A 109,659-nucleotide genomic window follows, 5' to 3' on the forward strand; every position below is an offset into this window, starting at 1 on the left:
TCTCCAATGAATCGCATTTTTGGAGGTCTAAAAATACACAAAATTCAGGAAAATTGGTATGGTCTCAAACTCCATATGCTACATGAGTTTCCAGGCCTGAAAACATCTACATGTCAATATTTAGTTATACGTATAGCGCCACCAACTGACAAAAGGAAACAGGCCTGGAATTATATAGTACCAGATTTAGTATGCGTACAGCCAAGAAGCATACTCTGATTGGGGGACAAACTTGTAATACAGTGTCCCGGTATCATTTTATTAATGTCAGCCACACAAATCTGATATATGATATGGGGGGAAGGAAAAGAGAACTTCGAACCTGCTCATTCGGAAGCTGCTGTGTGTCATCTTACTCAGCTCACAAGCAGCCCAGCCAGGATCACACAGGCTGGCTCCACCCTTTTTTGACTGCTGCAGCTCTGCTCTGGCTGCGCTACACGGAGGAAACACTAATTCACTGCTGCTCCCTTCCACAGAAAGACATGGCCGCATCAATTAGCGTACTGCCAGTAGCCCCGACATACACGGAGGTGCTTGGGCCCGTTCATCACTGCTCGCAGCTTTAATTTACAATAGAGAGTTGTAACATCACTGCTTTAATGTGTAATTGGTTGGTTTAACACCTGAATTTTCTGGATCCATTTACTGTTTACAAATGGGTTTTAAAACTCCCCCATAAAGCTTTCTATTCATTACTTCAGTAGTCAGACTTATGGCAATGTTTATATATGCTGATTCCTCATTTAACTCCCAACTGACTTGAATGTGATCTGCAAGTGCTGTTGGCGGGTTTGAATTTTACATAGGGTGTTTATGTGGTGTGTTTTTGCTCCGCAGCTCACATTCCCCAATTCGAAATCATTTCCCTCTAAGTGGTGGGCTTCCATGAGCAGCTGTAAACATGACAACTATCCTGCTGGTGTTGGTCAACACTGCAGCCAGTTCATCATTTGTCTCTGCCTTTGCACATTTTCTCTGCATCGCCACAACAGGCTGGATCAGCAGGATTCCAGCGTGTTACGCTGTAGCGTGGTTTGTGTTTTGGATAATGAAGCCTGGGCTTTTTTGTAAATGAGTCATAAAATGACAAATACAACCAATGCCACTGGCTTTCATCTGAACACATTTATCCACACCCACACATCTCTTTGGGTCTATAGTCTGTCAGGACTGATGGGCTGACTTGGTTTTCCCTCTTCAAGATACACACTTGTGATTTTTCATACTTGCAGTGATTCAAACTCCTCCATCGTTCTATTAGCTTCTTCCTTTGTTGTTCTTCCTGTCCCCTCTCAGGGCAACTGCTTCTCCAGCTGTTCATGCTCTGTAATTGTTCAGAGGACACCTGTGGCCCATGTCCACCTCATTACCTCTACTTCCTTTTGTTGACCGCCACATCCATATCTTTCTCACTCTATATTATCTGCCTATCGTTCTCTCTATATGATAGGCTAGTTAAATGGGAATCGTTGCATTCTCTGACTTAACAAAGACGTGATATCCGGCTTCATTCCCTATTGAATCTCACTGAATCTATCTTAAAAAATGCAGCATTATAGCATGTTTTACTGATAAATGGGTAATGGCTAATGCCTGCAAACTGATTCTTAGCAGATAAAGAAGAACTTCAAACCCTCTATAGCCTGTTTAAACCATTCCTGCTCATGATGAATGTTCAATAGACCTCAGTTTGGCAGAAACATTACAGGATACTAAACCATTTGCAATCATCATGGGTCACATCGTGAGCTCTGTTTATATACAAGTTATGCAGAGTGAGATGATGCAGAGTAATTTATTGCTATAGGATGTTTTTTGATATTCATCTAAGCATGAAAAGACATTTTGAATAATGTGAGAGAGATTAGTTTAGTGGAGAAAAACAGTGGTTTACTGTTCTGTTAAAATTAGCTCACAGCTACATTTGTGAGAGAAGACAAGGCTTTTAAAGAGTACAAGGCACCTTCAGCATGGACTCCTTTAACACTGTTGGACTCTCTATGGAGAGTATAAAAATGACAAAAAAACCCAGAGACATCATCGTATTTTAATTCCATGCATTCTTCTTTATTGTCAAAACTTGGTACCTACGTACGTATTTCGCAATGCAACTTGCTCGTCAACAGCTCAGCCCGAGATTCAGGTGTGGTATGCTAGCAGCTCATGTGGCCTCTAACCAATAGCCTCAAGCAGAGATAATTACTGGACTAAAAACAGACGTTTGGCCCTTTCATTCCTGAAAGTCCGAACTAAGGTTTGTGTTTTCGTTACATTTGCAATATTGCAACTATGCAAGTGCATTAAGAAACCCACATGACATACCCACGTCTCGTCATCATCATCTACATGACTTGGAATGAATTGGTTTTTAGACAGCTGTGTGACATGTGGCTTGGGGGGAGGTGTCATACCTGTTATTTGGATTTGAATCAGACTGATTAGTCTGAAACCTCGACCAGATGAGGTAGGTGTTTGCAGGCCTAGATGTTTTTTTATTTTCAGACTTGTAGTCTCCATCCCCAACCAATGTTGAGTTGTTTTTTGAACATATGTAGTCGTACTCCCCCTTGCAGTGTTTCAAACTGAAATACATTCTACATGTGGCGGTAACTGGCGGCATGTGTCCCTTCGTGATTATTATGTGTCCCCTCTCTCTTTTTGTGGGTCCCTGAACGCAGTGCGGGTGAAACTCTTCCTGAGTTTTGCTTTTCTCCTCTGCAGTTTGTTGAATTTTAATTCCAAGATCAAGGATCGAGGAACAAACTGTTTGATCATCACATTCAAGATTACCTTTTGATCAGTTTGAAGTTAGATAGAGCTGATTAGACCAGATCTATAGAGCAGAGAGTTGGTTTTTACAGCTTTTTTTGTCACATAGCTACTTACTGCTGGAAACAACACAAAGTTGTGTTATGCCCTCCCAAAGCAATAAGCTAAAATATGCTAGAACATTCTATGCAGCGGAGTCAAACTCCGTTTCATTCATTGTTATAAGAATATTGATTAGTGCAGCTTTATAAAGTTCAACTTTGTCTTGGGTCAATCCCAACATTAGTCTGCTGTTCAGTTGCCTGTTTCTTTAGCTGAAAAATAAAAATGTCAGCTGGTCATTAAAGATGACCAAGACCAAGAGGTGCCAATAACTTTTTCTTAGAGTTTATTCTGCCTCTTAAGGTGAAGGTGATAGTTCTGAGCACAGTTACTGTAAATTGGGGGTACTTTCTTATTCATTTATACACATAAAGCATCTCTTTGTGCTTTTAAGGTTAAGAGTATTTTCCCCGTGGACCGAACGCTACAAGTACAGAGAAAGAAATTTTAGTTCATAAGACCATGAACTCGTGAAGGATAGGAGACTAAACATAGAAATAACCCTGACACAATACATTTCTGACATAATGATGATCAAACATGTAAATATAAGATCCGTTTTAGAGATATTATCTAATTCAGGTGTCTCAGTCAAAATGAGAAACAGCTCGCATAAATGACATCAGATGAAGCCTGTATTAGTTTCTGCACTCTCCTGGAGGTGGTCTGTGTTTAGGGGGCTGTAATTCATAAAAATTGGCTTTCATCCAATCGGCATGCAGCGACCCCAGGTGCAGGACGGCCAGATGAAAAACACCGTAAAATCTCAGCTGTTGCTTTGGCTCTGGTCAACAGAAACTGGATGATGAACTGTTACAGAAATGATGCCAATTGCTGTGTAAGATTTAAATACATGATAAACAGTGATGGATTATACCTGCATTTTCTAAATGCCAACTCCCTGCAAAGATTAAATTAAGCCTTATCAGTGCATATTCAGATGATATATGATAGAATAGGAACTTTTTTATTTGTATTTGCTTGCCTTTTTATCAGTGGAAATTTAAGCTAAATAAGCCTAAATAATTAGATTTACTGAAAAGCCATCCAAATGTGAATTAACTGTAAACGAGCACAAACTAACAACCCCTTTTTTCCTCACACTTGAGAAAATGTAGTTTTTAAGATAAAGTATGGAAGGATTTAAGCACAATGCTGCAATAAACAAAATTGCATTACCTCAAAAGACATTTAGTTTGAAAAATGGTTGACATAATTATTCGGTTGGGAAGTTATTTACATATCAGTTTCGCTCCCTGCAAAGCATTTTAGTCCGTCCATTTTATTTTTTTCCACATGTATTCTTTTAAAATATCCTTTTTTTTTAAATATTTGAAAGCCTCCACTGTCACAATCTCATGCAAAGTACTATGAAAAATTGCACGTAAGTGTTCTTCTCTAAAGTTCAACTGCCACCCCAGAGGTTTGAGCGTGTCACAAAATGGAGCAAGAGTGGGAAAAATGATCCGCAGCGCAGGCAGGATTATATCGGCATTTGGCAGATTGAGGTGAAACATTATAAAAAAATCACAAAATAAAAGAGTGATTCTGCTGAAGACAAAAAGTGCAGTGTCAAAAATCCAAATGGTATCGTTTCATCTTACTTCTAGCTGTGTTCACTAATATATCTTTTAGACACGCTTATGCAGGAAGGCGCTGATGTAACTAAAGATATCGCTATTTGTGTCTTCAGATTTCTTCTTTAATGATATGGTGTCAGCAGGTCCATCGTGCATCCAGTGTATTCACTGCAAAAGAAGCCGTTACTCTACAGAGAAAATATAGGGGGAAAAAAAAGAGAGAAAAATATACCTCAAAAATATTTTCATTCTTAGACTCCACGCCGCTGAAAGACCATGGATGGAACAAAAGCAAGCCTCTTTGTGTGAGACTCCCTGCAACTTTAAGAAATGTTCAAAGACTCAATTCATGAATATTTTACACGATATGGCAGAACTTCATCTGAACATCTGAGTGTACTGGAGTCCATCAATAGCCTATCTGTCTTAACACCCAGGCCACACAGTCTCAGTCCCTCTCTCCCTTTCCTCGCCTCCGTCTCTCCTCCAATGGCCACACACAAGGCCACTCATTCAAAGACCCTCCTCATCCAGCCGCAGCGGTCCCCGAGGTGCCTATGTAGTATGTACACGCTGCCTGGGATTGAAGTGTGAGATAGGAGGGAGAGCTAGTGGGGTTCTTTGCGTCTTCCTCTCTGATGACGAGGCTCTATAGGGACTCCTTTGACACCCACTCTATGCTTCGCTTACAGTTTGATGATGAAGGCTTGTTTGAGAAAAATGATGGAGGATGGAGTTTTTTTTTACTACTGGTTTAATGCTAATGCTTCACTTTTTTTATAGGAGACTTTGGGGATATTTGTTAATACAAAAAGTTGTAAAAAAATATCTCATACTAATTGGAATATGGCAGTATTTCTCAAACTCTGTCAGTCATATGGTAATGAATTATTTTGTAAGAAAACAGATAAACTTAAATCCATTAGACATTTTAATGCATGGCTTACATAATAAGTCGTGTCATGCAGTTTTCAAAAACATAGCCAAGTATTTCTAATACTAAGTATTACTATTTAACCAAGGGTTGGAACCCCCCCCCCCCCAAAAAACCCAGACTTTCATGCAGGAATCCAGTGTTCGTTTCCCATCTGAATGTGATTTTTTTTTCTCTGCACTTTACCATGTGCCTCCTTTCATTTGCATTTGTTGACATTCTGGCCAGGGCTGCCATGTGCTTGTGTTGTCTAAACAAAATCACGTGTATATAGGTAGGTAGATAGTTATTTACACTACATTTGAACTGTTTATCAACATTATTATTGTAGAAATGAACTTTTTATGGAAATTGGCATTTAGCAATCAGTTTTTTCTTGTCTTGCAAAGTAAACAAAGTGCTATGTTTAAACTGCACACAAGAGGGTGCTATTATGTAATAACGAGGGGGAATTCCTGATTGAACTTTGGGCACCTGCTCAAAACAGATAACCTCAGTTACTGCTCTGGTCACTGTTTTTGCATTTTTTGAGTCTCTGTCACTCTTTGTGCTGTTTTTGAACACAGCTGGAAATGAAAGCTGCCTCAGCTGGGTGGTTGCAGATTTTGCTGGCATGTGTCTGTGTGCTTTGTATAGTGGGAGAGATGTATACATTTTGCTAATGTTACTTTCAATAGTTTAATAATTCAGTTTGATAGCCTATAAAAATGATACACACAAATAACAGTAAGTGTAAGTCTGTCACTTCATGATAAGGCTCTAAAAGCTCAAACCCGTGTTTATTAGCCTGCACACTACAATGGTGCACTAAAGTAGACTCAACACAATCTACAAAATCGCATCCTCATTAACGGAGATCTCCGCTCTGTATGTATGTATGGGGGCATGTAGTATGTTATTCATCACAGTCGCTAACCAACCTGTTGTTCTATGAATTCCTTAATCAAGTCGGCATATCTGTCTCCGAGATACTTTGGATGCTTTGATCTTTTAGACACAGGCTTTGTGATGTGCGTAAGATTACTCTGACTGACGGTGGTGTAAGAAAATAATACTATTTCGCTCTGTGTGTAATTTCCTCAAAGTTTGCGCAAACATCTGCTTTGAGTCAAGGATGAACTGATTAGAATTCGATGGTCAAATGTCATGGTCACTGTGACCTTGCAACTTTCCCACTATCTTGAACACAATATCTCGAAAATGCCTTGAGGGAATTTCCTCAGACTTGGTACAAACGTCTACTTGGACTCAAGGATGAACTGATAAGATTTTTGTGTCCTGTGACCGCACAAAATATGGTTTTGGCTATATATCCAGAATTCATATGCTGATCACGATAAAATTTCCCACAATTTACTAACAGCATAAAATAATGAAGTGATGACATTTTATATCCAAAAAGTCAACTTGACTGTGATATCATAATGTTGTGCAAAAACACCTTTCTGCCCATTATTCAAAGTCAGAACTCAGGAACAGAGGGGGGACATTTGGTCTGGTACTGAATTGGTGACACTAAACTTGGGTGTCCACCTTGAAACTGCCGATCGTATAGATCTTCTGTGCTGTCTGGTTTTAGATATGTGTGAAGCATCCATGTTTTCAAAATTTTAGCTTCTCTGCAGCAACATCCATATTTGAAGCATTTCCTACTCCCATGGCTATATTTGAGTCTGAACAGACATGAATGTAAACGGTAACTGCAAATTGACTGTTTGGCAAAGGCATACAACCACCAAGCTGTAATTCCAGTTTTGTGAATATTACATTTGAAAAAGTGAGGGTTATGTTAAACTCGAGGACAAGACATTTACATTTTCACAACAGTAAAAATTGTTTTTGAATGGCCTTCAAAATCATCAGCCTCCATACTCCTGACCTCTTAGACCTCAACAACAGAGACATTACAAACGCAAAGCACTCAATATACCAAGAGGCACTCATGTCCCACTCAATCTACCCTTCACATTATTCTGTCTGGCCTCAGATACAAGAGTTTAAAAATGGAGAAAGAACTATTTTGTTCCTTGTGACATATCAACCTCAAATGAGATACTTCACTGAATTCTAGATGTATATGTGAGCCCGTGTACTTGTATGAAGAGGCATGAATGAGTATGTACATATGACTGTATGTCTTTTTTTTTTTTTTTTTTTTTTTTTTTTACATTTTTTACATGACATGGTCATGTGCAAATTGTGAAAAACAACTCTGCTAAGAGAAAGAAAACTATCTATCTAGATGAAAAGCAGACATTGTCTTATAGTCAGCGTCCTCCTATATTCTAACCCAGTGGTTTTCAAACAGAGGTCCAGGATCCCCAGGGGTTCATGAGGGGGGTCCCCAGAATGATAGAGAGTGGATTATTTTTATTATTTCAGTAAACCCAATGTAAATTAGATTCATAAAAGTGGCTGTTTAGATTCTCCACGGTTACCTTACAGCCGGTAATGCTGCCCTGTTGGTGGAACACTTTGCTCTGAAAACATTGTGACCACCCTCCACTGTCCCCCTATGTAACCCCGGCGAGTAAGCAACTTCATTTTGAGCCTCAAAACCCTTTCAGTGCTATTTTTTTATGTTAGCATCACAAGCTATGGTGGTACCAGAGCTAACATTTAATAATACTAAAGGGGTTTTATGGCTCAAACTTGAGCTGCGATTTTGCTTATTCACAGGGGCGGACTGCGAGGCGACCAAACGGTGGAAAAAATGTTTCCACAGCAATGCTGCTGGGTTAGCATGGCCTTACTAGCACTAATTGCCAAATTAACAGCACCACTTGCTAGCTCCTACCAGACCAGGTTTCTGTACAGTGCAGTGAGCAGAAGAGAAGCCAATTTAACCAGTAAACAGCATATGGTACCATCCGAAAATATTCTAAGCGGTTAACTGCTAATCGGTAAACCACCAACAATATTTTTTTAACCGATTAACGATTAACCTAAAATCTTTTCAGATAGATGTCCCTGAAGTCTGACCAAATGTAAATCATGCAGCCCTACAGCTCATTTTTGCCCTGGGCCCTGCAAGAAGTTTGATCCAGTCATGTTAAAACCCTTCAGGAAAATGTAAATCATACTGTATAAGCAATTAAGAGTTAGTACTTTTTCTTCATGAAGTACTAGCTTACAAGTAAAGGCAGTATTTATGTACGTAACTCTCTGTAATAGGTGCAGTGTAGTGACTTTTTAAATCTCCTCCCATCAACATTGAAGTACCACTCTATTGCTTTAGTAAGCAATGCAGCGTCTGAATACTGAATGCAGCCAAAGTGACAGGGTGAGAGTGTCACATATGATGGTAAAGAGAGGCAGAGGGAAGGAGGGCTGATCACACAGAGCTGGCACAGTGAGAGAGACGCACATTGTACTTTGTGCCGGAGAAAAAGGGAAGCGCGCTGCTCCTCTCCATCACGTTTCACTTTCCAAATACTGACGGCCGAATCAAAGGGGTCAGGATGTAAATATCCGCTCGAGGACGGCCTCAAATCCCGCTACAGACCGTTTTTACTGAGTCTGGCGGTCTCACAGACTGAATCATTCTGCCCCCAAAGCCGCGTTTTGGCGCTCTGCTCGGTGCCGGAGTCTGCCGACCGACTGTCGAGGTGCTGCTCGCAGCTTCAGCCCGCTGGATGGATACTCTCACTTGTTAACTGAGGACCCGGTCTTTACAGAAACTCTGTATCTGTTTGGAAGAGTTGGGATTTTGTTCCCCCCTCCACTTTTATCGGTGAGAGTCTTTATTTATTTGATACATTTTCACCCAGTTTCTGTCTCAATATAAGCTGAGGCGCGTTTAGATTTTGCATATGGAGAAAAAATGCATGTCGTGTTTATGATAGCCACGCGCATGGAAAAAGTAGTACTTTTCTGTGCACCAAACGTTTGTTACACAATATATATGCATATATGTGTGTGTGTGTGTGTATATATATATATATATGTGTGTGTGTGTGTATAAGATTTGTTTAAAAAAAGTAATCTGCATATCTGATATGCAGATAACTCTTTTTTTTTTTTAGAGATTAACTGTTTTTTTTGTTGTTGTTTCCGCTGATATGCACTGGTTATTATGATATTATCCATCAGATTATTTCTGGAACGATTTCAGGCCATTGCTTTTTTAAATTTTGAATTAAACCACTAGTAATAATACTAATAATAATAACAATAGAGCCACATATATAGATTTGAAGCAGATGCCTCTTTATTCCGATGCAACAGGTTAGTTTTGTCCCTGACAGTCAGCGTCTCCCTGTCGGTCAGTCAGTGATGCTCAGGGCAGAGAATGTACATTTCAACTTGTGTCCATTCTCATCTTGCTGAGTTGTTAGTTTCACTGTTTAATCCACCGAATTCACCACACATCTAATTTCTTATCTTTTGTAAATGTGGGCTCAAATGTTGGTTCACAAATTTAACTAAACACATTGTTTATCAGTCACCCTGGAAACAAAGTGTGCAGGATTTAGGTATCAATACAAATTTCATAGAAACATTTTTTAGTGTTTGAAAACCTGAACAGAATTGAGCTGAGACTAGACCTCACCGTTACCTGTGTGCTACCTTATGTGTTAGTTGTTGCCACATTTCAGCCTATTTCTTGAATTTGGATGACATTTTGCGTGAATCTGGACTGAAAGCAGGGGGAGTGACTGGAAATTTAATAGAGAGGAAAACTCATTTGGAGCTCAAAATGTCACAAGCTCAATGCTGCTTCTGTCAGTGCAATGACACTCACTGTGTTTAAATCTAAATGCACAAAACAATTAGTTTTTGGTCATTATTCCAACAAAGACAATATTCCTACTAAGCTGTTTACATAGCTATTGAAAAAGAGTATCCCACTAATATTCCTGTTCACATGCAGCTGTGTATTAATGTGCCCTAACACGTCCTTTATCACATTAAAAAATAGAAAAGTAAAATGGCTTAAGTCATTTTTCATTTTACTAATTTGCAACAAAGTAGGAGTTCAAATTTCATACTAGTGGCCTTTGTTATTTCTTTAACCACCTTGTTAATAAAGACGGTGTTGGGATATTGTGCATATCCAAAAACCTGCTGATGTCTTTCATAATGATCAAAAGTAGGTGTGTTTCTTCATCTGACCAGAAATGTTGGCTTTTCTCTTGGACATAGATCTCTACATGAGCATTGGAAACTGTTGGCTAGTTGGCATGTTTACCGTGTTTCTGTGAAAACGCAGAGCTGTAAACAGACAAGATAGAGGTTGTGTGTGTGTCGCAAACTGCGATAAAAACCTCTGTTACCCTGCATATATGCACAAAGAATGGTTTTAAAACACAAATAATACCAGCGTATCCCACATCACAATCAGAAAATGTTAAATTAGGAAAAAGGCCTAATTCGGAATATTTAAACTGAATATTCTGTTTACACAACCCACATCAAATTCAGAGTGGTACCATTTTCAAAATAACAGTGGAATATTAGTGTGCATGTAAATGTAGCCTCTGATAATGTGGTTTAGCTAGTGTGCTGCTGTTTTCAGTTTTGTTTCTTTTCCTTTGTCCCTCAGATGTTAGTTGACTTTGAGGAGAGCCAACTCTGAAGGTGAGGAGGACTACTTTGAAGACTTCACGATGGCGACAGGAGTAGCTGCATGGCTGCCTTTTGCCAGGGCAGCAGCTATCGGCTGGATGCCTGTGGCCAACTGCCCTATGCCTGTTGCACCAAGGGACAACAGTAAGAGACAGGACGAACTCATCATCCTTAATGTCAGCGGCCGTCGCTTTCAGACCTGGAGAACCACTCTTGACCGCTACCCTGACACCCTGCTGGGCAGCTCTGAAAAAGACTTCTTTTACAATGAGGAGATCAAGGAGTACTTCTTTGACCGGGACCCTGATGCCTTCAGAAGCATTCTCAACTTCTACCGGACAGGGAAGCTCCACTATCCTCGCCACGAGTGCATCTCAGCCTACGATGAGGAGTTGACCTTCTTCGGCATCATCCCTGAGATCATCGGTGACTGTTGCTACGAAGAGTACAAGGACAGGAAGAGGGAGAATATAGAGCGTCTGCAGGATGATCAGGAAGAGAACAAGGACATGAAGCTGCCCAACATGAACTTCAGGGAGACCATGTGGCGGGCCTTTGAGAACCCCCACACCTCCACCATGGCCCTGGTCTTCTACTATGTCACTGGTTTCTTTATCGCTATCTCGGTCATCACTAATGTGGTGGAGACGGTGCCCTGTGGTTCCACCGCCAACCAGAAAGACATGCCATGTGGTGAACGCTACACGGTGGCGTTCTTCTGCATGGACACCGCCTGCGTTATGATATTCACAGTGGAGTACCTGTTGCGCCTGTTTGCTGCACCTAGCCGCTACCGTTTCATGCGCTCGGTGATGAGCATCATCGATGTGGTAGCCATCTTGCCGTACTACATCGGCTTGGTAATGACCAACAATGAGGACGTGAGCGGCGCCTTTGTGACATTGCGCGTCTTTCGAGTGTTCCGCATCTTCAAGTTCTCCCGTCACTCACAGGGCCTGCGGATCCTGGGTTATACACTCAAGAGTTGTGCTTCAGAGCTGGGCTTTCTCCTCTTCTCTCTCACCATGGCCATCATTATCTTCGCCACAGTCATGTTCTACGCAGAGAAAGGCTCCAGCTCCAGCAAGTTCACCAGCATCCCGGCTTCCTTCTGGTACACTATTGTCACCATGACAACGCTGGGGTGAGTAACAGACATATACACAAACACACTCACACAGGTAAATACACAAATACACACTGTAGCCATCTTTTATCTCATGTTCTGCTTTACTTTATTTGTATCTGTTACAGAATTTAATAATCGTTTCTGATGTTAATAGATGCACTAGGTGGATTAAAAAAAAAATTGAATAATTTATGAAAACAACTTTGAATTTCAAATGAGTGCTAAGACAGCCTGTCCCCATACTTCAGTATGCTACAGCTTATTTGAGGCTGCGAGTGTGAGTAATGGTGGGAAGTGTGGCATTTATCTACCAGTACAAACACTCATGGCATTTTGTTTGCTTCACTTAGAACTTGCCAAATAAGGCAACAGCAGTTGAATGCATACAATACATCTGAGTGTTGAAAAGATGCCCAGATACTACACAGCTTTTTGTGTGCACTAAGGACTCTATTGATCTATATTTAGTGTTTCTTTAGTGCACGGCTGCACCATTATGATTAAAATGATACTGAAGACTTATGGTTGGTCAGCACATTTAGAATTATCCAATAACCTTTCCACCTCTGCATATATATATATATATATATATATATATATATATATATATATATATATATATTTATATGTATATATATATTGCATATATTGCAATGTTATAGTGTCTTTTCTCTAAATTGAGACCACACCAAAAGCACAATATTTATAGTCGAGGCGTTCAGCTTGAAAATGGCTTGTGAGGAATTAATTTAACTGCATTATGAAGTCGGATATGTCTGCTAGGTGCCTGGAGGCAAAGTGTCCCATGAGATCTCCTCTGTCACCTTTATTATGATTCCCCTCTGCTCTTAATCTTTCACACGAGCTCGCTGAGATTCGGCGCCATGAATGGCGGGGTGAACTTGAAAGTGTTCCCGAAGTTTGGCTGAGTGAAGTATTATGAAGGCACAGTGGAAGAATAGTTATGAGTTCCTGAAAATCACTTTTTCTCTGTGGCTCTCTTTGCAGTTAATGCTCTATATGTAAATGTAAAACTTCCTTTTGGAGTGAAATGGCATGACACAAAAATGAATATGGTGGTTTAGTAATAGATATTAAGTGACTGATCAGACAGAAAGCATTCATATGATAGGTTCACTTTTTTCAAGTCTGAAAGGCTGAAAACTCACCTGAAGAATTAAAAGCATTATTAGTCAGAGTAATTCTTCCTGCCCGTTCTCAGTCCAAAGGTGCCCCTTTCATCAGTGGCCGCTGCCATCTGATTCTGACACACAAGGCACCATTTAGGGTGTGTGTTTGAGATGCACTGGGATTTTAACTAACTCTAATCTGAACTCATTTGCAGCAATGTTGCAGTATAAATATAGGATGATGCCTGATGAGGCATCCAGTATCAGCTTTTAAGTAAAGGTGTGAACTGTCCGATGTGCAACTGTCCATAATCAGTTTTTCACGGACACCCTGCAGCCACTCAGAGTCAGGTATTCACCCAGACCGCAGTATAAGACCATAATATATAGAGTGAAATCCAAGTAGAGTGGCAGGGAGTGAGAGGCAGTGGACGGGTCAAACGAAGACAGGATTTATACCCAGGAGACAGCTGTTCATGTCCTGTATTAAACTAACCGCTTACCTGTTTGCAGTGTTGTTTTGCAGTTTATGTCACAACATATGTGAGAATGTCGTTAAACATCATGGTCATCATTAAACATTGTTAACTTGTATAAGTAATGTTATAAACATACTGATTTTTAACCCAAACCATTTTTCTAAACCTCACCAAGTAGTTTTGTTGCCTAACCCAAAAGCAGTTTTGGCGATGAAACCTTTGATTTCAGTGAAAACGGAAGTTCATTAAAGACATGTTGCATGAAACAAAAGGAAATCGACAAGCCATCCCTGAGCATCCAAAACTGATGCGAGGGGGCTACCTAGAGCCTCATAGTTTAAAGCATACTGGCCACTCATCAAGCTGCTGTATTTGACAAATCAGGAGTGAGAACATGTTGCCATAACATGATTTCAAAATTTCAAATTACTGACAATATCCATTGTTCTTTTTATTATTTTATATGAAAATCCTTTATTATCAGGCTTCAGCAGTCTGACAAATTAAGTGAATTGTTTCCAAAGTTACAGTCTCCACCCATAACTAATAATTATTTACATCATGGAGGAATCTTTCTGAATTAATGATTTGTGTATAAAATTTTAGAGGAAAGTGAAAAATGCTCATTACCATTCCCCAGAGCTGAAATTAATGCTCTCATATTGCTTTTTTTGTTTGACCAAAAGTCCCAAACCAAACGATGTTCTGGTTATGATTCTTCAAAATAGAGAAAAGCAGAATTTTAAAGGCTGGAACCAGTTGATATAAGCTTTTTTTTATTTTATTTTTTTTATCCTTGATTAATGACTGAAAGATACAGTCAGTAATTCTAATCCAATGCAATTTTTATTAAATTCAGCAAATATTTCCTCATAGTCTGCTAGCTGTCCCTTCTGTTTTTATCTGAAAATGTCTGGTGTACATACACAGCCGTGGCTCCATAAATGGGAAACAAAGAAAGTGGCTTAGACCAGGCCACATGATACTGTATCAGCCAATCAGCAACTGGGAGAGTTTGTGTTTGCGCACAGGACAGGAGGAAAGGCCATGGATGTACAAAGAGAAGGTAGTGGGAACAATGGGAGGGGTGTATTTGTGTGGGTTTTTATTTCAAATATCAAGAATCTTTTCTGAGAATCATGGACTCTACTTTTGGATGACTATACAATTAATCATTACAATAACTGTCAATATATTTCTGTCATGCAGATAATCAGTTAATTAACCCATCATTTCAGCTTTACAGTCTTTTTAGTAGGAAACACAAAACAGAATTTTGCACCAAATAGTTTGTTACTTTGGAAGATATACATTTGATTCATCTAACTCTGTTACTTACACTGATACTTTGTTAGGAAGGAGTCTCTTCAAAGTCAGTACACTCAGTGGGAAGTAAAGAAAAAAAACCAAAAAAACAAACCTCAATACCTCATTTGATACCACGGCAAATAGAAAAGTCTCAGGCAGCATAATAGGATATAGATATATTTTTTCTTTTTTATGAATAACCTGTGCACAGGGCTGGTACAGAGGAAATCACTGAACCCACGCCTCCAGCTGGAGAGAGTTTCCAAAACTTACAGGCTGAGGACCAGTTAAATTTTATTCCTGTTGTTTCAACTGTGCAGCCATTGGGTTTTTGAGTTTTTATTTTATACCTTCAGCTCTTTCAATGCTCTCAAATGTTTAATTAACTGAGATTGTATTGTTTTTAACATGTGGTATTGAAAAAAGTATCAGTACGTTTTGACAGCCTTATGAAGAACAACTATGGCAACTAATAACTCCATGTATGTAAATCTCCATGTGGTACTTATCATTGTCAGTGGCAGAGTCTGCCATTTTGGCACTGGATTTAAATTGCAAACTGGGACTGAAAATTTAAGGATACAGTAGACCTGGAAACATGTGAGCCTATCCTTATTTAGGAGGATCTGTATTGCCAAAAAAATAACCTGTTAATATCATGTCAGAAGAACTCTGTTTTCTGCTGTGTTCATTATTGAGAGTTATCTGCTCAGAGACTATGAATACTGAAAAGGCGTATGTGTGGGCTGTCATGTTGCCCCTCATTTGACCCATAACAAGATACTCAGTCATGTGACCATGTGGCTTTTTTTGCTAAACAAAGTATATTTAGTTTCCCTGTAGAGCAGTGACTTGTGTGGCTGGCAGACCTGATGAAACATTCTGACCTTTTCAGGATAGCATCACAGGAGTTATTTCTGTCGTTTATTCTTCAGGTTATGAACAGTGTGTCAAAGTTTTGTCTTTTCACAAATGAAGAAATGGAGACCAATGAAAAGTCAAGCATGGATCTCTAGACCAGAATAGCTCTATTAGTCGCTCTGCAGCATAGGGGCTTAAAAGGCTGCCTGACCTTACCTGTGCAACAATATTTGTGTGTATGAGTTTGTGTGTTTCTATGTGTATGGTGTGTTATAAGAGGGTCTTTTGTATCACACATACAAAAGGATAGAAATGCCAAGGTGAAAGCATTATGTAAATTGTGATCCCTGAACAATGTGTTTGAGTGTGGAGCCATTATGTCCGACACACAATAGACAGCAGCACTGAGAGTCTATCTACAGCTGCGACAATAGCAATCCTCATAGCTAACCAAGGACAGTCATTAAAAATCAGGAAAACTCTCAATTGATGCATGTTCAAGCCTCATGCAATCATTTTCAGAGTGTTTAAATTCAACATATTCTCTTCATACAACCACACCGTTCTACCTTTATGGTAAAGCTAGCACATATGTTTTTGTGCTAGATCAAATATCTAAAATCCAAAATCAAATCTAAAAGAACAAATTATTTTATGCTTAGGCTTTCTTTGCTCTTCTGGGGGAATATATATATTCATTTTATGCTTTTCCAAACAATATGGGACCGCATTTTTGTTAGTCAAATGCTGCTAAACAAGGGAGGAAATCTTGATATTTTTTCTGCGAAATTTCAGCATGTGTAGGAATTTAAAAAAAAAACAAAAAAACTCTATAGCTTTATAGGGGTATTTTAAAAAGATACATCTGAATATTATCTACACAGTATCCAGCTGTCTGTGATTTGTAACCTCATTTGATCTAAACAACCAAATCACAGGCTTTTTTTCCCCCATGAACGTGGAATAAATATGTAAAAGAGAAAAACAAATGGGTACAGTACCGTCTTCATTATGTAGAACTCCAACCCACACATACTCAACAAAAGCAATACCTAAAAATAAAAAGTACTGAAATACTGGTGCTTAGTACAGTATGAGCACCCCGACCTCCTCCAGTGTCTTTAATGAGCAGTAAAAGAGACTAATCTGTGCATAATTACAACTGCAAGTGAACAGCCAGCAGCTTTTCATAATGCTCAGTGCTTCTTCCTGCCTGTCGCCTGTCGATCTGCTCACCTGCTGAAGGGACATATGCTCAGGTGATGAGGTCACCAATACCCATCTGTCAATGCACATAAACGCCACAGGGAAGAAATATCAAAACTGCAGTATGCAGAACAGAACATAAAACAAATCCCAATGTTCATTTCCAAATCAGTATTTACTTCCACATTACAAAAACGCTGCAAGCTTTCATCAGATGTCGATTTACACCAGATACTGGAATGTGTTTTTGGCTCGATATATGTTTTGATAATAATTTTAAGCAAATCCAAAGCATTTGGCAACAAACATACATGCATGTACACCAATTTACTGTAGTGCACTTTGCATTATCTATCCATCATTATAATCTCTCCCAGCTGATAGGTAACAAACCTTAAAGGTAAGCTTTGGTATTTTTCAACCTGGACCCTATTTTCTTATATTTTTGTGTCCAAGTGACTAATGCAACAGCAATTTTGGAAATTGGTCTATTATTGAGTGAGAGTATGTCAAAGTACGTCCACTAAAGGTGCTTGTTTTGGCCACTAACAGGCTCAGATTGTTCTTTTATGTTCTGCAGTGATCGTGCTCAATACTGGACTAATTTCTAAAATTGTATTTCCATTAGTCATTGAGACAAAAAAACATGACAAAATAGGATCCAGGTTGAAGGTTTTCCTTTAAAGGGCCTGACACACAAAACCGAACTCAAGGAACTAATGCAGACAAAAGCTGACTGCTGGTTGACCTCCCGTTGCCTGAGTTTTGGCCAAAAAGTTGCACTGAATGCACCATTAAGACTGCAGCCAATGGCCAGCCAGCATGTATATTTTGCACCTGCATAAGCGGAATTAACTCTCCAAACCAGCAAGAGTGTACCCCGAACAAGCATGAGTGAACAATAACACAAAAAAACTGCCCTTTAATTAGATCAGGTTTATGTTTATGAGCTCAAAAACACTACATCCTACACTCCCCATAATGCAATTCAAGATGGCAGAATAAAAAAAAACAGAATAGCTGAATTGTATTTAATGGCCAAATCGGATTCGACTTACATAAATTCTGAGCTGGCTGCAGTCCTGCATTTGAGCATGTCAGAGCTGTTTTTAAGTTAATTTTCTGGAGATTTTCATGAAATCAAGCCCTTATTTTAATTTCTTCTGGCAAAACATGTGGATGTTTTTATTGTAAAGCAGTCACAGGATTTGCGATGTATTTGACTCCACGGCTATTTATCAAAAGTTTTGAAAATAAAACATGTCATTGTAGGGCAATTTTTTAACAGTGGCTCAGGTATAAATATAGCAGAGAGTAATGAAACAAGAAGAAGCAGCAGTGAGCTGTTGGATGAAGAGTTACAGGCGACAGGCTGCTCACCTCCAACTCTTCAGCGAGGTAGTTAGAGAAACCGTCCCCACTGAACGGGCGTGTTGTCTATAATATGTGTCCAAATATGGCCTCTGGCAGATATACACAATTACAAACAAATAGACACCTTAATAACTCTGTGTAAACAAATCATAGGCCTAAAAATGAGAGTAGGACATAAAAAAAAACTAAACGCACTGCAACAATCTGAAAACTTCTGACAGTTGACAGTTAAGCCTTTAACGTGTTGATCAGATGAATATATATTCCAGAAGAGCACATACACACATTAAAATGCAGATTAATTCACACACATACACACAAATACACAGTTATTGCCTTTGATCTTGTCTCGCCTTTATGACCTGCCTCTCTGCGTCCTCCCTGTGTCTGCATAAGCCCAGACAGCGCAGCGCAGCAGTTCTGGATAATGTGCTGGAGCTGAGGGAGATGAGGGGGGAGAAAGGGACTGACTGGCTGTATAATCAGCCACTTTCACTGTCCAGGAACAGGGGTGTTAAATCAACCTCAGGTGGCTGATAAAAGGATCTCGATTGAATCTCAGCGAGGTGCGCTCCCTGCGGCTGCCTGCCGGTGCTCGCCGCTGTTGGAGCCGGCCGGATACGCGGTCATTGGCATCAGTGGGACAGGATCCAAAAGATTGATGAGGAAGGAGAAAGCCCTCTCTCTGTTTCTCTCTCTACCTTTCTTGCTCTCGCCCCGTCCTCTCCTCATCCCCCATGAGTCTCCCGGGGGAACAGCTATTTTGAGAACAGGCTCTGTGTGTGAAAGGGAGTTATCTGTTTTAACTCTAATCTGATACACGATACAGACACAATGGATGAGAGCGGCTTTTTTTTTTTTTTTTTTTTTTTACCTGCATGACAGGTGCACTGGAAGCGAAGGTTCGCTGGCACACCACCGGCTCTCCCAAGTCTCTCACGCCTCTAAAAACATTATTAACCCAATAATGAGAGAAATATTAATGAGGTGTGCATTGAAATCTGACTCTGGTGTTATAATTAGAGTGATTCTCCCAGTTGTAGAGTCCTGGTCCTGGACGGAGGCTTGTTCTGTAGCAGAAAGTGAGAGAAAATGTTGTTATGCATGTAGGTCATGTTCCCATCTCTGCCTTAATCAGTGGCTATATATAATCTGCTTCTTTCTTCAGAGAGACTTTTAGCTCGCTCCCCTCTGCGCTCTCTGCTCAACATCTCTATTAGACGATGTGGACTGGGCCTAGGGGCCGAAGGCAGGAAGAGGGAGGTCAGACGAGTCATGCCTCAGGTTCACAAGAACTCTGGCATGCAGGGTTGGACCAAACGAGAAGGAAGAGGCAGAGTGAAGTGAAAAAGGCCAAACAAAACTTTCTTTCTTTGACTGTTGCTTCAGTTTTGTTACAGTGTCCAAATTCAGGAATCATACCGTCATACATACTCATATTGCCACACAAGCTGCAAATAATGATTATTTTCATAATGAGTGTTTTTTTTCAGTGAATCCATTGAAATTAATATACATTCTGTGTATGTGCTGTCACGAGGTTCTGTGTGATGTAAAGTCTGTCATTTGCCCATGACTGCAAAGGTCATATAGTGTATGTGAGAAGAGAAAAACAACAGCATCCCAAAACCAACATGTCAAGAGACGAATGGCCATTGTAATTATGACTGTCTTCCATCAGGGATGAAACAGGAAGTAATGGGATAGAGCAATTTGTTTTGAGTTTTGAAACAGACTGACATATGATGCTGTCCTTCTGACAGAGGTGTCAATTCAGTCACTCCCGTGTGTCATTCTGTAGGACAAACACAAAGAAGACTCATTTGTTTGAAGCACCTGTTGAATAAAGCCCTGTCCAAGTTTATTTTAGAGTAATAACTGTTTAATCAATCTTCATCAATGGTTTTAAAAATGTTCAGAAATATTGGAGTAATGCCCATGACATGTTCCCGAGCTTAAGATGACTTCAGCAAATTGCTTGTTTTATTCAAAGTAGGGATGTCAGTTTTAGTTCATTTCGCTTTTGATAGCCCAGCACGCTTTTAAAAAAAACAAAGCAGACTGATGTGAAATAAAATAGGCCTTTCCTTTCAGTTTATTGCACCTCAGTCTCGGAGTTTCAGAGTGCACCGTGAGAAGTGGAATGGAGAGCATGTGAATGGAAAAACTGTGAGCAATTTATTGCTGAATTACAATGGAGATGAAGAATTTTTACAATAATCAGAGTATGCTAAACGCAGTTAATAAAAACAACTATATAAAGCAAGGACTTCAGGCCAAAGCAACAAACAAAACCCACCTATCTTTCATAGAGTGATGCAAAGCTTACAAACTAAAGAAGCAAACAAAAAGACAGCTTGACTCCCTAAATTAAATACAAAGAGAAAAAGATGCTCAAATAGGCACTTCACCTTACAGCTTAGTGAGTAGCTAATACAAAACTGTGATAACAAAGTTAACAAAGCTAAAACCTGTTTGTGGCTCAAAATTGAGCTCCTTACTCACTGAGGGAGCGTGAGGGGAGAACAGAGGGTAGGCACGTTTCCACAGCAACGCTGTGGCATCACCACAGGTCGGGCTGATGTTAACAGTTTTAATCGCAGAATGAGCAGTGCCGCTAGTTAGCTCCCACCAAATCCAGTTGGTGCACAGTGCAGTAAAGAGTAGCCAAATTAACCTTTCAGCTGACATGTTATCCAAAAAGGGAGAAAATGAAAAATAAGGACATTTAGTTTACAGCAATATGAAATAAAAAAGTAAAACTTTGCATTTCACATTTGACTTGAGTAATAGATCAGTCATCAAACTTTTATAGAAAATTTCATGGAACATCTTGTGGTTTCACTTTTTGTCATTTTACAAACCAATTTTGCATGTGCTGAAATGCATCACATAATCTTTATTGACATAGAGACAGTGAACACATACACACAGACGTTTCTCGTGCGTCAACATTTCTGTTGTTTGTTTTGACCGTTTGGAAAATTGGCATCTTTTAACAACAGAGAAGACGGGGTCTTTGTTTTGAGGAAGTTTGTGTTCCTCATTAATATTTTAGTAAACAAGGTTAATTGCCTAACTTGACCACTGATCTCCGTGGCACTCTGAAACTACACTAAAAGTCTGGAGCAGTGAGTTTGGTGACAACAAAGGAAGCAATAATCTCAGGCCTGGTTCTGATGAAAGGTATTCTTAACTGCGTTCTTAGCTCTGCACACAGCTCTGTGTAAAGGGATTAATTAACATGGGGTAGAACAAAGCATCCCATGTTGGGAGTTAATCAATAGTCTATGTGAGTATTTAGGTTTTCAAAGCATACATGTAAAATATAAAGTATGTTTTAAGTTTTGGGATTAAAAGGTGGTGTTGGTACAATATATCAATACAGTTTCTGGCTTTGTGTGTTTGTCTTTTGATTTGCATGATATGTAAATGATTCTAAGAGTGTTTGTGTGCTGGATGTGCTGTGTTTACAGTTAATAATAGATAATTGGTAACAGAAGTGAGGAGTTTTTTAATGGTCAGTTGATTCTGGAATGACATACATTGTTTTGTTAGTAATTCAGGATCTTCGTGCTGTGCTAGAACAGAACTGGGATGTCGAGCTGCATAGTTTTTAAGTGGGAATGTTCCTTCACACAAATCATCAGAAGTTGCATATTGTGGTGGTTTTCTATGGCAGCCTGTTTGCAGATAGGATTAATGGGCTATTTTGCTGCCTTGCTGAACCCCTGGGGTCAAAAGGAGTGCAGTTTGTAGGAAATTAGAAATATTCCTGCCTTTATCAGGCCACGATGCTCTTGGAGCCAATTTCCAAACACAAGGCTCTTTAATAGAAACCTTTCTAATGATAGATGTGGAATTTAATTTAGCTGCAACATGGGTTCATTTAACACCTAAACTCATTTAAAAAGAATTAAACTTGCGAAGGATAGTGGTGTCAGGGAAGCTTAATGACCTCTGGTCTTTCTTGCTATCCCTCTCTGTCTTTCTTACTGGTGTGATAAAATGACTACAGTTTTGTCCCAGTACATGTGCTCTCTGTCACACACTATGTGCTCCTTGTTACACACTACCCTAAACACAGAAATGCACACTTATTTCTAGTTTGAAGGTAGTAGATGAGAGAAACCAGTTGATAAGACTGCAGCGCTGTTACTTTACAGTAACCGGCATCAATACTGCAATCAGTTACAGTTTTTGGGTCAGTGGCAGCACAACGTGCAGAAAAATCCCCTGTCAAATCATCAGCTGCTTCTTCATGAACCATGATTTAAACACAAGAGCAGCAGTCACAGCGAAAGCTTCAGAATCAGCTCGGATAGCGACAAAAAAAGGTTTCTTGGAGAACCACATAAGTGGTCTCATAATCTTTTTCTATATATTTTTAGGTGTGTATCAAAGGTGTTGATTTATAGTGATCAGTTAGATACCGTTCACACGCATAAAATAAAATCAATACGACGAAGCATTCTAATCCCATTACATCCTTTTAAGTATTTTCTATATCCAGAGTTCAAATGTAGACATGTAATCAATTCCAGTCACAACTTGTCAGATGGTGAACCAGTCTGTGAAATTCCAAACTCCACACTTTCTTAACTTCAGATTAGGGGAGTTTGTGTCTGACCACATCTCTAACTTTCCGAAGCCGACAATCTGACATTTACACCCACTTCACTTAGTGACTGGCCAGCTGTGCAGTGGTAAATAAGGAGCCAGGATTTTAACCAAGTGGCAACCTCTGAGGCTGAAAAATGAAGCCAAAAACTTGAGGCTGGCTCCAGAAGCGAGTAAATCCTCATAGACCTCTATGTTAAAATGCCCAACTTTACAGCAGAATTGAACCTGTATACAGCTTGGTACAAAAAAATGGTTTTGGTCTAATTTTCCCATTCAAGACAACTGAATGGGGGAATTTTTTTTTTTTATTGACTCACCCATTTTTATTAAGGCTTAAACCAACATTTAGGGCAGGAACACTTTGAGTGTCTTTGAGTTGACGCTACAGTCTATAGGCGCTTTTATGAGATCATGCCATAGGGTCACAACGAAGTACCGTCTTTCTACCGCCCCTGCCTTTTTACACAGAACGCATCATTCTGCTCCAGTGTGTGATTATAGCCACACTGTAATGTAGCATCCCATTATAAGTGGCATGACGGGTATGACATGTAACACAACAGTGCTGGCCTCTAATGTGACATATAATATATGCGTCGGCAGCACTTTCTAAACAATAACAAAGGCATAATATGTCAATAACAATTATTTATCTTCTCTGATATATGACAGCTGATGTCGTCCTCAGTTCAGAGTGTAACAAGCTCCTGGATCTCATTGTTCTCACAGTTTGCGGACATTTATAGCAGCTGTTCTTCTTCTTTGTATTAGCCGCTGAGCTAATAGCTGTTTTTTAAATTTTCTGCGGAAGTTTGCACACATAAAAACATCATCAAAACATCACACCTGTGCCACCCATGGTCACGTCTTTAAGGCTTTGCGTTTTAAACAGAGGTCATTACGGCGCTGTTACTGCCTCCATTCCCAGCTCAGAGGTGAGAGCTCTCTGTCCCCTCTTGTACTGATCGCATATACAGAACGGCGAGGCAGCAAAACGCCATGATATTCCCGCCTTGAGCAGACAGTGCAAATTTGGCCTATTAGTCAGATCCATGCTTTGCTCCTTTTACAGCTTCAACCTCTCATAAAAATATGGTCAATTCTGGCTCCAAAAAAAAAAAAAAAAAAAAAAGACGCTAATAGCCAAAATTCCGGACTCGACAGTTAATTAATTGGGTGATGTCATGGTGGCTCTATTCCTTTTTTTTTTTTTTTTTTTTTTTAAAAAATGGTTTTAATTTCTCTCTTAAATTCACTTTCTCAACTTTCCACACTTTTTTGATCACTTTTTATTCGTTCATCTGAGAACAACACTATGAATCTTCCCAGAGGCTGTTAATTTGCAAATGTGAATCATCATTCCCATGTTTAATTTTTTTAAAAAATATCTCTTCCAGTTCTATGACAGTTGTCAACTTTGATTATCATAGTTCAGATCTGGTACAAAGACTTCTGCCTTTCAATGACACTGTAATGTACTGTAAGTCCAATATTCACTCTTCTTTGAGCTCTGTTATGTCTTTACCAAATCGTGAGGGAAATATGTGTCTCTTTAGCTGCTAAATGCTCCAATTTGTTTACAAACTAGTTGCTAACTTTATCTGTCTGATGTCTGATGCTCGGCAGGTTGTGCGCAATGAATTTATCACAGTCTTTTTTGCTGAAAAACGCTGCCCACTGAAACTGGAAACAAAGTTGCTGATGAATATGCAAGTCTGAACAAAAACAGTGAAGTTGTTGGCCGTAAAACCAAAATAATGAGCTGAAGACACTAAAAAAGTTTCAGTCATATAATTTGTTGTTGATATAAATATTAATCAGTGCACCTTTAAAACCACTGTGGTATTTATAGAAAATTAACTTTAGCACTAATTTATTTCCAGGTGGATCTTTCTGAAGGTTTTTCCTCGCCCTCTAAAACAGTTGATATTTCACACCATCAGCGTAATAACTTGTGAAGTTTTAATTCATTTAGTGAATTCTTTTATGCGCACATTCGTCTGAAAACAAGCAATTTCGGCACCGCTGAACAATCCTTTATCCATCTTCAGAGCTTCCAGCTTGAAAAGGCCGAACTGTTCACTCTTTTTCTCTGCTGTCACTGGACTCCAATTTTTTTTTCTTTCATCTCTTTTCTTTCATCTCTACTTCTCTTTCTAGCTCTAATTGTTTATGACTCTCCTTTTGCCAGTAAGGTATAATGATTGTTTTTCATACTTGACTTGAGATAACAAAACACTGAACACAGACTGGACAGTAAACACCGGCAGCTTTTACCAGTACATTGTGTGCAAATGTTTTCCTGACATAGATGGAACATGGCTGTGTTCAGACAGCAGGACATGTCCTTTGTTTTACAAAAAATGCTTTTTATAAACCTGATAAAGTATATTTTCTTTTTTTTACCCCAACAAATGACTTAGTGGTCCTTAAACTGTGATTCAGTCTTATAAACAAAGCTAATGGTGTGAAGACGAGCAGACTCCACATTTTTTGCAACTGGGTTGGAAATTGTTTCATGTCAGCTTACTTGCAGAAGTCTTTCTGCAGTAATCAAGGGCTGTTACCGACTTTGATCTTTCTTCTTGCTTTCCACATCAAACACAGCGACGGTGCTGCTGGTGTGCGTTTGGCGGGGGATGCCAACTTTTCTGTGACAAGAAACAGCAGGAAATTGTATTATAGGAAACCACAAATTAACATATTTAGCACCTTTTAAACATTCTGCTTTTTAAGTCGTCTTGTTTGGTGCCATAAAGGGAAAGCTGTTTGGTTTCTGCTTTGCAGATATCTGTAGTCGTCCATGACATTTTCCTTTAGTCTCATGTTTGATCTCACCCTTAGAGACAGTAGTAGCAGGCTGTTAGCAAAGTGGCCTTGGAGCAGAGGCACCGAGACTCAGACGGGTGTGTGTGGGTGCTTTTGAGTGATTGAATGAGGAGCACTGAGGTCGACGAAGTGAGAAGAGATGATGTGAAATGTAGGTTAAGGGAAAGTCAAGTAGAGCAAAAGCATAGAAGAAGAACATGATATATGATATACAAATATCTTTATGTGATAGTGGGAGGAAATGGTAAGAGAGGAGAATGAAGAAAAGATAGCGGGTAGTAGGTGGAAGGTGAACAGGAAGTGAGTGAATGTCAAATTAAAAAGAAAAGGAAGGAAGCCAGTGAGGAAGACAGAAGACGTGATGCTATCTTATACAGTTTCCAATATGGTATCTCGGTATGTTTGTATCGGGGCACAAAGGAGAACCTTGAATGACACGGCATGCTCTGTACCCTGAATGAGCAGTTTATTTTTAGATACATGGCCGTTATCTCACTACACAGCTGGAGAGGGTTTAGCTCAGAGAAAGGTAAAGAAACTGTACTAATAACCTTCAATGTGCTGTGAAGGAGGACACAGAAGAGTGGAGCCGTTACAGTTTCTGAGAGGACAGACAAGGTTAATTTGACCTTACAGTGAAAATGAAATTAAGTAAAATAATCAAAACAAACAAAGAATCTTTTGATATTAATATCAAGTTACATGTAAGGGCATGTTTCACTGCCTTTGTGCGTGAGTGTGTGTCTACACCCATCTACCCTGAAGGGTGCAAATGCCCACCTGACATTATAAATAATACCAGCATGTTTATGTTTTCCATTACGGACTCAAATGCCGCTCCAGGATATAGTCTCATGCCTCCCCTTTTCACCTTACCTTTAAATATCAATTTATATGCAGCCAGAGTTCCTCAGATGAAAAAAGTAAAGTGTAGGCTTTCTTACATTTATTTGAATCAAGTATTTTTTCCCTCCTTCCAATATCAGAACTGAAAGTGACAATGTGGCTGTGTTATATTGAAACATTCATGAAGCACAAGATGAGATCCATTAACCAAAACGAGCTTTCTGATTGGATGGAGAAAGCAATCAATATTTGTTTGTTGTAGTAAAGGCACATGGGGTGTGGGGACATGACATTTTTATTGTGTCATCATCAGGGGCTGGTAAAGGTTACTGTCTTTGTTTGACTGAGTTGAGCAGCAGTTTGTAGCAATAAGAGGGTTGAGGATCTCCTGGCGTTTGATGATACAATTTGATTGAGATGGCTACAATGCAATGAAGAATCTATTATAGGTGCATCTTGATGCAGCAAAGTTTTATATTTCCATACAAGATTTATTTTTTCTCACTCTGTAACTACTTGCTATTTTTAAAAACAAAGTGGCAGCCGTTACTTCTAAAAAATGAAGTAAACGTAGAAGTGCCAAAAACCGCAGTCCCTCATATGGCAGAAATAAACATGTTCACAACCTGTTTTGGAAAAAAAAAACTGACATCCATACAGGAGGTGAAACTTTATACAACTCATCCATTTACAATTAATTAAGATGCAGAGTTATGCATAATTAACTCTGGTTGTGAGTCAGAGCCACCCCTCAGTCCTCCACAGCTCGACCATCTGATCCAAATATGGTCACCTCTGGCTCCAAAAAGCCAAGATGGCGGCGGCGGAAATGCTGAACTTGAGTTTGAGAGTCCACAAACCAATGGGTGTTGTCACAGTAGCTATGTCCATGATTTTATACAGTCTTTGTTAAAAATATAGTGTATTTGTAATGATCCATGCATTGCATATTCATTTTATCTTACCTGCTTTCCTCAATGATTCCTTGACTCAGAGTCACAAGGAGTAAATGACATCTGTTTTTGTCTGCCCACATGGTAAGAACCTCTTACAGTAGCGTTATAATAACCTTACTTGGCTTATATGACTGTAACTAACTTTTTGCAGAAGTTGTATTGATTAATATTTTGGTGTAATGGCTAACCTGAGTACTAAAAAGTGACAGATCTCATCCATCAAAACCAGCATGTGACTGCACCTAAAAGGAGAAAGCATCATTGTACAAACTATGTAATAAGTCTAATTATTAAAATGACAAGTTGAACCATTTCACATAGTTTTATAAGCTGAACTGTCCGAGGCTCTGTGCTGATGTAACAATTAACATCATAAATAAGCTGTCTGACACACAAGCTGCACTCATTTACAGTTGCCATAAAAGGTATGTAAGATGACTGCCTGACCTGAATTTGATTTTTGATGCCTCCAGCTGTGCTTTTTATATAAAAAAAAATCCGTCTGTGAGCCAAATTGGAGTGAACAATGACTCTGCTTTTTCAACACGAAGAGCACTGAGAAGTGAGAAGGTAGTGAGGAATGAAACAGATGTGTCTCTTGATGTGTTGCTGTTAAATGTGATGATTGCTGAAACAATTGAATTACAGCTTCTTTAATGACAAATTCAAAGATAATGTTGGATTAGTGTAGCAGTTGCAGTTGCTGTGATCTTTGAGGTTCAGCAGCAGTATTTAAGTCATGGCCGTGGACTGACTAATATATGAGTAGCAGTAATGTAATCAGACAGGACTACATTACAGACAGAGTTTCAACAGTTATGTAGTTCCATTTGGCCTTCACTCTTATGAGAAGTGTGTGATTGCAGTTTTTTTTTTTTTTTTTTTTTAAATGTCGATTAAAAAAATAAAAAAAATGTTCCACTTCAGTTGCAGGTAACCTTCACTTCTTTGTACTACATTGCTTTCAGACATGTACCAAAAATGAATACAATGCACCCAGGTTTGAGGCACCCAAAACACAGGAAAAAAAAACATTTTCTAAGGTTTTCAGTTTTATTAATTTATAAATTTATTTTCTTTGCTTGATCGGCAACTCATTTGCGTTTTCTTTCCTTTTTTCTTTTTTCCTGAAAGTATCCTATCTTGTCTTTAATGGAGGATCTAATTTACTGTAAATGGCACTTAACAGTATCTTCTTACAGCGGAAAGCATTTTTTGGCAGCATGGGTTCATCATTTTTTATGTTTTTTCTTATAAACATCATAAATGTGGTTTCTAAAGCATGGTGCTGCATAGACCGAATCATTATGACGCCGCACGAACACTTCTGGGGAGGCAACTAGCTACTGATTATTTTAGTTGCAGAGATATGTGACAATGGCACATTTTTTTTATTTCTGTTGTAATTTTCAGTCATATCTGTAACATTTAAAGATACGTAGAGTAACATTGTTATCAGACATGTGACTTTTCTACTGCAGTTCTACTGTGTTGCTCTGCTGGCATCTTTGAAAACCAAATGTACCGGCATGTAAGCTGAGTAATGTACTTTTGTGGATGTGGGCTGCAGAAAAACGTATTTTAGCCACCTTAAAAAAATCAATAGCAATTAAAGTGTGTGCTTTAATGTAGAATATTTTACTGGAGGCTGCAGTAGAGCAGCAGCTCCTGTGTTCTGAGAGGTAAAATTACAGTTTTTGTCAGTGGTGCCTGGTGGCTTTGAGATAATGGCTTCAGTTCCCCATATCAAAGGATAGTCTGAAGGCAAGGTAAAGCGGCAGAGATATTCCAAATCTAGTTTGTACTTCAACTGTACTTCAGTCATCAAACAGTTCATTATTGTGGGATAATATGTGCGTATGTGCCGTGATTTTCTGACAAAGTGTTTTCATGCAGTGCATCCATAACAAAATGCGAAGCAAAATTACACAGCCACTAGAGTTTCACTGATGAACGTTCAAACAGACTCAATACCTTCATGAAAAGCTCCATTCAGAATAGTTATCCCCCATCAAACAGCCCTGCAGCCCCATTCTCGACCACGTCAACATGACACATCTCTCTTGAAATGAATCAACAGCTCTGAACTGCCAATTATGTTGACATCTCTGGGCTACGATGACCTCTCCGTGTATTCACAGAATAAGAATCCTCTCTGAAGCTTGTTATCCTCACATGAGCACCGTTACTTTCTTCACGATTTCTTTTGAGTTTTGAGTTCAGGTGCTGGTGAAGCACAGTTATTGTTACTGAACATAAAAGCAGTGATAGAAGCTGTCTCTCTAGATTAATGTTTCTGTTTAGCTACCATTAGACCAAGAGCTTTTATTCCTTTTTTCAGTTCATCATGAAGATGAAGACTTGCTAAGGATATAATGTGTCGAATTTCAATCAGACACAATATTAATGTATTTCTTTTATTCTTTATTTGAATAAAGGGCTGGAAACATTTAGTCATGTGGGTTAGGGTTCATATTTGGTTTAGAGATTAATATTAGAGTTTTTTAATATATTAGGTTTTTCATTCTGTGCCTAATTTTCATGATAAATATTCTTCAGAATTGAAATTATAAAATACGCTCAAACCTCCAAAGATTACATGAATCTCTGTGAATTTTTTAAATATCCCTTTGAAAAACTTTTACTTTTTTTGTTTTACTTTTTTTCTTTTGTTTCTTCATTTGAGTAATGTTCAGTCAGTGTTTCTGCACTCATAATATACTGTGCCATTGTAATGTTGAGTAGCTGCTATTTTCACAGAAAGTTTTTGGTATTAAATAAAGAAATAATGTCGTTAAGCTATTATTGTTCAATATTGCAGTATTTAAGCACCATGATGCTCAGCATCTGGAAGTCCTTTTATGAGTTTTATGTAAATTGTTCCTGTGCATCAATTTTTGCCATAATCTTTATGGAATTATGATGCTGTTGATGCACTTTTTTGAAGCCTATCTTTATATGTTTTCATTTTAGCCTGACAGTCTTGTCAAAAAACAGGTAATTTATAGACAAGCTGGAAAAGAGTAATCACGGCTCCTCTTGTGAGAGCTATTGATGAAACAACTTGGCACAGACACTCAATGCACCGTAATACACACAACCACATGTTTATTTAGAAGAAGAGGGCTCACACAATGTTATCTTAGAACTCAGAGATCCATAATATTCATTGCTTTTTCATTATCCTCTGCGCATACTGTGTGCATGTTGATTAGAACAGCCATTAATCTCTGTCAAGGATATTATCAACATTGATTACCAGCTGTGACAAAGTAGTGAGGGCTAGTATTGTTTGCACCAGGCAAAATGTGGTGCTGGAGACACCTTGTGTAGGGTGAACTACCAAAGAAGCCGTTTTGACGTATTTGCCAGGTGTTTATAGATCTGTGTGTCTCATTTTGTCATTGAGATAACATCACAACCATGCAACATGCAGTCACGAAACTTATCAGGTGTGTAGTTGAGATGAAGTTTGTTTTCACAGTTTGTACCATTATGGCTGTTCAAAGATGGATGTGGTCCAAATGAGGGTGCTAGAAGCAGAAAAGGGCCATTGGTCCTCCCACCTTACGCCACTGGCTCACAAAACTTTACAGATGTGTGGTTGCAATCACGATGAAGGCAGAGTTTGAAGTTGGGTATGGTAAGATGAGTTGAAGCAGTTTGAGTAAACTTTGTATAATCTGTTTAAACACCACCTTCCCCCATAGGCAAGCACAGTCTTATACAAGGTTTTTTATGGCCAGAAACTAGTTATAATCTGAAAGCTGGAAAACAGTGGTGCCCCCAAGGGGATGGCTCCCCCTTACAATGACTGGCCCCCCACCGGCACAAATGATTGCAAGCAGACATTATTGTCTTTAAGAGGCTGCACTCGTGTTTTGAGCTTGGTAGGGGTATCTCGTGAACCTAGACAGTCTAATGCATCCATTGATACCATTTCAACATAGCTTGTAAGAAAGGGAGTTAGGCTAGATTTTGTTGAGGGAACAAGTGGCATGGCTATTTTTGAAGTGGTTCCTTAAACTCTCACAGCAAGATATCTGAATGAAAATGGACTCTGTGGGTATCCATGTGGCTCTCATAAACTTGAGAAGGCTTTTTCTGTTTTGTTCCTCAACATGCTATGTAAAGCTGTTTATTTGTCTTTATAAAGAAAAGCACAACAAGCCTATTTGAATAACAATGAATCGCCTAACAGGTAAAGATCAGGGCTGCTCTCTGAAAGTTGGAAAATTTGAATCATCAGACGGAGACCCCTCAGTCGACTGCAGTACCTGTCGAGTAGGTTATTTTTCATTTTGTTGGTAGTCAGTGTACTTTGAAGTGTACTTCTTGGTGGCAATTGGCTTTTTTTGGCTGCAGAGTGAGGGCTCTTGACTTTTACAATACTCTTTGGCACAAACTGCAACGGATACACACAGCGGCATGGAGAAGGAAAAGCTCTGCACCGCAAGGCTCTGAGACAACATTATCTTCTCTCTTCTGCTTTTTTTTTTTTTAAACTTTTTATTTGTCTTTTTTCACAGAAGAAAACAACATAGGTAAGACACATACTTCCTCGATTTACAATGAAAATAAACAGCTTCAAATTACGGAGAGTGATAAGTGTAAAGTATGTAACGAGAAGGGAACATTAACACAGATTATAAACTAACAAATAAAGGGGGGGGGGCATGATGCCCTATACTTTACTCCATCATGATAGCTGAGGTTGTGAGTTTTCAATGAATCTGGTCCATTTTTCCCAGCGTTGATGCAGAGACCTTGCTTCCAGTCTTAAGTAGAAGGTCAGTTTTTCCATAAAGTATAGCTCCTTGACGATGTCCAGCCACTGCCCTGTGGTAGGCGGGTCAGCATTCAACCAGTTTCTTGTGATGGCCTTTTTACTGGCCAGTATTAGAATTTTAAAAAGATATGTGTCCTTGTTATGAATAATGTCCTCTGTCATCAGGCCCAGGTACAGGGTTCGAGGGTCTCTAGGCACCTTATACTTTAAAATCACTTCCAGGGTCAGTGTAACTCCGTCCCAAAATGGTTGCAGGTTTGAGCAGGACCAGAACACATGCGAGTGATTGGCACTCATCTGCCCACATTGTCTCCAGCATTGTTGTGGTAAACCCAGTTGCTTCTCTCTTCTGCTTAGGAGTGGTAAATTTGCAGCTCACAGTAACTTAATACAACACAGTCTTTGGCTTTGGTTTGATGTTTAGTGTTGGCAAAAAATGTTGTCTCACATTTCTGATTCATTGTTAGCATAGTTAGCTTGTGTACGTTTTTAAGTGAATGCCACTGTTATGCAGAACAGAGAAGCAGAGAATTACTGAATATTCATACTGAACAGGCAAATGTGATTTGATTGACATAATTCTGAGTTGGGTATAGCCCTAGTATAGATACGTACAAAAAAGGATTGTTGTGGAACTCAAAGTGTTAACTCTAATGGATTATATCGTTAGAGTTAACATTTAGGGCCCTATTCAGACGATCTATAGCGAATGGTCTGAAGCGCATGGTGCAAATGCGTTCAAATAGGGATAATCTGGGTGCCAGGTGCGGCGCACGGCACAGAGGGGTTGTATTTAGCCTGAATTAGTCATGGGTGTGTTTTAGGCGGGACATGAATTAACCAATCTGTGCATCAGCTCCCATTCTCTTTAAAAGCCAGGTGTGCCAGGAATTGGCAGATTACGATCTAAATGATGGAGTTAGCGAATTAAAGATGTGAGAAGTGTTCTGCTGAAGAAACCGTTCTGCTTGTGTGCGAGGTGAAGGCGCGCGAGCAGATAATTTGCAGAAGCAGAAGATATCCACTAAAAGCAGCAGAGGTAAAGCAGGCATGAGAGGACATGGAGGTGCAGGATCTGTGATTTTTTTAGAACTTCCAGAATGGCCTTACAATGCAGAAAAATGTTCAGTGATGTGAGGAGAAGCAAATTCCTGAAGTTCCTCATGGATTTGGGTTTTTGGTGTACCACTTATTTTCAGTGGTTCCAGTGGTTCAAAGGTGTGTGTGAGGAGGGAAACTCTAAAGCCGTACGACCATCTGACAAGCACTTCTGAGGAAGCATTCTGACGGCTGTAGAGCAAAGTCATGGTTGTCATTACTGTCATGGTATATGTAATTGTAGGTGTCTTTTACCTTTACTGCCTCTAATGTCAGTCAGTCTAATGTCATCAAATGATGACCTGAGTTTGCCCCTAATGATCTCTCAAAATAGTAGAAAACATTAATAGGCGTTCTCAGGAGATAATAGATAGCGGTGCCATATGCTTAAATTCCTCTGATGAACAAACTCTTGACAAGTATTGAATTGGATCTATTGAATTCAGCCCTGTAACTTTATTAAATCCATTCAGATAGTTTAAATGTCAAGCTGGAAAAAAAAGTAGCTAGAAGGATATTAAATCTCCCACAGGCAGTCAGAGTCCTGCCCCAGTGCGGACTGCAGATGAAACCAAATGGCACATCTTTACAGCAGGAAAATGTGTTTTATGCTGCACTGTGAGCCACCTTCATTCCTCATCTGAATTCCCACACTGGGTTGAATTTGGGTTTACTTGTGGAAATCTAAAAATACTGTCCCATGAGAACTGTTCATTTCTATGTTCTCCTAATGCGTTTTGTCTGTCTCTTCTGTTGCTTAAAGTTTTTTTGGGTTGTTTTTTTTTTTTCCCCCCACCAGTACCCAGCTTTTCAAACTTTATAGACTGCCCATCAAAGAAACATTTTTGTGTCTTTTTCAATAAGTCTGGCCTTATATTTTCTATCACTATAATTTTGCATGTGGAGGTAAATTGAGCAAAACAAGTCCATCCGCAGAAATTATGACAACCCTTTCAAAGCCATTAAAATATAATTGTGCAGTCGACAGGAGATAATGACGAAGCAACTGGAGGACTAAATTGACCAAGTGAGGAGCATATCAACTTTGGATTTAAAAGAGCTCCCTCCATTTCTGAGCCGTTGATAATAAATAGCAGCTTGGGCTGGCAGATTGGTTCTCCTGTGAGCAACAGAATATTCATTTGCCATGACTGTCCAGTGTATTAATTCACTGACACTGATGGACTTCTGTTTGGCTGCAGAGAGCTGGATCCTGATGGACATGCAACAGAATGTCTCAAACGATGCATAATAAATGATTACTTATTAAAAGCTATAACCTCTGATATATTTAGTTTTTATAATGACTTAAAAATCATCAATAGTTCTGTTTTTTGTTTTATTATTTTGGCTTAACTTTACTCAGCATTGGACAGATGCCATAACAATACTTTCATCTTATTTATAAAGAGAGACAGAATTCCATACTACAGCAATGAAAAAAAAATAGTCTCTTATTGATTTAACTCAGAGATATGACAGCCAATAGTTAATATTTAATTTAGTCAAGAGATGGAGAATTAAGGAACAAACTGTTCTATCATCACACTTCAGACTTCCTTTTGATAAATTTGTGGTCGGATTGATCAGAGCTCATCAGATCAGATCAGTGGATAAGAGGAGCAGCTGTTGAAGAGGCGAGTGAAAGCAAACTTTCATTTTCTGGGTAGACCCAACACTGGACCAGGAAGTGCATGGTTTCTATGGGAACGCAGCCTGTTTTATCTTAAGAAGTACAAAAAGTGATGGACTTTGGTGATATGACTTTTAGCAAGCAGGTGTCGCTTCGTCATGAGAGAGAGAGAGAGGGAGAGAAATACAGCTCCAAAACACAGCAACTCAAATAAATAAATTTATGGGAAACACTGGCATCCTGAGCAGAGAGGAGAGTCTCTCTACCTCTTTGTGTGTTTTAGTCCAAGCCTCTCTGTTCACTGTTGAGGTAGACAGTCTGGTCAAACGTGCATATTTGTGCATGTGAGTGTGTAACACTGTTAATTGCAATGCGATTGAGGTTCGTACATAGCATGTTATTTTCTTTTAATCACGTTAATCGCTGGCTTACATTCCTGTCTTTACGAGGCTGCACTGGGCTGAGCTGTAAAGCTAGAGTGATGATACTAGAATCATTTGAAACTAGAGGACCTAAAGAACCCAGTTGAACATGTCATGATAGCTTCTCAGGAAGTAATTAAGTTAGGCTAAATTTTGGCGATTGAAAAACAGCATGACCTCAAGATATCTCAATGAAAAGTGGTTCTGTAGGTACCACTTAATCTCCCCTTTACAGACATGCCCACTTTATGACAGTCCCATACAGTTTTTTGCTGTCATTTAATTCGCAATCAAGACAAGGTGATAAGATTTGCTTTACTTTGTTAATATGGACTTCAAAGCTGCTTAGAAAATGCAAAATAATTCAATTGAAAATGTGATTAACTATGGAAATTCTGAGATTAATCGTGGTTTAAAAAAATTATCCTTTGACAGCCCTAGTTTCCATAGATATGAAGCACAAATTTCAAACACATTTTCTAAAAAAGCAAGAAAAAGCAATTGCAAAATTATATGATTTTTCCATCCACTGGGCGAATATTAGGAGTTAGTTCATGGAGATAAGCAGCAGGTGGTGCTAATTCCCCAGTAAGGTGCCACTGCAGAAGAGGACATAGGGAGATGCTGGAATTTAAAAAAACAACAAAACAGTCAAACCTCAAGAGTGGAGAGCAAATAATGGAGAGTGCACCGGACAATAGAAATAGAATTTTTAACAGCTAATATTACAGTTTTGTGCTCTTTGAAGAGTTCAAAAGCATAGTGGCCTATGCAATGACCGGGCCATGACTTTTTCCATCATCACACAAACTTTTCCACTTCCCCGTAGTGTTGAAACTTTTATTAATATTGCAAGATTTTGTTCTAATTTTGGTGTTTCTATTGAGGTTTTTATGCAAAAATTAAAAATGTGCATTTAAAAAGGTGGATGGAAACACACTTACTGTCAGCTCCACCAGCACTGCCATGGTTAGGGCTCTTTATAGAGTTAGCATCATTAGCTGCTAGCTGCCAGCTCAGCCACCTGCATGTTAAGAACCATGAACAGACAATCCCACCCCAGAATCTCAATGATAGATATGCAATGAATGTTGCATACAGCTCCTTTAAAGTTGAAACTCTGGCCAAGTGCTCAGTAAGTTTTGCATGTATTAAGTGCAGGGAACCTTAAAGTGCTCTCAAACATGCTTAAACATCTCATCTAAAAACATCATTCAACATCTAAAAATTCAAATTTGCAGCAGTTTGCTTGCAGTCTTTTTAGACAGCCACCATTTCTCATGGACTCATATTCACAAAGTTTTTGTATTACATTCTTTGGATTAATTGCTTATTTGCTACTTTTTTGTATGAGTTCCTATTCAGTTTAAAAGCTGTAGAGAGATTTTTTTGGCAGTGCTTTCTGCTTTAAAATATGTGATGATGTTCTTTGGTTTCCCTGAGCTGTTTTGATGCTAATGATGATATCAGGTCAGTTTATCTTCAGGGGTTGAATTATTAAAAAGCATTTTTTTCTTTTTTATCTTACCCCCAAATACTTTGTTTTCTGTTGTCTTGAATAGTTCTGTAGCTCGTTATGACATGATGGCAGTGGGGTCACTTAAGGTCTCATCGCTGGCTCTTTCCTTTTCACCCTATGTAATTATTTAACACTTACATAACATAGTTTCATGAGTTACAGTTTTTACCTTCAATATCCAGCATTAGAATTAGACTTAGCTTGAATTGAGGTCACAATAAGATGAAAAATAGCTTCCCGGTAATTCCCTGTGACATATTATATATACACATTTAACTTTTTAACCCACTTTTTTGTATTTTTAGATCAGTGTCCCAGCACAAAATGGTAATATATATACGTCATGGTGTGCCAGTAGGCATACATAACAATTTACACCAGTAAACCGTCATATTTTTCAGTGAGCACACCTATCTGCCCTTTTCCACAACTTGTGTAACTGTATTCTGTACGCCTCTGCCTCCTCAGCATGTAGACGTTTAGCATTGAACTGAAATTTAGAGTAGAGACAGTTTGACTCTCAAATTTGTCTCAGGCTTTTGCTTTCAGGGCCATTAAACTTGTTATTGGTCTCATTATATTATTATGTGTTCTTGATTTGCTTGTTTGGACACCACTGTGGTTTCTGAATTTTTCTAAGTGGCCTATAATAAGGCACCAATGTCAGCTGCACTTTTGGCTTAATTTAATGGCATTTCTTAGTGGCAAAGGGTCAAATATAGAGAGCTCACAGAGTGCTCTGCTGCTCATGACATTGTGTGTGTGCAAGCCCATTTTACTTCCATTTGTTCTGCAAAAGGGAATTACTGTTTGTCAATTCCTCATGAAACCATCCAGGAGAATGCATAGATTTGTTTTCCACGCAAGCGTCATCTCAAATCTAACAGTGACTGCCACTATTGATTTCTTGTGTTTCCATCCTTAGGAGAATTCACCTCTGCCAGTTGTATCTTAGCCATTTTTTCTTTTAATGAATTAAGACAGGAGTTAGATGATGGAACTGAGGCTTACTGACAAGTAATAATCAGGGTCTCTGGTAGATGTCACTCAGTTATATGAAATAGTATCAGATAAAGTTTTGAGTGTAAAAAGTTGAATCATGTTTGTTGTCCTATGGTAAGGTCATTGTCTGTTCTTAGTGATAATTACACTGACTGGCTTTTGCAATTGCTGACTTTCTGTAGACACAGTTTTTAATGCCATGTGTTACTCTATGTCATGTTATTCAGTATAGTCAGACCACAGACTGTGGCTCAACAGGCTTGTGACATGAAAGAGTTTCTTGGCACTGGACACAAGATAAGGAAGAGCAGACATACACCAGTCACTGACTCATAAGTAAGTGTAAATAACGTGGTAATAATTGTGGGCCTAGTTATATTCAAAATATATAATTGTTAAGTCATGGTTTCCCACATATTCTTTTATTTGTGGTGGCCTGTCAAAATTAAACATAACAAATAGGTTGTCTTTTTTCGGCGCTGGACTGTTTTGTAGGAATGCTGTTAAAATATATTGTTTATACTGTTCAGTTATTTATTGCACTACACTCTACAAGCGTAGAGCAACCTGTGGGCGTCAGACAAAGGGCATTCACCCAGCAGACTATGGTTTGAATCTCATGTAACACCAATATTTATGCCCAATCATGATCTTTTTCTAAACCTAACCACATCATTTTGGCACCTAAACCTAAAGAAAGTGAAACCTAACAAACTGGAAACAGTCATTGAATGAGCCGATAATGGTCTTCTGAACCTATTTGTAGGTTTAACAGGCTGCTACTGACCCACAGCTATGAGGCTTATCACCACAGATAACTGCTATTTAATGAGCTTATAGCACCCCGATTTGATACAGATATCCATGGTACCTAGAGAATGAATCATGATTTTGGTGATCCCTTTAACTTTCTTCTGTTGCCACCAGTAACAAATTTTAAATGTTTCCAATATGTTGGTTCATAACCAAATACCACAAAATGAATGACATTGCCAACTGACTCAGCTGTACTTTGTGTTAATTGCTGAAAAGCAAAAGTTAGCTTGGCCATTATGAGCATGTAACAATGCCGACATTAGCATTTAGCTCAAACTGCATCCTTACAGTGCTGCGAGTGTGACTTTAAACTTAACTTGTTAAACTGCTTCCTACTCTCAACAGTGTAACTATGCAACAATAATATACAATCTAATATTTCCTTTTCGTTATAAGAACATTGTATGTTTTGTTAGCTACTTCAGTAAAGCTCTCTTCTTTAGCTTTTTTTTTAATGTGCAATCATCATTTATCCACTATTATTGAAATACAGATTACATAAATGCCTCTTTCTCACAACATGCGTCCTTTAATATAGCTTTACAAACTTGTTTGTTTTTCAGAGGTGGAGATTTTTTTTCATGCTAAACTAAACTTTGCTTACTCTGTGAACATTTATAAATCTAGTGGAATGTGTAATTAACTGCACTTATGATATATATGCTCTCCTGTTATTTTCACAACCTTTTCTTAAATGCATATGCATAAAGGACATCTGTGTACTTCACTGATAGCACTCAGAGTGCGCCTCAGATGTCTCGCCAACTGCGCTTCCAGGCTGGTGTGTCTGTGATAAATAACACACACAGAGGGGGCAGAACACATCTAAAGGAAGGCGTACAAGACTCAGTCATTCTGGCCTTCTTTGGGCAATAAGGTAAAACTAAAGTTTCAGAGAGTTTAAGATGCTCCTTTTGACTTTGAGGTTGGATAATTTTGAAGTCCAGTACCAATAAACCAATAAATACTGCTCAGACAAGATTCAGATTTTTTTTTTTTAACAAATGGGTAGGCCAATTTATGTCATGCAGTCACTGAAACAATCTGCTAAATATAGTGCACTGGTCATGGCATCGTTAAAAGGGCCCCACCTGTTGAGACAGTGACCTGTGAAGATTTCCTTTTATTTAGTTTCTGGAAATATCTCTCTCCTCCTCATCCTGTTCTCCTCAGTGGCTTTGCTTCTTCATCGTGGAAATCCTTGACATCCTTTTTCTGAGGTTACATGAGAGCTTCACTCACCTATATTTAGCTGACATTATAATGACAACTCTGTTGGGCTGACAAAATTCAGTTACATAAACACAGCATTTTCAGAAGCACCATAATCTCTGAAGTGATTTCTCCGGCTGTGGGAAATAGAGCTCTTATTACTGACAAATACTGTTGGGACTCTAAGGACTGAAAGTTTTCGTGTGGCAACGCCATTCATTTCTCACTACTTTTGCCTTTTCTTCGAAGCGTCCCAGCTTATGCATACAGTGTCCTCTCAGAAACATTAACTTTGAGACCACTCTCCACATTTGTTGCTGCATTTAAACCCCTCTTGTAATTTAAATAAGGTGATACACTAGTTAGTAGATAAATGTACCAAATAATTCAACACAACATATTGTTGTTTGCTTTATCCTGGCACAAGTAGGATTATGCAACCGTGAAGTTGTCTCGCTGAGCCAGACTTACTCACTGGTCCAAAAGCTGAGGGTTATTAGAAATTTTCACCGTTGGACAAACAGTGTGCTGACTGCAGTGTGTCCAAAGACAAAAAGTGCCAGCATGCCAGAAAAGCTTTAAAAGCTTGTAGCTACCCAAACAGTGTCTTTATAAAAACTTGATTCCTGCTTTAAAACCGAACAAAGATTTGGCAGAAATACCAGGGAAAGATGCAGGGATAAGAAAAGCAAATACAAGAGCGTATCATTCCATACTGAGGTGGAGAGTTCAACAAGGCAAATAGTCTACAGCTGTGCTTTGAGATAAATGCTAATGCTAACATGGCAACATGTTCAAGATGGCAATGTTGATGTTGGAACTCCCTAAAAAAAAAAAATGTGTCTGATGTGTGTTCTTGTCCAACCTGCATTGGGTCGTCTTGCCACTATTTGGATAAGCTAGCAAAACTGTAACTATAAAGATTCACATAAGCTCCAATTCCCCAAAGCAGTTCAGTTCAGTTCAGTTCAGTTTGCAATTTTTCTGCTTGCATGACGAAAAGTTGTAGATGGTACCAATGAAGCTGTTGCTTACCATCCTCATTTTTGGTCAACCCTCTGTCGGGGTACCTAGCACTCTGATCCGGTGCTAAAAGGTGGAGTAAGAAAGACTGCAGTCAGTTGACTGGTTTATAGAGAACCGTCAATCTTGCTCAGGGCTGAGTTATAGCTGGTTTTGAAGCTCTTTTAAGCACTGTTTACATACGTTCGCTAACTATAAGTATAACATGAAAGGATTTTGGCAGTCCTAGCAGCAGCTGTAGACTGATTTTTTTTTTTTAAATTCATTTGGCCAACTGCTGGCAACTTCTAAGGTGAAACATTTACTTGTAATGTTACTCAATACATACGTTGACGATGTGAATCCATCAACACACCTTAAATTTCAGTATAACAACTATGTAATCTTATGTCAGTGTGGTATCTTGCATCAGTAGCTGCCCAGCCCAAAAGGTTTTCACAATGCAGACTTATAAATTTACATGTAGGCTATATACGTTAGGTGTCAGACCAAATATATAAATTATAGAAAAACATAAAGTGTATATTCTGTATACCTTCATACTTGTAGTGCGTATATTTAGTCTAGTTGTGCCTAATTTTCCAAGCTTAGAAAAAAAACAGCCCATACTTTTCCGCTCAGTCCAACTTATCATTTTCATCAATCCAAAATAATTCTGGATTTCTGCATTTTTCCAAAATGTGCATTCAGGTTATCATATACTATGAACATGCACTCACAGGCTGAGGCAGTCAGTTGTGTTTTTAGGAAGCCCCTGCTTGATGAGCTGTTCAATATATTTAATACTTCTCTAAGTTTGCATTCAACATAATACATTATTACCTCAATTAAATTTACTGAAACAAATGTACATGTGAAACAAAAAAGGAAATGTATTATTTTGGCCAGTAAAAATATATGCTTAGAAGGTAGATTTGTGTTTAATACAAAATTTGAAATGATTTCAGTGTGCGTACTTTTTGACTATTTTCCATCACATTTTAAGAGTATCATCATAATATCAATACCTGTGATAATTTTGGTCACAATAATGTTGTTATGAAAATTTTTAACCATTACATCTCTATGGATTAATTGAAATTTTGACCTGACAATGGTACAAGATGTTAAGTGGGATGATATTAAATGATATTAGGCTACGTTTCATACTGTAGAAATTTCTCAGTAACTCACTCAACAAATATCTGGAAACAAAAAATGTGAATCAGCAAAGGATTTGTCGTCATTGGACCATGTAACCAATAGTTGTTGTGATGTCTCAATCTCTATCTCCAGAGACGAAAGAGAAGGTCTGACAGATCACCAAAGAGCTAGACTGCTAGCATGACTAAAAAAACGGTAGTGAAAATGCTAAATATTACCCAGCATATTTCTTTATTTCTAGACCGAGCACTTCCTTAATGTTAGGGATGGGAGATACTTCTTTGAGGACAGACTTTTTCACCTTTTGGACAGAATGATATTCTTGTTTGTTAAGGGGATGAAATGGTCAATTGAATAGAATATAAACCCACATAAACATAGAGCTGTCAGCGTGCACATTAACTGTCCCTGTATGTTGCCGCAAGCTCTTTTTGGCCTTCACATAATACCACTGAACCATTTCTTTCACTGGGCTATCACTCTCCCAGGACCACAGTAACAAAGTAACTAAATGTGTTATTTCCTCCCAAGGTCATTTCATTCAAGGTGTACTTTGGGAAAATGACCTGCTGCACAAGGACATTTCTTTCATCTTGGAAAAAGTGCACTGCTTTAAAAGAATGCTCATGGCTAAAGCTCTGACAATGTATTCCTCCCAGTGCCACGCGTCTTTATCCACAATCCTATGATAAAGTCTGTCGCGAATTCCCTGCAGTTGATTCATGCAAAGAGCACGATGAAAGTTCAGCATTTTTTAAAAATGTCTTTGTCATTTTCAGTTGCCGTGAGAAACTGTATGGCAGCCGATGGTGTGTTTGTCGGAACTGCCACGGTCACGGCAAAAACTCTCAAAAATATCACATCCAGCATTCAAAGAATACAATAACTGCATTCTTTTACAGTCATCTCCTGCATGCTTCTTCTCTAGAGATGAGGTCAAATCTGAAGCACTATGCAACTGAACTAAGAATATGCCTGCTGTGTGTGTTATCATTGTCAGTTTTTTACCGTATATGTCTTTGATTGAAAATAGTTTCCACTAGTATATTTTCAGCACTGACAGCAAAGGGAGCATCTGTGTTCCTATTTCTGCATACAGTGCTTAAAGCATCAAAATAGAAACATGCTGTCACATAGTAATGAATCACTTCTATGCCTTTTAGTCTATAATTTTTATTTATTATATTTATTTTTTTTATTTTTTTTAATTTTTTTTACTTACTTCATTAAGAATAATAATGTTTTGAGGCCAAGTTGTGTCTTTATCAGGTACAGAATTATCTGGTGACTGAAATTTTACTGCAGTTTATTGTGAATCTGATGCTAGTGACAGTGGAACATCATTGCTGTGGCTGAAAGAGTAATGGTTGATGTAAATTAGTTAACTAATAGATTAGACTCAATCCAGCTAACGCCACAGCACAGGTCGAAATTGTTGTATGACTTCAGAGTTAATTGTGTGCAGGTAACAAACACTTTGAACGACGAAAAGTGGAATCACATATAGTGTATACTAATTACCTTTATGAACTAGCAATGCTTGATTGAAGAATAAGATGAAGTTTTAAATTTAGTTTAAAATGATCTTGAAAGGGCCTTACAAAACATTACATTTTACTGTTTGATACCTTTACACACCCTGGGAGAGTGAAGTTGTAAATACAGAAACCCATAACACTCAAAATTATTGTTCTCAGGAACCTTAAAGCTTCAGTTTTGAAACAATTTTCATTTGACTGTTTTGATTCAGAAGTATTGAATGCGATGACGTGGTTATGTTAAAACATTTCTTCATTGAATTTACAATACAATTACTGATATTTATTGATACTGTGACATAATATTACATATACCATAACAGAAGAGGTTGACCATATCCCAACCACTAGCTGTGGGGGATGTAGTTTGGGTGTGCAGGGCCTTGAAGTGCAAATGTTCAAGATGTGAAAATTCCCAAAAGTCATGGTCATCCAATTACGACCTCTTCAAGTTATATCTCTGTTAACACTTTGTTAAAAAATATCTTGTTAGTACCAAGTCAAACCGAAGAACCAGGGCAGCTCCTCAAAGTGAGGAGTCACCATGGAGACGAACCGACACAGTCTAGATTGTCTCCTGTGGCCTTTTCTCTTGTCATTGTCTCTTCAGACGAAGCGGCAGCACAATGCTTCATTCCCTTGAGCTGTCAGCAATGTGTTCCTCTACTGTCCTCAACACAATAGACAGGCTGTCTTGTTTGGTGCTCGTCCTGGAAAACCATGTGGCTGTGAGAGCTTTGGCTTAGATACAGGATCACCATTGCCATAAGAAATGCTCTTCTAGGACTCCATTTTTAACAGAAAATTGGCAATTATCTGGTAAATCTGACAGAAAGGGATTTATCCAAACATGTAATGTCTATTTTGCCACATGAATATGGTCAACTTCAGGTCTAACAATTGAGGCAGCTACTTGTTGTGATGTCCAGCTTTATCCTGTCGATGTATCAAGCCAGTGATGGTGACAGTACCTCACCAAGAGTGAGCTGCAAAATGAGCCATCATTTCTCTGCACACCCTTCCACCATTAATTAAACCAGGAGGATGCATAAAAGGCTTCTCTTTGTGCAGTTTTCTTGTGCTGATAGCCATCCATGAGACTCTGGGGGATATGTAGCAAGCCTGACGCAAATTAGTGTCATGGGGTGCAGAGTTTTGTCAATGAAACTGTTCAATTTAGCAGGGTTTTTACCAAGACTACAAATGTAAATGAGTCCAACAGCAGTTCATCTGGAGGGTAAAATAATTGGTTTTCTGCCACTGAACTGGAATATTGGTTATATAGACGCTTTAACTTTTTGAACTGAAAACATGTATTCATCATGCAAGAGGAGGGCTATATGCAGTTTTGGGAGGGTTACTTTTAAAATGTATAATATTATAGATTACTGAATACTTGATCTAGAATATAATTTATAACACATTTCATTAGATTACCAAAACTAGTTAATGTATTCTAAATACTTTAGATTAATTTTGGAATACCCCAAAATTATCTTGCTGAGCTCATGTGTTGGGATCTGTATATTTCAAACCAAAATCATGTTCCTGACAGTGTCCTGGCACAGTGGTGCACTGCACACACTTTTAAAAATAATTTGATTATGGGAGATGTGTGCCTCATATACATTTACACCATGTTCTCAGAGCGAGTGTTGCTCTCTATCCACACTAAATCCGTTAAATATGCATTTATCATGTAAACAAACGACAAAGGCCAACTAACAGCTGTGCCCTTGACTGGAGTCCTAATCACTCATAAGATAGGCCAGTACTTTCTAACTTTCTACGTTTGTACTTTTTAAACAGAAAACATGTTTTGTATTGTGATATTTACTAGAAATTACATACATTTAGTTTTTTTTTGCAGTTAAATTAGGAGGTGTGCAGATAACTCCTTATTTCAACTTCATGATTCAGCCATGTGTAGCTGTCAAAGCGAGCAACAGGAATAAATAGAGACAGGGCCTCCGACAATAGTTCAGCTCAGTAGTTGCAGCCAGTTAGAACATTTCAGTAGAAAGCAAAGTAATCCCTTAAAGTATTTGTTTTTAAAGACAGTAACTATTTTCAGAATAACACTAATTTGAACTGTAATGGATTGCAGTTACTCATATTTTGTATATTAAATACATAATGCTCTCTGTAACAGGCTAACGAGCCAAGAGCAAATCCCATAATTCATTTTGCCAAATCATGATGCATTTTATTGCATGTTGATATTGCTCATGTTGCCCAACTTGCCCTTACTGGCCCCAAGCCATTGGTCTTGTCAAACCCTCGGGAGTTAGCAATAATATTTCTGTTTTCACTTATAATTTCAGAGCCCCACTCTCCATTGTTGTCCATTTAGGAGGCTTATTATTACCTGAAAACGTCAAATATCAGTAAAATTTTAAGCCATAAGCAGGCTGCGACAGTTTTTATTGATGTTGAAAATAAAACTTAACTTTTCATGACCACTGTCTGTTTAACTGATTTATATGTGAAAAGGAGAAGAGATAAATAATTTGAATTTCATGTGACTTGACTTATGACTTGTTTGACTTAAAGCAGGAACTTGACTTAACTTGCTTGATTCTCACAGTAACTTGAGATTTGCCTGTCACTTGCACAGGTGGGACTACTTCCACATCTACTTGAGTAAAGTATGTGGGCAAAAACATTTTACCTGCACAAAACTTGTTGCAGTCCTTTGGTAATAGGGACAACCGCAATTTGACTGTTTAGTGCATGAAGAAGAGATGTCAACTCTTTCGTTCATCCACTATAATTATTTAGAGTACATTTTCAGAGCACTCGGTGTTTGAGATTTGTAGCATTCAGTCCACTTCAGTTGAGCCACACACGTTGTTTATTAACGGAGTGACACTTTAAGCTTTCATGCGATTTATGTCCTTCACTGTGGAGTCTCATTTGATACAGTAGACCTACAGTATCTGGTGTTAAAGTGCTTTATGGTTGAGTGGTTGATGATGATGGCTCAGCCCTTTTATAGCCACAAGATGACCACTTGAGCACAATGAATATTCCAGGCTTTCAAATGAACTTGCTGAGCCCACCAAGTCCAACTCTTCACACTTCTTGGTCTGTTTCTCTGTTCGTCTCCCACTCCATCCACTCCTAAATCTGCAATTAGACCCAATTTAATGTATTGTCACAATGAACCAGAGGTGCAACGGACTCCCACAGCAAACAGGCAGAGAGATTAAGCAGCTGATGTTCAGAAACACATTAGACCTGACATTTCGCCTTTCCTGGGGCAACGGAGGACCAGTTTCAAACAGCAGTGATGATAATTACTTCAACTCGCAGGACTCCTGTAGTCACAGCTGTAGATCAAAGTGATCGTTGCTGTATTTGTTTCCATGCCAGACAGTTTATGAGGTGGTGCATGGATCAGGCAGAGAGCCAGTACTCCCTTGAGCCTTGAGTTTGTACCATATGTCATGAAATGCTAATGTGAGTCTACTTTGAGTAAGAGTTAGTCTTAACAATGCCTAATGTCACTACATTGAAACAGTGATCTAGAGGAGGGAGAGGACTTTAATGATAATGAATGTCAACATCGCTGATGGATGTCCACCCACACCAAAACAGGTGGCATCCTGGAGGCACAGCTATCACAAACTCATCAATAACACATTTGCTCTCATATTCTCTTTGCATTACAGCCTGCCTGTGAAAAAGGCATTCATAGATAGATAGATAGATAGATAGATAGATAGATAGATAGATAGATAGACAGATCCCTGAAACTAAAGTTACAACCACACAACACAAACACAAATTAGAAACAATCACCATTTTTAAGATGCCACGAAGGCTGAGATCCTAAAGAGCACCAGAGGTTGTTAATGCCAACAGAAGAAATTAATTCTGTGACCTTCGGGCAGTTGTGTTGTGTTGCATTCAAAGCTGATGAGAGCTCTGTGTGTGTGTGTGTGTCTGTGTGTGTGTGTGTGTGCGTGTGTGCGTGTGCGTGCGTGCGTGTGCTTGCATGTGTTTGCTACTGCACCATAGTTTCTTTAATTTTCGAGTGGATGTACGTCTGTTAATTGAAGGTTTAGGTTAGGATATAATTAGTTGTTTTGAGTACAAAGTGTATAGCAGTTGTTATAACCTCAGGGTTCACAATTTTCCGAAGTCATCAAGGTCTGCATATATACAAACTTAACACCCATTTAAGTTTATTTCACAAATTTAAAAAAAAAAAAAACAGATAAATTACCCAAGCATTTGGGTTTTAAAACCTAATGAAATAATACAAGGAATAAAGTGCAATCAGGGCTAAAAAGTAATGACTGTAAAATCACTGCTGCAGCAATTTGAACCAATTCAGGCTTCCAAAATGATTTGTTTTAATGAATGAATGAATTAAGTTTTTTTTTTTACAGCACAACAACTTAATTGTCCCAATCGTAACAATAACGGCAAATAGAACAATTGCTTTGCTGAAAAAAATGCTTCATTCATGTGCTCCTTGAATGCTCCCATTTCCCTAGTTAGTAGGTTCTTCCAGCTTTCGTGTGTTTGTGAGCTTTAAATCGTAATGTGGAAACAACACTGACACTACAGAGAAGATTTGTCGTATTTTATTGCTCAGAGCATTTAAATAACACATTGACAACAGTTTGAAGCTTTATATAATAAAGTGATTTTGTTACAAACTTCTTGTTGCACCACCACATCCACTTAAACTACTAAAATATTGCTTTACCTGACTAATGCTCATAATAACTGTTCGAACTAATAAAGGTCACTCTACGTGGACTGCAACTAACAGTTACAGCCTAATAACATGTTTCAGAAAAAAAGTGTATTACCATGAACTGAACATTTACTTTTGTCCACCACATCTCTGCATATATGACTTCAACTTGGCACTCATGTACCAAAATTTTTTCCAACGCGCGATACAGTTGTTGTTCTGACTTAAGGCAATCATGTGAATTTTCCAAGTCGGAACTTCATTTTTCCAATTATGCCGACACCACATGAATCTATGGTAATAAACAGCAATTGAAATTGTTTTGAAGCCAGGCCAACTCCATGTCACTTTTCATCCTCTCCTTCAATGCTCACCAGCAAAGGTGAAAGTGAAAGCCAACGCCAAGTTCACACTTGTTTTTGAAATGAGCCTTGTCCATTTGGCGTTTCACTGGACTATATTGGTGGGGGATTTTTTGACTGTGTCCATGGTCTTTGAAGCTTCCTCTGGTCCCCACCTTTTGATGAAGTCCCGACCTCACCCACACCCATGAATATCCTAAAAGTAGCAAAATAATAAGAAAATACATACAGACGGCAAAGTCTCTGCAAAAAATACACCACTACAAACTTCTAGGATCATAGGGATGATTGAGAGGGATTACTTCTGAATGAATCTATTCATTGTTTTTCAAGAAAATCCCGCATAGTCTATCTTTAAATTACTTTCTCTCCCTCTGCACAGAAAGAGAATCAGATATAATTCAAAACTATCACCACATGAAGTGGGCCTTTATGTTGAGGGACATTTTGTTATCAGTTTGATTGCTTGATATTCCGTTTAAGAACGTCTGCAGCAGTTTTGAATATCTAGTACTTTAAACAGAAAATTGAATATCACTGACTGCCTGGATAACGGAGATAAATCTGTTGGCAGATGAACTACATGATCTACTTTACAAATGCAAATGTTACTGAAAAACTAAAATACACTTTTTATAATCTAACAAGACTTTACCAAAGGCCTGTGGATTTGCAGATGAAATAATAGCTGAGTAGTTTGACCAATTTTACGTTTAATTTGAGTAATTTGCAAAAGGCTTAATTTAAATAATTTGTTCATGATAACACGGTCCACATTGTGGGAAACTGCACAAATTCTTTAACATGCAATTTCTCAGAAACCCTTATTTTAAGGTAAATACAATTGCAGTCATTAAAAAGATTTTGATACAAAATGAAGCATGTTTTATGTATTAGACAGTACTGCACTAATATTATATCAGTTACATGTTTTACATTATATTCTTTACTTGTAGTTATACAATTGTACCTCTGTCCTGTTTCCAATAGTAAGAAATAAAATAACAGCACACCATATGTGCCCTAAATTTAATTATAACATGGCCGTGTAGTTGCAGCCAATCAAAGCTCATCTTGAATTCCATCAGGTCAAAGGGAGAAATACAATCTCAGGGGCCGTGTTTGGAATCAGCCATAAGCAGCTGCAAAACAACCTTCCATATGACAACAAAAGATACTGAAATTTAGTTCATGGAGTGATTATAGAACATAAAACTCAATGGACTCCGAAAGCCTCATTGGTGTTAATTAAAGTGCTACAGCCAAATAGGCCATCTGTTAATGTGATTTTAACTCTGTGGTGGTGGAGTGTACATGCGCTATCATGGTGTTAACACAAGGCTTGGGTCCCCTGGGCTGCAGGCAGCCAGATGAGTGCCTGATCACACTGCTCAGTGGTCCTCCAGAGACCTCCATAAACACTTGAGTTCAAACAAGTTCAATGTGTTTGGAGTTTCAAAGTGCAGTCGCCCGTGACTGCTCAGACTGAGTGCCTCGACTTCTCACAAACTCTGTGTGATTCCACACCAAACGAAATGTAACTTTTGAAAGGAATTAGTTTCTATAATCCTGTGTTATTGCAGTTTATATCTCAGCAGCTGCACATGTTTCAGACAATTCAGACAAATGTAACTGATCCCATAAGGCTTCTCCAGTCTCAGATATGATGTGTAATCTGATGCAGAATATACTGTACGCTGCGGGCTTGTGGACATTATGCTCAATGTTTGAATAATGAATATGCCAGACTACACTCTAAATCAGTGTTTTTGCCACGTGTGACCAAGCAGCAGGGTGCTCTCTTAAGACTATTAAAACACAATGTTCTGTTTGACCCCAGCCATCATGGTGAACTGCATTGTGTATTTATTTATTGCAAAAGGACAAATATCAGGGTAGTAATGCAGTAGATATGAGCATATTGGAAATGACAAATCAAGGCATGTATCTATCATTCAGACTCTTTTGTGTTGAAAGTCTCTGAGCGGGGAATAAATACTGTAAAATAACTGATCCGAAGTTGCTTGCAAAAGTATAGTCCTAATAAATATCTGAAGAAAACTTGGTGAGGAACTGACAAACACTGGAGAATACAGTCACTCTTGTTACTACTGAGTGATAGATATATAGTATAAATAGTCCCCTGATTCTTAGCCAGGATGTCAAGTAAGGACATTTTTCCTAACATTAATATGTTTATTAACTATGTCACTGTTTTTTAAAAGCTTTAACGCGAGGGCTTCCTCCAGTGTAAAGCACCCAGACGTGCACATAAACTGGGCTAAGCCTTTCTGTACAAAAATGCAAGTCTGACTGTAAGGGATCTTTTTTATTGTGTAATATTAATTCAACTGTGCATTGCACTGTGTATTATTTCAACTGTATAATACTCTTTTATTTGGTTCTTGCCTTTCCTTCTCTTGCATTTATATTTAGCAAGCTTAAGTACTGTGCACATATTTGTACATATTTCATATATTTCCTTTTCTAATACAACATATCTCATTCTTATATTTTTATTTCTTAGATTTTCTTATTTTTTATTTACATTAATATATCTAATTAAAAATTGTCAGGGGCGTCCTGTGGCTGAGTGGATAAATTCTCCATGCCATACTCAAATTTCTGGGGTTTAGTAAGGTATTCTGAAACTGAATCTGACTTTCTATCAAAAGCTAAATCGTTGTCGCATACTAGCCAAAGGGTTCCAAGATTGCATTTCGTCCAATGCGCTTTGCCTCTCCACATGGAGCTTTTACCTGCCACTTAAATGTTGATGGTCAAAACTACTCTGACTACAAACAGAAACCAGAGTGTTTCTGATACCAAAATCTTGTCCTGTTGCCTACAGATTCTGCACACAGACTTCTTTTTATGGAGATGTACAGTTCATGTTCTGCTGTCTACACACCGTGCACCATGCTTCACAATACACTTCAATGCAAGCCTGCATCACCAACTGTGATGATGAGCTTGGTGCAAAGTCCCAGAGATTTGAACCTCAGTCCCTATAGTTTATTGCTAAAATACATAAACAGGGTTTTATCTTTTGTACTCGTTTTCCATTATTTTTATAATAGAGCTGTATATATTTGTTGTATGTAAAATGTAGCAGCATGTGGATCTTTTGTACACATACAGAATGCACACTCGAAAATAGAGACATTGGACAAAGACAAGTTTAGGAGAGTTAATCATTTTGACCACCATATTCCACAGGGGCATGTCTAGTATTAAAAGAAAGAATGAATTGAATTCTGAGAAGCGATATGCAGGTGAAAAAAAAAGGAAAGATTATTTCCCCTATGACTTCTGCCTCCTCTGCACAGTGTGTCCTGAGACTAATTTCTGTTTCCCTGTGTATACAACAACAAAAAAGTTATTAATTTACCATCCTGTGCATCCACTAGAGCCTTGATCTCAGTGTGCCATGTTGAGTCTTTCACCTGCCCAACGGAGAGAGAGGTGCAGTTAAGTGGCTGGATGCAATTTGTGGAATCTGCAGAGCTTCTGCTTGCTATGTTTGATTGTGGTAAACAAACGTCTCTTTCACTCACTGACAGCTGGACACCAAAGACACCCCCAGACAGCAAAACAAAGGTGATTTGTAAATTACAGGGCCTTGTTCTAGGTGAATTGCACTCAGTACCCGAGAGTGGTGGCAAAGGTTGACTGAGTTATTTGATTTCGGTGTTAGCCACTTCCCTCTCAGTGCGGCACAAGAGAACAAGCTTAAAGTTCAAATGCTTTCATTGGATGTCATTGCCTGTGTTACAACGATGCTAAGCCCTTTGTACTATGTCATTACCACTGGCTGAAAGGGTGTCTGTGTGTTTGTATATGTGGAAAAACAATTATCCGCTTGTGAGAGCATTTATTTAACAGCAAAACTGACAAGTTTCGAACAGTTGGGTTACTGACATGCTTGCAACTTTAAACTATGATGATGACAGTCCACCACTTTGGTCCAGACTAAAATATATCAACAATTATTGGATAGATTGTCATGAAATTTTATACAGACATTCATGGTACCCAGGCCTTGCTGACTTTAGTGAATCCCTGAATTTTGCTTTAGCACCAACATGAGGTTTTCGGTTTTGACTCATGCTAACCGGCAGATGTTGAACTGACTTAAGAGAGCGGCCTTGAGATGGCAGCAACCAAAAGTTTTCGGATCCAGCGGGGAGTCAAGATGGGCTAAAGTTAGACAACCCACAGGGAGCAACCCACCATTTTCTGGCAAAAACACATGGCCTCAAAGGGTGCTGACTTTTACACACATGGCTAATTGTCCGCCTGTTAACCTGCCATTGTGAGCATGTTAGCATGCTGACATCAACATTTGGCTCAAATCACCGCTGTTCCTAAGGACAGTCAAACAGAGCTGCTAGTATGGTTGTACCTGTAGACTCTTAGCTTTGTTAAATCTTAGGTGATAAATCATAGTCAACTGGACTTGCTTGAGTTTCTTGAAGACATTTTGCCATTCAGTTCGGAACTGAAGAAACTGCTCAGATGAGAGGTGAAACGTCCTCAAGAAACTCAAGCATGTCCAGTCGCCTACAGCATAGCACAAAGAACTAGCCTGACGTAGATGACTAAGAATCTTCACCAACAACTTTGTTCAACTTGGCATTGTGGTCAAAATGTAAAGTACATTCTGACCAGGTCTGACCCCCCGCTTTCAGTGAGTTTACTTAAAAAAGTTTTAGTGATAGAGGCTTTAGTGAAAGTGCAGCAAAACAGGGAGCTGGCCTTCTGATATGTTTCTATGGGCTGCTAAAGGTTGACGTCAGTTTGAAAGGTCACGAGGTGAAGCCTCAAAGTCTGAGTGGGACTGTGGGGGCAAGTTGGCCTGTGGACTCCCCTGCTGAGGACCACAGTGGGTGGAGAGCTCTGAATGTTCTGAGCTGTTCTGTTCTCTCTCACCAACCCCAGCCTGTATGAGATGAAAGCATGGGATGATGGGAGAGAGACTGGGCGTGAGGGGGAGTTTGGAGCTTCAGAAGAATCGATAACAGTATATTTCTGACTGTTGTGCCGAAATATGTGTAAGTTTTGTTTCCTGTTGTTATATTCTTGGCAGTTGGGCAGGGCCATGCATAAACACATGCAACCTTTTCCCTTTTTCTGTTATACATTGAAATGGCGTCCTACTTATCTTTTTCCTGGCTTGTCATTTCTATCATCTCATCTCCTCATGCTTCCAGCTATTGTGGAACGGATCTGATCAAATCCAGACGTCTACTCACTTTTTCTTTTCTCCCCACTTCTTCATAAAACCACCTGCAATGCCTCCTAGTTCCCAACTTGTTAGCGAGTTAGGACTAATCTCAAGAGACAATAATGGACACCTTGTTCCCTGTCACTTCAAAACAGGAGCCTTGCAGGGTGCCAACTAAAAGTTTTTTTTTTTTAAATTTCTCCTTCCTCACAAGTACCTTGGAACTATAAAGCTAGCCTGTAGGCTGTTTCAAAGTTCATATTATCCATATTTGAATGACTTGGTGCACACTTCAGAGCCTGTAGAGTTTTCACTCTCTAATCTCGACCTGGGACCATCATTATCTTGCCATTGCTAGTCAGTACAAAAAAAAAAAGAGTGGCCTGAGAGTATTGAGTGGCCTGTAATGTAATGTTATTTACCATCATGATCCACATCTATATATATCTATATCCCGTCTATACCAACACTGGATATTCATTGCATGCTTGAAAAGTAACAATTCTGATTCATCTATGAGTTCAGGTTTGCCTGAATTATCAACTCCTGACACTCTGCTTCCATTTTCAATCTGACATTGAATCCACTCTAACCAATCTCTGTGGAGGATTTGATTCTCCACTAAGAGTAGAGCAGAGCAAAAAAAAAAAAAAACTACCAGCAATATTGAGATTGCAGATTTAGCACAGCCTCCATAGCTGTGTCACTCTTACATATACCAGTTGCCATTGTTGTAATTACTCCTCATTGGTTCAGTTGCACAGCTTGACAACAGCGTTAGTCCTGCCAATGACGCTGATTCACTTATCAAGTCCCCCCATAGCACTTATTAGTCAATTTTTATTTTAACCGAGAAATCAATGCTTAGTCAAAGGAATCAGTCAGTTTGAACTTGGTAGAGTGGGCAGATTCAAAGGTCTAAGTCCAGGAGAAATTCAGGTACCAGCATGCCGTGGTGAAGTGGTGTTTTTTGGTGCAGTCAAGTTTGTATGTGCCATCTTGAAGATTCGGAACCATCACTAATCAAAATGTCTGCTCACATCCACTCACTTTTTTCTTTTCTTTTCTTTTTTTTTATTTTTTTTTTTTTTAAATTTGTTACTCATTGTTAACATCACATAAATATCACAGGTGCCAAGGGGGAAATCTAAAAGCAACAAAGCAGCGTTTCGACCAAGATATAAATGCTTCGGCTAACAAATTATTTTGAGCAATAGTCCACCTTCCTTCTCCTCCCCCCTCTCGCTCTAAAATATACACACTCATACCTTGGATAGCACTGTGCGCTCAATCCTTTTCTATATCATTATTGCAGTCCTGACAATTGTGCTACTATAATGCATAAAGTTGGCAGTTAGTTTATCAGGTCTAGTTTGGGTGGTTGATGAACGCATATTTTTGCGTCGTCACCCCAGTGCCCCCTGCATAGCTGCACTGGAAATGTTTTCTGATAAAAATATTGACGTGTTGAATACTTATTTTTCCCACTATATCTAAATTCAAAACTACCCAACTGAAAGCATCAGGCTGGTCTCTGATTTTACCCTTCAACCTGTTTGTATCTGCCTCTCCTTGCCTGCATTCCTCCAGGTGCCCAGACCTCAACAGCAGCCTGCAAAACAAATCAGGATGTGTGACCTCTAAATTATGACATTATTGGATATAATCAGTATGAGGCTGTGCAAGCATGACTCACATTTGCACAGGTGCACACACACTGTATATTTTCCACAGGGTTTTAAAGTTACTGCACTGGCTGATACTGTAGGTCTAATTTATTTAAGAGCTATAACAGTGTGCTGTATGATAGACCTCATTTATCATGTGTAGAGGCTTCTCCTGAGTATGCGCTGTGATGCTGTTTGTTTTCCATACTAAGTAGGTCTATAAGTAAATATATTTAGGTATGTCATAGTCAATTTTTTTCACAACTGGGAAATTGAGGAGAAACTGTGGATTGGTTAATTGCTAACAGAAGACACGTGGTGATGTGGTTTGATCCATTGTGGAGCATCAGTTGTTAATGTCCAGTGAAATGAGGTATTCAGTTATTTGTTGTTGTACTTTTTTTAAATGAAGTTTGTAAAGAAAGATCAAATGAGGACTTATATCGATCATACTGATCAGGAAAGGCAGAGGGTGATCTGGGTCCATTTTGTTTGTTAAGATTCATGATTTGATGTTTATTAAAATTCCCTTTAGAAATGATTCATCAATAGCTAGATGTACTGTATTGCATCCCCCCTGCAGTTTTAACATACTTAAGTACATAGTGTAATGTTTACCATGTTAGCATCAGCCCCCAGGGATGCTGCTCAGCCTTACAACCAATTTTTCCCATTAGTATTGAAGTGACAAAATCCCCTGTGGCCCAAAGGCATTTTCCCCATAGACCACCATTGTCAAAGAGACATCTGTAAAACTGTTGACAGGAAACTCTGAACTGCAAACAAGGTCAATTATGACTCTTTCTATTATAAATTTAATTTGTAAAACGTCCATTGAGCCAAGAAATGCAATTTAAAAATCTGTGATGTCATAACAATGTAAAGTCTATCAGCCGAGCGGAAGGTGTCTTTATTCACCACATGTACAGGATCAAATTTACATCTTCCCCAGTTGGGGAGCTCAAATTTCCATGCCATTACATATTGCTCACACTTCTGCTCACAGCTGGAGGGACTCACAGGGAGAGAGTGATTGGGAGATGAAAAGAGGGAAATGAAACACAAGGTGAGAGACAAAGTCAAGGGAAAATCACAGGGACGCCCACAGGAAACCCACAAGACTGTAATATATTTTGTGTTCACTCATTCCCGATTGAGTTGTAAGACGCACACATCACGTACTGTATATAGTTGAACAAAATAGGGAATCAAGCAGTATGCAAATAACACAAGAAAATAAACAATGTTTTCTGCTGGCGCAGAATCCCTGCATTATCACCCTCATGGAAAATGTCAAATATAATTTATTCTGCCACTTTCAGGTAGCTTGGGGAAGCTTTGCTGGCTAATATTTAAAACCTATCGCAGCAGAGCAGATGTTTGCCCAGGGAAACGGCAGAGCGAATATTGTTTGTTTAAAGGCCTAGTACACGGAGAGACAAGCACAAACAGATGGTAATAGTCTTGGAATTACCTATGCGTACACTTAAAACTGACATCATAACAAAATCCTTGTCTAGGGTGCAGTTGTTCTGCCTCACATTTAGCTGGCTAATGCTTTTGTTACTGATTTGAAATGTCTGCTGCTATCACTGCCCGCTGACCTCATCTGACAGCGCAGGTTCAGCTGAGTATCTGTAAAATATAAAGTGCGATCATAAAAATGACTCTTTTTGGTTTCTTAGTGTTAATTAACAGTTAATGAATATCAGATGGCCTAATCTGATATATTTAGAGAATAGCCTCCAACTGCTGGAAAATCAAATTTGTTTTCTCTGCCTTTATGACTGCCTGTTGACACTTTTTATTTGCAAGTTATCAGATCAAATTTCCCTCATCAGACAATTAACCTATATCTGCATTGATTTTTAAGATCTTGTCTATGTACAAACTTACAATGTGTTTTCCTACTATTGAACAAGAATAGCATGATTCAGACTAGAATATAGAGCGGTGGACATTTCACACATATATGTAGTTTAGTTAAAAAAGTGCATCAGACATCAGATACAAAGGATAGGGTTTGGCATTATGATGGAAATCAATATTACAATATTGTCAAAATATTCAATAACACGGTTAAATAACTTATGCATTACATGCTGTCCTGTTCTGTTTCTGTCAATGGAGTCTGGAGACTGTGGACAGGAGTAGCCAAAAAATACATTTTAGCCTCCTAAAAAAAGGACCACCTAAATAATCAGCATCAGTTTCAGTGTACATGGTATTTAGATTATGTGACAGCTTTACTTTGCTGTCAGGCAGCCCTTTCCAAAAGGTAACTGAAGACATCATCTATGCTCTCTTTAAAGCCACTAGACTCTGTTGACAAAAACATTAATTTTACCATACAGCACACAGGAGTTGCAGGTCTATTGCCAACTCAACCATAGTTTGTTTGTTATTGTGTGACTTTCGGAACAAAACTACCGTTCTAGCCACAGCAGTATGGGGGTTTATATGTAACAAAGACATCTTTCAGAAACCTTCCTGAGGTCAGTTGGCAAAATATTTTTCGAATAGATCTCTAATAGAAAGCTACAGAATGATATAAAATAATGGAGCTGCCGGTACAATAACATGTGTTAGTGGGGTGGACAAAATATCAGAATCACAGTATAACGTAATTTAAATTAAAAAGGACCACAAACTAAAGCCTCCAAATTGACCATAGCAGTGAATCAACAGATATCTCTTTAAATCAACATGGGTTGTTTTACCAGACTGTGTTTGTTTTTGCTGTATAATAATTTGGCAACTGAGTGTTTGTGCACCTCTCAATTTGAGAAAGCCCTGGCTAGTAGGCTACCTATTTTTATGCCTGTTTGCAACATTCACCATTGACAGACTTCAGCCAGATCATCACGTTCACCGTCATACTCAAGGCTTGATAGGGAAGTTGGCCACTCCCATCCGAGCACCTTTAAGCTAAAGGGCTGACACCCCTTGGCTTCACAGCAAACACCAGTTCAAAGAGACAAAATCCTGTGTGAGGCAGGAGAACCCAGGCATCTACTGCATCTCATTCTCTTTCATCTTCCGTACAAACGAAAGAATCAGTTACATGATGCCCAGAAAATTTATGTGAATTGTTCTATATAAGAGTTTACATTTGCGAACTGACTCGTGGTTTTCAAACTTGACCTGTCATTTTCCCCTTTGGAGGCCCCAAACTTTAATGCAGGAATGAAGCACTACAACATTTTTAATCCATGGAGCCTCAAGTTTAACTTTAGACTTAGTCGTGTTAATTACTGTTGAGCATGTGTTTTTAAGATAAGGTGGGAGTTAATTGATACCCGGAGGTAGATATTATTGCATCAGGAAAAGTGGAAATACATCACTTACAACAAAATAAAACAATAGAATAAACCCTTTAGGCAGTAAAGTAATTTCAGTGAAACAAGATAATTTGATTAAAAAACATGTCCAGCATGATTGGAGCATTTATAATAGTTTTTCTCAACAGCAGAGTATGAAGTAAATCTGTAATCCCAGTTAAGATGGACAGTCAGAGAACAATGTTCAGAGAGGTTTTACTGAGGCAGACAGAAATAGATTTTGAGAAATTTACATGTCCCCTCCATTCCCCAGTGGGAATTATGCCCTTGGTGACAGCCAGGTCTTACCCCCAAATCATCAAATAAAATGCTCACGTAGTGGTCCTCATCATTAATATACCAGCGCACTGAGGCACCCTTTAGCAGCGCTATGAGGTGCACAAGGTGGCAAATTCTGACACACAGAGCAAACAGGGTGGTATAAAGAGCAAGGACATCCATATAGGGTGGTGGCAGGGGAAGGTGGATCGGTCAAACATACTCCAAATTTTCACCTGGGAGACTGACTGTTTGTGTCTCATGTGAAACCAAGTCAGTTGAGTTATTTTGATAACAACATATTTTGGCTTTTTTTTTTTTTTTCCTGAAAATTTATCAGGTGCTACTTTTATCTAAATCTAAGGAATGCACTTAGTTGGTTGTTGGTTTTTTATTAGTGGTTTTCTAAGTTTATTTTGAAAAAGACCATTTGCATGTAACCCTTTAAAACATGTATTGACGTCGCTTTTCTTGTGCTGCTTTCAGACGTCTTTCACATGTATTTAAACCTTTGAAGCCTCAATAAATTGGTGTAATTTCTTCCAAAAGCATGCGGGAAAAGCCATTGAGCAACTTGGTAAGAAAATGTACCACAAATTGTGAGATATTGTAATTAAAAAGATGTATGCAATAAAAAGCTAGGGAAAAAAAAAAAAAAGAGAGAATTTTCATAATTACATTTATGAAATTATGTTACAGAATGTATGTAATTTTTAAGCACTTTTTTCAGGTCATTTGTTTGTGGGTTTTTTGTTTTGTTTTGGGGGTTTTTTGTCCTTTTTTAACATTATTTTTTTCTTTTCTTAATTTTTAGCTAATTTTCTAGTAATTTTCTTTCTAAACAAAATAAATTCTAAGAATGCTGCTTTCCTATGTTTTTGAAAGCAATCAGGACAATTTGCTCAATTTTGAAATGGTTAAATAGCAGTGCCTGTACATTTCCTGTGAAAACAGAAGTTGATTTTTACAAGACACAATGTATGTAGCATGCATAAATTGACATGCCGTCCCTGAATGTCCAAACAAATGCTTTAGATTTTAATGTGCAGAGCCACTGACGACACAATATTGTTTATGCAGACTAAAGATATTAAATATAACGTAAAAAAAAAAATACAGGTTGCGAAACTGACACATGGATACATTTCTTTATTTGGTTTTCTAAACTGAGAGTCAGTAAATGAAGGCTGTTTTTACACTATGTGTCTCATAGACTACCTTGCAAGAAAAGAAGAAAAATCTCCTTTATAACACACCACAGAGGTAAAATGAGTGTCATTTTCAGTGTGTCAGAGAGGCAGTATCTTTATTTTGTTTTCTGGTGCTGAATCTGCTACCACTTTTGTCTCCGTGTTCAAAAGAACTTTACAAGTAGTGGAGGAGGTCTTTTGTTGTTGGGATTTTTTTCATCTTTGTATAAATCCAATCAGCCCAGGGGCACGATTTACTGAACCAACAAGGGAAAACAAAGATGCCTTAATTAGGAACATCAGAAGAAAGAGAGAGAGTCATTGCTGTTGTGAATGAGCTGAATGGATGCCTGTGGGTGGGTACACGTCTTTATTAATCCACAGTGATGAAAAAAAGAATTTGTTCCATACTCATTGGAAAAAATTGTGTTCAAATATCTCATTAAGCATTAAAAGATACCGATATCTGGATAAATTTGAGCCACTTGTTTTTGATACTACATCCATGCACAGTAATCAATCTATGGAAAATTATTTGACAGTATCTTTTCTGTGGCATTTGAAATTAATTGGTTTTCTAATGTTAAATGAAATACTGCATATCTTGCAAAGTGTGCACGAGATTGACTTAATGATGAAATTTCCAGCAACATTTCTTTGTGTGTTTGACCCTTGTAGACGATAAGGGTCTACAGGGGTATTTAGTGATATGTTGCATTCAAGCCTGAAAAAAAACGATACTTCCCCTTTTCTCGCTGCATTAGTGGACCCAAAGGCCGGCTGTTCTTTTTGTAAAAAAATCTTTTAAGCTAGTTTGTTGCCTCTTGGTTTCATTAAATTCCAGTGGAACAGTGTATAAATAAGAAGTAGCAGTAGAGAAGGAATCATTCTGTTTATTTATTTTTTCCCTTAAAGCCACCATCGTTTGTGCTGTTACTGCATGATGTTCTTGTTTCTGTGTCGACTTGTAGTTCTGTTCTCATTAGTTTGGTCCCTCATGAAAAAAACAACTAAACAACTCGTACCGTTATCATTTAATTAGATCCTATCTTTTACTCCTGACTTTAATTAGATATCTTATTAAAGGACTTCTTCTCTGTTTTGCTGAATTTTGTTTGGGTTCCTAGTAAAGTGAAATAGAGGCGTCCTAAACAATCCTGTTGATAAGTCTGGGCTGTCAGCACTTTTTTCTTCTCTGGATTAATGGCCTTGTAAGTGTTTCTCTTTAAGTATTAACTTTTTCTAGTACTCTGTCTAATGACACATTTACTAGGGTTTAATTTATACTTTGTCACTGCACACTCTTAACAGCTGTCTCTCAACCAAAGATGATTTGTCATACCTCGCCCCACATTTGTAACGTGGTATAGAGACAGATAGTAGAGAGACAGAGCAGTGATGACACAGACTGATCACACAGTTAACCTTTCCCGCTGCGCCGCTTCTGACAAGACGTGTAGTTTTAGTCATGGATGAGCACAGAAATAGATGAAAATGAATTTATAGCTATTTGTGTGAGTCATAGCTTCTGGTACTTTCATCGGGATTGTTTGAGGAAGTGAGTGGGTTACCATGGCAATGGCACATCCATATACGCTGCACAAAGCCTTTAGATGTTGCCTTTGTCATTACCAATTTTAACATGTACACAACAACAACCCTGTGACATTTCCTCTAAATAATGTTACATTGATGTCAACAATTTTCAACAAACCTGGAGACATTTTAACATCTCCTGGTTTCACTTGAAATTTTTAGCTCTTCTTCATGTCAGCTGATTTTAAGTTTCATCTGTGTCAGAAGTATAACCTTGTTCAATGCCAATACTCAACGCAAACTGAAGTTACTGTATATACTGTTGTTGAATGAGTGTTAATACCTCAGCTGTATGGTTAGGACAACATCATTTGTCTGCACCTTTTAAAATCCTTGCAAATCAAAGTTTGGCAAGGTTTGGTTAAATGAGGTTTATGCATTACAACAGCTTGGTCAGATTTAGAGAAACGGAAATGTTTGGTTTGCAATAAGTACTTTGGTAGGGTAGGGGTGGGTGATATATTCAATATATTCAACATAATTAATTTTAACAGTACTTTATTCAACTTCATTATACCAGTATTTTGTAAAACATTATTCAGAGTACTTTATTAACTGTAGTTTGTTTAATAACTTTGTATTTTAGTAGTTCACATAAGTTTAGAGGAGATTTCAAAATACTAAGACATATATTGTGTATTGCAATATAGCCCGAAGATATAACAATATTATTTTAAAGCCATATTGCCCAGCCCTATGGTAAGGGAAACAACAAGTTAAGTCAATTATTTATCCAGCCCAGTATCCCAAATATGCCTTAAGGGGCTTGTGTACAGCATAAAGGACTTTACATAACAGGAATGTGAGAAAAACAAACAACAAGAAAATGTGATATATACTTTTTAACTATGTTATGTTATTGACATACATAACATAGTAATGTAGTCATTAACTTACATAAGTGATATGATGAATGTACTTTTTTTTGACCCACACGCCACATTCATCCACCCAGTTACCCTCTCTACATGGACTTTCTCACTGTATTATGTCACCTGACTGTCTTCCTTTTTCTCCTATTAAAATCACTACTGGCACGAGAGGCCTTTGAACATTAGAATGATGTCTTTTTGGTAGTCTCTTTGTTACATGTCTTACCCCTGTACCTGGTTTTCTGTTCTGTCTAAATATGAAGCTGCATTCTAATAAGATTGTAGTGATACAGGACACATTCATTTTTCATAATAGTAGTGTCTCAAAAATCCTTTTCCTCTCATCCAGGGTGGATGCTAATCAAATAATGAGAAGTCTGTGATTAAAGCTACGGGTTACTGATAAGTAAAATTACATTTTTCATGCAATCCTGCCACATAACAGCATGCATCTGCTGCCCCACACAGAAATACAATTATCTATTACAAATTTCATGCTTAATTATAATTTAATTAGTGAGGATTACTTCCTCTTATACGATGAGGAAATTTAATTGGTCAAATTAGCCACAGCACGAGTGAAATGTTGGAAATTTAAAGGTGTCTCAGATATATTTGTTTTTAAGAAACGCTAAAAAAGGAGGACGCAAGAAATTCAGAAGCATCACCTTCTCCCATTTGATGGAATATTAAAGTGACTTTAAGCTGTAAAGGCTGACAGAGTTAGTGGTTAAAATAGTTTATGTTGAAGGGTGCTACCCAGAAATTGCCCTTAAGTAAGAATGATTTCCTCTTAAATCTTGAGCAAGTGACCGTTATATGTGAGATATTCCACTTGAAATGAAAAAAAGCCACAACAAGCTAGCATTGATGGTGTTTCATTTATTTTTCCACACGTGTACAGGCTATAGGTGTGTCATCTAAGGCTTAGCTTTGGCCATCATCACCCCACTGCGAGCGATCCCTGTGCTCGAGGACACATTTGAGGCCAATTATGCTGTACCTGCTGCATCACAAATACCACATTTGTATCCGTCTCTTCATGTGGACTCCTGAAGTGGGATGCCACTCCTCTTGAGTGATACAACAGTAGCTCCTTGGGTCTCCCGAGCCTCTCTGGCAGCCTACTTTCTCCTGTAACCTACTTAGGAGGCTTTTTAAAAAGATCCCAAAGAAAGCTTTTTCATTTCTGTTCTCATCTCACCTCACGCTCTCTAATGGAGCCGGATGGAGAGACAGCTGATCGGAGTTGAGGAGGGATATACCGTAAGGGCAGGTAGACATGTTGGGAGGTGGTTAGTGGAAGTGTGTGGTTGGATAGTAGAAATGTTAGTGCAAACAGAAGTGGTGCTCTGCTCTTGTCCGCCAGCTGGAGGTCAAATAAGGGGAGAAGTAAAGTGTTTGTCCTGTTATTTATTAACCCTTTGAAACGTGGGTGAATTGGCGTTATTTATTTTTGTGAACATGGCAAGACGCTAAGAAACAAACAAATAAAAAAATACAAAGCAAGAAATAACCTCAAAAACAGTTAAAAATTATAATAATTCTGTGAAGTAAGTTTAAATATAGAATTATTTTAATAATGAATATAGTTTGCTTGACATTTCCTCCTTTTTTTTAAATAGTCCTCTTAATCTACTTATTTCTTGCGATTCACTTAGGGTTCAGAGGTTTACATACTTGTGAAAAGTGTCTGAATGCAGCAAAAGAAAAGTGATATAGATCCAGGATTCAAAGGGTTAAGCATATTTTGCAAAACCAAAGCATTGAGCAAATGCTGCCTCATGTCGCTTTCAGTCATAGTAACATTAATTTACACCTCTGCAACAAACAAAACCTTTTGCAAAACCAGATGTCTCATCTTCTGTAAAGTGTCTTTCTATCATTAAATCTTGGCAGTTTGACACATTTTCCTTTTGCAGCGTTGTGGGGTTTAATCAGCAAACAGTCTTGTTCATATCTCACAGTGATTCTTGTGCTCCCTTCCTTATTGCCTGTCACTCTACAATCACAATAGACAAACAATGTAATAGCTTTTATTTTTAAATCCTCTGTTTTGGTTTGTTGAAAAGGTCCCTTGACGTCCTTGGTTATGTTCAGCATCATGTATTTTGAAGATGGAAATGTATATGAGCAGCTGTTTGGAGAGTCGTGTCCAGAAGGGTGGCTATACTCCAGTAAACCACTTCTTACTCACTAGTGATCAGCTGCGTCTGGTTGACCATCTGTGGTGGATAACAGGTCCCTACTCTCTGACTGGCATCATCTATTTTTTTGCTTCTTCCTGCCAATGCTTCTCTACCCTATGAGATCATCTGTGTTGTACTTTTCTTGTATTGATGCAGCTACAGTGGAACAAGGATAGCATTTGTAAGAGAAGCTTGATAAGTGGAAACTGAAACTGTAGAAACACAATAACTGAGTTTTACCTTGAGACCCAAAGACAGTAACAGGATGTTCTTTCGAGGAGGAAAGTTGCAGCTTGTTTGAGAGAGAACTGAAAGGTTGTTGGTTTAAATCTTTAAATTGGCTCAGAAAAAAAGGGAAGTGCATGAATAACCCACCGCCAACAAGGCACTGAATCCACAGCTGTTCTCCTGGAGTTAATCATGGACAACAACAGGAGCAGCTTCCCTCCAAACAGTCCAAGGTGTGTGTGCAAAGCAAACTTAAGAGATAAAGTGGGATGCACTTGCTGTTTTTCACCATAACAAGGAAACATCACAATGGACAGTAAGAGACGCCTCAGTTGTCCTCTCAGTAATAATTGGATAGATTACCATACCTTGGTTTCCATCCAAATGTAACACAAATCTGAACCACATTTTCAGAAAATCATAAATGTATGAGCTTTTCTATTCACTTCTTTTCTATTCTGTTCACTTGGTTCACGAGATAAGCAGTATGTGTCACTAATTCTCTGGGCAGGTGCTGCTGCAGAAGTGGGCAAAATGAGACATAATTAAAAGGGCCTTTGTCAAACCTTTAAAAAACTGCATATTTGATAATGAAGAGCACTCTGGACAACAGAAATCGGAATTTTGAACAACATATTACCGCCATGTGCTTTTGGGAAGAATTCTGGTAACAGCCAGGTGTGCATAAGCATGTTAAAAGCCATCCAGAGATGAGGAAGAGAGCTTGCAGTGGCCTATGACGTCATAAATTATTTACTGAATCTGTTTCCATTGCACTTTGTCCAGGGTTTCCCACATATTTGTTTATTTGTGGCACACTGCCACAGCATCGTCATCTGCCAAAACATATAGATTTTCTAGTTTTGGAGCTGCATCTTTCTCTCTCACTCTTGTTCAGGACAGAACGTACTCTGGGCAGCGACAGAGCAGCAGGGCGCCAAGCTCAGTAAAATGAAACTCAACCATTCATTAATTCATATAGGTTTAGTGTTGGCTATCATTTATCCAACCTACTTTAGTTTAAACAGGCTGTGTTTGCATGGAAACTGTGCAAATGGTTCACCACTACGGCCAACTAAAGTAAAAGCAGCAGAAGGAAGTTGCTTTCACTGGTCTCTGCAGCAGCTGCTCCTCTTGTCCATCGATCTAATCTCATCACCTCTGATTGATCCAACCACAAACTGTTTAAAATGAAAGTCTTTATTATCAAAAAGTTTAAGCTCTTTAAACTTGACAAACGGCTGCTGTTGAAAAAAAGAAAAAGTCAAAAGTTTGCTGGCGCTGCCTTCACAGACCTGCAAAAAGCTCCAAATTCAAAGAGGGGGACACAAAATTATCATATGAACACACACACACAAAAATGTTTTTCTTTGTGAAATTTGTGTAGACATTAATGTCCCCCTTTGGATAAATTGTAATAACTTAAATGAAACACACTTCCTTTATTTTGGTTTTTATTTTGGTTTGTTTGGCTCAGCCTCTGCTATCAGTTGTGCTTGGCAGTAAGTTTTATCATGATACAATATTATTTCGATTCTTTGGACAATGATGCAATACATGCTGAAATCACAAAGTCTGCCATGATGCGTTTATTTAATTTGATCCAATTCAGGGACCTCCAATTGATACAAGACGATATCATGAAATATCCTCATTGTCTTTTTGCCTTTTTCTTGGTTGCTTGCCATTGTCTGCCTGGTGCTAGCACTGTTTAAATGGAAGGAGGTGTAGTAAGATGTTAATGGTAACACATGTGCCAAGGGAATTTCAAAATATAAGCATATTAAGGCTGATGATAAAGCACCTTCATGTATTGCTGTTTTTACTTTGTATTGATAACACTGTATCATTGATCACTGAATCGATATATCAGTCCAGATTGTTGTAGTGTAACTTTGCCTCTGCAGGGTTTCGGGGCCTCTAGCATGATTGTAAAGCCACCATGAAAAGGCAGTGTGAAGAAAGTGTAGAAACTGTTTTGGCTTTCTGCATGACCCAAATATTATTTGTGAGGCAGAACTTAAAATTTCTCTAACGTTTTCTCAATTATCCAGTCCCTGTGCTTCTGATTAGGGGCAGTAGAGAACAAGTCAGCGATGCTGGAGAAACACTTTCGTGAGGTGTTATTGTCCATTTCCACTCCATATGAGCTGGTTTTGGATGGCCCTTTATATGACAAATGCTCCATGTAAGCACATAAACAGAAATGGAGTTGATTGAGCTATGAGTCATTCTGGGTGGCTTTTAATTTTCCCTCAAAATGCAATTGCTAATGCAAAATACTTGCATATCAAAGCAATTCCTAGGACAGTGGGTTGGCATTTCATATCCAGCTGTCCTTTGATATTATGTCAATTTAATCTGGTTCCTGCACAGTCAGTGCAGAGTTTGTTATTGCTCCGGTGATGGAGCCCAATCATAGAATTAACAGATTGGCCCATTAGGGAGGGAATGACGGGACAGCACTTCCTGCGTATTAATTGCCACATTTTCATTTCCTTGCCCCCAATACGACACAGGAGGCAAGTTCCCCAGATTCACCACTAATTGTGTTGCATTCCATCACATCATGGTCGAGGAAATTTGAGAGCCATTGATCAAGAGCTACTGCTCCTTCCACTGGATACACCCCTGGTGACGAAGATTAAGACCAGGAGGAAGAGAAGCAGAACTCAAGCAGAGATGAGAAACTAATTGGTGTCGGGTTAAATCGTTGGCTGAAATCATGACTCCTCTTGTCCAACATTAGACTCACCAGATGTCACATATTCTCGTGTTGAGAAGTTCACAGTGAACATCAATTAGAAAGTAGAGTTCACAATAAACTAGCAGTGCAAAAACTTCCAGACTGATGGGACATTTAAGGACATTCAAGTGGAATAAAAAACTTCTGAGTGCATGCACCGTATACAAGATTGATCATCTGAAACTGGAACTCATTCTTAATTTTTTTTTTCATGCCTCCATGCTGGCAATAGCTGTGGCAGGAGGCATTTTGTTTTCTGTTTGTCAGTCTGTACGTCCGAACATCCGTACATCCATTCGTCAGTACGTACGTGTCCCATTCTTGTGAAATGGAATATCTCAACAATGCTTTGAGGGAATTTTTTCAAGTTTGGCACAAACATCCATTGAAACTCAGGGATGAACTGATTGGAACTGATTTGGTGGTCATGGGTCAAAGGTCATTTTGACCTTGCATCTGTCTCATTCACATGAATACAATATCTCAAAAACACCTTGAGGGAACTTTTTCAGATTTGGCACAAACGGCCACTAGGGCTCAACGATGACCTGAAAAGATTTTGATGGTCAAAGGCCAATTTCACTGTGACCTCATAAATCATGTTTTTCACCATAACTAAACAATAAATACAGTAGAGATGACAACATTTCACAAAGATGTATAAAAGTGATGATGTTTGACACAAAAAAGGTCAAAGGTCAGCTTCACTGTGAAATCATAATGTTTTTGTAAAAATGCTTTTTCCAGCGCCAAAACTCAGAAACAGAAGGGGAGACATTTGGTCAGACACCCTAATCTTGGGGGCCCACTTAGAAACTGTGCTAATTGTATAGATCTTCTGTGCTGGTTGTGGATGTGTGAAGCATCAGCGTTTTAGAATATGTAACTTCTTTTGTAGCAACATCCATATTTGAATCATTGTCAACAGTCAGTCTCTCTGTAAGGTGGTAATTCTAGCTTTGCGGTTGTTATGATGTATTTATTGGAGAAAAATATTTGTTAGATCATAAAAAAAGAACAGTTTTTTACACTCGATCCAAATTATAGGCTTTACTGTAGCAATACTCAGCATTTCATAAATAAACATGCCTAATATAGGCTATCGAGTTCCCCAGCTATTGAGCCCAAGTAGGCTGGGTGTTTCTTAAGAGGTGGGAACTGCAGTGTGTGTTTGAATTGAATGAGATACAAAGGAGTCCGCTAACAATGGTGAAAAAGGATTTTCTCTCAAATACATCAGTTCCTGATTAAAACACTTACAGTCTTTGCAAGCACTTGGTCAGTTTTTACTCAGTATTTCATCACTCTGAAACCAAGCACATGGAAATGTTAATCATTCAGCCTGAATAAGTCTGTCTGCCATTCACTGCAGTCATATAGTGCAACACTGTAAATCCTCTGTTCACCATGAGGAAGAATGTGATTTAGAACAAAGCTTATTGGACGATGCTGTGTTTTATGGCAATGTTTATAATTGACTCTGGCAATAATCTCTTATTGTCCTCATCCATTGAAATACAAGCTTTAGCAGGCTTAATGTTTCATTGCGGTCTTTTTATCACAATAAAAAAAAAGTCGATAGCAATTCTGTTGCCTGGCTCAGCACGGATACACAATTGTTCCTGAATGTTCTGCTGCCCCAGCACTTCTGTGAGCTGCAAATGCTGCTACATCCCTGCAGATGAGTGAAACACAAAAGACAAATATGAATTTCCTGTCACATCCTCAGGACACAACGCTTCATTACTTCTGATGATTGTGTAGCTGAAATTGTCAATGAAACCTGTCTGACAGCATAGAGAGAAACTCAGTGAAGAAGCTCGGGCTGTGTGGACAAACAGAAGCAAAGAACAGAGAGCAGTGATTCAGAGTAATAATCCACAGGGGTGGAGGGGGAATGGAAATACAAGCAGCATTGTACTGATATAAAGTTGTCAGACTGCTCATTCGATTAGCAGATATTTTCTCTCAAACACAAAGTTATTTTGTATTTTTATCCTAGAGTTCTTTTTCTGTGATGTTTTATCGTACAAGTGTCTGATTCAGCAAACCCTGACTATAGACTATAATTTGCGTTTTACTCCACTGTATTTTTTGATAGATATATATTTACTACTTTCTTTGTAGATTGAGATTTTAAATAAAAACATGATAAGATTATAATACACAGCACAGTCAAAGATTAAAACCAGTGTCCAGCCTTTCAGCTTGTGCCCTCTTAAAAAATGCGGTGTCTGGTTGGGGTCGTTGTCTCATTTAAGATATCCATGAGATGCTAGCAGTTCACCAAAGAGACATCTCCCCTCTGTACTTCCCAGGCTTCTAAACTTCTTCAAATGACTGTCTGAGGACCAAAGACTGAATTATAAAATAATCAATGTATCCAATGCTCTCTCATACCTAAACAGAAAAAATAGATTCCACCCATCTTCCATGACATGTATAACCATCCCAAAAGGACATATATTACTGTCCTAAGGGTCACAGTTTTAAAAACAAGCATTATGTCATGAAATGGTCTCGGTTAGGCTATAAAACCTCATGGTTAGATTTAGGCAACAAAAGTAGGTGGCTAGGTTCATAACCCCCCCCCCCCCCCTTACATTGCCATTTCCTCAGTCAAAGCGTCTGGAATATTTCACAAAAGAAGTTCATAAACAAATACAGAAAATGTAAGAAGCAGACCTTTTTCTTATTTTCTTCCCGTGAATCATCTCACAACCCCCAACATTTATTTTGTGACCAACTGGTTATTACGAATCAATAAATTAAACTCACAGGGCATTTTTCTGTAAAATTGGTACTTTTACTGTTAATACTACAATATATTTACATTAGCTAATAATACTAATCATTTTACTGATGTAAGATTTTGAATGCAGGACTCAAAGTGGAGTATATTATATACTCACATAAAAGTACTTTTTCCAGCCACATTGAATGCTGCCTGTTCAGAAGCAGTTACTCTTACATGACATTTGATCATTTGCACGTCAGCACCCCTGAAATTAGTTTGTGAGGCTTTCTGTGCTTATCATGTATCTGTTTTTATCACATGTAGGCAAAATTCATTCATAAAAAAGGAACCCAAATATGAAAAAAAAATCATACTGCAGAGCAAAAAGTCCTGTTGCTGTTAACAATGAGATATAATCATATCAAATATAGCAGTGTTAGAACTAGCATTGGGGGGTTGCAAAAAAGATGAAACTATTACTACAGCTGTCAACACTGTCACAACAGAGCTACGTGGTGACAGAAATAAAGACAAAATAGTTTAATATGAAGTAAGATGCCAAAAATGTCTTGCTAAAGCAAAACACCCACAACCGAAATGGAAGAAGTTGCATGGATGAGAGATTATATTGCATGATGTTACACTTTTGGTGCAGGAAAGACTTGTATAAAGACCCTGAGGCAGCCGTTGGCATGTTGGCTACTTCTGAATTGTCGCCGTGCTTAAAATACCTCTGCCATTAAGATCCTTTGACATTGACAGACATTGTTGAATCTCTGAGTACACTGGTTTTCAGAAACATTTTAACCCCAAATGAATTCAAATTAAGACAACATGATTCTCAAGTAATGCAAGTGGTTCCCCCTGGCAGACTTATTTGGACATGACTCATACAGTAGGGACTTGTTCGCCTGAACAATTTTTGAATGTTGTTTGTACCTAAGAGAAAATTCTAAATTGGTGAATGTGACAAGTACAGTTAAATCTCTCCTACATGCCACTTAAGAATACATTTGTTTGTGAAACTGGTTGTTTTTTTTTATCATTCAACAATTCATAACAGGACCTTAAAAGACAATTATATACAGCATATGATTTCTTATTCCTGTATGACTGCCTCTTGCATTAGGCCCCCTGTTTTTGTGAAATGTCTGAAAGACTTTGTCAATTCAAATCAGTGTCACTGACACACCTGTAACTGTAAACCCCTCCTCCTGCAAAATATCATCACATAGGACCTTTGTTTGAGCAGCAGTTGCAAGCCATGTATACATTTGTTGTTAGGTAGCAACCTACCATAGTAGTGACAGGAATGAAGCAAAGGAGAAAGTCAGGAGAAGTAGAATATTGTTTGCCATGTATGTCACCTTAGATACATCACGTAAAAAAATTACTAGAGCCAAACCATTATGTTTTTTCTAAACAAGGAATTTTGGCACAACTGCAGCATTTTACAATTTCAACCTTGTGTTTAAAACTGCGACTCTTAACAGTAATATAGCAGCTATTCTGTCATCCACCAGTAGGGGTCCAATCTACGCATACATGGTCAAACTACAGTAGCTACTTCTACAGAGGGAGAAAATCAGACCCCTGGCTTGTTCAAACTTTGTACTACCCTTTTGTACATTTTGCATGAATTATATAAAAGGAGCACAGAAGAGACACAGAGACAAAGGAAGAAGAAAACTGAAATATTTCAGGAACTTTTTGCATTGTTCTTTTAATGTGGTTATTAATATAGTACAGTTTAGATGGTAGAAGGTAGATTTATTGGTCATTTTTTAAACAAAGTTTAAAAAACGAAATTACAATTAATTAATTAATATACTGATTTGAAGTGATTTCAATTATTTCAAAAACATAATACACAGTAAGCTACCCGTCTAATGCAGGCAATTCATTGTGTTCTCTAAAATGTCTAAATTGAATAAAAATTAATCAAGATCAGGTTGCAGTGCAGCCAACTGCAGTTTGAATATGCAGACTAACCCCCAAACCCCTAACCCCTGGTTTAAAACATACATTTTGAAGATATCAGAAATGGATTCAGCATCCTCAATAATTAGAATTAAATCTTATTTTTAAATAATTGTTGTGAAACTCCTCACGTGCTGTTCTATCGGGAGATACGGGGACTTAAACCAGTGGTGAGTACGACAAAGCATTAATAATAGTAAGTTAGGAGCAGAGAAAAAGTCCGCTAGCTGCTAAGCTAATTTCTGCATTGTAAAATGCCATAGGCTTATGCTAAAATTATTAGCATGTTGAATATGTGGGGAAATGTGACCTACAAAAGGCAGTTGTTTTGTCTATGGTCCTTGACAGTTATTATTGAGTTTAATACTTTAGTGAAAAGATCTTGTTAATCCATGTTTTGAAGATGTTGGGAGTAGTTTGTCTTCAAGTCAGACAGCCCTGAAGTTTTAGGAAAAAGATCATAGTTTGAATTAAAATGAAAAAACTTTTCCCGGAAAGCATTTTCAAACAGAATGAACCAGTTTTAATTATTTCCAATTATGTATATGTTGTTTTTATCTTTTCTGGCCAAAAGCAAAGAAAAGGGTGGCAGCTTCTCCTGTAATCCTGTAATATCGGCTCATATTGATCGCAGGCCTCTTAATCAAATCAAATTGAAATGTTATCGGGGGTGCACTTTGTAATATTGGCAAATATCATATCGTTGTCCAAAGTATCAATATGATATTGTAGCATAATGAAACCAGTGATATACATTCCTACTTCCTACCACTTTAAAATATACATATACATATATTGATATTGATATTGATATTGAAAAAGGAAACATTTGAACTGAAAAAAAATCACCATTAAAAATACAATTTTATTTTATTTTTAATATGTTTTAGAGTCTGATGTGTTTTGCCATGGACAATCTTCTATTTTTTTTCTTCATGTCACTTTTTTTATATGATGGCAGTTTTTTGTCAGTTAGGAGGGGTTTTGAGGGGATGGGAAAGGACAGCATGATTTACATTCAACCTACATTTTTTCAAATGACATCATGAATAAAAACACACCAGAATGCAAATAAATACATAAGAAATACTCATTTTTAGTGCCTATGTTTAATTTTTTGTGGATTTATTTTTCAATACCAGTGATCATGACACAAGCCCTCTTTTATGGCATCACATAACTTGCTGAATTCAAACTTAACAATAATGACCAATTGAACAAACATCAGGGTGAAAAGAATTACCTATATTGACAGCAACTGTCTTTAGACAGAAAAGAAGATTTTTTGACCTGTTCTTGATTTGTTTTTTTTTAGTTTGGCCTGTGTCTCATCTGCTAACATGGAGAGGATGCAGTTTTGCGTCACTTCTGGTGGAGCTGTCATGTCGTCCATCTTTTTTATACAGAAAACATACAGGTTGGAGGCAAATCAGATTATGTTAAAGACGAACAATTTATTTTAAATCTTCAGACCAGTAAAAAACACCTAATGGAACAAAATTAATCACCCAGAGGTGCCTGAACTGGGGAGCATGGGTGGCTGAATATTAAGCAGGGAGTTGAAAAGGACAATGCATGCTTGCGAAAACCTTCCCTGGGTAAATAGAGGTGAGGAAAAATAGCCTTCATTCACTGTTTTTATTTCCTGCTATTGTGCAGCTGTTGGTCTCTCATACATCATCCTTTGGCCAACAATTAACCTCAGTTGAACCAGCTTTATTCATGCATTTATATAAACTCGCTGTTGTTAAGGTCAAGTTCTGACCTGCCCTCTGTTGCAGGTTAGTTTCTACATGTAAACTCTCCCTGTTTAGATAGCCTGTAATTTAAACAGGAGCTCACATAGGTCATGATGGATGGTGCTTTCTTTCCAGTGCCAGCAGGTCACATGAACTAATATACCACATCCCTCACGTGCTTCTGTGTGTAATAACAGACATTGTGTTGTTTCTTTTCCCTTCTGGCAATCCAAAACCCACCCCCTCGTTCTTTCCTCCCCCTTGTTTCCGTTGTTTTTCTCCCCTCTCTTCTGCCTCCCGTCAGTAGAAAACAGAAAGGTAAGATTGTGTGTAAATATCAATACAGCAGGTTGTGTACCCGCAGTCTCCCTGGAAAGATGGTCGGGTCAGCCATTGCACTTTCTTGGGGTTAAGAGCAGATTGGTTTCTTTGTTGGCTTTGTGCTGATGAGAGGGAAAGAAAGGGTCATAAATGTGTCGAAGTGTGAAAGAGAGCAACAAACAAGATCACAGCGATCCTGCAGGGAGGTGTTTGACCTGTGAACGCTGCTTTACCAGCAAGGAAGTTTATAAAGTGATGCTCACTCAAATTTAAAATCAGGCAACACCTTTCAACAGAACACAAAATTTAGAGTGTCACAGTCCTACAATAAATAACTGAATAGATGTGACAATGCTGATTTACATGATGGGAAATGTTAATTTCTCTTTGCACCTAAGGATGGACAATTTGTCGTGCTCTGGGAGAAATGGGTTTGATTTGTCGGGCCTGTGAGACCTGACTTTGTTGGGATGGTAACTTGAAGGAACATTCTTAACTTTTTGTTTACAGATTTTGTGGAGTGGTACAAGAATTTTATTTTATTTTACTTTATTTTTTTGGCATTTATCTCTACCTCTCTGAGAGAAACATCATGATATAAACAGATGTCAGCTTAAATCAAGGATGAAGGCGAGAACTTAAGGTCATAGGACTTTTTTGCTCACAGCGTTGCTAGGACACTGTGTTGATCCAATTGTATGGCTATAATTTGTAAATGTTTATTTTGGTTGTTACAATTATGTGCATTTGCCACAGGCCTTTACATTTTGTACAACTATAGATATGTCACTTTGCACTAAATAGTCATTGAATTTACACCCCCCAAAAAAAAGAAGTTTGAATAAAAAATATTAAGTTCTGAATACATCTTAGCATTTAATGTAGCAAATATAAGTCTGGGTGTTTTTGTGTCACTACTGGTCATACTCAAATTTGGATTTCCAATGCACATGTAACCTGTGATGTCATGGGATATTTTTTATTAATTGAAGCAAAGTATGCACCTACATCCAATCTAAACTCGGAGCAGATGCTGAACCAAAAGTGAGTAAATAGTCAAAAGGTAAAAATAGCCTACACACTGCAGCGCTCCAGTTCTCACTCATTTAATGCACCAAAGTAGTTGTGGTGTTTCGAGCAATACAGCCCTTCATCAGACCTTAATATTATATTTGGTAAAAATTATTACACAAACTACAAAAATGAGACCCATTTTGTCATAAACTGAAATCTTTGTAAACCCAACTCTCTTTGCCAACTGAGTTAAGAAAAAGAAGAGAAAAAGAGTTAAGAAGAGGAGTAAAAGCTAAACTAAATAAGATGCAATTAATATGACTACAAATTTGAATGTTATTGATAATTTAACATGCATGCATATTTACAATGGTCTCAAGTGTCCCCTCATGCTTATTTGTTTGGGTGATTGTTTGAGCGACTGATAAAGTGGATTGACATTCTCCAAATTCTGCACTTGTATCTATAATGGGATTATCCAACACTGATTCTAACAGCATACTATCAGAGACAATCAGATTTAAAGCAGATTATGTAAACATGCAAAGAGATCTCCTGTTTAACCTGCACTGTCACACAGCGAATGTGTGTCTGTGAGAAAAAGCAATCAGGGCCGGCAGCTTAACACATATTCCAGAGATTTATATGAATGTGTTATAGTTAATCCTTTAAAAACATAAAGGGATCATCTATTGTTGTGCTAATGGCTATTTTCAATACTTAAATGTTACATGTGCAAATAATTCACCTCTTTGTTTCCTTGTCTGTGATGTTTGTTACTTTGATGATTAAATCACCAATGAAATTAGCTTTTTCACATCAATTTAACGTCATCATAGCAAATATATGTTAGTCCAAATGTCTTTTTTTGTACTCCTTTCATGAGAACTCTCTTCATTCAGCAAAATGCAGCTGAAAAAAATGCATTAGTTGATCAAATCCTTGATGTCTTAAAGCAATAAATCCATCATTTTGTGTGTCAGCCTCCAATCAATGGCACCAGATGAACACTAGAAGCATTTGACTATTCAGAAAATATTATGACGTTGAAGAGTAATGAACTAAAAGTTGGACCAAAGTAAGCAGGAACTTTCCTACTTAAAAGTTTTACCTTTTACAACAGACAGCGACAGACTCAAAAATTTTTTAGAGGGGGTCTAAAAGCCAAAATGCATGGGACACGGACGCAACATGTCACATAGGTGAGGCAGTGGTGTTTTTTACCTGCTACGCAGACTCTGTCACTGCATGGTGACATGCATGGTGGCTGCCAGCTCCACTCTGTGTGAATTGCTAAATGCAGTATTTATGCAGGTTTGAAAGCATAAAGACTATATTAAATGGTAATGAATTAATAATCTGGATCATTTTAACAACAGGATACATTAGTTTGATTGATTTACTATAATAAATATTATTATAAATGCTAAAACACCCGCAAGTTTGCTCAACTGCTTCGCATTGTCTCTGATATAATGAGTTATTAATTTTGATCATTTTTAAACAGATTGTGCTTGTTTTCAGTTCTGTGTAGTTTTTGCTTGTTGGAAGGTCGTGGAGCAGCTTGCAAAGAAAGAAAAATAAACCGGCCTCAAAAAAATTGAAAAGAGCTGTACGATGCCCGTGCAGGCAAGCACGGCTTCCATGGTCAGTGTAGCAGCTGCAGTTGATTATAATAGACGCGCTCTGTTGTGGGCATCCTGAAGCAATTTTGCGCTAAATCCATGTCCCGTATACTTCATTGATAAAAGAAGTCATGGTTCATAATTGGATTTAAAACTTTGGAAGCTTACACTCCTCAGTCTTTTGCTGTTTGCTTTAACTTGTCATTTCTTGTCAAACCTCTTTTCAAAATGCTCAGCTTTCTTGCATTTTAAAGAATGGTTCCAATAGTCCATTAAATTGAGCTGCGGGACCCACGTCAGCTGTAGCAGCCAGCAGTGACCCTCCATCTTCAGTCACAGCACCTGCTGTGCTGCTTTCTTCACCGCTCCATGTGTAAACTGTTGTATGTTATCCAGCTGTTTTTGTGTATTTTGTAAGGCCAAAAGAGTCACATCTCGTTTGTATTTTCGGGATGCAGCCACAATTAACATTTTAGAGCTATTAGCTGACCCCACTTATCCCGGCTTTTACAGCAATGATTCTGATTAGTAATCGTGCATTTCAAGTACCAGCTGAAAGGGTGAATTAAAACATGTTTACACAAAGTTAAGTAATGCTAAAATGTCACTATAGGACTGCACAAAATAACACTAATTTGGTGTGACTGTCTAATGTGTTGTGCTGCAGTAAATCTATGCACAAGATTATGACACGAAATACTTCAGAGAGGGTTTTAACCTGAAATCAATCCTTGTGGCTACACCTATGACTGCAGATTCAGGAAGATATTTAATCATCGCTTTAAAACATTTCGTGAGACATTGCATTGTATGTAGATGTTTTAACTCAATGGAGCTATTTTGAGCCTTTTCTTGGCATTTTGAATTGGAGCTCATATTAAGAACTGCCGCAAAGAACTGATCAGACAGAATCCTGCAGCTCTTGAGACATTGTTGTGTTAATTTTCTTTTTTGGTGCGTGTCTGTGGTTGTGAGCTTGTACTATCTTTTTGAAAAATGACATTTAGACCTTGAGAGTGAAGACATCTTGTAAAGTGAGGACATTTTGCTGGCCCTCGCTTTGGGCAGACCTTCAGAAGCCTCTTTGAGGGTTCAGACTTAGTTTTAAGGTTCAGTTTAGAATCAGGTTGAGGTTGGAGTTAGGCATTAAGTTATGAATGTTAAGGTTAAGGTAAAGGGCAAAGGAGTGCATTTTGTCAGGGAGTGCATTTACATGGACATAAATAACCTAACTAACCCTTTGAGCATGTGAACACCATATCCTGTTCATGAGAAATCCTAATACACTAGCTGGAGTACTCTTATACAAACAATGGCAGTAGTGAAAGTGTCTTGCCTCTCAGAAGATGAAGAAACTGAGATTTGTGTTTGGATAATGCAAGAGGCGTCTACAGCCACTGTTCACCTGTCCTACATGTGGTGGTGACAGTAACAGGCTGGCTCCAGAGTGGAGAGCATTAATACAACTATAGCATGTTTCAGCGATAACATTGACTCAGTATGTAGTGTGTGTAGTTTGGAGAGAGAGAGAGCAGACAGCCGATAAGTTGTGAAGTGATAGTAAATGTACGTTCTAGTGTTTAAGGAGGGAAATTGTTTCAATGATTTTATTGATACCAATGCCATTATAGAGCCTGCTTATCGGTCCAACTCTATATCGATTCCCTCATTGTTTCTTGATCAATTTTGCGGGTGGGGCCAAAAGAAAACTCTACACAGGTTTCCACTTAAATGCAGCATTCAGAGTCTGCACACAGTGTCACGAAAATGAGAGAATAGTTAAATAGAAAAAATCTGCTAATGTTATGATAACGCAATACATCAAGAAAACCTTGAGGGATCTTTTTCAAATTTGGCACAAATGTTCACTTGGACTCAAGGCTGATATTATTAGATTTTAGGTGATATAGGTCATGGTCACAGTGACCCACCTTGAGGGAATTTTATCAAATTTTATGCAAACATTCACCTAGACTCATCAATGAGCTAATATGAATTTAGTGTTTAATGGTCAAGGTCACTGACCTCTATCTCTTTCTCGTAAATGCAATATCCAGAGATGGTCTTAAGGGAGGTTCCTCAAATTTGGCACAAACATCATTGAAGGTCAAATGTCAACTGTGACATCATAATGCTCTGCAGATCACTCTGGCCATTACTGAAAGTCAGGAACAGAAGGGGAGATAATTAATTAGACTGAAGTGGTGACACTAATCTTGGCTGTCCACCTTCAAACTGTGCTTCTATAAATCTTCTGTGCTGACGGGGGAAGATGTGTGTGAAGCATCTGTGTTTACACAGACATGGATGTTAGTTGTAGGTGCAACTTGACTGGTGCATGGAGGAATGCAACACCTTGGCAGTGTTTCTAGTTTGTGTAAAAATCACAGGTACCTGTGCAAATAGACTGCAGTAACCACTAACCAGGTTACTTTATGTATGTTTACTTTGTGTATGTTTGGGGAAGACGAATAACCAGATTTTTCCGTGCTCATGTAAACACCATAATCTAAATATGACCACAACTGGGATAACCCTCATAAACAGATTATTCATGTCCAGGTAAACCATGTCAGTGAGGGTCCTCACAAGAGTAGACGTACAGGGTTTTTTTGTGTGTGTGTGTGTGTGTGTGTGTGTGTGTGTGCGCGTGCGTGTGTGTGTGTGTTGATTGATGACTTACACTTCCAGCAGCTCTGGTCAATTATGTGTTTTCGGAGCATTTTCAGGTCACACAGGTGATCAATCTCCAAGATATAAGTAAAACTGACAAATTACAGTGTAAGTTCTTATCACCTGTCAGAGTGAGAATAGCACAGGCCCTATGATTAAAAAAGCTACTTTTGTCCTTTAGCTGTACTTGTGATAACAGTTTTTAATGTTCTCCATCACAGCTGTAACAATGTTTGACTTGGTTTGACTCTGCCGCTTTCAATTCTACCTCCTGTAATCAGAAATCATTCAACCAGATTGATTGCTTTAGTTTCATAGTGCCTTTTTGATGCAGCACGTCCAATCCAATTCTGTTTTATTTGATGCCCGGCGCAGATCTATCAGGACACGCTGTTCGTGCCACGTGTTGTGGTGAGCAACAGCAGAGTTTCTTTTAATGAAGAGCAAAACAAGCAAGGGATTGGAAAGGATAAAACATATGACTGAATAAATTCCCTCACAATTGATTTTTCTACCCGCTTAGGCCTCTGTTTCAAGCTGTGGCAGATGGAAAAAGCAAAGTAATGAATCCCCGTAGAAGACCATTTACCGGGGAAATAGCCCCGCTGCTGTGTTTCATACCTTGTTGCATCGTTTAACTACTCTTTCAGGCTTTTCCTGAATAATGCATTGTTTACTTAATTTACTCTTTACTGGCCTGTTCTCATGGTAGCATGTATCATTATATTGATTTGAGAAGGTTAACAGCTGTTCAAACCAAATATTCACCATATTTGCTTATGTGGGAAACAAGCACCTTCCTGACCTGCGGTGTTTTGCATTATTTATACACAAATATTTACATTTCTCCAACTGTCAGTAACTCATTGACTCTCTAATTAATTGCAAATATTTGAATTTGCGGTAGTTTCTTCTTCTTGACATTCATACTGCAGCTGTTCACTGCTGTTTTATGCAAATTTATATTTCTGTTTATGCATAATAGAGCCATGGGATTAGCAGAAATGCACCAAAAACAATAGAATTCAATGAATAAATAAAACACATACTGGTGTTTTAAGAGGCCCGGGGAAACAATTACATTCACTACATACAGAATAGTCGGAAAGGGCATGAGATCAGTCCAAAAAAAAAAAAAAAAAATACATTGGGGAGTTGAAGAAATCCATGTAAAAATATGAGTCGTGTGTATTTTTGGTAGCAGAGAGTCCATATGGACGCTTTCCGCCTTTAGTTTCTGTTTATTAAGCCATTTATCAACCAGTTTCTTTTGGGGATGATCCAACATACAAATCACATGGACTATTATTTTTATTTATTTCTGTAACACATTTGAAACAACGTTAGCTGACCAAAGTGCTTTAAAAACCTGGGCATCATAAAAAAAGTCAACAATAGACCAAGATAACATTAATGAGTGATGCAAAAACTAGTAATAAACCATTGGACTTCAATAAGTTGAGTACATTCAAAAGCTAAAGTAAAGAGGTAGACCTTGAGCTGTTTTTTGAACAACTCAGTGGAGGACACAGCTGGACCATTTTTTATCCTTAGACACTTACAACAAATTGTGACATGATTTCAAGGATTTATTGCATTGTTGATCTGCCCCACTGCTTTGAAGGCAGTCATGCACCATCATTTTAAGATTTCAGTTTCATCCTGCTGTGTATTGCGTTTGGATTATTTTTATGTTCTTTTTGAAAATTACCACAGTAGCTAAAAAGATGAGTCTAATCATTCAATAAAATATAATGGGTTCATATCCATGTAACTTCTTGTAGTGCATGCATGTATGTGTGTGTTTATCCATCTATTTGCAGCTAATCAGGCAAACTTTTAGATCAGTCTAATATTTTCTGTGCACATGTATAACTGCATACACAAGGGCCCCTGTGGTTGTAGTGACTGTTGAAAAACCTGTTTGATTAACTGCATTATACCGTCACTGACTGCTGACTCCTCTTAACTAGCCGTGAGGGGCAGCAATTTTCCGGAAATTGGCTCTGCAAAAAACAACAAGCCTGTCTTTTCTGGAGCAGGCCACATTTTGGCCTTTATCATGGCTCAAAAACTTGATATCCATAGAAAAGCCTGTTCTCATTTTGAACTGGAGCATCTGCAGATAAGAATATGTAATGATCTGCTGCACTCAAGTTATAAAGTAATCTACCAGGAATGTGGGCTTGCACGTATTTGATTGGCTGATGAAGTGTCTTGTTGATTGGCCTTGCATCTGTGTGGCATGGTGCAAACTTTCAGGCAGCAGCCTTTACAATGATCATCAGCAATTATGTGGAAACAAAGGATGTAGTATAATAACCATTTTAAAGTGCTGTAAGAAAAAAAAGACAGTTTGGTCTATTTGTGGACCTTTTGATTGCATGGGGCATTTAAATTTTTTAATGAGAGAAAGTCACCGCAGGTGATCAACGCTGTGACTGAAGAGACAGCTCCAGAAAAAAGGGGAGGTCGACCTTTTTTTGTTTACATAAAAGCAATCACAGCTAACTGTTCATCATTTAAGTGTTTTGCCATCCATGCCCTTTAAATATGACATCCTGTTGTGCACTAAATCACTGCAAAGAGCAACGTTTGTAATATCTCACCATATCACAGGCGTAATGATGTTTGACACATCGCACTGGGTATGAAGCGTCAAACATTATTACAACAAAGCAGTCAGAGACACAGCCAGGAGAATGTCATCTCTCATCGGCTGACAGACAGTGAGCCGAGCAAACTGTGAAATCATTTGTCTGATTGTCTGGCAGCCAGGAGCAGGACTCAGCAACAATAACAACAAGCCCTGTGGTCAAATCTCCATTGCTTGTTAATAATCCGTCATATATCTGACTCTCTGCTTTCTGCTCTTACAGTTCACATCAGCCTGCCTGCTATGAGTTTTCTAACAATGGGAGAAGTTTTACCCAGGAGAAAAATTACTTTGAGTTTGTAGTATGAAGAGAAACAAGGGTGTATTTTTCCATTACTGCCCACATAATTAATAACTGAGATTGATCATTACTATAAGTTTCCATGTACATTTAACCGAACAGTGTACAAGATTTAGGGAGATTTGATGGCATCTAGTGGTGAGGATTGCAGATTGCAACCAGCTGAATTTTCTCATGGTGAGGATTCCTTCAGTGGTCATTGTTTTGTTTTGTTTTTTAATTTTAAAATATATATATATTTTGGGCTTTTTGTCTTTATTTTAACAGGACAGTCAAAAGAGGGAGTCATTAATCTTGTTAATAACTGTTGTATGCTTGTCATCCTTTGTAAGAAATAAGAAAAAGAAGTCCTGTCAATTTATGTCAGTTGAACTCATTTGTGTCATTAATGGTGGTTTGCATCAGCTGTGCCCCTCTCTTCTTTGCAAGAAAAAAAAAGAGAAAAACTCATTTTCAAAGAGGATTTAAGCAACATCACGTCCTTCCCTCTCGCACGTATTTGTTCAGGCAGAGCAGAAGGCTGGGTTTGTGATAATCCCCCAGCTCTTCAGTTTGTGGGTAGTAAGCAGGAGGTAAGTCTAGTGATTATAGTGCTTTTCAGCATGGAGAGTGGGAGCTTTGAGACGGACAAAAAAAAAAAAAAAACAGAGAGAAAGTAGAAAGCCAGCACCCACCCACGTCTGGGCAGAAAGCGGCCCTCAGGAGGCACAGTGGTCAACAGTGCATGGGGCTTACCTGTCAAGAGTCTCGTTGTGTCGAGAACGCAGTGGAGAGGAAAGTCAGGGGAGCCAAAGAGGCCAAGGAGGAAGCTAAAAAAGGCCCTTTTGACAAGTGCAAATGTTTTAGTGAAACTTTGAGGATCAAAATCAAATCCCCGTACTCAATTCGTTTTTTAAAGTGGCCCTTGAGAAAATCGGAGTCTCGAGGACTTACATGAACAGTCCCTTATGCAGCATATGCACTCATCTTTCCTCCCCCTTGGTGTCCTCCTCGTTTTCTAATTTTGCTGTTTTTACCCTTAAAATGGCACCTATCATGCACCCGCAAACTCTTTTCCCCATTGCTTCACATCACACTACTTAAACTTGATGTCAGCTGCCTCTTTCGGAGGTGATCTCAGTGTCTGTTCCCTTCCGCTTACAAGCTTGTCCTAGAAGCCTGTATTTTAAAATCAATTTGTTCCACTACATGCCACCATGGCCCACAGCTTTGGCCAGTGAGTCAACCTTGGCTTCATCTTGGCCCTGGATCCCACTGGCACAGCTTTGTTATGCCCAGTCTGAGCTGCATTGATAGTGTCCCTATCTCTCTACCTCTGTCGCCTGTTAAAGCAGCCAGTCACCTGCGTAGTCAAATTATCTGAAGCCCGAAAGAAGCGAAATACAACTAGCCTGACATCACCAGATCACATTAAACATGCAAGTTAGTCTTGAACCTGTCATTTCATTTTTGTTTTGGGGGCCATCAGTGGGCCTTAGATCAAAAGGCAGCAAGATGCAATTATATAGACCGACTACAAATCAAAGCAAATCTGCATATTTATGGAGAATCTGTAAGTAACAGGTAGTAAGCATCGATATGTCTGTGAACGACTGTTGCTGTTTTTACCATTAGAATTTCAGGGTTCCCACAGTCATGAAATTCCAGAAGTTATGAAACTAGAAAATATGTTTCCAGGCCTTAAAATGTTTTGGACTTAACAGAAAGTTTGGTATATGTATTACTTTGAAATAGTGTTTTTAAAAGATATTTTAACATTACACAAAATATGTTACAATTAAAATCTAATACTGCACTTTGTGCCAGTTGATAGAAACTTCGGTTATCTACGAAAATGTATTGGTCAAAAAATGTGTGGAAACCCTGGACTTTGGAAAATAAAACTTCAACATAAAGTTCCATGTCAGCTTCAGTCATCTTGGTTACGTAAACAGAGCTTCGTTTTACTTAGCCTGGATTATGCTTGCTGCAGTTTCTCTGGCTTGAGGATGCGTTATGTCATCACACATGTTTTCATAAATCGGGAAGGCTCTGTAAAATGCCAGTCATGGTCTGAAACATAACCCATGTTAGATAAATGGTTGTGATTGGCGTGCCCAGGGTTAGGGTGTGTGGAAATCTGTTTTATTGGGAGGGGAACTAGATGCATCTGCCACAACAAATAAAACAAAATAAATAAAACCAACTTGTAAATTTAAAGGAACACTGTGTAAGATTTAGGGGGATTTAGTAGTGAGGGTTGCAGATTGTACCCAGCTGAAGCTTCTTCTGTTTAGAATTCCTTCAGTCTTCATTGTTCAGGAGGGTGTTTAAAAAACTGGATATATCAGCTACAAATAAGCGTTTCTCCAAGGTCTTTTTTGGCATGTTGGAGACAGGCCGTTAGCTCAGCACCTGATAATGTGTGCTCACCTTTTTTCTCTGATAACTTAACATTCAGACATTCAGGAGGTTTGTACTGGGAGGCAAATTATATGCAGACGTTCTTTCCTCTCAAAAGCAAACCAAGTTGTGATTTAAAACCTGTAAAAACACTTAATTAAACAGTTTCACGTAAAAATCATTCTTTTTCCAACACTTTCTTCGGTCTGGTTGCTCCAGAATATCTGCCAGAGGGAGAAAAAAAGAGCAGATTTGCCTGATTACAAGACTGAGGAAAACAGGAGTTAAAATAGGGAACAAAGACTAACACTGTCTGTAGTCAATCCCATGTTTACTTATTCACTATATATATAATATAATATATAATCTCTATATAATAGAGACTTTATAGTTACATTTTTTCAAGTAACAAAAGGTGACACTGGTGTGTTTACAGCTCGTCTCCGCTGCCCCCAGAAACAGCCCTGCACTTATTGCAGGTCTAATTCTACAGTGAACAGTAAATTGTTATCAATTATTTTGTGTCCTCGCTGACAGCTGCAGTCAGAGTCTCATAATGGTGATTTTCTCATTTATCAAAAGCTATCCAATGTGCAGTTGGATTGTTGTCAAAACAGATTAAAATAAAATGACAAATATAGTGCTCAAATATAGGGAGTGTGTTCAAACACAGCCAGATCAGACTACTACCTCTGAGACCTGCTGTGTACGTCCATGTAGAGCCAGTAATTATGTTTCCATTTTAATAGTGTAATAGTATGTTTAAGTGAATTCCTAAAATTTTAGCAATATAAAATCTGCTTTTCTTTTAACTTCCTTTTAAAGGTTCTTGTCATCATGTTCTCACATATAAGAGTTGACAAGATAACATAATGAATTGAGCACCAGTAGCTTTGATACATTAAGGCAATTAATTTGTCTCTCCTGATCCATGAGGACTCTGTGGTTTTTTTTAACAGCCGCTACAGTTACATGCAACAAGAATTCCAGTCTGGACCTGAAATTGGGGCACTCACTGTTACAGACGCTGTTGTTATTCTTTGGACCTTTCTGATGAATAGTAGGCAGCGTGAAATGAATGCTTTGTCTGCAGTTGCAGAAGCAGGCCACACAATGTCAAGGTGTTTTCAAAAACTCTATCCTCTCTTTTTTGAAGGGCCAGCTTTTCTGCCTCATCCAACTTTCTTTCAACTTTTTTGGCAGTTTTTTCGCCTTGCATTTCCACTCAGGATTTCTCGTGCACAAATTGAAAATGTGGATAAAAACTGGTGGATCCGAAGATACCAGTTGTATTTTGAGTCAACGCTGTGTATCTTTTTCAGCATGTTATCTAACATCTCCTCATCCGTTTCATCTCTAGGTACGGAGACATGGTGCCAAAGACGATCGCCGGAAAGATCTTCGGCTCCATCTGCTCCCTAAGTGGCGTGCTGGTGATCGCTCTGCCCGTGCCAGTTATTGTCTCCAACTTCAGTCGTATCTACCACCAGAACCAGAGAGCAGACAAACGGCGTGCTCAGAAGGTAAATGTCAGTGTGGTTATTTCACCCCATCTGCTCCAACCAGAAGATTTGAGGGTTACATGTTGGTTAAGTAAATATGTTTGTGTTGGAGCGAGTGTGTATATACATATCACCCAATCATTAGGAGTGCACGCTGTTGATTTGCATAAGGTGAAAGTACCACGGGATTATTAGTTATTATTACGATGATGAGAGTGAATGGAGGTTGAAGTGAGTAAAAACATTAGGCAGGTGGGTGGGTGGATACTAATGATTATTCCTGAAAAACCTCTTGAAGGTCTTTTTTTTAATATATATTTATATTCAGATCATTAAAATAATAACAGAGGGTTGAAAGATCTTGGTGACTGATAATGTTCTTTTTTATGAAAAAGACAGATGACACATTTTACAAACTTGAAAAAAAAAGGTGATGGTGAAGAGGATTGACCCCAATTATGAATTTTACGTCTGCATTTCAAATAGCCGTCCTTCAGCTTACATCATCCCACATTTTTCAACACAATTTTACACACCTACACACGCACACACACATACACACACAAAGGGAAATGTGTTGCCCTTCAGACCCACATTATTCAATGTCCTTCCACACATGCACACACACTCCCTTTCTCTCTCTCTCTCTCTCTCTCTCTCTCTCACTCACACACACACACACACACACACACACACACACCTAAAATCCAGGCACTAAATGTTAGCTATCCACTTACCACACTCACCCAGTGGGCTTGACCTTTTCTACGGGGCGAGATAAGAGCGCTATTAAGGTAGAGAGCAGCTGCTGATAGCTAATTGAGGAGGGAAAAGTCTGATTTGAATCCATAGTGATATAAGAATCCTATGAGGCTGGTTTTCTCATTAATATATTACCTTGAATCAGCAGAAGTACAATGGGATTTTTTTCCCAGTTCAAACACAATGAAGTAAACTCCTTTGTAGCTTCAGGTGCTCCAGTTTGGCTCCATTTGACCAGTAAGCAATGAAGTAGAGGGGGAAAGTCATGCATGTATTTAACTGCTGCTCTATTTTAGAGGGGAGAAAATAAATCAAAAATAGGTTTACCTTAAAAAAAAAAAGCATATTAAGGAGGGTCATTTTTAATACTTTAGGCCACACAGCTGCATGTGATGGATGAAGAGTGATCGATAATGCACCAAAAATCACTAGATCATTACTGCAATCAAATAACATTTTGCAATTGAAGCATGAAACCTGGTTTTAATTTTTTTTCTTTTTTTTTTAAGAAATCACACAAAAAAATCAAGTTAGAAACGTTTACCTCTTATTGCAAATAAGATTTCTGTACAAATGTATATACAATTTAAAAAGTAAAGATAAAGTTTACAGATATTTAGGTTTTATGTTATGTGTTTTGGTAGTATAAGAAAGTTAAGAGGAAAATAATATTACTTGTTAGTCTTGAATGAAATTGATTCACAGCACCAAAAATTGCATTGTTGCATATTCATTCTAATTCTGTTTCTGTTTATCCTTGAGTACCCTTTACTGTGTGCAACAAGCTTTTGTTATCTAGCCAGGCATAGGGAATCATGTGTGAGTGTGTGTGAGTGTGTGTGTTCACAGCTAATCGAAAGAAACTACTGGACTAATCAGTCTAATATTTTGTGTGCACATTAAAACTGTATGTTCAGGGACCTCTTTGTGGTTGTAGTGATTCGCAAATGTTGAAGAATCTGTTTTATGGACTGTTTTATATCATCGCTGACTGCTGACTCCTCACGTCTCTTAACCTGCTGGTAGGGGCTGTAATTTTTTTATGAAAATCATCTCATCCAAAATCAACCCTACCCTCTGTCGCAGGCCGCATTTTGGCCTTTCGGTTCAAAAACTGACAACCATATAAAAGTTTGGTCTCATTTTGAATCAGAGCATCTTCAGATGAATTCCATACTTAACATATTAGTCCTTGTTTTTGTTATCTTAGCAACCATCTTAACTGTCAAGGCTTACGCCAAGCCGACAGTCAGCCGTTGCCGTTTGGCCAACGGTGAGTGCATTCAGCCCTCATCGCCGCAGTGTGTCCCGCACTGTTGGCCCTCATCAGCGTTTTTCGGCCGATTCAGCATGTTGAATAAAATCACTCTTGATTGGCCATTCAGCTCAGCGCATGAATGGAGAGAGGGAAGGGAGAAAATAAACACCTAAAGTCAAGAGGGACTGAGGTCAAAACAAACTTGTTATGTGAGGTAAGATTGCTTTTCTTCTGCCGTTGAGCTGTTTAGCAGAATTGTTTCCTGATGGGCAGTGTTGTTGTTCCCTGGCGCACAGTAAATAAGCTTTGTTCTTTTGGTATTGGGTTGTGTTGTTATTGTGCTAACTGGTGGTCCTCTGGTTTCCCGTTTTGATTGATAATTGTAGACCACCGCTGTTTGCTGGTATGGAGGGAATCTCCTCTCAAGAAGGCACAGAATGCATGTGCCGGTTGGTTTTGTGTGTTTCTCTGCAACTTTTTGGCCGAAACACGACGACTTAAGGCAACACAGCAGAGGGCTTTAATCGCTGCTAGTTCTCGGATGTCAGCGTGGTGTGTTACGGCCCTAAACGAGCCAGGAGGCACAATTCCACGAGAAACAGCTGCACCTCGTTCTGGCTATCGTGGCTTGTTTTGATTCCCACACGGAGTCATAACACACTGGGATTGTTTCATAGCAGAGTGTCTGCCTGCCTGATGTTGAAGACTTGTGGATTTTGTTAATTCACTTACTTTTCCTCAGTGGTTGTGGTAGAGATCTGCACTCCACTGAGTGCACGTCTCTAGTTTTATATGGATTCATAGGATTCTCCCATAAGGACATTTTTAATTTTCATAATTTTTAACACTTGTTGTAAAATACCTTTTTGACCATGATGGTCCAGTAAAACGGTTAAGCAGACCTCACTCTAATGAAGTTCTTTTTGAGTAAGTGTCTCCTCTGGTTCATTTGCCTCATTAAATTAGTGAGGAGAAACTCGGGGATACATAACCCACTATAAATGAGAAATTAATTTATGAAGCATTACCGTGCTGTTAAATGAAAATAAAAAAAACAATTACATTTATTTCAGCATTTTTGCTGCAGTCATGTGGGACCACAAATGGAAAACACTGACTCATCACTGTCAACATTTTTAAGACCAATGCTGGCCTGATGTGTTTTGCAAACTCATATACTGTATCATTCCCTAGTATTGTTCTGTGAGTCAGTAAAACAAACAGATTGGGCAGCGAGTGGGTCAGACTGATGATAGGTAAACTTTGTTAGTCTGCAGTTTGGTACTGGGCAGGCAGAGTGGGTTTTTCGGCATCTGTTTTCAACAACAACAAAAAAAGTTCTCTTCATGCCAAAAACAACACTCATAGAGCATTGAGGGTTACCAAAACAGTTAAGTTGCAAGCTGTAAAATCAAAACAATAAGCTTAAAGACACTATAAAGCTCAGGCGAGAAGTCTGGTGATGTGGCTTCATCACTGCAAGCGACTCCTTTCACATGTTGTTAGTATGAAATATTTATATAAATCTGTTTTTAGTGCTGAAAGTTCACTGTCAACCTTAGAAACAGTGGGAAGAGCAACAGATTTTAAACCAATATGTTTGAGAAGTTCTGAAAGAGATCATCAGAACAATGAAAAAAAGTAACTGTTAGCTACTCAACGGTTACTGAATTAAGTGTGAGATTGTTTTCTCACCTGCTGTTTCCAAAGTTGAGAATTGAATTATTACTCCAGTATGAACATTGTGTTGCATTGTTTCTGAGCATTCACACAGTTTGTAGTTAATTAAAGAAAGAGCATGTCATTCATGTTGCTATCCAAATGATCTGTCCCAGACTTGTTGCTGCACCAAATCTAAACTACTACTAAAATATTTCTTTACCTGACTTGTTATCAGGGTCAGTGCTTAGAATTAACTTTTCTAACTTATTCAATCTATGTGGATGGATGGATGGATGGATGGATGGATGGATGGATGGATAGATGGATGGATGGATAGACAGATAGATAGATAGATAGATAGATAGATAGATAGATAGATAGATAGATAGATAGATAGATAGATAGATAGATAGATAGATAGATAGATAGATAGATTGTGCTTAAGAACAGTTTTTGAGTATCTGTACTTTCTTTTCTTTTCTAAAATCCAGAAGTTCATAAACTGTGAATGCAGTTTTGTGTGTGGTTTGTGTTGTCGAAGTGGTGTTCCTGTACTCCTACCTTGCACATGCACTACTCAGAAGAGAGGTCATAAGCAGGTGGCTGTATTTGGTTATGTGGTGTTAGTAATAGCAACAACAGCAGATGAGGATGAAGATTCCCCACCAGGTCATCCATGGACATACATGTTAGAAGTTTTTGAGATGAAGAATGATTCGTATAGTTTTAAATGTTTTTCTCTGTTTACTGCACATCACAGCCTGCAAGAATATAGGCATTTCCGCAGGCTTTGCAGCATAGGCAGGCTTTGCATTCAGTGGATCATTTTAGAGTCATTAGTTTCTGTAAATGTACATTAACAATGTACAACAATCAGTTGCAATATAAAAGTACTTTGAATACTTGAGTATTTTTAAAAGCAAGTATTCCAGTAATTTAACTTAAGTAATATTTGACTCAGCAACTTTCACTTGTAATGGGGTAAAATTTGATCAGGAGTATCTATACTTTGATTAAAGTAAAAGAGTTGTGTACTTTGTCACCTTTGTATATATTACAAGCTACATGTGAGAAAAAGTAATAGGCAAAAAATGGAATTAATGAAAAGTCTACCAAAATCAACCAAACATTTGCACCATCATGCACCGTGTTTCTGCATGATATGACTCCAATTGAGCAACTTTACAACACAAGTAGTGTATTACCGAGGGGCGCATCTTCACAGTGAGAATGCTTTGCCGACCCAGGAAAGTACATTTTGTGAGAAACCTGGAGCTCAGCACGCTTTGTTGGATTTATCTGTGTAATTTACTGCTCTTACCTTGTGTTTATCTGGTAAATAGCTATAACTGTAAAAGGTTAGCAAGTCAACACATTTACCGTGCACCTGTGCGCTATTTTTATTCACTGATGCACAGAAAAATACTCCATTACCCCCATATGTGCCCCTTGTTTTCCCCTATAGTGCAAGTCTGAGGATGGAAAGAGCAGGAAAGTAGAAAAGATTTCTTCCATTCTCCCTCCTTCTATTACTCTTTCTCTCCTGGCTTTCCCTTCCTCTTCAGGTCTCATTCGTCTTCATTCTTCTCTAACAACAGGCTGCTCCAGGCTCCCATTACAATTATGTAGTCAACTGGGGATTTGACTTTACAAAAAGGTCCTCTCATGTACCCATAGTAGCTTCACAGTCAGAAAATAGAAAGTAGAGAATCTAAATTGGATTTAATGATAGTTTCCTACTAAGTACTGTAGAGAGTGTGTGTGGGTCTCAGTGTAGAGTGCAGTGTCTCCTCTTCTTAAATCAGTCACCCACAGATAGCAAAACTAGCAAGAGAGACAACCCCTAATGCAATGGATTACCCAATAAGTTGAAAAGAAAACTTCCCATGAAGAAAAACGACAGGATTTTTTATTATTGCACATCAAAGCGATGCAGCGTAGTTGCCATCAGAGTGTCGGTGAGTGTGGAGGCAGTAAATGGACTGAGGTCACACCGGTAATGGGACAGCAGGGTCAAGTGGAGCCACACAGAGAGATGGCAAGTTGTCGAGGAAATGAAAAAAAGACTGGAGATGTTAGGGCCAAACTGGAGAAGGGGACCAAAAAGAAGGAGAGGAGGTCTGACATGAAGAAAAAGAGAGAAAGAGAACTCAAAGGAGACAGTAAGAGAAAGTAGAGAAAGAAAGTATGAGAGGCTGATTGGGGTAAAGGAAAAGGTCCCTTTACGCAGTAGTTTCAAGGCTCACTTGTCTTAGAGGTGAACATTTTATGGCTTTTTCCCTCGACTGCTTCAGTCTGGCTGTCTGACTGTCGGACTGTAGGTGGTAATGCTGCAGCATATAGGCTTGATTTGCTCGGTCAACCATTTAAAAAAAAAAAAAAAAAAGACAAAGTAAAATCAGCATCACCTGGCTTTGGACAGACTGTTGAGGAGGCCCATTAAGTCTGTCTCAGACTGTAATTTTAGAGTAATTTACCTCCAGCTATTTTCCAGCCAAAAAACTACTTCCTCATCACCCCCAATTGTTGTCCAGAAACTTAAAAACACATCAATGAGACACCCATTTGCCCTTGATGACATGTTCCTGCATTACTATCGACATGGGTGCTGCATTTATTTTAGTCAATCCCGCTGACACCATCCTGAATACTCACCAACACACCAGTGTTGGGCTTGTTACTTAAAAAAATACAGATTTTTTTTAAAAGTAATATTATTATTTAACTTTTTTGTTGTTGTTGTTGAAACCAACATATACTCCCAACTCAAATACTAATGCTTGGTCAGTGGCCCTCAGCATCAATCAAGACACCTTTAGTATGCCTTCCAGTGTCAGCTTTGGACATTCAGGGACAGTGTGTGATTTTATGCTCATTACATACACTGTGCCTTTTCTAAATAAATGTGCGTTCTCACAGGAAATGTACAGATTCTGCTTGTTAAAAGTAAAGCAAGAACACAGGTAAAATATTCATTCAATTCACTGAAATTCGTGAAAATTATTTAAAGTTTTGGTATCGTAATTTTTTTGCGTCTGATTAAATAAATGTAATGTAACATACTGGCAAATGTATTTTCTGTAAGTTGACTTTTTACATTATGTAGCTCTAATTTGTATCATTTTAGGGCTGCACGATATATCGTTTTAGCATCAACATTGCAATTTGCAATAGTTGCATCGAAAGACCAGTAATATCAAGTATGGCACATTTTATGGACAACTCGCGCATGGTTCTCATTTTCCTTGACTAATACCAGGATGCCAGGACTCTCCTGTGTGTGTGTGTGTGTGTGTGTGTGTGTGTGTGTGTGTGTGTGTGTGTGTGTGTGTGTGTGTGTGTGTGTGTGTGTGTGTGTGTGTGTAAAATTATGGTAACTGGGCTGCTGAGTGCTGCAAATGCTTTTCTGAAATGGAAATTGTATTATTTGTCCTTGAAAAGTCATGGAAAAGTGTTTGAATTTTGTTGATGAAAATGTGTGGGAACCCTGGTTCACACAGCTGCAACTTTTCCCTCCAATGTTCTGAAATAGTTTCGTCTATTATAATATTTGTCGAAAGTGGATTTTAGACTTGTGACTTTAAACTCGTGTCTCAAGACTTCACTAAACTTGACTTGCTCGCAGCTTTTGGACTCCAAACAAGTCAGAATTTCATCAGCTCAGAGTAGAGATTCCTTAGACAACCATTTGGGCTCAATGGACCATCAGAGAAGGCGAAATACGCATCATCACATCAGTAGGATCAGAGTTAGTTATTCTTTCATATTTTTTTCTTCCTTGTGTCAAGTGGAGCTTTTGATCAATAAGAGAAGCAGGCAGCACTCGACAGCATTTTCCCTTTCAAAACCATTCACACTTTAGCTGAAGCTACGCAGAAAGAAGCAGCTGACGGTTGTCTCTTCATCCCCCCCCCCCCCCCCCCCCCTCCTCTCCATTTCACACACTGTGCACGTCCATACACAATCGTTATTATTGCATCTCAGTCTGCAGCATTCCTCAAACCTTCACAGGTATCTACAGTCTGACGGACAATTTCTGAAGCAACCAAACTAATTCCATTACTTTTGATTCGTGTCTGGGAAGCAGATATTGCTCTGCCTGTCTCCTGTTTCTGAAATGCATTTATCGGGGAGAGAGAGAGCAGCAGGACAAGGTTAAAGAAAACAGTCACCTTACGTGTCCAGGAGCACTTAAGGCAGAGGTATATCGCATAGAGTAGTCCTAATATCCTCTTCATTTCAAGAAATCCCCAACAGGATTTCTCTCATTTCCTGCCCGTCTCCCTCACTCTGCTAACTTATCACATCTGTCTGTTGGAGGAGTTATCACTTTTATCTTTTTGCTACTCCTCATCGGAGGCGAACTGGCTTTGAAGATTTTATATGCAGCAGACAGGTGCATTGTTGTAAACTCCTCAGCCTCTTATGGGCAGAATAAGCTAATGCAATAAACCCTCCATTAGTTGTGTCTCACTTTCTGACAGATGACATCAGCAGGCTGGCTTTGCTTCATTTTGCAGTTATATATTTCCTTGTTTTAGCATTTTTATTTTTTGATTAATTTTTTTTCATGGTTCACTGGCTTAATTGAATCTTTATTACTGTATTTTGTAAGGATCAAACCGAAATGCTTTAGATTGTGTACTCACATGAAAAATCCTGCTTTAGATCTGAAGTCAACATAAAATTTAATGAAAATAAACAGCGATTTAAAATAACAGTATCAATGGAACAAGACAAGGCAAAATAAATCATGTTTGTATCAGAAAATGATATCAGACTGATTGAAAAGGTAAATAAAAACAAAATGGAAAATAAAAACAATGTTAAATAACTAATTTCTATGTGAGATTCATCTACTTTTGTTTCATTGAGTCTTTGAAGGAAAATCTACTTTTGATTGGTTCTATTCTGTGTCAGGCCAAAAGTATGTGGACACCTCTCGCCTCATTCGTGCCTCAGTGAACCATTATTTTATACAATCAATTAATCTTTCTTGACGCTTATTTTCTAATGTATAGCTTTTATGTCTTAGACAATTAGTCCCTCTCTTGGTTGTTTTGTGAATAAAATACCAGAAAACAGTGAAAAAAATTGATCATAAGGTTATAAGTCCATGGGTGACATCTCTTGTTCGTGTGACCAAGAGATGCAAGAAAAAAAGCGAGATCTTCACATTGGAAAAGTTGGAGACAGAGAATGTTAGCATATTATAATTTATGCTTCTTCAAAGTGATCTAATCCCTATTTGCTATATTTTGATGGCCTTTTTTTGTGTATCTTGATTCAGAAGGGGTCTGCAGTTTGGTTTCAGCAACACATAAAAACTTGGTTAGGGTTAAGAAAAAGATCATGGTTGATGACGTGAGTTAAGTTATACTACAAACAACTCGTGACTATTGACTGATGTGACAAAATAACTCAACGATGACTTGTAGCTCCACACAGGAAGCCTGTCAGACCCATCCACCACCCCTCCACACTAATCATGACATTGGAGTTGTTTGGAAGGGTGTATTGTGTATTGTGCGTTCGTATCTGACCAACCATTGTTTTTTTTAAGCCCTGGTCGTGAAACTAGGCTCGCTTTAGCTTAAAAAAAAAAAAGTAATAAAAAATCAATAATAATAACATTTGCCACTGAATTTTCCTATAATTGACTTACTGGTCAATGTATGAGCTGTTTCAGCAGTAGTCCTCATGGTCTTGTTTACCTTTTGGTCTGGAGCTGTTTGTCACTTGAGCTCAGCTGTTTAGTAACATATGAGTAAAATTATTGCCTCTAATCTTGTCCTGTAAACCACAATTCCTGTCTTAAAGCGGCTGTGCCAGGTTGAGTTTAAAAGCTAGTGTGATGATGCTGGTATTATATGAAACTAGATGACCTAAGGAATCCCATGATGCCAACCATGTCGTGCTAGTTCCCAGGATGGACGTTTCAAACTTACGCTAAATTTTTCAGATGGTAAACTGGCATGGCCATTTCACAGGTGTTTCTTGACCTCTGACCTGTGGATATCTGAATGAAAGTGGGTTTCTGTGGTTACCCATGAGTCTCCTCTTTACACACATGCTCACTTTATGCTAGTCCCATGCAGTTATTTGCAGTCATTTGATTCCTAAACAAGAAAATCTGGTAAGAAATGCTTCACCTTGTCAACATGGACCTCAAAACTGCAAAATATTGGAACTGAAAACAGGTAATTAAAAATGCGATTAATTGCAATTTCAAAAATTGACTGCCATTCTGTTAATTAAAAATCAATAGTGTTATTGAGAATCAGTACAGTATCACAAAACATAAAACCATGATTCTCACGTGTATTGATGTTTTCTTAAACCTCCACAAACTAGGTCGACAAAAACTTATTTCCCAGTTTGGTGTGGACTTCTGCAGAGAGCCCTCTGTGTCTAAATACTTTTGGCCATGTTGTGTACCTTTAAAGTTTGGCTCTCATACATAAAGACAGTCTTCATGACAAAAATCAGAAATTTGCGGGGTAAAATCAGTACAGTAGTATCTGTGAAAATTACTACAGAGCTTGGGTGATGAGTTGGCAGATTCTCACCATTAAATACTGCATTAGTCATCTTCTGTGACCTCCCGCCCACCCTGTCTGATGACGTGACCTCTTCTTCTTCTTCCCACGCCCAGAAAGCCAGACTGGCCAGGATAAGAATATCCAAGTCAGGCAGCGCCAACGCCTTCCTCCAGAGCAAACACAACGGACTGCTGAACGAGCTGCTGGAGCTGACGGTGAGAACGACCTCTGACCCTCTGAACACTCAGATCCACCAACAGCAAAGTGGGCACGATGATTACTGGGAAGTCATTTCAAATGTGTTCATTAAGAATGACATGAAATGTCAGCAGATTATGAGTCCATATGGGAGATTAATCATATTGTTCCTTGTCAAACACCCATCTACTAATTATTTCAGTTCACTGCAACTCAATAGCTTAGAAGCAGCAACCTTACATCTGCAGTATAAACACACCACACACACACACACACACACACAGACACAAAATGACAAACATTACTGCTATAATTAAGCAAAGGACAATTTGGAAGTCATTTAGAGGCTATAAAAGAGCAGCAGAAGTTGGAGTCATTACGTTCTGGTTGTCATACAGGGCAGGAGTGATAGCAGAGGAGTTATGCCAATAATCCCCCATGCTGGCGTTATCAGTGTAATCACACAAAGTACTTTTCTTAGTTGTCTTTTAGTCCTCGACTCGATTTAATCCACGTCTGTAAAACCGGCAAAGTCAGACAACAGAGGTTGTTTTCACTTTGCTTTGCTTGTTGTGTCGCTCTTGGTGATAATTAGATGGTTGGTGCATTAAAAAAAAGAGGCTGCAGCAAACTTCAAAACTGCAGCAGTGAACAATGAGGCAGCGGAGGACATTTACATTCCCCACTCACCCAGACTCCTGTTACTACAAACAGTACAAAATGTTTCTGTTTTTCCTCCTTTCTTTGATAACAGACAACTGCAGTGTTGTTATGTTCTAATCTTTTGTCACACAATACCTTAAACCTGAAATAACAGATTTTTGTGGCGACTGAGGGTCAGCAAAGACTTGTATATCCAGCAGACACAGAGCAACATTGCCATTTATTTCATGTCATGTTTGTGACAACTTATTCACTATATAGTATTCACTATCATTTTATCTCTGTTTTTGGTTCCTACCGACCAGAGAAATATATCCGACTCTTTAGCTGCTAAAGGCCCTCTTTCTTCCCCGTCGTTGACTTTGTGTGTCTGCTGTCTGTTGCTAAGTAGGCACTGTGCATGTATTGTGGTTGCTTTGAAGAAATAGTTAAACATTTTTAGAGGCATGCTTATTTGCTTTCTTGCTGAGAATTAGATGAGATCATTACCGCTCTCATGTCTGTGTGTAAGTATAGAACCAAAGCTGTAACATACAGACAGGAAACAGAGGGACACAGCTAGCATGGAGTTCAAACATGTGGACATTCAGGCGTCTACCAGCACCTTTTACCAGCTCACTAAGCAACACATTATATGTTATTACTTTGATTTCTGGGTAAATGTAACTAGAGACCATTTTGCAATAGGAGCACTCTGGCTGCATTACAGCTATCTCTGACTTTAAACAAATGTGGGGTCACTTATGTAAAGAGTGTGTACTTAAGTCAGCATTCGGGCTGTATTTGACTCAGAATTATGCCAGTCGAATCTTATTTGGCTGTTCAATACAAATATTCTACGGTGCGTTTTGTTTTCCATCCAACATTTTAAAGTCTGAACGGGCTCAGTTGGAGGTTCAGTGTCACAGTGGCACTCAGGTCATTTTTTGCTGACACTAAAACTCAAACAAAAACCAAAGACTATCGTATTAGCTTTCTATGGGTTGTAAATTCACAGCTTCTTCACCTTACAGTTTGGTCTCTCTCTCCCTCTGTGCCGCTGCCTGCCTGTCTGCATCTGCAAAAAGTAGCGTGAAAGTCAAGAGCACTCACTCTGACGCAAATCTAGGGACCAAAACGTCCCCAGAAGTACAATGCACGGAAAAAAAAAAAAACAACGGCTCGACTTCAAGCAATCTCAGCCAACCGAGGGTCTCCCTGACTGATGATTCAAGCCTCTGACATTCATGGTGCAGCCCTACTGAGCATAGAACCAAATTTTGTCATTTCTGTTATTTCTGTTTGTGTGTGGATTAAAAAAATTGGAAAAATGTGTAAATTTATAGATTTCAGAGGTAAAAAATTTAAGCTAGATTTCTGATTTGCAAAGCTATTCTCCTTTTGGCTCTTTCTCCACACTGAACTTTACATACAGACATGAGGTATTAATCTACTCATCTAACAGCAAGAAAGCAATAACTGTATTTCCAAACACGTCTAACTATTCATGTAAATTACATGTCCTTCTCTTTAGTCCCACTTGCAGACATCAACCCGAATTCTACTTTTTAAAGTAAGCACCCTCCACCATGTTCTTCTCGTCCATTCTTATTTTTGTTAACTCCTCACCCACCATAGAAAAATGTTTTTGATAATGCATGAGCAAATTGGCTTTATTCTTTCCATATAGTCCATCAGTCTTGCTTTCAGTGACACACTCCCCTCCTTGCAGATGGTTACTAAAATGCATTTGGATCTAATCGAGTCCAGTGTGAAAGCTCATGGCTGTCTGGAAGTGGTTAGAATTATCATATAAATGCCATCTGTGAGTGCCGAGCGACCAACATCCCTCTGCGTGTGTGTGATGAGGCTGCCAGAGTCCTGCCGCATCAAATTACGGTGGTGTCACTGCTGTCAGTCAGTCAGAAGCTCTGCGTGGGTCCGGGCTTGGAGTGAGTGGCGATATATGACAAAATGACTGCTTTTCTCACAACCTATAGTTAGATTAGAAGTTCTGGTCTGCTGGTCCTTTTCAGCTTCCCCTGAAGGCTTTTTAATTTTCTGACAGCCATTTATTTGTTACCCAGATCACAGGCTCATTATTGTAGAGGGTGATTTATTGATAATCCTGTCAAGTTTTATTATAACCCTTCACTGAAGGCCTTACAGCTGTATCCCTTTAGGTGCTCTTAATTTAATTATCACTTTTCACTTTAGAGTGACAGGATTTGTTCCGATTTGCCCCGACGGTTAACGCTAAATTACTGCCCACGTCACTGACTTTTCGTAGTGATTGTGATCCAGTGATTCAGGCCTCAGTCAGATCGAGGGATTTGCAATCACGCTGTTTCCGTGCCAATAAAGTGCTGCAGGAATGGGTCCTAAAACTAACAAAATGAACTAGCATTATAGTCAGTGGATTTTTGAATGGAATTTTTTTTGAAGTCTTTACATTTCTTAAAAAAAGACAGTAGCTAAATAAGAGTACAGCACATCATCACGCCAAACTCGGCTTTAAAGCCTCATCGTGGAAGCTAAATTTAAGTGATGTGACTGCAGTGTACTTCATTTATAGCCTAATGTCAGCTTTTTGCTTTTGGATATTTTATTTATACCTCAAAAGTCAGAAAAGCAGTGTTTACTTGTGAAGATTAGCTCGCAGAACCAAAACGCAAAAAGCATCATAAACTTTGTCACCGAATTTCTTTTCTGCAATAGTCCAGAATCCAAATGGAAAAATCCCATTGGCTTATTGATTAGGGATCTAAGACGGCACTAACTTCTGCATCATCCTACAAAGAAAAGTCCCTGCAGCACTCGTTGGAGGAGGCGTTGGAGACAGCGGTGGTCTGTGAAGCCACTAAATACATCGCATTCATATTACTATATAACCTATCTATTCAGTTCTGCTGTTTTTTAAATGTCTTCGCTGTGTCCCACAGTTGGTCTCACTTGACTGTGCTACACTGCCCCATGATTAGTGGTACTGCTCCATTTTGTCCATATTCTTAAGCACAAATATGTATGGACAGTACAGACAGAAAGCTCCGTCTATGTCTGTAAACACATTTAACATTCAGCATAAATGAGCCTTTAGGCAGAACTGTCTGGTATCTGGTTGATCTAACACTTCAAACAATACCCCTCATTTGTAAAATTCAAGACACATTTACAAAGCCAGAATTACCGCCCTACAGTTATATGCCTCCGTGCACCTGTCAAGTTTCTCTTGCGGTTTACATCTATTCCTCTGAAAACCAAGTTGCTTCTCAAACATTTTTGCCCCCGGGAGAACAGAAGATCTATACAACAGCACAGTTTCAAGGTGGGCACCCAAGATTAGTGTTACCAAATCAGTATCTGACCAAATGTCTCCCCTTCTGTTCCTGACTTTTGACAATGACCTTTGACCTATGACCACCAAACTGTAATCAGTTCAATGTTGCGTCCAAGTAAATTGTACCAGATTTGAAGGAATTTCCTCAAGGTGTGATCATGTGAATGGGACAGAGGGACAGAAAAACCAAAAACATAATGCCTCCAGCTAGAGACTAAAAGTCTGATAGAAATGTATCGAAAATGTGCTTAACAAATTATAACAACCACTTTAACAATTTTGCATGTAAAGACTTCAGCAATTGACTAAAGCCTGGATGTTTTGAGAGATAAAACTATTCAATAGAAAATCAGTATAATGCATTTTGATCAACATGACATAAACCATTGATAGGACAGGAAAAAATAGACTATTGTATCATTTGCATGGATGTGCCAAAGCATTTGCAATTTGTTCAAAAGAATGAGAAATTGGTTATGATGTGCACAACTGACTAGATGATCTGAAGGCTGCAGTTTTGAGGATTTCAATTCTTGTTTGAGAAATGTCCAAAACAACTGACAAGAAACCTCTGTGACGTTAACATGTTCAGGGTCACATTTCAGAAGGACTATCAAATCAGATTCTTTCTTGACATGAAAATAACCTTGAGCTTTGAGACATATTTCAGTGTCTATATAAGTCTTTATTATAGGGCCTGTGCCACAGGGCAGATCCACACATTGAGACATCAGAAGGCGTAGCTTTCTCTTGCCCACATCACAGTATTGTTCATGTGTCTGGAATCTGAATGAGAGTCCTTGGGCTGGATCGCCACCCACCCAAATCCTCTGAGTAACAATGTGCGCTGTGGGGAGGGAATTAATTTGTTTTCAGTTTTCATGTTTTTTGGCAATTGTGATTACTTTGAGACTAAGCTATATTGGAGCCGGAGCTTTGAAACCAAGTCCCGTTTGGAGAAATACCAAAAAATGGTTCCATAAGTTTTTCTGTTTCTGTTTTCCTCAGCTCTCTGTTTTTCCTCTTTCTGAAGCTTCATACATCAATAACTGTTCAGCTGCCTGGAGCCTCGCATGACGCTCAGTGGTACCTACTTAGATAATTAAGTAAGAGAGCTGGCAACAACACAGTTTTTTATTAGTTCAATAAACTGAAAAGGGGAGTTATTTTGCAGCATGCTTACACAAGGAAACAAACTAAAGGCAATTACAGTATTAACAGCACAAAAGATGCACAATGGAGACAATTAATTATAAACAAACCATTTGCCAAGGCTGAGGGATCAATTCACATCCAGCAGAAATTTGGTCCACTATGTAACTAATTGGCTAGCAAGTTTTTTGAAAGCAAACAGCAGGAGTTGTTGGCTACCTGCTCATAATGGAAATGAGAGAAATCAACAAACACAAACCAAAATAGTCCAGTTTAAAATGGGAGACACGAAGCAGAATAACAGAGTCACATCTGACATTTCATTACTGACGACAAAGTTCATATCAAAGAGTCATTTTGTGGACAGAGTGAGAAGTTTTCATGAGTGACGAGGATATACCAACAATGTAATTTTTCAACATTCATCAATTTTGTGTGTGTGTGTGTGTGTGTGTGTGTGTGTGTGTGTGTGTGTGTGTTTTTGTGTGTCTTACTAAGGATACAGAAGAGGATGAGCAGAAGCTGAATAAGTCCACCTCTCTGTTAGAGAGCCAACACCACCACCTACTGCACTGTCTGGAGAAAACCACTGTGAGTACACTCGAAACACGTCTTTACCTTTGACTCCAACACTTTAAGCTTTAAAAATCTGCCACCTACTCAATTAGGTTAAAGAAATGTGTTATTTGCCATTTAAGTATTAAATCATGATAATAATGTTTTCTACCAGTGGAAAAAAACTAACAAAAAAGAATCTTTGCTTTGTTTTCCTTTGGGGATACTATTTGCAGTTGACAAAAGGTAATAATCACAATATATTTTACTGCAATACTCAGCATATCACAACATTGTATTGTGACGTAAGAATGAAGATAATAGTGCATCCGCCCTGGCTCGCTACTGTGGGTAGGTACAATCAATTAATGTCAAACTCTGTAGAATGTAATGTAGGCTATATCAGGGTTGATTGTTTTTGTTTGTGTAAAATGTCGTAAAAAATGTCCTTTAAAAAGTCATTGTGTCACAAATAATCATAGTATGTCATGAAAAGTTATAGTTTTGTATGTTATACAAAGTCATAGTAAAGTATGTCAACAAAAGAAAAGGTTATTGTATGGGAAACTGCACACACAACCCACAAAAAAATCTGAATTCTTTAGCTCTGAAGTCTTCTAGAGCAAATCTTAAGGAGTCATCGGGGAGTTGTATTGCTGTTTAAGATGTCTAATGCGCTGACAGTAATGTTTTCCCTCCCGCCGTCTCATCTGTGCCTAAGTGTCAGCTGGAATGCAGATTCTTGTCAAAAAGTTCCAATTTGACACTTTTCAATAGACATTTTATTTAAGTTATATCTCAAGTCTGCACACAGTGATGTGAGTGATTTGGATGTTCTGTTTCTCAGTGTAATCTGACGTGTAGAATTTTTATTTACAAAAGGTTTTAGTGTTAAAACCCACTTGTTTATATTAAGCAGTACCACCATCTCTGCTCTCCAGTCAGCAAATACACAGAGTTTGTGAATGGTCACGCTTTGGTGTGTGTATTTCTAAAATTAGAAATTATATATCATTTAGTCTTTTATTCACTTAACATGCTGTTTAACTCACTGTGCCAGTCCCTCCCTGCCTGTCTAAACCACCACCCTGTTTCATCTCTCCAGGCTCATGAGTTTGTGGACGAGCAGATGTACGAGCAGAACTGTTTAGAGACGGCGCTACAGACCTACCCCTCACGCAGCCCCTCGATATCCAGCCTGGACAGCTCTGTGGGTACCTGCTGTGGCCGCCGGGTGAGGAGAAACACTCCTCTGCCCAATGCCAGCCTGCCCTCCAGCCACCCCGATCCAACACGCCAAAGCCCCCTGCAGGAGCTCAGTGCCATCCACATACAGTGTGGTGACCCACCGTCACACACCGCCAGGTAAAAGGACAGAAACACACAGCAGCACTTCCATGGTGTTTGCTACACTTTGCCAACTAACCTGAGGGTAAAATAGTTTACAAATTAGCACTTGACAATTACACTATGACATTTTGCTGACATTTTTGACGGCATAGTCAAGTCAAGTCAAGTCAATTTTATTTTTAGAGCCCATTATCACAAAACATGGTTTGCCTCAGAGGACTTTACAGTGTACGACATCCCTCTGCCCTTAGACCCTCACATCAAGGAAAAATTCCCGAAAAAAAGAACCTCTGTAACAGGAGAAAAAAAAAGAAAGGAAACCTCAGGAAGAGCAGTAGAGGATGATGAGGGATCCCTCTTCCAGGATGGACAGATGTGCAATAGATATCGTAAATAACAAATGAAATACAATGATGTCAAAAAGGAAAGAAAAAGAGAGAGGGGGAGAGAGGCACAAACTATACTATATTGTTTTTGTGATGCTTTTGTGAAATTTTTGACAACATACTATAAAATGACGTTTTGGTGACCTTTTTGACAACATACTATACTATGATGTTTTAATGACATCTTTGTGATATTTTCAACAACATATATGTACTACACTGATGTTTCAGTCACATTTTTGACATCATATTATACCATGAAATTTTGATGACGCTCTGATGACCTTTTTAACGACATGACGTGATGACATTTTTGACTACGTAATATACTATGATGTTTTTGTGACCATTTTGACGACATACTATACTGTGAAGTTGTGGTGACATATTTGACGCCATACTGTAATATGACATTTTGGTGACATTTTTGATGACATACTATACTTTGACGTTTTTGACACACGTTCGACGCCATGCTATGCTATGACATTCTGATGACCTTTCAGACATCATACTATAATATGACGTGATGACATTTCTGACAACATACCATACTATTCTGACGTTTTGGTGACATTTTTCATGACATACTATACTCTGAAATTTTGATGACATACCATACTAAGACGTTTTTGTGACCTTTTTGACGACATACTATACAGGTACATTTTGCCATCGTTTTTGACAGCATACTATAATATGAGGTTGTGATGACTTTTTTTCTTGTTTTTTGACAGGCTTAGCCATGCCTTTTTTATATATTATACCATGACTTATTCTGGACATACTTTTTTGACATACTATACTATGACTTTCTATATATATTATACTAACTTTTTTTTAGATCCATTACTATGACTTTTTTTTTTAACACTACCATACCTCAACATCCTACACTGACTTTTTTTATAGAACTTTTTCCAACATGCTTTACAATGACTTTTCTTCACATTTTATACTTAGATGTCTTTTTTAGACATGCAATAATAGGACTTTTTCAGTATGTTATACTATGAGTTTTGCAGATTCATACAACTACAAGACAGTAATTCAAGTTGTAACATAATTCTGTGTTTACAACTCTGACTTATGATTGATTGAATGAACATTATAAAATCGATATTGTCTCACTTACCCACTCTATTTTTCTACTCCTCTAGTCGTTCAAACCTCAACCTGAAAACCGATGAAAGCAGCAGGATCAACTGCAAGGGCGGCCGAATCACCACAGCAATCATCAGCCTGCCATCGCCCCCTGCTTTGACACCTGATGCCGATGGCCTCCGTGGGCCCCCACACAGGAGGCCGCCCCTACCCCCAGGTCACCCGCCAACTCCAAGCATCCAGACCACAACAAGCTCAGCAGGCACCAACATAGTCAAAGTCTCTGCTCTGTGACTGTCTGGGTGACGGATGTAACTCAGCCCAGCAGGAGGGAAAAAGGAGAAGAGAAGGAGGCGAGGCAGGTTAGACTACCTTTATAAGACACACCATGTCCCGTCTCACAGGGTCAACAAGAAGAGCGCTGTACTCAAGAGGAGTTTTAGAGAAGACAGATGATGTGGAGACATTACTGAGGTAGAAGATTGTAGATATGTGAATGGAGAGTCACACGCTCGTCATGTCGTGTATGTACTGTAGATACGGACAGAGTCGCTGCATTTCTAATAGTTTTTAACAGCAGTACAGATGTTTCACAGCAGGTACTGTAGAAAAGATTGAAAGACATTGTGCTATTAGCATATCCGTACTTCTACAGATGCTGTCAACGTACAACAAATTCACAGTAAATTTAACGTGAATTCACAGTGAAATAGTGAAAAGGCTATTTTGTTGACTTTAAACGTGTTTGAGAAAAGCTGAAGAAAAGTGGTGACCGTGTTTACTTGAATTTGATTGGTCTCGTTTGTGTTACGTGTTGTTTGTCTTAAGTACTTTGAGGAAAAAAAACTACAAAAAAACATTTGAGTTTTCTTTACAGCATCATTTGAAAAATCACAGAACCTACGATGCTGCTAATATCGTATTGCTGAAATGTGAGTTTGATGTGCCAGACACCGCAAAGTGTTTTTTTGTTGTTGTTGTTGTTGTTGTTTAAAATAGTATCAATTTGAGTCAAACCAAAATGTGTTTTTTAGTTGCGTCATGTTTAAAGTAAAAACAGATAACTTTTCAAGCGTTTCCCACCTAGCATATCCAAGATGTATTATTGTTAGAATTACTGTTGCAAAGATAACTAGATTTTGTTTTGTTTTCCGCAGCGCCTAATCAAGACTGTCATTGCCCAAAGTACGACCACATGGGTCATCCGTACAAGCAGCAAATACAACCAGTATTTATGTTTATTGTTAAGCGGCAACCTCTAATGGCTCACAGTAATTATGATGGAAGCAAAGCAGGATGTCAGGCAGCATAGTATATAGAGTAACAAAGTCTGGGAAGGCTGAGAGGATAATTAAGAGTGGTTAAAAACTCGTAGAGTGTGGTAGGCTGCAATGTGTGGTCCGCCTGTCAAACTGTTTACAAGGTCAATTAAGAACTCTGAAGCATTAAGTAATAATCTAAAAAACAATATGTTGAAATAAGTGTCTGTTAAGTCACTCCAGTATCTATCCCCAGATGAGGTTACACTGTGGGAATTGAGCCTATGGCTCACTGATAAAAACCCTCTCATTTGGGTATGACAAACTGGGAGTCTGTGGTGACATTCTCCAGAAAAATGCAAGTTTTTGACAGCTTGTCACATGTGTTATGGTTACCTATATCAAACAGACAATGTGTTCATTTGTCTTTATTGTTTTTCTAAAGCAGAAACCGCAGTTAAACTTCATGTGTTTATTGATCATGAAGCACCAAGTGAAATTGTTTTAGATATGTTGGAATAATTTGTGTTGCATTCCTGAGTTTTGTCAGGTTTTGAAACCGAGGTGAACGTATTTGTGCCAAGATGGTCACTTTTCCGTCCTCTGTAAGAACAACACAGTAGTAGTAGTACTCTTTATGCTGCTATATAAAACATTACAAACTTTTCATATAAATTTTCCTTTCACCGTTAATGCTGAAAATAATGAGCCTCTGCTCCGTCGTGGTGTTCGTAACTTGAATCTTGGTTGACGCAGTATCTACATAATTGACCTAATGCAAAGCCAGGCCTTTGAATGCCGTGCGCCAGTCACATTTCGTGCAGATACACTATGCACTCAAGAATCCTGCTCTTACACCTCCATAGTGAAGCATCAGAAATTTAGATTTTCCTGTTTTTTGTTTTTTTTTTCAAATATATAACTTTAAAAATGGTCAAATGTGGTAAATGCAACACTAGGCGCATTTCCATTAACCCTCAAATTGCGCGAAATTAAATTGCGAATACAGAAGACTGTAGGCCTAATGGAAACACATCAGTTTCGGAAAAACTCATGTTTATCGCAAAAAAATAATTGCACTCGCATGAGGTGGTATTTCAGATGATTCGAAAAAGGCATATTTCACAAAATTGCAATGGAAACACTTTATTGGCTTTTATAGCTCATGATGTGTAACCCAAAGAGGAAGAAAAAGCACAACAAAGTCTAATGACATTCTACAAAACATGACTTGGTATGTGTGGATGGAGGAAAAGACCGAGATCTTCTTAATTTTTATATGAGACAAAGAAATTAGGGCGATATTAGATTGGTTTTATTGATCGGCTGCAACAGAAATAAACCTGCCAATGTTTTGGACATCCATTGCCATGGTTATTGTAATGTTATCGCGAGAGGAAAGTCGCGATAGGTCAATAGGGCTTTTACAGTATCATAGATCACCACCATGCTTCAAAAACAGAAAGTACTTCTTTCACATTGTAGTATGATTACATGTTGTTAATTTATAATGGATTTGACATCAAAAGGCATTGTGGGGGACACTTTTTTAAAAAGTCTTGGCATTGCTGTTTGTGTTGTTTCTTATATTTTTATCCTTTTGAACTGAGCTTTTCTGTATGTTTGCTGTGTTTACAGTATTCTGTCAGTTTATTATAACAGCTTTGAAGTGTCAGATGAGAATTAAAATCTGCCACAACAATATCAGAAGTGGAAGTGTTTATTTATCTTCAGTTATCTAATATCTTTTCAGTTTCACTCATGTTTGTTTTTTTTTTGTAATTCAACATCAAGCACAGTTTTAGCATTAAATAGCTTGCCAAGACACGTCAAGGCATAGGATTTTGCAAAAACACCATAATATAGCGTGACGGAAAGACGACCAAAATTTCCATACTATAATATGGTGAAAAATGTCAAAATATGACATGTCCTAGAAACAGCGTAAAACACCTAAACAACATAAAATTATGTGCCAAGACAGACCATAGCATAGAATGTTGCAAAAACGGCCAAAAACACCATAATGTGGCATGTTGAAAAAATAACCCAAAAAGCAGGGCTATAGTATGGCAAAAATTTAAAAAAAAANCAGCGTAAAACACCTAAACAACATAAAATTATGTGCCAAGACAGACCATAGCATAGAATGTTGCAAAAACGGCCAAAAACACCATAATGTGGCATGTTGAAAAAATAACCCAAAAAGCAGGGCTATAGTATGGCAAAAATTTAAAAAAAAA

General features: G+C 38.4%; 1 protein-coding gene across 1 annotated transcript; it reads left to right on the forward strand.

The window, feature by feature from the left end:
* The first annotated feature begins 10,988 nt into the window (after positions 1–10,988).
* LOC121951744 (potassium voltage-gated channel subfamily D member 3-like) lies at positions 10,989–106,570 on the forward strand. Its single transcript, XM_042498201.1, has 6 exons — positions 10,989–12,100; positions 87,068–87,230; positions 97,547–97,648; positions 103,261–103,353; positions 104,423–104,682; positions 106,214–106,570. The coding sequence occupies exons 1-6, from the start codon at positions 10,998–11,000 to the stop codon at positions 106,449–106,451; spliced, it is 1,959 nt and encodes a 652-aa protein (XP_042354135.1). The 5' UTR covers positions 10,989–10,997; the 3' UTR covers positions 106,452–106,570.
* Positions 106,571–109,659: the final 3,089 nt, after the last annotated feature.

Source organism: Plectropomus leopardus, chromosome 2, assembly GCF_008729295.1.
Source record: "Plectropomus leopardus isolate mb chromosome 2, YSFRI_Pleo_2.0, whole genome shotgun sequence".
NCBI lineage: Eukaryota > Metazoa > Chordata > Actinopteri > Perciformes > Serranidae > Plectropomus > Plectropomus leopardus.

What these genes read in the sequence shown, in the direction of transcription:
- LOC121951744 (XM_042498201.1), top strand. Translation starts at nt 10,998, where the DNA reads ATGGCGACAGGAGTAGCTGCATGGCTGCCTTTTGCCAGGGCAGCAGCT. An exon ending in ACTGTCTGGAGAAAACCACT is followed by an intron (nt 103,354 to 104,422) that starts GTGAGTACACTC and finishes TCATCTCTCCAG; the next exon opens with GCTCATGAGTTTGTGGACGA. An exon ending in CCACCGTCACACACCGCCAG is followed by an intron (nt 104,683 to 106,213) that starts GTAAAAGGACAG and finishes CTACTCCTCTAG; the next exon opens with TCGTTCAAACCTCAACCTGA.